Below are 144,179 nucleotides of genomic sequence, written 5' to 3'. Positions count from 1 at the left end.
ATTGTAAGGATTCGTAAAACGCATCGTGCAGGACAAACCGTAAGGCCTAGAGACTTGAAACCTGGCCAGATGGTAGGCCTCAATTTGGGGACAACCTATCAGAGTATGACCCCGAATGGCCCATAGGTGGCGCTACAGCAACCAAAAGTTCAAAATCACTCATAACTCTTAGACCGCTTGTCCCAGGATCAAGTGTCTTATATCGTTGGAATCCTTGGCTCAAGGCGGACAAAATGGCTATCTCCGATTTGGATGTAGGCAGGGGAAATTCTCTGCTATGTCGGATTTTGTCCAAAACCTACTTTTGCGAACTAGTCCCTGGTTTTTCGCCCGATCGGAACCAGACCAGTCTAGGACAATTCTCTGGACTCTCTAGATCAATAATTATCGAAAAAAAGTTGAACTTTTGCATTTGGGTGGCTGTAACAGGGTCATTTAGAAAAGGGGCGTGGCAAAATACACTAAAAAGCCTATACATCCCAAAGGAAAACTCAGAACTTCACCAAAATTGATGAGCATATGTGTCAGAACATGGTGAGGAAGCATGCAGAGTTTCATGGAGATCGGACCACAGGTGGCGCTATAACTGGCAAAAAGCCTTCATTCTTATTAGGGGTTCAAGCATGAAATGCTGAAACCCTATTGTAATTGTAAGGATTCGTAAAACGCATCGTGCAGGACAAACCGTAAGGCCTAGAGACTTGAAACCTGGCCAGATGGTAGGCCTCAATTTGGGGACAACCTATCAGAGTATGACCCCGAATGGCCCATAGGTGGCGCTACAGCAACCAAAAGTTCAAAATCACTCATAACTCTTAGACCGCTTGTCCCAGGATCAAGTGTCTTATATCGTTGGAATCCTTGGCTCAAGGCGGACAAAATGGCTATCTCCGATTTGGATGTAGGCAGGGGAAATTCTCTGCTATGTCGGATTTTGTCCAAAACCTACTTTTGCGAACTAGTCCCTGGTTTTTCGCCCGATCGGAACCAGACCAGTCTAGGACAATTCTCTGGACTCTCTAGATCAATAATTATCGAAAAAAAGTTGAACTTTTGCATTTGGGTGGCTGTAACAGGGTCATTTAGAAAAGGGGCGTGGCAAAATACACTAAAAAGCCTATACATCCCAAAGGAAAACTCAGAACTTCACCAAAATTGATGAGCATATGTGTCAGAACATGGTGAGGAAGCATGCAGAGTTTCATGGAGATCGGACCACAGGTGGCGCTATAACTGGCAAAAAGCCTTCATTCTTATTAGGGGTTCAAGCATGAAATGCTGAAACCCTATTGTAATTGTAAGGATTCGTAAAACGCATCGTGCAGGACAAACCGTAAGGCCTAGAGACTTGAAACCTGGCCAGATGGTAGGCCTCAATTTGGGGACAACCTATCAGAGTATGACCCCGAATGGCCCATAGGTGGCGCTACAGCAACCAAAAGTTCAAAATCACTCATAACTCTTAGACCGCTTGTCCCAGGATCAAGTGTCTTATATCGTTGGAATCCTTGGCTCAAGGCGGACAAAATGGCTATCTCCGATTTGGATGTAGGCAGGGGAAATTTTCTGCTATGTCGGATTTTGTCCAAAACCTACTTTTGCGAACTAGTCCCTGGTTTTTCGCCCGATCGGAACCAGACCAGTCTAGGACAATTCTCTGGACTCTCTAGATCAATAATTATCGAAAAAAAGTTGAACTTTTGCATTTGGGTGGCTGTAACAGGGTCATTTAGAAAAGGGGCGTGGCAAAATACACTAAAAAGCCTATACATCCCAAATGAAAACTCAGAACTTCACCAAAATTGATGAGCATATGTGTCAGAACATGGTGAGGAAGCATGCAGAGTTTCATGGAGATCGGACCACAGGTGGCGCTATAACTGGCAAAAAGCCTTCATTCTTATTAGGGGTTCAAGCATGAAATGCTGAAACCCTATTGTAATTGTAAGGATTCGTAAAACGCATCGTGCAGGACAAACCGTAAGGCCTAGAGACTTGAAACCTGGCCAGATGGTAGGCCTCAATTTGGGGACAACCTATCAGAGTATGACCCCGAATGGCCCATAGGTGGCGCTACAGCAACCAAAAGTTCAAAATCACTCATAACTCTTAGACCGCTTGTCCCAGGATCAAGTGTCTTATATCGTTGGAATCCTTGGCTCAAGGCGGACAAAATGGCTATCTCCGATTTGGATGTAGGCAGGGGAAATTCTCTGCTATGTCGGATTTTGTCCAAAACCTACTTTTGCGAACTAGTCCCTGGTTTTTCGCCCGATCGGAACCAGACCAGTCTAGGACAATTCTCTGGACTCTCTAGATCAATAATTATCGAAAAAAAGTTGAACTTTTGCATTTGGGTGGCTGTAACAGGGTCATTTAGAAAAGGGGCGTGGCAAAATACACTAAAAAGCCTATACATCCCAAAGGAAAACTCAGAACTTCACCAAAATTGATGAGCATATGTGTCAGAACATGGTGAGGAAGCATGCAGAGTTTCATGGAGATCGGACCACAGGTGGCGCTATAACTGGCAAAAAGCCTTCATTCTTATTAGGGGTTCAAGCATGAAATGCTGAAACCCTATTGTAATTGTAAGGATTCGTAAAACGCATCGTGCAGGACAAACCGTAAGGCCTAGAGACTTGAAACCTGGCCAGATGGTAGGCCTCAATTTGGGGACAACCTATCAGAGTATGACCCCGAATGGCCCATAGGTGGCGCTACAGCAACCAAAAGTTCAAAATCACTCATAACTCTTAGACCGCTTGTCCCAGGATCAAGTGTCTTATATCGTTGGAATCCTTGGCTCAAGGCGGACAAAATGGCTATCTCCGATTTGGATGTAGGCAGGGGAAATTCTCTGCTATGTCGGATTTTGTCCAAAACCTACTTTTGCGAACTAGTCCCTGGTTTTTCGCCCGATCGGAACCAGACCAGTCTAGGACAATTCTCTGGACTCTCTAGATCAATAATTATCGAAAAAAAGTTGAACTTTTGCATTTGGGTGGCTGTAACAGGGTCATTTAGAAAAGGGGCGTGGCAAAATACACTAAAAAGCCTATAGGGACGTCCCGCGTGACGTCACGCCATTTGGAGCAGCCATCTTGACGGAATAGAAAATGCTAAACCGCTGGTGATAATACAGCCAGAGACGTGCTCTGATACAGCTCGTCGCGAAATATTCATCTATTCTTCTATCATGCCCGAGCGATGCTGTGATACCGATAGCCTGCTAAGCTTGTGTATGCTTTTAATGAAGCTCCGGTGTAGCGTGATGGGAAGTGAATAAGGTAACTTAGCTGTAAATGTCACCGAACCATAGACGCACCGAACTCAATGTCAGGAAGTTTTTCCACATTTAATGCCTGTAAAAAGAACTTGTGGTGCTTCATATGGATCAATGATTCCTAATTCCTTTATCTTCCTCTTGTATATTTCTTTTTGTGATGACATGACGTGAACAGTTAGCTGACGGCCGCTGTGCTAATAATAGATAGTGGTCAGTGTTCGTCTAAACCAGTGACCGCGACGCTGAAGTGTGTGAGAACAAATGAATAACATCAGAGTGAACCACGAACATTTATTTATGTGGATTAAATATTTAAATTTTAATCATTCTGTGTCATTTTTCAATGTCAATCTTTTCATTATTTACATGTTTATGCCCAAAATGCTATATTATTCAAAGTAGTTGACTGTCATTCTCCTCTATGCTGTGTACGTTATTGATTAAATAGCCTAGCCTATTTAACATCGTTACAGGCACGATCGCGAGCATTCATTCATTCAACTATTTTAAAAGACTGGAATAAACACCAGCACACACAAGCAATCTTTTTATAGTCAATTTAATTAAAAAATGTAAACCCAACAGGTATGAAATGTCAGAAAGAGAAAAAAAAAAACTGTTAATGGGAAGACGAGCATAGGACTGCTGCAGCTTACTGGATATTTAGCCTATTTATTATTCAGATTGCACAGTTATAAAGAAAATATATTTATAGGAACATTTCAGCAGGTTCAAGATAATTAATACAATGACCATTATATACTATTATACTACTTTAATCAATTCGCAGCCATAAAACATGTGATAATCCGCATTCTCATGTATGTAGGTGCGCTGAAGTATTCCGTCAAAATGGCTGACACGCGACTAGGGGTCACGTGACTGGGAGATCCCTATACATCCCAAAGGAAAACTCAGAACTTCACCAAAATTGATGAGCATATGTGTCAGAACATGGTGAGGAAGCATGCAGAGTTTCATGGAGATCGGACCACAGGTGGCGCTATAACTGGCAAAAAGCCTTCATTCTTATTAGGGGTTCAAGCATGAAATGCTGAAACCCTATTGTAATTGTAAGGATTCGTAAAACGCATCGTGCAGGACAAACCGTAAGGCCTAGAGACTTGAAACCTGGCCAGATGGTAGGCCTCAATTTGGGGACAACCTATCAGAGTATGACCCCGAATGGCCCATAGGTGGCGCTACAGCAACCAAAAGTTCAAAATCACTCATAACTCTTAGACCGCTTGTCCCAGGATCAAGTGTCTTATATCGTTGGAATCCTTGGCTCAAGGCGGACAAAATGGCTATCTCCGATTTGGATGTAGGCAGGGGAAATTCTCTGCTATGTCGGATTTTGTCCAAAACCTACTTTTGCGAACTAGTCCCTGGTTTTTCGCCCGATCGGAACCAGACCAGTCTAGGACAATTCTCTGGACTCTCTAGATCAATAATTATCGAAAAAAAGTTGAACTTTTGCATTTGGGTGGCTGTAACAGGGTCATTTAGAAAAGGGGCGTGGCAAAATACACTAAAAAGCCTATACATCCCAAAGGAAAACTCAGAACTTCACCAAAATTGATGAGCATATGTGTCAGAACATGGTGAGGAAGCATGCAGAGTTTCATGGAGATCGGACCACAGGTGGCGCTATAACTGGCAAAAAGCCTTCATTCTTATTAGGGGTTCAAGCATGAAATGCTGAAACCCTATTGTAATTGTAAGGATTCGTAAAACGCATCGTGCAGGACAAACCGTAAGGCCTAGAGACTTGAAACCTGGCCAGATGGTAGGCCTCAATTTGGGGACAACCTATCAGAGTATGACCCCGAATGGCCCATAGGTGGCGCTACAGCAACCAAAAGTTCAAAATCACTCATAACTCTTAGACCGCTTGTCCCAGGATCAAGTGTCTTATATCGTTGGAATCCTTGGCTCAAGGCGGACAAAATGGCTATCTCCGATTTGGATGTAGGCAGGGGAAATTTTCTGCTATGTCGGATTTTGTCCAAAACCTACTTTTGCGAACTAGTCCCTGGTTTTTCGCCCGATCGGAACCAGACCAGTCTAGGACAATTCTCTGGACTCTCTAGATCAATAATTATCGAAAAAAAGTTGAACTTTTGCATTTGGGTGGCTGTAACAGGGTCATTTAGAAAAGGGGCGTGGCAAAATACACTAAAAAGCCTATACATCCCAAAGGAAAACTCAGAACTTCACCAAAATTGATGAGCATATGTGTCAGAACATGGTGAGGAAGCATGCAGAGTTTCATGGAGATCGGACCACAGGTGGCGCTATAACTGGCAAAAAGCCTTCATTCTTATTAGGGGTTCAAGCATGAAATGCTGAAACCCTATTGTAATTGTAAGGATTCGTAAAACGCATCGTGCAGGACAAACCGTAAGGCCTAGAGACTTGAAACCTGGCCAGATGGTAGGCCTCAATTTGGGGACAACCTATCAGAGTATGACCCCGAATGGCCCATAGGTGGCGCTACAGCAACCAAAAGTTCAAAATCACTCATAACTCTTAGACCGCTTGTCCCAGGATCAAGTGTCTTATATCGTTGGAATCCTTGGCTCAAGGCGGACAAAATGGCTATCTCCGATTTGGATGTAGGCAGGGGAAATTCTCTGCTATGTCGGATTTTGTCCAAAACCTACTTTTGCGAACTAGTCCCTGGTTTTTCGCCCGATCGGAACCAGACCAGTCTAGGACAATTCTCTGGACTCTCTAGATCAATAATTATCGAAAAAAAGTTGAACTTTTGCATTTGGGTGGCTGTAACAGGGTCATTTAGAAAAGGGGCGTGGCAAAATACACTAAAAAGCCTATACATCCCAAAGGAAAACTCAGAACTTCACCAAAATTGATGAGCATATGTGTCAGAACATGGTGAGGAAGCATGCAGAGTTTCATGGAGATCGGACCACAGGTGGCGCTATAACTGGCAAAAAGCCTTCATTCTTATTAGGGGTTCAAGCATGAAATGCTGAAACCCTATTGTAATTGTAAGGATTCGTAAAACGCATCGTGCAGGACAAACCGTAAGGCCTAGAGACTTGAAACCTGGCCAGATGGTAGGCCTCAATTTGGGGACAACCTATCAGAGTATGACCCCGAATGGCCCATAGGTGGCGCTACAGCAACCAAAAGTTCAAAATCACTCATAACTCTTAGACCGCTTGTCCCAGGATCAAGTGTCTTATATCGTTGGAATCCTTGGCTCAAGGCGGACAAAATGGCTATCTCCGATTTGGATGTAGGCAGGGGAAATTTTCTGCTATGTCGGATTTTGTCCAAAACCTACTTTTGCGAACTAGTCCCTGGTTTTTCGCCCGATCGGAACCAGACCAGTCTAGGACAATTCTCTGGACTCTCTAGATCAATAATTATCGAAAAAAAGTTGAACTTTTGCATTTGGGTGGCTGTAACAGGGTCATTTAGAAAAGGGGCGTGGCAAAATACACTAAAAAGCCTATACATCCCAAAGGAAAACTCAGAACTTCACCAAAATTGATGAGCATATGTGTCAGAACATGGTGAGGAAGCATGCAGAGTTTCATGGAGATCGGACCACAGGTGGCGCTATAACTGGCAAAAAGCCTTCATTCTTATTAGGGGTTCAAGCATGAAATGCTGAAACCCTATTGTAATTGTAAGGATTCGTAAAACGCATCGTGCAGGACAAACCGTAAGGCCTAGAGACTTGAAACCTGGCCAGATGGTAGGCCTCAATTTGGGGACAACCTATCAGAGTATGACCCCGAATGGCCCATAGGTGGCGCTACAGCAACCAAAAGTTCAAAATCACTCATAACTCTTAGACCGCTTGTCCCAGGATCAAGTGTCTTATATCGTTGGAATCCTTGGCTCAAGGCGGACAAAATGGCTATCTCCGATTTGGATGTAGGCAGGGGAAATTTTCTGCTATGTCGGATTTTGCCCAAAACCTACTTTTGCGAACTAGTCCCTGGTTTTTCGCCCGATCGGAACCAGACCAGTCTAGGACAATTCTCTGGACTCTCTAGATCAATAATTATCGAAAAAAAGTTGAACTTTTGCATTTGGGTGGCTGTAACAGGGTCATTTAGAAAAGGGGCGTGGCAAAATACACTAAAAAGCCTATACATCCCAAAGGAAAACTCAGAACTTCACCAAAATTGATGAGCATATGTGTCAGAACATGGTGAGGAAGCATGCAGAGTTTCATGGAGATCGGACCACAGGTGGCGCTATAACTGGCAAAAAGCCTTCATTCTTATTAGGGGTTCAAGCATGAAATGCTGAAACCCTATTGTAATTGTAAGGATTCGTAAAACGCATCGTGCAGGACAAACCGTAAGGCCTAGAGACTTGAAACCTGGCCAGATGGTAGGCCTCAATTTGGGGACAACCTATCAGAGTATGACCCCGAATGGCCCATAGGTGGCGCTACAGCAACCAAAAGTTCAAAATCACTCATAACTCTTAGACCGCTTGTCCCAGGATCAAGTGTCTTATATCGTTGGAATCCTTGGCTCAAGGCGGACAAAATGGCTATCTCCGATTTGGATGTAGGCAGGGGAAATTTTCTGCTATGTCGGATTTTGTCCAAAACCTACTTTTGCGAACTAGTCCCTGGTTTTTCGCCCGATCGGAACCAGACCAGTCTAGGACAATTCTCTGGACTCTCTAGATCAATAATTATCGAAAAAAAGTTGAACTTTTGCATTTGGGTGGCTGTAACAGGGTCATTTAGAAAAGGGGCGTGGCAAAATACACTAAAAAGCCTATACATCCCAAAGGAAAACTCAGAACTTCACCAAAATTGATGAGCATATGTGTCAGAACATGGTGAGGAAGCATGCAGAGTTTCATGGAGATCGGACCACAGGTGGCGCTATAACTGGCAAAAAGCCTTCATTCTTATTAGGGGTTCAAGCATGAAATGCTGAAACCCTATTGTAATTGTAAGGATTCGTAAAACGCATCGTGCAGGACAAACCGTAAGGCCTAGAGACTTGAAACCTGGCCAGATGGTAGGCCTCAATTTGGGGACAACCTATCAGAGTATGACCCCGAATGGCCCATAGGTGGCGCTACAGCAACCAAAAGTTCAAAATCACTCATAACTCTTAGACCGCTTGTCCCAGGATCAAGTGTCTTATATCGTTGGAATCCTTGGCTCAAGGCGGACAAAATGGCTATCTCCGATTTGGATGTAGGCAGGGGAAATTCTCTGCTATGTCGGATTTTGTCCAAAACCTACTTTTGCGAACTAGTCCCTGGTTTTTCGCCCGATCGGAACCAGACCAGTCTAGGACAATTCTCTGGACTCTCTAGATCAATAATTATCGAAAAAAAGTTGAACTTTTGCATTTGGGTGGCTGTAACAGGGTCATTTAGAAAAGGGGCGTGGCAAAATACACTAAAAAGCCTATACATCCCAAAGGAAAACTCAGAACTTCACCAAAATTGATGAGCATATGTGTCAGAACATGGTGAGGAAGCATGCAGAGTTTCATGGAGATCGGACCACAGGTGGCGCTATAACTGGCAAAAAGCCTTCATTCTTATTAGGGGTTCAAGCATGAAATGCTGAAACCCTATTGTAATTGTAAGGATTCGTAAAACGCATCGTGCAGGACAAACCGTAAGGCCTAGAGACTTGAAACCTGGCCAGATGGTAGGCCTCAATTTGGGGACAACCTATCAGAGTATGACCCCGAATGGCCCATAGGTGGCGCTACAGCAACCAAAAGTTCAAAATCACTCATAACTCTTAGACCGCTTGTCCCAGGATCAAGTGTCTTATATCGTTGGAATCCTTGGCTCAAGGCGGACAAAATGGCTATCTCCGATTTGGATGTAGGCAGGGGAAATTCTCTGCTATGTCGGATTTTGTCCAAAACCTACTTTTGCGAACTAGTCCCTGGTTTTTCGCCCGATCGGAACCAGACCAGTCTAGGACAATTCTCTGGACTCTCTAGATCAATAATTATCGAAAAAAAGTTGAACTTTTGCATTTGGGTGGCTGTAACAGGGTCATTTAGAAAAGGGGCGTGGCAAAATACACTAAAAAGCCTATACATCCCAAAGGAAAACTCAGAACTTCACCAAAATTGATGAGCATATGTGTCAGAACATGGTGAGGAAGCATGCAGAGTTTCATGGAGATCGGACCACAGGTGGCGCTATAACTGGCAAAAAGCCTTCATTCTTATTAGGGGTTCAAGCATGAAATGCTGAAACCCTATTGTAATTGTAAGGATTCGTAAAACGCATCGTGCAGGACAAACCGTAAGGCCTAGAGACTTGAAACCTGGCCAGATGGTAGGCCTCAATTTGGGGACAACCTATCAGAGTATGACCCCGAATGGCCCATAGGTGGCGCTACAGCAACCAAAAGTTCAAAATCACTCATAACTCTTAGACCGCTTGTCCCAGGATCAAGTGTCTTATATCGTTGGAATCCTTGGCTCAAGGCGGACAAAATGGCTATCTCCGATTTGGATGTAGGCAGGGGAAATTTTCTGCTATGTCGGATTTTGTCCAAAACCTACTTTTGCGAACTAGTCCCTGGTTTTTCGCCCGATCGGAACCAGACCAGTCTAGGACAATTCTCTGGACTCTCTAGATCAATAATTATCGAAAAAAAGTTGAACTTTTGCATTTGGGTGGCTGTAACAGGGTCATTTAGAAAAGGGGCGTGGCAAAATACACTAAAAAGCCTATACATCCCAAAGGAAAACTCAGAACTTCACCAAAATTGATGAGCATATGTGTCAGAACATGGTGAGGAAGCATGCAGAGTTTCATGGAGATCGGACCACAGGTGGCGCTATAACTGGCAAAAAGCCTTCATTCTTATTAGGGGTTCAAGCATGAAATGCTGAAACCCTATTGTAATTGTAAGGATTCGTAAAACGCATCGTGCAGGACAAACCGTAAGGCCTAGAGACTTGAAACCTGGCCAGATGGTAGGCCTCAATTTGGGGACAACCTATCAGAGTATGACCCCGAATGGCCCATAGGTGGCGCTACAGCAACCAAAAGTTCAAAATCACTCATAACTCTTAGACCGCTTGTCCCAGGATCAAGTGTCTTATATCGTTGGAATCCTTGGCTCAAGGCGGACAAAATGGCTATCTCCGATTTGGATGTAGGCAGGGGAAATTTTCTGCTATGTCGGATTTTGTCCAAAACCTACTTTTGCGAACTAGTCCCTGGTTTTTCGCCCGATCGGAACCAGACCAGTCTAGGACAATTCTCTGGACTCTCTAGATCAATAATTATCGAAAAAAAGTTGAACTTTTGCATTTGGGTGGCTGTAACAGGGTCATTTAGAAAAGGGGCGTGGCAAAATACACTAAAAAGCCTATACATCCCAAAGGAAAACTCAGAACTTCACCAAAATTGATGAGCATATGTGTCAGAACATGGTGAGGAAGCATGCAGAGTTTCATGGAGATCGGACCACAGGTGGCGCTATAACTGGCAAAAAGCCTTCATTCTTATTAGGGGTTCAAGCATGAAATGCTGAAACCCTATTGTAATTGTAAGGATTCGTAAAACGCATCGTGCAGGACAAACCGTAAGGCCTAGAGACTTGAAACCTGGCCAGATGGTAGGCCTCAATTTGGGGACAACCTATCAGAGTATGACCCCGAATGGCCCATAGGTGGCGCTACAGCAACCAAAAGTTCAAAATCACTCATAACTCTTAGACCGCTTGTCCCAGGATCAAGTGTCTTATATCGTTGGAATCCTTGGCTCAAGGCGGACAAAATGGCTATCTCCGATTTGGATGTAGGCAGGGAAATTCTCTGCTATGTCGGATTTTGTCCAAAACCTACTTTTGCGAACTAGTCCCTGGTTTTTCGCCCGATCGGAACCAGACCAGTCTAGGACAATTCTCTGGACTCTCTAGATCAATAATTATCGAAAAAAAGTTGAACTTTTGCATTTGGGTGGCTGTAACAGGGTCATTTAGAAAAGGGGCGTGGCAAAATACACTAAAAAGCCTATACATCCCAAAGGAAAACTCAGAACTTCACCAAAATTGATGAGCATATGTGTCAGAACATGGTGAGGAAGCATGCAGAGTTTCATGGAGATCGGACCACAGGTGGCGCTATAACTGGCAAAAAGCCTTCATTCTTATTAGGGGTTCAAGCATGAAATGCTGAAACCCTATTGTAATTGTAAGGATTCGTAAAACGCATCGTGCAGGACAAACCGTAAGGCCTAGAGACTTGAAACCTGGCCAGATGGTAGGCCTCAATTTGGGGACAACCTATCAGAGTATGACCCCGAATGGCCCATAGGTGGCGCTACAGCAACCAAAAGTTCAAAATCACTCATAACTCTTAGACCGCTTGTCCCAGGATCAAGTGTCTTATATCGTTGGAATCCTTGGTTCAAGGCGGACAAAATGGCTATCTCCGATTTGGATGTAGGCAGGGGAAATTTTCTGCTATGTCGGATTTTGTCCAAAACCTACTTTTGCGAACTAGTCCCTGGTTTTTCGCCCGATCGGAACCAGACCAGTCTAGGACAATTCTCTGGACTCTCTAGATCAATAATTATCGAAAAAAAGTTGAACTTTTGCATTTGGGTGGCTGTAACAGGGTCATTTAGAAAAGGGGCGTGGCAAAATACACTAAAAAGCCTATACATCCCAAAGGAAAACTCAGAACTTCACCAAAATTGATGAGCATATGTGTCAGAACATGGTGAGGAAGCATGCAGAGTTTCATGGAGATCGGACCACAGGTGGCGCTATAACTGGCAAAAAGCCTTCATTCTTATTAGGGGTTCAAGCATGAAATGCTGAAACCCTATTGTAATTGTAAGGATTCGTAAAACGCATCGTGCAGGACAAACCGTAAGGCCTAGAGACTTGAAACCTGGCCAGATGGTAGGCCTCAATTTGGGGACAACCTATCAGAGTATGACCCCGAATGGCCCATAGGTGGCGCTACAGCAACCAAAAGTTCAAAATCACTCATAACTCTTAGACCGCTTGTCCCAGGATCAAGTGTCTTATATCGTTGGAATCCTTGGCTCAAGGCGGACAAAATGGCTATCTCCGATTTGGATGTAGGCAGGGGAAATTTTCTGCTATGTCGGATTTTGTCCAAAACCTACTTTTGCGAACTAGTCCCTGGTTTTTCGCCCGATCGGAACCAGACCAGTCTAGGACAATTCTCTGGACTCTCTAGATCAATAATTATCGAAAAAAAGTTGAACTTTTGCATTTGGGTGGCTGTAACAGGGTCATTTAGAAAAGGGGCGTGGCAAAATACACTAAAAAGCCTATACATCCCAAAGGAAAACTCAGAACTTCACCAAAATTGATGAGCATATGTGTCAGAACATGGTGAGGAAGCATGCAGAGTTTCATGGAGATCGGACCACAGGTGGCGCTATAACTGGCAAAAAGCCTTCATTCTTATTAGGGGTTCAAGCATGAAATGCTGAAACCCTATTGTAATTGTAAGGATTCGTAAAACGCATCGTGCAGGACAAACCGTAAGGCCTAGAGACTTGAAACCTGGCCAGATGGTAGGCCTCAATTTGGGGACAACCTATCAGAGTATGACCCCGAATGGCCCATAGGTGGCGCTACAGCAACCAAAAGTTCAAAATCACTCATAACTCTTAGACCGCTTGTCCCAGGATCAAGTGTCTTATATCGTTGGAATCCTTGGCTCAAGGCGGACAAAATGGCTATCTCCGATTTGGATGTAGGCAGGGGAAATTTTCTGCTATGTCGGATTTTGTCCAAAACCTACTTTTGCGAACTAGTCCCTGGTTTTTCGCCCGATCGGAACCAGACCAGTCTAGGACAATTCTCTGGACTCTCTAGATCAATAATTATCGAAAAAAAGTTGAACTTTTGCATTTGGGTGGCTGTAACAGGGTCATTTAGAAAAGGGGCGTGGCAAAATACACTAAAAAGCCTATACATCCCAAAGGAAAACTCAGAACTTCACCAAAATTGATGAGCATATGTGTCAGAACATGGTGAGGAAGCATGCAGAGTTTCATGGAGATCGGACCACAGGTGGCGCTATAACTGGCAAAAAGCCTTCATTCTTATTAGGGGTTCAAGCATGAAATGCTGAAACCCTATTGTAATTGTAAGGATTCGTAAAACGCATCGTGCAGGACAAACCGTAAGGCCTAGAGACTTGAAACCTGGCCAGATGGTAGGCCTCAATTTGGGGACAACCTATCAGAGTATGACCCCGAATGGCCCATAGGTGGCGCTACAGCAACCAAAAGTTCAAAATCACTCATAACTCTTAGACCGCTTGTCCCAGGATCAAGTGTCTTATATCGTTGGAATCCTTGGCTCAAGGCGGACAAAATGGCTATCTCCGATTTGGATGTAGGCAGGGGAAATTTTCTGCTATGTCGGATTTTGTCCAAAACCTACTTTTGCGAACTAGTCCCTGGTTTTTCGCCCGATCGGAACCAGACCAGTCTAGGACAATTCTCTGGACTCTCTAGATCAATAATTATCGAAAAAAAGTTGAACTTTTGCATTTGGGTGGCTGTAACAGGTTCATTTAGAAAAGGGGCGTGGCAAAATACACTAAAAAGCCTATACATCCCAAAGGAAAACTCAGAACTTCACCAAAATTGATGAGCATATGTGTCAGAACATGGTGAGGAAGCATGCAGAGTTTCATGGAGATCGGACCACAGGTGGCGCTATAACTGGCAAAAAGCCTTCATTCTTATTAGGGGTTCAAGCATGAAATGCTGAAACCCTATTGTAATTGTAAGGATTCGTAAAACGCATCGTGCAGGACAAACCGTAAGGCCTAGAGACTTGAAACCTGGCCAGATGGTAGGCCTCAATTTGGGGACAACCTATCAGAGTATGACCCCGAATGGCCCATAGGTGGCGCTACAGCAACCAAAAGTTCAAAATCACTCATAACTCTTAGACCGCTTGTCCCAGGATCAAGTGTCTTATATCGTTGGAATCCTTGGCTCAAGGCGGACAAAATGGCTATCTCCGATTTGGATGTAGGCAGGGGAAATTTTCTGCTATGTCGGATTTTGTCCAAAACCTACTTTTGCGAACTAGTCCCTGGTTTTTCGCCCGATCGGAACCAGACCAGTCTAGGACAATTCTCTGGACTCTCTAGATCAATAATTATCGAAAAAAAGTTGAACTTTTGCATTTGGGTGGCTGTAACAGGGTCATTTAGAAAAGGGGCGTGGCAAAATACACTAAAAAGCCTATACATCCCAAAGGAAAACTCAGAACTTCACCAAAATTGATGAGCATATGTGTCAGAACATGGTGAGGAAGCATGCAGAGTTTCATGGAGATCGGACCACAGGTGGCGCTATAACTGGCAAAAAGCCTTCATTCTTATTAGGGGTTCAAGCATGAAATGCTGAAACCCTATTGTAATTGTAAGGATTCGTAAAACGCATCGTGCAGGACAAACCGTAAGGCCTAGAGACTTGAAACCTGGCCAGATGGTAGGCCTCAATTTGGGGACAACCTATCAGAGTATGACCCCGAATGGCCCATAGGTGGCGCTACAGCAACCAAAAGTTCAAAATCACTCATAACTCTTAGACCGCTTGTCCCAGGATCAAGTGTCTTATATCGTTGGAATCCTTGGCTCAAGGCGGACAAAATGGCTATCTCCGATTTGGATGTAGGCAGGGGAAATTCTCTGCTATGTCGGATTTTGTCCAAAACCTACTTTTGCGAACTAGTCCCTGGTTTTTCGCCCGATCGGAACCAGACCAGTCTAGGACAATTCTCTGGACTCTCTAGATCAATAATTATCGAAAAAAAGTTGAACTTTTGCATTTGGGTGGCTGTAACAGGGTCATTTAGAAAAGGGGCGTGGCAAAATACACTAAAAAGCCTATACATCCCAAAGGAAAACTCAGAACTTCACCAAAATTGATGAGCATATGTGTCAGAACATGGTGAGGAAGCATGCAGAGTTTCATGGAGATCGGACCACAGGTGGCGCTATAACTGGCAAAAAGCCTTCATTCTTATTAGGGGTTCAAGCATGAAATGCTGAAACCCTATTGTAATTGTAAGGATTCGTAAAACGCATCGTGCAGGACAAACCGTAAGGCCTAGAGACTTGAAACCTGGCCAGATGGTAGGCCTCAATTTGGGGACAACCTATCAGAGTATGACCCCGAATGGCCCATAGGTGGCGCTACAGCAACCAAAAGTTCAAAATCACTCATAACTCTTAGACCGCTTGTCCCAGGATCAAGTGTCTTATATCGTTGGAATCCTTGGCTCAAGGCGGACAAAATGGCTATCTCCGATTTGGATGTAGGCAGGGGAAATTCTCTGCTATGTCGGATTTTGTCCAAAACCTACTTTTGCGAACTAGTCCCTGGTTTTTCGCCCGATCGGAACCAGACCAGTCTAGGACAATTCTCTGGACTCTCTAGATCAATAATTATCGAAAAAAAGTTGAACTTTTGCATTTGGGTGGCTGTAACAGGGTCATTTAGAAAAGGGGCGTGGCAAAATACACTAAAAAGCCTATACATCCCAAAGGAAAACTCAGAACTTCACCAAAATTGATGAGCATATGTGTCAGAACATGGTGAGGAAGCATGCAGAGTTTCATGGAGATCGGACCACAGGTGGCGCTATAACTGGCAAAAAGCCTTCATTCTTATTAGGGGTTCAAGCATGAAATGCTGAAACCCTATTGTAATTGTAAGGATTCGTAAAACGCATCGTGCAGGACAAACCGTAAGGCCTAGAGACTTGAAACCTGGCCAGATGGTAGGCCTCAATTTGGGGACAACCTATCAGAGTATGACCCCGAATGGCCCATAGGTGGCGCTACAGCAACCAAAAGTTCAAAATCACTCATAACTCTTAGACCGCTTGTCCCAGGATCAAGTGTCTTATATCGTTGGAATCCTTGGCTCAAGGCGGACAAAATGGCTATCTCCGATTTGGATGTAGGCAGGGGAAATTTTCTGCTATGTCGGATTTTGTCCAAAACCTACTTTTGCGAACTAGTCCCTGGTTTTTCGCCCGATCGGAACCAGACCAGTCTAGGACAATTCTCTGGACTCTCTAGATCAATAATTATCGAAAAAAAGTTGAACTTTTGCATTTGGGTGGCTGTAACAGGGTCATTTAGAAAAGGGGCGTGGCAAAATACACTAAAAAGCCTATACATCCCAAAGGAAAACTCAGAACTTCACCAAAATTGATGAGCATATGTGTCAGAACATGGTGAGGAAGCATGCAGAGTTTCATGGAGATCGGACCACAGGTGGCGCTATAACTGGCAAAAAGCCTTCATTCTTATTAGGGGTTCAAGCATGAAATGCTGAAACCCTATTGTAATTGTAAGGATTCGTAAAACGCATCGTGCAGGACAAACCGTAAGGCCTAGAGACTTGAAACCTGGCCAGATGGTAGGCCTCAATTTGGGGACAACCTATCAGAGTATGACCCCGAATGGCCCATAGGTGGCGCTACAGCAACCAAAAGTTCAAAATCACTCATAACTCTTAGACCGCTTGTCCCAGGATCAAGTGTCTTATATCGTTGGAATCCTTGGCTCAATGCGGACAAAATGGCTATCTCCGATTTGGATGTAGGCAGGGGAAATTTTCTGCTATGTCGGATTTTGTCCAAAACCTACTTTTGCGAACTAGTCCCTGGTTTTTCGCCCGATCGGAACCAGACCAGTCTAGGACAATTCTCTGGACTCTCTAGATCAATAATTATCGAAAAAAAGTTGAACTTTTGCATTTGGGTGGCTGTAACAGGGTCATTTAGAAAAGGGGCGTGGCAAAATACACTAAAAAGCCTATACATCCCAAAGGAAAACTCAGAACTTCACCAAAATTGATGAGCATATGTGTCAGAACATGGTGAGGAAGCATGCAGAGTTTCATGGAGATCGGACCACAGGTGGCGCTATAACTGGCAAAAAGCCTTCATTCTTATTAGGGGTTCAAGCATGAAATGCTGAAACCCTATTGTAATTGTAAGGATTCGTAAAACGCATCGTGCAGGACAAACCGTAAGGCCTAGAGACTTGAAACCTGGCCAGATGGTAGGCCTCAATTTGGGGACAACCTATCAGAGTATGACCCCGAATGGCCCATAGGTGGCGCTACAGCAACCAAAAGTTCAAAATCACTCATAACTCTTAGACCGCTTGTCCCAGGATCAAGTGTCTTATATCGTTGGAATCCTTGGCTCAAGGCGGACAAAATGGTTATCTCCGATTTGGATGTAGGCAGGGGAAATTCTCTGCTATGTCGGATTTTGTCCAAAACCTACTTTTGCGAACTAGTCCCTGGTTTTTCGCCCGATCGGAACCAGACCAGTCTAGGACAATTCTCTGGACTCTCTAGATCAATAATTATCGAAAAAAAGTTGAACTTTTGCATTTGGGTGGCTGTAACAGGGTCATTTAGAAAAGGGGCGTGGCAAAATACACTAAAAAGCCTATACATCCCAAAGGAAAACTCAGAACTTCACCAAAATTGATGAGCATATGTGTCAGAACATGGTGAGGAAGCATGCAGAGTTTCATGGAGATCGGACCACAGGTGGCGCTATAACTGGCAAAAAGCCTTCATTCTTATTAGGGGTTCAAGCATGAAATGCTGAAACCCTATTGTAATTGTAAGGATTCGTAAAACGCATCGTGCAGGACAAACCGTAAGGCCTAGAGACTTGAAACCTGGCCAGATGGTAGGCCTCAATTTGGGGACAACCTATCAGAGTATGACCCCGAATGGCCCATAGGTGGCGCTACAGCAACCAAAAGTTCAAAATCACTCATAACTCTTAGACCGCTTGTCCCAGGATCAAGTGTCTTATATCGTTGGAATCCTTGGCTCAAGGCGGACAAAATGGCTATCTCCGATTTGGATGTAGGCAGGGGAAATTTTCTGCTATGTCGGATTTTGTCCAAAACCTACTTTTGCGAACTAGTCCCTGGTTTTTCGCCCGATCGGAACCAGACCAGTCTAGGACAATTCTCTGGACTCTCTAGATCAATAATTATCGAAAAAAAGTTGAACTTTTGCATTTGGGTGGCTGTAACAGGGTCATTTAGAAAAGGGGCGTGGCAAAATACACTAAAAAGCCTATACATCCCAAAGGAAAACTCAGAACTTCACCAAAATTGATGAGCATATGTGTCAGAACATGGTGAGGAAGCATGCAGAGTTTCATGGAGATCGGACCACAGGTGGCGCTATAACTGGCAAAAAGCCTTCATTCTTATTAGGGGTTCAAGCATGAAATGCTGAAACCCTATTGTAATTGTAAGGATTCGTAAAACGCATCGTGCAGGACAAACCGTAAGGCCTAGAGACTTGAAACCTGGCCAGATGGTAGGCCTCAATTTGGGGACAACCTATCAGAGTATGACCCCGAATGGCCCATAGGTGGCGCTACAGCAACCAAAAGTTCAAAATCACTCATAACTCTTAGACCGCTTGTCCCAGGATCAAGTGTCTTATATCGTTGGAATCCTTGGCTCAAGGCGGACAAAATGGCTATCTCCGATTTGGATGTAGGCAGGGGAAATTTTCTGCTATGTCGGATTTTGTCCAAAACCTACTTTTGCGAACTAGTCCCTGGTTTTTCGCCCGATCGGAACCAGACCAGTCTAGGACAATTCTCTGGACTCTCTAGATCAATAATTATCGAAAAAAAGTTGAACTTTTGCATTTGGGTGGCTGTAACAGGGTCATTTAGAAAAGGGGCGTGGCAAAATACACTAAAAAGCCTATACATCCCAAAGGAAAACTCAGAACTTCACCAAAATTGATGAGCATATGTGTCAGAACATGGTGAGGAAGCATGCAGAGTTTCATGGAGATCGGACCACAGGTGGCGCTATAACTGGCAAAAAGCCTTCATTCTTATTAGGGGTTCAAGCATGAAATGCTGAAACCCTATTGTAATTGTAAGGATTCGTAAAACGCATCGTGCAGGACAAACCGTAAGGCCTAGAGACTTGAAACCTGGCCAGATGGTAGGCCTCAATTTGGGGACAACCTATCAGAGTATGACCCCGAATGGCCCATAGGTGGCGCTACAGCAACCAAAAGTTCAAAATCACTCATAACTCTTAGACCGCTTGTCCCAGGATCAAGTGTCTTATATCGTTGGAATCCTTGGCTCAAGGCGGACAAAATGGCTATCTCCGATTTGGATGTAGGCAGGGGAAATTCTCTGCTATGTCGGATTTTGTCCAAAACCTACTTTTGCGAACTAGTCCCTGGTTTTTCGCCCGATCGGAACCAGACCAGTCTAGGACAATTCTCTGGACTCTCTAGATCAATAATTATCGAAAAAAAGTTGAACTTTTGCATTTGGGTGGCTGTAACAGGGTCATTTAGAAAAGGGGCGTGGCAAAATACACTAAAAAGCCTATACATCCCAAAGGAAAACTCAGAACTTCACCAAAATTGATGAGCATATGTGTCAGAACATGGTGAGGAAGCATGCAGAGTTTCATGGAGATCGGACCACAGGTGGCGCTATAACTGGCAAAAAGCCTTCATTCTTATTAGGGGTTCAAGCATGAAATGCTGAAACCCTATTGTAATTGTAAGGATTCGTAAAACGCATCGTGCAGGACAAACCGTAAGGCCTAGAGACTTGAAACCTGGCCAGATGGTAGGCCTCAATTTGGGGACAACCTATCAGAGTATGACCCCGAATGGCCCATAGGTGGTGCTACAGCAACCAAAAGTTCAAAATCACTCATAACTCTTAGACCGCTTGTCCCAGGATCAAGTGTCTTATATCGTTGGAATCCTTGGCTCAAGGCGGACAAAATGGCTATCTCCGATTTGGATGTAGGCAGGGGAAATTCTCTGCTATGTCGGATTTTGTCCAAAACCTACTTTTGCGAACTAGTCCCTGGTTTTTCGCCCGATCGGAACCAGACCAGTCTAGGACAATTCTCTGGACTCTCTAGATCAATAATTATCGAAAAAAAGTTGAACTTTTGCATTTGGGTGGCTGTAACAGGGTCATTTAGAAAAGGGGCGTGGCAAAATACATTAAAAAGCCTATACATCCCAAAGGAAAACTCAGAACTTCACCAAAATTGATGAGCATATGTGTCAGAACATGGTGAGGAAGCATGCAGAGTTTCATGGAGATCGGACCACAGGTGGCGCTATAACTGGCAAAAAGCCTTCATTCTTATTAGGGGTTCAAGCATGAAATGCTGAAACCCTATTGTAATTGTAAGGATTCGTAAAACGCATCGTGCAGGACAAACCGTAAGGCCTAGAGACTTGAAACGTGGCCAGATGGTAGGCCTCAATTTGGGGACAACCTATCAGAGTATGACCCCGAATGGCCCATAGGTGGCGCTACAGCAACCAAAAGTTCAAAATCACTCATAACTCTTAGACCGCTTGTCCCAGGATCAAGTGTCTTATATCGTTGGAATCCTTGGCTCAAGGCGGACAAAATGGCTATCTCCGATTTGGATGTAGGCAGGGGAAATTCTCTGCTATGTCGGATTTTGTCCAAAACCTACTTTTGCGAACTAGTCCCTGGTTTTTCGCCCGATCGGAACCAGACCAGTCTAGGACAATTCTCTGGACTCTCTAGATCAATAATTATCGAAAAAAAGTTGAACTTTTGCATTTGGGTGGCTGTAACAGGGTCATTTAGAAAAGGGGCGTGGCAAAATACACTAAAAAGCCTATACATCCCAAAGGAAAACTCAGAACTTCACCAAAATTGATGAGCATATGTGTCAGAACATGGTGAGGAAGCATGCAGAGTTTCATGGAGATCGGACCACAGGTGGCGCTATAACTGGCAAAAAGCCTTCATTCTTATTAGGGGTTCAAGCATGAAATGCTGAAACCCTATTGTAATTGTAAGGATTCGTAAAACGCATCGTGCAGGACAAACCGTAAGGCCTAGAGACTTGAAACCTGGCCAGATGGTAGGCCTCAATTTGGGGACAACCTATCAGAGTATGACCCCGAATGGCCCATAGGTGGCGCTACAGCAACCAAAAGTTCAAAATCACTCATAACTCTTAGACCGCTTGTCCCAGGATCAAGTGTCTTATATCGTTGGAATCCTTGGCTCAAGGCGGACAAAATGGCTATCTCCGATTTGGATGTAGGCAGGGGAAATTTTCTGCTATGTCGGATTTTGTCCAAAACCTACTTTTGCGAACTAGTCCCTGGTTTTTCGCCCGATCGGAACCAGACCAGTCTAGGACAATTCTCTGGACTCTCTAGATCAATAATTATCGAAAAAAAGTTGAACTTTTGCATTTGGGTGGCTGTAACAGGGTCATTTAGAAAAGGGGCGTGGCAAAATACACTAAAAAGCCTATACATCCCAAAGGAAAACTCAGAACTTCACCAAAATTGATGAGCATATGTGTCAGAACATGGTGAGGAAGCATGCAGAGTTTCATGGAGATCGGACCACAGGTGGCGCTATAACTGGCAAAAAGCCTTCATTCTTATTAGGGGTTCAAGCATGAAATGCTGAAACCCTATTGTAATTGTAAGGATTCGTAAAACGCATCGTGCAGGACAAACCGTAAGGCCTAGAGACTTGAAACCTGGCCAGATGGTAGGCCTCAATTTGGGGACAACCTATCAGAGTATGACCCCGAATGGCCCATAGGTGGCGCTACAGCAACCAAAAGTTCAAAATCACTCATAACTCTTAGACCGCTTGTCCCAGGATCAAGTGTCTTATATCGTTGGAATCCTTGGCTCAAGGCGGACAAAATGGCTATCTCCGATTTGGATGTAGGCAGGGGAAATTTTCTGCTATGTCGGATTTTGTCCAAAACCTACTTTTGCGAACTAGTCCCTGGTTTTTCGCCCGATCGGAACCAGACCAGTCTAGGACAATTCTCTGGACTCTCTAGATCAATAATTATCGAAAAAAAGTTGAACTTTTGCATTTGGGTGGCTGTAACAGGGTCATTTAGAAAAGGGGCGTGGCAAAATACACTAAAAAGCCTATACATCCCAAAGGAAAACTCAGAACTTCACCAAAATTGATGAGCATATGTGTCAGAACATGGTGAGGAAGCATGCAGAGTTTCATGGAGATCGGACCACAGGTGGCGCTATAACTGGCAAAAAGCCTTCATTCTTATTAGGGGTTCAAGCATGAAATGCTGAAACCCTATTGTAATTGTAAGGATTCGTAAAACGCATCGTGCAGGACAAACCGTAAGGCCTAGAGACTTGAAACCTGGCCAGATGGTAGGCCTCAATTTGGGGACAACCTATCAGAGTATGACCCCGAATGGCCCATAGGTGGCGCTACAGCAACCAAAAGTTCAAAATCACTCATAACTCTTAGACCGCTTGTCCCAGGATCAAGTGTCTTATATCGTTGGAATCCTTGGCTCAAGGCGGACAAAATGGCTATCTCCGATTTGGATGTAGGCAGGGGAAATTCTCTGCTATGTCGGATTTTGTCCAAAACCTACTTTTGCGAACTAGTCCCTGGTTTTTCGCCCGATCGGAACCAGACCAGTCTAGGACAATTCTCTGGACTCTCTAGATCAATAATTATCGAAAAAAAGTTGAACTTTTGCATTTGGGTGGCTGTAACAGGGTCATTTAGAAAAGGGGCGTGGCAAAATACACTAAAAAGCCTATACATCCCAAAGGAAAACTCAGAACTTCACCAAAATTGATGAGCATATGTGTCAGAACATGGTGAGGAAGCATGCAGAGTTTCATGGAGATCGGACCACAGGTGGCGCTATAACTGGCAAAAAGCCTTCATTCTTATTAGGGGTTCAAGCATGAAATGCTGAAACCCTATTGTAATTGTAAGGATTCGTAAAACGCATCGTGCAGGACAAACCGTAAGGCCTAGAGACTTGAAACCTGGCCAGATGGTAGGCCTCAATTTGGGGACAACCTATCAGAGTATGACCCCGAATGGCCCATAGGTGGCGCTACAGCAACCAAAAGTTCAAAATCACTCATAACTCTTAGACCGCTTGTCCCAGGATCAAGTGTCTTATATCGTTGGAATCCTTGGCTCAAGGCGGACAAAATGGCTATCTCCGATTTGGATGTAGGCAGGGGAAATTTTCTGCTATGTCGGATTTTGTCCAAAACCTACTTTTGCGAACTAGTCCCTGGTTTTTCGCCCGATCGGAACCAGACCAGTCTAGGACAATTCTCTGGACTCTCTAGATCAATAATTATCGAAAAAAAGTCATTTAGAAAAGGGGCGTGGCAAAATACACTCAAAAGCCTATAAATCCCAAAGGAAAACTCAGAACTTCACAAAAATTGATGAGCATATGTGTCAGAACATGGTGAGGAAGCATGCAGAGTTTCATGGAGATCGGAGTATGACCCCGATTGGCCCATAGGTGGCGCTACAGCAAGCAAAAGTTCAAAATCGCTCATAACTCTTAGACCGTTGGTCCCAGGATCAAGTGTCTTATATCGTTGGAATCCTTGGCTCAAGGCGGACAAAATGACTATCTCCAATTTGCTCGCCTTTTGGCGCCAATTTCGAGTAAATTGCATTTTTTTGAAAAACTTATTTTTGCAAACTTCTCCGAGGTTTTTGGCCCGATCAGAACCAAACCACTGCAAGAATATTCTCTGGAGTCTGACAATCAATAATCATCCAAAAAATTCAAAATTTCTATTAACGGTTGATAAGGGGAACCAAAATCTTTGATGGCACCAGGGCCACTTTTACTAAAACGGTTATAAATTGTGAACGGAAAGAGATTTTTTTGTTAAACTTGGGACACATCTTCCTGTGCTCAATCTGAGATCACTTGAAAAAAATCGCAACAATTGGCCACTTGGTGGCACTATAAAACTGTTATAACTTGTGAACGGAAAGAGATATTTTCGCAAAACTTGGGACACATGTTCAAGAGCTCATTCTGAGGTCACGTGAAAAAAATCATGACAATTGGCCACTTGGTGGCGCTATAAAATGGTTATAACTTGTGAGCGGAAAGAGATATTTTCGCTAAACTTGGGACACATGTTCATAAGCTCAATCTGAGTTGACATGAAAAAAATCGTCACAATTGGCCACTTGGTGGCGCTATAACAGTGAAAAAATCATGAAAATAGCTATAAGCGCACCCAACCGTTAGTCTACTGAAAATTGGCACGCAGTGTCTTTGTCCAGGGTGCCATGATAGTCTATGAGAACATTGGTGTATCTAAAAAAACTCAGTATACGTCATTGGCACAATGCCTTGAAGGAGCCTTAGAAATTTCAAGCCAGTGTTTTTTCACAGGAGTGACCTCCTAAGACTCCTGAATCCTTGCTGAGTCCAACAATACCAAACATGCCAGGTTTCGCCTTATGGTTTTTGTAAGTGTCATTTAGAGCTTTAAAAAATTGTGGTTATCTTCAAAGCCGTTAGTCCGATCGAGACAACAACAAAAAAACAAAGGAAATTTGAAAACATAAGTAAATAGCTAAACAATAATGCCAAAATGTTAAAATTCTGATAGGAACTGACAAAAATAAATAAACAAATAAAAATTTAAATCATTGTCACCCATGGATCATTTTTATTCTCTCATAAACAGAAGTGTCTAAACTTCAAAACAAAATGAGATATTTACAACAAATTTGACAGACATGCATGGGCACACTTTGAGGACACTTAATAAAAGTGATGGAGATCAGGCAAGATGTGGTGCTATAACTGTCAAAAAAAAACTTTCCTCAGTAAATTGCCTGTATTGGCTGTAAATGGTATTTTCCATCAATGATCTAAGTTTATTTGTTTATTTGGATCCCCATTAGCCACTACCTAGGCAGTGGCTACTCTTCCTGGGGTCCCAACAAGTAAAACATACAAAACTACATTTAATCAACAACAATAAAAGTCACTGAAACATATTAACGCAACATTCATTCCAAATATCAAAATCAACAATTTACTATATATTTTGCCATTAAATGTTCCTTTAAATATTTTTTTTAAACTAATTTTTCTTTGTAAAAATGTGATATCAATGGTAAATGATTCCATATTTTCATTCCTCTATACATTACAGTCCGTTGTTTTCCAGTGGTTTTCGAAACAGGAAATAAAAAACATTCCTTTTATTCATGCCTGGTGTAAAAAATTATGACTAGTACTACACAAAAGTTGAGAGTACAGCACATTAGGAACTCTAGACACAGAAATATTTCTTTCTTTCTTTTTTCTTTTCTTGATGCACTGGTTGCCACACCACTGGCACTGGGCGATAACACGCGATTCATCCAATCACTGATTGATTGTGCTGCAGTGACTGACACCCCTGAGAGCCAACAGTAGCGGCATATTCATAAGGCCCGCCCACTGTTCGCGCTGGCGCTGCCAGCATGATGAGAGAACAGATCAGATGAGACAGCAGCACGGAACATTTATCCAGAAACTCCTTGTACTAAATGATCATCATAATCTATCGGAAACTTTGGATGCATCAACTAGAGTGTTGTCGTCAGAGAAAGGTGAAGTCGGAAAATCGGAGTAAAGATTTAGTGGATCCCAGTGTGATAATCTTTATTGAATAATCTTCTTTAATTGAATATCTGATGCAATCTCGTTTTGGTGAGTGACTTTTTTTTTATCATATGTTATCTTATGCCAGATATGTCAATTTCAGAAATTATTTGATATGAGCTGAGTTGTGTAACGTTAGGCCGCAGTCACAGCGCAAGCTGAACTAGTTAGCCGTGGGCTAAAGCTACCGCGTGTAACAATGATCTTTGTATCATGAGTTGAGACAAAGAGTGATTAATGAGTGTCGATGTGTTAAATAACTTTCGTAAAGTTGGATTAATGTGTCATTTGAGCTGCGCATGTCATTTGTTACTGAAATGTTGAGTCAGAAATTAATTATTGTACGTTTTCCAAGGCTGCGTTTTCTTGTTCTGTTTTTTTTTTTTTCTATGTGAACGTGATCGGCAAGTGTATCCTGTTTTGTGCCATAAATAATCCCGTGAAGGTGAATCGTCTGCCTAGTGGATGCAATTACATATGCACAAATGCTGACCAGTGCCCATGGACCTGTTTCCCCTTTGAACTGTAATTTGAAACCATCAACTGGTAGGATAATTACAATTTTCTTTTGTTTTTTTGGACTCAAAGGACTTTTTTTGTACTTTAACTGATCGAGAGAAGTTTGAACAACTCTTTAAACTGAATCATTTGATTCACGAACTCTGATCAGCTGAGTTGTTTGATTCATGAACTTTGTTCAACTTAATCAATTCATCTCTCCAGCATTTCCAATTCATATTGTTGAACATACTATTTTTCTATAGAAAGATAAGGTGGTTTATTGGAAGGAATTATGAATCACATTGTGTTTTCAGTCAAAACCAATACTAGTGTTACTTTCGTCTACAAAAATTGACTAAATATCGTCGTCAACGAACCACGTGACGAAAACGAGACAAGACGCAATGTAAATGCTGCTCATGTGATTATAACTATAATTAAATGTATAATGCAATATTGTTGACGAATAAAAACGAGATTAAATGTGGTTAACAAAATAAAAACTATGCTAAAATGTCTGTTCATTTTCGTTGACCAAAACGAGACGAAATGTTAGGACATTATTTCGTCTCGTTTAGTCGCATTATTATTATTATTATTATTATTATTATTATTTTGCAGTATTTCTATTTCCCTTGTCTCACTTCAGGGGCTGCATCAGGTCTCACTGCGCAGACGCAGGCGACGTCACTTCCTCAAGCCCCACTCGCGGCATTATTTAGAAGATGCAGCTGCAGTGAGTTAGCATAAACGACAACAAACAAAGTTAAGTATGACGCCCGTTTCACACACACTCCGTGTGTATGCGGTGCAGGAACAGCACGTGCTATAGTGCTTTCACATATGCTGCGTTTGCAGTGCGTAACTGATCCACGGCTTTACCACAAACTCTCTCTGTTTATTTCAAATCCAGAAGTTATCAGCTACTTTTTTTTTTTTTTTTAGTTTGTCAGCATTGCGATTCGCTTTGTACACACATACTCTTTAATAGACGTAATTCACTGTTACGTCCCAGTTGCATCCAAAGGATGTGGGACCAACAATTAATTTATTTTCCGGGGTGGAAAGTCAAGCAAGCGACACATGAATTCAAATTTTAACAGATATTTATTATAGATCTACAGCAAACGGAGAAACGGTCTCCACCGGAGACAGTCAGAAGACAGCTAAACAACTTGCAGGAAAAATAGATAATGAAGAATAAGTGAAAACAGTAGTCAGTGAAATAACAACGAGGGACAAACTTAATACACACTAACAGGGACATGCAATAATTAGTTATCTAAGGCACACCGTCTTTCCCCGACACCCGCGGCTTCCACAGTAGATCGCGGCAGCACCACCCAGCACACACGGTGACACGCCGCCAACACGACCCGACAGTCGATCACAGCACAGCACACACTGACACGACGCCAACACGATCAGACTCCTCTCCCCCTCACTCCAGCCCTGAGGGCTTTATCACTGCAGCTGATTAGCAACAACCAGCCGCAGCTGCACGATTGATACCTGCAGCTGATTAACAATAACCAGCAGCAGCTGAGAGACTTGCTTAACGTCACAGCACCAGCACATACCTAGAGAGAGAGAGAGAGAGAGAGAGAGAGAAAGAAAAACAAAAAAAAACAGGGACTACAAATAATAACCCCAATACAGAACCTTACGGGACGTAACATTCACTTTTAAGCACAATTTAAACAACGTATTATTCAATGCACTACTTCTATATAGATTTATAAGCAAGTGGTAAAATATTTAGCTGTGTAGTTATATTAAAATCGCAAACATTTTAAATTAAAACTTAAAATTGACAAAAACAGCCGACAGCCGACTCTCATGCCTTTTCTTTTGCATTTAAATTTTAATACAATAAATCTTGGATGTCACAAAGAACTTGTTTTTCAACCTCCACGAATGAGACGAGTGTTAAATAGAATTACATTACTAAAAAGAGACTAAAATACAATTTTCATTGACTAAAACTAGACTAAATGTCATCAGTTTTCGTCGACTAAAACTAGACGAAAATAGTCATGGATAATTCTGATTTAAGACTAAAATGCTCAGACTTTTAGTCCACTGAAACTTAACTAGACTAAAAAGAGTATGAACGTGACTAAAACTAATAAAAACTAAAATGACAGCTTGACACAAAGACTACACTAAAACTAAAAATAAAACAGGCAGCCAAAAACAACACTACTGCTTACATTTCTTTTTGTACATTTGGGTTATAGAATGTAGGGTTGTCTCGTGAAGGAGTTTCCCATGCGGTAATGTTGAGTGGCTCAATAGCACGACATGCAGTATTATCACCATTTATATATTTGTCGTTTATTTATATTTATGTGTTGCTATATAAATAAATGTTAAGATGTGTATAGCATGCACAAAAATCAAGGACATTTTCTGTAACGAATGTAGCCGAAACTAAACAGCATCTTTGCGCATTGAAAGGCTGTCACTCAGTGCGCAGTCACATTGTTACAGCAACGGATTGTCTTTGAGTCATTAAACCGTACATGTACAAACACATTCAAAAACACTGATTCATTAAAAAGATAGATGTGATGAAACTAGGTGTTAATTATTTTTAACTTTAAGCTCCACTTTTCAAGGCTCAGCTGACCAGCAATGCGTCGCATGGGTAACGCTGAAGCTTCATAGCTTAATAGAGACATTGACAGTGGCATTGATTCACTGCATGACTCGCCGATTTATTTTCCAGCTGCTTCCTCGCACTGTGAAATGCCATTTATGGTAAATACCCTTAAACATTAAAAGGGCGATACAATATTTCACTTTCCTTGGACACAACAACCTTTTTAACATATATATGACTTGACCTCAAAGACAGACGCAGGTAATCACACATGCTCAGTCGATCTCTCGTTCTCATTCACTGTCTGATTCAAGAACTGTCTGTCTGTTACAAATCACCATGATAAACAGTCTTGTTATCATTATTAACGTATTTAACATTCAATACACACAAAGTTCAAAACAAAAACGGTATAGCCTTATGAAAACAAAACATGCGTATATCGCAGTTGCTGCAGTTACTTGCATTCCTCTGCGGTTGGCTTGTCAGTAGCGCAGTACTGCAATATTGCGGTTATCGCGATAGCCCTAATAGAATGTATTATTTTGTTTTATTATTGTAAGTTATTTGGTTCAAGGTGAAAGAAACAGATGTAGTATTGTTTTTTTTTTTTTTTTTCTACACATTGTATGAAAACTGCGGAACTTCACCTAATTTAATCGAAGCTTTTAGGCTGTTGAATCATTCAAAAGAAACGAGTCGGTGATGTCTGTTTTCATTTACTAACTATCTATTGTTCTTATTTGTCACTCATCTTTCTGAAACAAACTACGAAGAGAACTTTTTAAAGAATAATTTTTCAAAGAGAATAATTTTCTCTTTGAATCACAACAAAATTGTCAACTATTTGCTCACCTGTTGCACCATTTCCTCCCTCCAGTAGATGATCCTTGCTTCTGATTTAATTAGGCCCTACCAAATACTATAACTGGGTGTAGCATGTCAAGTCAAGTTGCGCGCTACATGCTACACAGTGTTGTGGTAAAACCAACCACCGACAAGGGTGGGTGTTGTGAGGTTTTCGCGTGCAGCCGTCATAGGCAGCCATGCACGAGCGCAAAAACCTCACAACATCCACCCCTGTCGGTGATTGGTTGAAACACTATTTATTTTGGTCTTAAGTGGTGGTGAGCGCAGTTGTTTTTGTGTGCAGATCTCAGAGCCTAGGCTGCTTACAGAGACACGTTTTTTTTGACGGCCTGCTTATGGGGCGGACAGCAAGCGGATCGTTAGAAAAGATTAGATGAATGTAATAATTTATGTTTGGACCTGAAATCGCTGATACAACCTTTAATTGATGTTGCAGGTAAATATGTTTTATCATCTGTATACATGACTGTCCACACACTTTAAAACAAGAGGAAGATCATTGGTCTTAAACAACTTCCTTGAGGCACACCACATTGCAACTCTTTCACATCTGAATAACTTCCATTATAAATGCACATTGTCCCATGATACAGTTAACTTTTAAACCAATGTAGAGTATGAGAAGTAAATTTGTAAAATTTCAGTTTATCCAGCAACAATTTATAATCCAGTACATCAAAAGATGAGCTAAAATCTAACAATACTGCTCCTACGTTATTGTCATCAATCTATGCTCTCTCAATATCAATGCTAAAAATGAGAGAAAAATGTTAATTTCCGCCATGATAAATTTTCCACCATTTTGAATTTTGTCAACAACCTACTTTTACTAACTAGTCCTAGATTTTTCGCCCGATCGGAACCAAACCAGTGCAGAAATGTATAGAAAATCCTATAAATCTTAAGCAAAAATTAGTGGGCATATGTAATATAACATAGTAAAAAAGCATGCAACATTTTATGAAGGTCGGAACATAGGTATTACTGTCAAAAAGCTTTGAAAACCATTTATTTCCTATGGTAAATCGCCAGTATTGGCTTTTAATGGACTTTTCCAATCATGATGTCAGTGGTTAAAAGCTTGCTAAATAAAGCTTAATGTCTTTTGATTAGAGATGCACCGATTGATCGGCTGGTGACCGGAATTGGCCGATTTTCACGTGATCGGCCATGACCGGCGACCGGCCGGTCAGTCTGACATATGCCGATTTTATGCCGGTCAAATGCACTCGGGCGCCGCATGATTAACCTTTTGAGAGGTATGGTCTCATATATGGGATTTTTATTTCTGTGCCCCTGAGAGTAACGTTACGGTGCCACATTTAGAATGTTCAGTGACGTCGCATAACTGCCAGATTCAAACTGTGCTTTCGCGCGTTGGCTGGCGCTGAGCCAGAGTCGGACGCGTTCAGCGCTGTCATATATCATAACTAAGCAGTGTTTACTCTATTCTACTCTCAGTTCACCGGCCACTTTCTTGCATTTATTTCGGGAGAAACTGACGAATTCGCGTGCTTTAAATCCGACTGACAGGACAACATTGCGGCACCCATCTCATGTTATTGATCAAGATTATTTATAAAGGGTTTTAAACGACCAAACACACTCACTTACACGTATTTGAGAATCGGAATATCAGATAGGCTAGTTGATGACATGGTAAGCAAGTTTGTTATATTATAATATTTTGAATAAAAAAGGAAAAGCGAAATAAAAGCGACACATCTATCATACAGTATTGTGGCTGCAGTGTATCGCGTGACGCGTCCCCATGGAAACATTAAAGGGAACGTTCACCTTGAAAAAAACTCACTCTGGGAGTGGGGGTGTCGAAGTTAGAATATTTTAAACTTACGCGTGAAAGGGTTAAAGAAAATATCGAAAATAAATATTTGTGTGTGCTGTAAAGTGGTTAGAAAATTTTTTAATCGGAATCGGCTAAAATCGGTATCGGCAGGTCAAACTCAATGAAAAATCGGAAATCGGAATCGGCCTAGAAAATTGTAATCGGTGCATCTCTACTTTTGATGCTTATGTGCTTAATGGCCTTAAATGCTTGAACCCCGCTAAATGCTGCTTGCAGCTTTAATTATTATTATTATTCTTCTGCCGTAAAACGCATCGTGCAGCCCAAACCGTAAGGGCTGGAGACTTGAAACTTTGCCAGATGGTAGTACAAAAATCGAGGAGAGGTTCAGAGATTATGACCCCGATTGGCCCATAGGTGGCGCTATAACAACCAAAAGCGCGAAACTGCTCATAACTCCTAGACCGTATGTCGTAGACTCAAGTGTCTTATATCATTGGAAAGCTGGAAACGTGATGAACAAAACGTATATCTGCGATTTCATTTCCGGTATGGAAATTTTTCCGCCATTTTGAATTTTGTCAAAAAACTACTTTTGCTAATTAGTCCTAGGTTTTTTGTCCGATCGGAACCAAACCAGTGCAGAAATGTTCTATGGAGTCTGACAATCAATAATTATCAAAAAAAATTCGAAATTTCGATTCATGGTCGCTAGGGGGCATAAAATAAACATTGTGGGAGGAGCCTATTTTACTAAAATGGCTATAACTCAAAAAGTAAATGAGATAGCTTAACCAAACTCGGTACACATGTGTATGGGTTCAGTCTGGGGTCACAGTAAAAAAATCGCGACGATTGAACAATAGGTGGCGCTATAACATGGAAAAAACATGAAAAGGGCTATAACCACCTGACCGTTAGTCCGATTGACTTGAAAATTGGTATGCAGTGTCTTGGCCCAAGGTGCCATATATGTCTATGAGGAAATTGGCGTATCTCAAAAAACATGGCCGCCATTGGCCAATGAAGTTGAGCACCTATTAGACAAGGTTAACGGAGGCCGATCGGAACGAAACTCGATGGGCATGTTCCTCTCATGGCCCTAGAGGTCTGTAAGAATTTTGAAAGAAATCGGCCACTAGTTGGCGCTAACGAGTTTTATGGCTCTGTAATCACGTGGTGTTACACTCATCCACACAATATGCATATCATTTGATAGATCTGCTCATGCTGAACAACTTTGCCTCAAGAACCATTGCTGTCAATCAAACCGTTCATTAAATATTCGCGAACATGTTAAAAACCTACTTTTGCGAACTAGTCCTAGGTTTTTCGCCCGATCGGAACCAGACCAGTCTAGAACAATTCTCTGGACTCTCTAGATCAATAATTATCGAAAAAAAGTTGAAATTTTGCATTTGGATGGCTGTAATAGGGTCATTTATAAAATGGGCGTGGCAAAATACATTAAAAATCCTATAAATCCTAAATGAAAACTCAGAACTTCACAAAAATTGGTGAGCATATGTGACATAACATCATTAACAAGCATGCCAAATTTTATGGAGATCGGACCATAGGTGGCGCTATAACTGTTAAAAAGCTTTAAAACAATATATTTCCTATGGTACATTGCCTGTATTGGCTGTAAATGGTCTTTTCCATCTATTATGTCAGTGGTTACATGCTTGCTAAATAAAACCTGATAACTTTTGATGCTTTTGTGCTTAAAAACCCTTAAAGGCCTTAATAGCTTGAACCCCGAATAAATGCTGCTTGCAGCTTTAATTATTAGGGGTTCAAGCACGAAGTGCTGAAACCCTATTGTAATTGCCCTGATTTTTATTAGGGGTTCAAGCACGAAGTGCTGAAACCCTATTGTAATTGTAAGGATTTTTATTATTAGGGGTTCAAGCACGAAGTGCTGAAACCCTATTGTAATTGTAAGGATTTTTATTATTATTATTATTATTCTTCTGCCGTAAAACGCATCGTGCAGCCCAAACCGTAAGGGCTGGAGACTTGAAACTTTGCCAGATGGTAGTACAAAAATCGAGGAGAGGTTCAGAGATTATGACCCCGATTGGCCCATAGGTGGCGCTATAACAACCAAAAGCGCGAAACTGCTCATAACTCCTAGACCGTATGTCGTAGACTCAAGTGTCTTATATCATTGGAAAGCTGGAAACGTGATGAACAAAACGTATATCTCCGATTTCATTTCCGGTATGGAAATTTTTCCGCCATTTTGAATTTTGTCAAAAAACTACTTTTGCTAATTAGTCCTAGGTTTTTTGTCCGATCGGAACCAAACCAGTGCAGAAATGTTCTATGGAGTCTGACGATCAACAATTATCAAAAAAAATTTGAAATTTCGATTCATGGTCGCTAGGGGGCATAAAATAAACATTGTGGGAGGAGCCTATTTTACTAAAATGGCTATAACTCAAAAAGTAAATGAGATAGCTTAACCAAACTCGGTACACATGTGTATGGGTTCAGTCTGGGGTCACAGTAAAAAAATCGCGACGATTGAACAATAGGTGGCGCTATAACATGGAAAAAACATGAAAAGGGCTATAACCACCTGACCGTTAGTCCGATTGACTTGAAAATTGGTATGCAGTGTCTTGGCCCAAGGTGCCATATATGTCTATGAGGAAATTGGCGTATCTCAAAAAACATGGCCGCCATTGGCCAATGAAGTTGAGCACCTATTAGACAAGGTTAACGGAGGCCGATCGGAACGAAACTCGATGGGCATGTTCATCTCATGGCCCTAGAGGTCTGTAAGAATTTTGAAAGAAATCGGCCACTAGTTGGCGCTAACGAGTTTTATGGCTCTGTAATCACGTGGTGTTACACTCATCCACACAATATGCATATCATTTGATAGATCTGCTCATGCTGAACAACTTTGCCTCAAGAACCATTGCTGTCAATCAAACCGTTCATTAAATATTTGCGAACATGTTAAAAACCTACTTTTGCGAACTAGTCCTAGGTTTTTCGCCCGATCGGAACCAGACCAGTCTAGGACAATTCTCTGGACTCTCTAGATCAATAATTATCGAAAAAAAGTTGAACTTTTGCATTTGGATGGCTGTAATAGGGTCATTTATAAAATGGGCGTGGCAAAATACATTAAAAATCCTATAAATCCTAAATGAAAACTCAGAACTTCACAAAAATTGGTGAGCATATGTGACATAACATCATTAACAAGCATGCCAAATTTTATGGAGATCGGACCATAGGTGGCGCTATAACTGTTAAAAAGCTTTAAAACCATATATTTCCTATGGTACATTGCCTGTATTGGCTGTAAATGGTCTTTTCCATCTATTATGTCAGTGGTTACATGCTTGCTAAATAAAACCTGATAACTTTTGATGCTTTTGTGCTTAAAAACCCTTAAAGGCCTTAATAGCTTGAACCCCGATAAATGCTGCTTGCAGCTTTAATTAGGGGTTCAAGCATGAAATGCTGAAACCCTATTGTAATTGTGCTGATTTTTATTATTATTATTATTATTATTCCGCCCTAAAACGCATCGTGCAGCCCAAACCGTAAGAGCTGGAGCTTTGAAACTTGGCCAAATGGTAGTCCTCAATTTGGGGAGAACCTATCAAAGTATGGCCCAGATTGGCCCATAGGTGGAACTATAATGACCACATTTACTAAATTGCTCATAACTCCTAGACAGTTTGTCCTAGAATCTCAATTTTAGCATCACTGTGATCCCTGGCTCCAGACGGACAAAATGGCTATCTCCAAATTCACCTACGAGCAAAAAAAAAATTTATATGGGCACTTTAGTCCAAAACCTACTTTGGCCAACTAGTCCCTGGTTTTTGGCCCAATCCAGACCAGACCAGTCTAGCACAGTTCTCTGGAGTCTCTAGATGAATAATTATCGAAAAAAAGTTGAACTTTTGCATTGGCCTGGCTGTAACAGGGTCATTTAGGAAAGGGGTGGGACAAAAAAAACACTCAAAAGCCTATACAACCTAAGGGAAAACCCCAAACTTCACAAAAATCGAGGAGCATATGTGTCAGAACATGGTGAAGAAGCATGCCAAGTTTCGTGAAGATCGGACAATAGGTGGCGCTATAACTGTCCAAAACGTCTCTTCTTATTAGGGGTTCAAGCATGAAATGCTGAAACCCTATTGTAATTGTGCTGATTTTTATTATTATTAGGGGTTCAAGCACGAAGTGCTGAAACCCTATTGTAATTGTACTGATTTTTATTATTATTATTATTATTATTATTATTTTTCTTCTGCCGTAAAACTCATCGTGCAGCCCAAACCGTAAGAGCTGGAGCTTTGAAACTTTGCCAGATGGTAGTACAAAAATCGAGGAGAGGTTCAGAGAATATGACCCCAATTGGCCCATAGGTGGCGCTATAGCAACCAAAAGCGCGAAACTGCTCATAACTCCTAGACCGTATGACGTAGACTCAAGTGTCTTATATCACTGGAAAGCTGGAAACCTGAAGGTCAAAACGTATATCTCCGATTTCATTTCCTGTATGCAAATTGTCCGCCATTTTGAATTTAGTTAAAAACCTACTTTTGCGAACTAGTCCTAGGTTTTTTGTCCAATTGGATCCAAAACAGTGCAGAAATGTTCTCTGGAGTCTGACTATCAATAATTATCGAAAAAAAGTCGAAATTTCGATTCCTGATCGTCAGGGGGTGATAAATTAATGTTGTGGGAGGAGCCTATTTTACTAAAATGGCTATAACTCGAGAAGGAAATTAGATATCTTCACCAAACTTGGTGCACATGTGTAGGAGTTCAATCTGGGGTCACAGTAAAAAAATCGCGACGATTGATCACTAGGTGGCGCTATAACATGAAAAAAACATGAAAACGGCTATGACCACGTGACCGTTAGTCCGATTGACTTGAAAATTGGTATGCAGTGTCTTGGTCCAAGGTGCCATGTATGTCTATGAGGACATTGGCGTATCTCGAAAAACATGGCCGCCATCAACCAATGAAATTTGAGCACCTATTAGACAAGGTTAACGGAGGCCGATCGGAACGAAACTCGATGGGCATGTTCGACTCATGGCCCTAGAGGTCTGTAAGAGTTTTGAAAGAAATCGGCCACTAGTTGGCGCTAACGAGTTTTATGGCTCTGTAATCACATGGTGTTACACTTATCGTCACAAAATGCATATCATCTGATAGATCTGCTCATGCTGAACAACTTTGCCTCAAGAACTAATGCTGTCAATTAAACCGTTTATTAAATATTCGTAATTATGTTAAAAACCTACTTTTGCAAACTAGTCCTAGGTTTTTCGCCCGATCGAAACCAGACCAGTCTAGGACAATTCTCTGGACACTCTAGATCAATAATTATCAAAAAAAAGTTGAACTTTTGCATGTAGATGGCTGTAATAGGGTCATTTAGAAAAGGGGCGTGGCAAAAAACACTAAAAAGCCTATAAATCCTAAATGAAAACTCAGAACTTCACAAAAATTGGTGAGCATATGTGACATAACATCATTAACAAGCATGCCAATTTTTATGGAGATCGGACCATAGGTGGCGCTATAACTGCTAAAAAGCTTTAAAACCATATATTTCCTATGGTATTTCCTGTAAATGGTCTTTTCCATCTATTATGTCAGTAGTTACATGCTTGCTAAATAAAACTTAATCACTTTTGATGCTTTTGTGCTTAAAGGCCTTAACTGCTTGAACCCCGATAAATGCTGCTTGCAGCTTTAATTAGGGGTTCAAGCACGAAGTGCTGAAACCCTATTGTAATTGTACTGATTTTTATTATTATTATTATTATTATTATTATTATTTTTCTTCTGCCGTAAAACTCATCGTGCAGCCCAAACCGTAAGAGCTGGAGCTTTGAAACTTTGCCAGATGGTAGTACAAAAATCGAGGAGAGGTTCAGAGAATATGACCCCAATTGGCCCATAGGTGGCGCTATAGCAACCAAAAGCGCGAAACTGCTCATAACTCCTAGACCGTATGACGTAGACTCAAGTGTCTTATATCACTGGAAAGCTGGAAACCTGATGGTCAAAACGTATATCTCCGATTTCATTTCCTGTATGCAAATTGTCCGCCATTTTGAATTTAGTTAAAAACCTACTTTTGCGAACTAGTCCTAGGTTTTTTGTCCAATTGGATCCAAAACAGTGCAGAAATGTTCTCTGGAGTCCGAATATCAATAATTATCGAAAAAAAGTCGAAATTTCGATTCCTGATCGCCAGGGGGTGATAAATTAATGTTGTGGGAGGAGCCTATTTTACTAAAATGGCTATAACTCGAGAATGAAATTAGATATCTTCACCAAACTTGGTGCACATGTGTATGAGTTCAATCTGGGGTCACAGTAAAAAAATCGCGACAATTGATCACTAGGTGGCGCTATAACATGAAAAAAACACGAAAACGGCTATGACCACGTGACCGTTAGTCCGATTGACTTGAAAATTGGTATGCAGTGTCTTGGTCCAAGGTGCCATGTATGTCTATGAGGACATTGGCGTATCTCGAAAAACATGGCCGCCATCGACCAATGAAATTTGAGCACCTATTAGACAAGGTTAACGGAGGCCGATCGGAACGAAACTCGATGGGCATGTTCGACTCATGGCCCTAGAGGTCTGTAAGAGTTTTGAAAGAAATCGGCCACTAGTTGGCGCTAACGAGTTTTATGGCTCTGTAATCACGTGGTGTTCAACTTATCGTCACAAAATGCATATCAACTGATAGATCTGCTCATGCTGAACAACTTTGCCTCAAGAACTAATGCTGTCAATTAAACCGTTTATTAAATATTCGTAATTATGTTAAAAACCTACTTTTGCAAACTAGTCCTAGGTTTTTCGCCCGATCGAAACCAGACCAGTCTAGGACAATTCTCTGGACACTCTAGATCAATAATTATCAAAAAAAAGTTGAACTTTTGCATGTAGATGGCTGTAATAGGGTCATTTAGAAAAGGGGCGTGGCAAAAAAACACTAAAAAGCCTATAAATCCTAAATGAAAACTCAGAACTTCACAAAAATTGGTGAGCATATGTGACATAACATCATTAACAAGCATGCCAATTTTTATGGAGATCGGACCATAGGTGGCGCTATAACTGCTAAAAAGCTTTAAAACCATATATTTCCTATGGTATTTCCTGTAAATGGTCTTTTCCATCTATTATGTCAGTAGTTACATGCTTGCTAAATAAAACTTAATCACTTTTGATGCTTTTGTGCTTAAAGGCCTTAACTGCTTGAACCCCGATAAATGCTGCTTGCAGCTTTAATTATTATTATTATTCTTCTGCCGTAAAACGCATCGTGCAGCCCAAACCGTAAGGGCTGGAGACTTGAAACTTTGCCAGATGGTAGTACAAAAATCGAGGAGAGGTTCAGAGATTATGACCCCGATTGGCCCATAGGTGGCGCTATAACAACCAAAAGCGCGAAACTGCTCATAACTCCTAGACCGTATGTCGTAGACTCAAGTGTCTTATATCATTGGAAAGCTGGAAACGTGATGAACAAAACGTATATCTCCGATTTCATTTCCGGTATGGAAATTTTTCCGCCATTTTGAATTTTGTCAAAAAACTACTTTTGCTAATTAGTCCTAGGTTTTTTGTCCGATCGGAACCAAACCAGTGCAGAAATGTTCTATGGAGTCTGACGATCAATAATTATCAAAAAAAAATTCGAAATTTTGATTCTTGGTCGCTAGGGGGCATAAAATAAACATTGTGGGAGGAGCCTATTTTACTAAAATGGCTATAACTCAAAAAGTAAATGAGATAGCTTAACCAAACTCGGTACACATGTGTATGGGTTCAGTCTGGGGTCACAGTAAAAAAATCGCGACGATTGAACAATAGGTGGCGCTATAACATGGAAAAAACATGAAAAGGGCTATAACCACCTGACCGTTAGTCCGATTGACTTGAAAATTGGTATGCAGTGTCTTGGCCCAAGGTGCCATATATGTCTATGAGGAAATTGGCGTATCTCAAAAAACATGGCCGCCATTGGCCAATGAAGTTGAGCACCTATTAGACAAGGTTAACGGAGGCCGATCGGAACGAAACTCGATGGGCATGTTCATCTCATGGCCCTAGAGGTCTGTAAGAATTTTGAAAGAAATCGGCCACTAGTTGGCGCTAACGAGTTTTATGGTTCTGTAATCACGTGGTGTTACACTCATCCACACAATATGCATATCATTTGATAGATCTGCTCATGCTGAACAACTTTGCCTCAAGAACCATTGCTGTCAATCAAACCGTTCATTAAATATTCGCGAACATGTTAAAAACCTACTTTTGCGAACTAGTCCTAGGTTTTTCGCCCGATCGGAACCAGACCAGTCTAGGACAATTCTCTGGACTCTCTAGATCAATAATTATCGAAAAAAAGTTGAACTTTTGCATTTGGATGGCTGTAATAGGGTCATTTATAAAATGGGCGTGGCAAAATACATTAAAAATCCTATAAATCCTAAATGAAAACTCAGAACTTCACAAAAATTGGTGAGCATATGTGACATAACATCATTAACAAGCATGCCAAATTTTATGGAGATCGGACCATAGGTGGCGCTATAACTGTTAAAAAGCTTTAAAACCATATATTTCCTATGGTACATTGCCTGTATTGGCTGTAAATGGTCTTTTCCATCTATTATGTCAGTGGTTACATGCTTGCTAAATAAAACCTGATAACTTTTGATGCTTTTGTGCTTAAAAACCCTTAAAGGCCTTAATAGCTTGAACCCCGATAAATGCTGCTTGCAGCTTTAATTAGGGGTTCAAGCATGAAATGCTGAAACCCTATTGTAATTGTAAGGATTTTTATTATTATTATTTTTCTTCTCCGCTAAAACGCATCGTGCAGCCCAAACCGTAAGTGCTAGAGACTTGAAACTTGGCCAGAAGGTAGTACAAAAATCGAGGAGAGGTTCAGAGAATATGACCCAGATTGGCCAATAGGTGGCGCTACAGCGCAAAAAACAAAAAAATTGCACATTTTTGCTTAAATCTCATTAACCGTTTGTCACAGACTCAAGTGTCTTATATCATTGGAATCCTTGGGTCAAGCCGAACAAAATTGGCCTCAAGGATTTCATTTCCGGTATGCAAATTTTTCCGCCATTTTGGATTTTGTCCAAAACCTACTTTTGCGAACTAGTCCTAGGTTTTTCGCCCGATCGGAACCAAACCAGTGCAGAAATGTTGTCTGGAGTCTGAATATCAATAATTATTGAAAAAAAGTTGAAATTTCGATTCACGGTCACTAAGGGGCGCCAAAACGTTCGAAGAAGGCGGAGCCTATTTTACTAAAATGGCTATAACTCCAGAAGTAAATGAGGTATCTTCACCAAACTCGGTACACATGTGTAAGAGGTCAATCTGAGGTCACAGTAAAAAAATCGCGGCGATTGGCCACATGGTGGCGCTATAACATAACAAAAACATAAAACAGGCTATAACCACCTGACCGTTAGTCCGATTGACTTGAAAATTGGTATGCAGTGTCTTGGTCCAAGGTGCCATGTATGTCTATGAGGACATTGGTGTATCTCAAAAAACATGGCCGCCATCGGCCAATGAAGTTTGAGCACCTATTAGACAAGGTTAACGGAGGCCGATCGGAACGAAACTCGATGGGCATGTTCAACTCATAGCCCTAGAGGTCTGTAAGAATTTTGAAAGAAATCGGCCACTAGTTGGCGCTAACGAGTTTTACGGCTCTGTAATCACGTGGTGTTACACTTATTGTCACAAAATGCATATCATTTGATAGATCTGCTCATGCTGAACAACATTGCCTCAAGAACCATAGCTGTCAATCAAATCGTTCATTAATTATTCGCGAATATGTTAAAAACCTACTTTTGCGAACTAGTCCCTGGTTTTTCGCCCGATCGGAACCAGACCAGTCTAGGACAATTCTCTGGACTCTCTAGATCAATAATTATCGAAAAAAAGTTGAACTTTTGAATTTTTCGTATGGCTATAATTGGGTCATAAAGAAAATGGGCGTGGCAAAATGCACTCAAAAGCTTATAAATCCTAAACGAAAACTCAGAACTTCACGAAAATTGGTGAGCATATGTGCTATAATATTCTAAACAAGCATGCCAAATTTCATGTTGATCGGACCATAGGTGGCGCTATAACTGTTAAAAAGGTTTGAAAACCATATATTTCCTATGGTAAATTGCCTGTATTGGCTGTAAATGGACTTTTCCATCTATTATTTCAGTGGTTAAAAGCTTTCTAAATAAAACTTAATGTCTTAAATGCTTATGTGCTTAAAGGCCTTAAATGCTTGAACCCCGATAAATGCTGCTTGCAGCTTTAATTATTATTATTATTTTTCTTCTGCCGTAAAACGCATCGTGCAGCCCAAACCGTAAGAGCTGGAGCTTTGAAACTTTGCCAGATGGTAGTACAAAAATCGAGGAGAGGTTATCAAATTATGACCCCGATTGGCCCATAGGTGGCGCTATAGCAACCAAAAGCGCGAAACTGCTCATAACTCCTAGACCGTAAGTCATAGACTCAAGTGTCTTATATCATTGGAAAGCTGGACGCCTGACGAACAAAACGTATATCTCCGATTTTATTTCCGCCATGATAGATTTTCCGCCATTTTGAATTTTGTCGAAAACCTACTTTTGCGAACTAGTCCCTGGTTTTTCACCCGATCGCAACCAAACTAGTGCAGAATTGTTCTCTGGTGTCTGAAGATCAATAATTATTGAAAAAATGTTGAAATTTCGATTCACGGTCGCTAGGGGGTGCAAAATTAACGTTGTGGGAGGAGCCTATTTTACTAAAATGGCTTTAACTCAAGAAGTAATTTAGTAAACTTCACCAAACTTGGTGCACATGTGTAGGAGGTCAATCTGAGGTCACAGTAAAAAAATTGCGTCGATTGGCCACATGGTGGCGCTATAAAACAAAAAAAACATATAGACGCCTGACCGTTAGTCCGATTGACTTGAAATTTGGTACGCAGTGTCTTGGCCCAAGGGGCCATGTGTGTCTAAAAGGATATTGGCGTATCTCGAAAAACATGGCCGCCATTGGCCAATGAGGTTTGAGCACCGTTAACGAAGTCCGATCGGAGCGAAACTCGATGGGCATGTTCGGCTCAAGACCCTAGAGGTCTGTAAGAATTTTGAAAGAAATCGGCCACTAGTTGGCGCTAACGAGTTTTAAGGCTCTGTAATCACGTGGTGTTACACTTATCATCACAAAATGCATATCATCTGATAGATCTGCTCATGCTGAACAACTTTGCCTCAAGAACCATCACTGTCAATCAAACTGTTCATTAAATATTCATGAATATGTTAAAAACCTACTTTTGCGAACTAGTCCCTGGTTTTTCGCCCGATCAGAACCAGACCAGTCTAGGACAATTCTCTGGACTCTCTAGATCAATAATTATCGAAAAAAAGTTGAACTTTTGCATTTTTCGCATGGGTATAATTGGGTCATAAAGAAAATGGGCGTGGCAAAATGCACTCAGAAGCCTATAAATCCTAAACGAAAACTCAGAACTTCACGAAAATGGGTGAGCATATGTGCCATAACATTCTAAACAAGCATGCAAAATTTCATGTAGATCGGACCATAGGTGGCGCTATAACTGGCAAAAAGGTTTGAAAACTACATATTTCCTATGGTAAATTGCCTATATTGGCTGTAAATGGATTTTTCCATCTATAATTTCAGTGGTTAAAAGCTTGTTAAATAAAACGTAATGTCTTAAATGCTTATGTGCTTAAAGGCCTTAAATGCTTGAACCCCGATAAATGCTGCTTGCAGCTTTAATTATTATTATTATTGTTCTTCAAGGGTTCGGGGGCTTTTGGGGCCTTTAACGTGCTCAAAAACTCATGAAACTTTGCACGCAGGTCAGAACCCGCGGCCATTAGGGCCGGGCTGAAGCTGGTACCCGGGCGTGGCAGGGGAGCTCAACAGCGCCCCCTAGAACACAATCTTAAATCTTGGACACATACAAGAACGTATTAGTATGAAACTCGGTACACATATAGATCTCATCGGGCCGAACAACTTTCGCACTCTAAGTTATTAGCTCTGCCCAACAGGAAGTCAGCTATTATGGGTTGTTTGAAAAACGCATGCTGTGGAATTTAATGTACTCCTCCGAGGGAATTGATCCGATCCACACCAAACTCGGTCAGCATGAAGTCAAGCCATTGAGGATGCTAAATTGCGGACGGATTTTTGATATCTCGAACGGTTTGGCCGTGGCGATGAAACGAATTTATAGCGAGAAAAGATAAACAGGAAGTGTGTTATAACTTCTGCATACATTAACTGATCTTGATGAAACTTCCGCAGTGTGTTCGTTGTAAGAGGCCGATCACATGGATGTGACTATTGTGAGTCAAAGTTATAGCGCCACCAACTGGCAGCAGGAAGTGTGTCACTTTCAAAATGCTTTGAAATCACCCTCTTATTTTTACCCGATTTGCTTCAAACTTTATGTGTATAATGTAAACACACGGCAGATGTAGACTTGTGAAAGGATTTTTGATATCTTTAATACTGTTGCCGTGGCAACGCTTCAAACTTTAATATTCTTTTTTGATGCTTTTGAGACTCTTAACATACTTGAAATTGGATGAAACTCGACAGACACATCACATTTATTAGCCAGTAGACATGTGCAAAGTTTCAGAAACGGGCGTGGTGAGGGGCTCAGTAGCGCCACCTTTAGTCAAAAATGGGGGCTTAGTTTTAAGTAGAGTCACAAAAATCGTTATGTATATTGTTCTCATCAAGCCGGACAACTTTCTAATTTATAGTCATAAGCTGTGACCAACAGGAAGTGAGATATTTTGGTTTGAATGTGATTTTTTGTAGAATTCTCTCCCTCTCTCTCTCTGTCTCTGCGTCTCTGTGTGTGTGAGGGGTGGGGGGATTTGTCTTTTGAGTGAGATTTGTTTAAAATTCCTGTTTTTCAAGGTTTCAGGGGCTTTTGGGGCCTTTAACGTGCTCGAAAACTCTTGAAACTTTGCACACAGGTCAGACCCCGCGGCCATCAGGGCCGGGCTGAAGCTGGTACCCGGGCGTGGCAGGGGGGCTCAACAGCGCCCCCTGGAATGGGATCCGAACACTTGTCCATAAATCAAACACACTTGCATGTAATGATATGAAACTCGGTACACATATAGATCACATCGGGCTGAACAACTTTCGTGCTCTAAGTTTTACGCCAGCCCAACAGGAAGTCGGCAATTATGGGTTGTTTGGAGAACGCTTGCTGTGGAATGCGAAGTACTCCTCCTAGAGAATTCATCCAATCCCCACCAAACTCGGTGTGCATGAAGTCAAGACATTGAGGATTCTAAATTGCGGACGGATTTTTGATATCTCGAACGGTTTGGCCGTGGCGAGGAAACGAATTTATGGCGAGAAAAGAGAAACACGAAGTGGTATAACTTCTGCATACATTAACGGATCTTGATGAAACTTCACCAGTGTGTTCGTGGTAAGAGGCCGATCAGATGGATGTAACTATTGTGAGTCAAAGTTATAGCGCCACCAACTGGCAGCAGGAAGTGTGTCACTTTCAAAATGTTTTTGACAAAAGTGGGGGGGTTAGGTTTACCCACAATTACAAAAATCAGTAAGTATATTGGTCTCATCGAGCTGGACAACTTTCTAATTTGAGGTCATTAGCTTGGACCAACAGGAAGTCAGATATTTTGGTTTGAATGTGGATTTATTTGCAAATTCAGCCTCTGCTTTTTACCCACTCCTGCTAAGTGTTTTTTTTTTTATTCACACCAAACTTTTTCAACATGATGAAAATACATTAAAGATGCTAAATTGAGAACGGATATTGAATATCTCAAACGGTTTTGACATGGCGAGGGATTAAAATAATGTCAAAAAAGGAATCAGAAAACATCTCATATATTCTTAAAATTTAATTATACACCATTTATTTTTATATAAAATAATACAAATATTAGAACTAAACCTATTTTATTCTGTTTTTGCAATTCAAGAAGTATGAAAAAGTTAAAAACAGGCTATTTAGTGCTATTTGTTTCAACAAAAAAGCAAACATAGGGCTATACTGCCCTCTTGTGTCCAAAAGGATATCAAAATAGTATATAAAACGTTTTACTAGGTAGGCCTATTGTATTTAAATATAAATTTATTAGGTATATGACTGTGAGGATATTTTCCCATCGGTTAAGCGACGTGTGACACGAGCGGGTGCTTTTAAATCGCTAATATAAAAGTGAAAGTAAAAAAACGGACGTCCGCACGGACATTGATAATGGTGCACGTTGGAAAGAATGATACTTTTAAACATAACACTAAACCGCCATTAGGTGTCGCCAGGCGACCATCTTAATGAGCGAGTCATTGATTCATTCGTTCAAACGATTCATTCCAATGACTGAGTCATTCATGATTGAGACAGATGTTTATGGATTGACCATTGAATCTTTGAGTCAAGCGATTTGTTTCAAAATGCTGAATCATTCAGTAATGAGAAAACAAGTTGCTGTGATCTTTGTTTAACTATTTTTGCTGCTGAAACAGAACAAAAACAGTCAATATTGCATCTAAAATGTAAGTGACTTAATTGTAACTGTTTATTAACCTGTTGTATGAAATCAATGTCACAGTTTCAATTGTGATTGTATTCAGGAAATAGTTGCCTACTCGTCAAGTGAGGTTGCTTAACTCTATCATATGTTATAAAATATATAAAAACTCCATATTTGTAATTTTTATAGTCAGTATGTTGTTAACTGGGTTGCTTTTTTGTGTGCTGCGCTCATTTGTTTACAATTCTCCTGGAGAAGCAGCATGAGCCTCAGCAGTGCAACCTTGTTACCATTGATCAGTAATACATTTATTATTAACTGCTGATTGCAACTTAAAATGAATGTAATGAAATTAGAATAATCTCTCGTTTTAGTGATTCCCAAGTTATTTTTTTGTTATTGACGTTCTAATCAGGCTATACTTTGGTCGCGCAAGTAAAATTCTCTTTCAGGTAGGCCTATTGTATTTATATATAAATATATTAGGGATGTGACTGTGATAACATTTTCCCACCGGTTAATCGACATGTGACACCGCTGAGGGCTTTTAAATCGCTAACTATAGTATACTATATACTAGTAAAATACAGATGTCCGCACAGACATTGATAATGGTGCGGAGTAGAGCGAGCATTTTCAATGTATTCCTATGGATGTAGGAATTAACTAAAACATTTTATTTATGTTTTTGTGTCCACTGTTCAACCGCAACCGCGTCACACACACATTCCAGAATTGCAATCTTGACATTCATTATAGCCCTAATACAATATAATAATAAAAATAGTCAACCTAACATAAACGAATTACACTGCTCTGTTTAAATAGTCAGTAGTACAATCTGTACCATTCACAGTAAGCAGAGCTCCCCTGTGATGTTTCCAAGCACATTTTTGCGCGCGTGAAGAGGATGATTTTTTCCATCGATATTGGAACACGAGTGAAGTACAAAGCCTATAATAAAGAATAGTTTAGCATCCAAATACATCGCAAAAATTGAAACATTTTGATTCTAATGAGAGGGTTACGTGAGACCAACACTGCTTACTTTCGTTTTTATTTTTACATTAAATTTAAAGGATTTGTTGTGGAATATTTTGAGTGTATCATAAAATCAGAATAAGGTAATACAAGTAATATTTTCTGTCTTATAAATATATATATATATATGTGTGTGTGTGTGTGTGTGTGTTAGGGGTGGCACGGTACATGAAAAAACATCCGAACCGTTCGGTTCGCTTGTCTCGGTTCGGTGCGCGTGTGCGTCGCGCGGTTTGCACGGTTCGACGCATGCGCAATGTAGCCTCGTGCCCGTGCTAATACAATGCTAAATCATAAATCAGACATATGTAGAATTACATTACAATGTCCAGCAATCGATTTATATAGTACACTGAGTTTACCTAGACATTTAATGAGATCTACTCCACTATATGTTGTTTTTTTCATGTGAATAAATAGGCTACATAGATCGACTGTTCCACGTAGCCTAATGGTCCAGTGGCAGAACTTGCCAAGCGTATCAAAGGTTCTGAGTTCTAATCTGCGCTCGTACATATTTTTTTCTTTATCAAAACCGATTATGTTTATCAGCGGTTGTATATCAAGCAGGGACCGATTTGTATGAATTTTGTTTTATTATTTAATCGGAACGAGTAGCCTTGAGTCTCCTCAATGGATTGAAGCGCGCGTCCGAGTGATGAATGTGCGGCCGCTGCGGTGTGTGCGCGAGCCACGAGAACACTGTATCAGCACCACTGATCGCAACTGCAACGAGCACTTTGATCACTTGATTAAAAAAACACATTTCAGCGCTAAATTGCTTCTTATTTAACAAACGAATGAAACAAATACTTTGCTAGTTAACTGGAAATGTTTTATTTATTTGTATTGGTACACCCGTGCTGCAAGATAATATCAACCCTGGCAAAAAATGGTGGGGACATGTCCCGCCTATGATGACGAGACACGAGGATAAATTGACAAATAACGGTCCAACACAGCCCACGTAGCTCTACAGATGATGGACCTCCAGGGCCACTGAAAGTTTCCTCAGGGTGACTGCTCACTCATATTACTTCAGAATGGGAAATGAGAAGCTGCGTTTTGCAAACACACCCCATTTATGAAATAAATAAATAAATAATTAGATAATTCAGCTATATATCATATGCTGAAGTAAATTTTTGGAGTGTTAAAGATTAAAAGAAAAAACAACAACATGAACCGTACAGAACCGAAAACCGTGACCCTAAAACCGTGATACGAACCGAACCGTGGGTTTTGTGAACCGTGCCACCCCTAATATATATATATATATATACTAGGGGTGGCACGGTTCACAAAACCCACGGTTCGGTTCGTATCACGGTTTTAGGGTCACGGTTTTCGGTTCTGTACGGTTCATGTTGTTGTTTTTTCTTTTAATCTTTAACACTCCAAAAATTTACTTCAGCATATGATATATAGCTGAATTATCTAATTATTTATTTATTTATTTCATAAATGGGGTGTGTTTGCAAAACGCAGCTTCTCATTTCCCATAGTAATATGAGTGAGCAGTCACCCTGAGGAAACTTTCAGTGGCCCTGGAGGTCCATCATCTGTAGAGCTACGTGGGCTGTGTTGGACCGTTATTTGTCAATTTATCCTCGTGTCTCGTCATCATAGGCGGGACATGTCCCCACCATTTTTTGCCAGGGTTGATATTATCTTGCAGCACGGGTGTACCAATACAAATAAATAAAACATTTCCAGTTAACTAGCAAAGTATTTGTTTCATTCGTTTGTTAAATAAGAAGCAATTTAGCGCTGAAATGTGTTTTTTTAATCAAGTGATCAAAGTGCTCGTTGCAGTTGCGATCAGTGGTGCTGATACAGTGTTCTCGTGGCTCGCGCACACACCGCAGCGGCCGCACATTCATCACTCGGACGCGCGCTTCAATCCATTGAGGAGACTCAAGGCTACTCGTTCCGATTAAATAATAAAACAAAATTCATACAAATCGGTCCCTGCTTGATATACAACCGCTGATAAACATAATCGGTTTTGATAAAGAAAAAAATATATACGAGCGCAGATTAGAACTCAGAACCTTTGATACGCTTGGCAAGTTCTGCCACTGGACCATTAGGCTACGTGGAACAGTCGATCTATGTAGCCTATTTATTCACATGAAAAAAACAACATATAGTGGAGTAGATCTCATTAAATGTCTAGGTAAACTCAGTGTACTATATAAATCGATTGCTGGACATTGTAATGTAATTCTACATATGTCTGATTTATGATTTAGCATTGTATTAGCACGGGCACGAGGCTACATTGCGCATGCGTCGAACCGTGCAAACCGCGCGACGCACACGCGCACCGAACCGAGACAAGCGAACCGAACGGTTCGGATGTTTTTTCATGTACCGTGCCACCCCTAATATATATATATATATATATATATATATAAATATAGCTGCGAGCAGCGATGGAGGGCCAAAGCCGGCGGTACCGCCACCCCGGTGCCTTTAGGTAACTAAAGGCACCGGGGTTGCGGTGCCACCGGCTTGGGCCCGTAATCGCTGCTCGCAGCTATATATATATATATATATATATATATATATATATATATATATATATATATATATATATATATATATATATATATATATATATATATATATATATATATTATTATTATTCTCAGCATTTAATTGCATTTTTGAGGGCCTAAACATGTTCGAAAACTCACAAAACTTTGCACACGCGTCAGAACTGGCGAAAATTTACATCTGATTTAGGTTTCAGAATTGGACGGGGCAAAATGGCTCGATAGCGCCACCTATAAAAGTTCAACGGAGTGCGCCTCCCGCAACGTTCCACGTACGTGCACGAAATTCGGTACATACATGTAATGACCTAATACCTACAAAAAAGTCTCTTGGAGCATAGCCCTAAACACAACAGGAAGTCAGCCATTTTGAACTTCCTCTCAGATTTTTGTGCAGTTTTTGCCATTTTCAGGCCTCGTACTTTAACGAACTCCTCCTACAGTTTTAATCTGATCATCTTCAAATTTGGTGAGTGTAATCTTAAGGCCTTTGCGACGTTAAATTGCGAAGATCTTGAGTTTTCGTCGAAGGGCGGGTCCTCGGCGGCCTGACAAATTTCGATGTTTCGCCATGAAACAGGAAGTTGCTGTAACTCAGGCATGGAATGTCCAATCTGCCCCAAACCTCACACGTTTGATAAGAGTTCTGTCCTGAACACATGACCATGCTCATATTCAGTTATAGTCATAGCGCCACCTGCTGGCAACAGGAAGTGACATGTTTAACACTGTTATGGACTTCTAATAACATATAAAAAAGTGCCAGCAAGTGTTAAACATGCTAACAACATACTAGAAGCATGCTAAAACATGCTAGCAAACTCTTAGCTAAGTGCTAAAGCATGCTATTACTGCAATTAAATAGGAATTTGCTGTAACTCAGGCACGGAATGTCCAATCTGCCCCAAACTTCACACTTTTGATAAGCGTTCTGTCCTGAACACATCTACATGAGAATATTCAGTTATAGTAATAGCGCCACCTACTGGTAACAGGAAGTGTCATGTTTAACACGTTGATGCCATTCTAGCAACATGTTAAAAATGCCATTGACTTCTAAACATGCTAGAAACATGTTAAAACATGCTAGCAATACTTAGCTAAGTGCTAAAGCATGCTAATTCAATGAAACAGGATGTTGTTGTTACTCAAGAAGGCAATGTCCAATCTGCGCCAAACTTCACACTTTTAATAAACGTTCTGTCCTGAACACATGACCATGCTCATATTCAGTTACAGTCATAGTGCCACCTGCTGGCAACAGGAAGTGACATGTTAAACACTGTTGTGGACATATAAAAACATATAAAAAAAGTGCCAGCAAGTGTTAAACATGCTAACAACATACTAGAAACATGCTAAAACATGTTAGCAAACACTTAGCTAAGTGCTAAAGCATGCTATTGCTGCAATTAAATAGGAATTTGCTGTAACACAGGCATGGAATGTCCAATCTGCCCCAAACTTCACACATTTGATAAGAGTCATGGCCTGAACACATCTACATGAGAATATTCAGTTATAGTGATAGCGCCACCTGCTGTCAAAAGGAATTGACATGTTTAACACTGTTGTGGTCTCCTTATAACATATAAAAAAGAGCCAGCAAGTGCTAAACAGGTTAGCAACATACTAGAAACATGCAAGCAAACACTTAGCTAAGTGCTAAAGCATGCTATTACTGCAATTAAATAGGAATTTGCTGTAACTCAGGCATGGAATGTCCAATCTGCCCCAAACTTCACACGTTTGATAAGAATCATGGCCTGAACACATGTCTATACTCAAATTCAGTTATAGTAATAGCGCCACCTACTGGCAACAGGAAGTGACATGTTTAACACGTTGATGCCGCTCTAGCAACATGTTAAAAATGCCATTGAGTTCTAAACATGCTAGAAACATATTAAAACATGCTAGCAATACTTAGCTTAGTGCTAAAGCATGCTAATTCAATGAAACAGGACTTTGTTGTTACTCAAGAAGGCAATGTACAATCTACCCCAAACTTCACACGTTTGATAAGAGTTATCTCTTGAACACATGTCCATGCTCATATTTAGTTATAGTCATAGCGCCACCTGCTGGCAACAGGAAGTGACATTTAACACTGTTCTTGACTCCTAATAACATATAAAAAAATGCCAGTAGGTGCTAAACATCCTACCAACATACTAGAGACATGCTAAAACATACTAGCAAACACTTAGCTAAGTGCTAAAGAATGATATTACTGCAATTAAATATGAATTTGCTGTAACTCAGGCATGGAATGTCCAATCTGCCCCAAACTTCACACTTTTGATAAGCGTTCTGTCCTGAACACATGACCATGCTTATATTCAGTTACAGTCATAGCGCCATCTGCTGGCAACAGGAAGTGACATGTTTAACACTGTTATGGACTCCTAATAACATATAAAAAAGTGCCAGCAAGTGTTAAACATGTTAACAACATACTAGAAACATGCTAAAACATGCTAGCAAACTCTTAGCTAAGTGCTAAAGCATGCTATTATTGCAATTAAATAGGAATTTGCTGTAACTCAGGCATGGAATGTCCAATCTGCCCCAAACTTCACACTTTTGATAAGAGTCATGGCCTGAACACATCTACATGAGAATTTTCTGTTATAGTAATAGCGCCACCTACTGGCAACAGGAAGTGACATGTTTAACACGTTGATGCCGTTCTAGCAACATGTTAAAAATGCCATTGAGTTCTAAACATGCTAGAAACATGTTAAAACATGCTAACAATGCTTAGCTAAGTGCTAAAGAATGCTAATTCAATGAAACATGACTTTGTTGTTACTCAAGAAGGCAATGTCCAATTTGCACCAAACTTCACACGTTTGATAAGAGTTCTGTCCTGAACACACATCCATGCTCATATTCAGTCATAGTCATAACGCCACCTACTGGCAACAGAAACTGACATGGTTAACACAGTAATGCAGTACTAACCACATAATTATTGTGTACAGAGCATGCTAGAAACAGACTAAACATGCTAGCAACACTTAGCTGAGTCATGAAGCATGCTATTATCACCATTATACAAAACATTTTGTAACTGACTTTGACATACTCTTACTATATATACCTCCTTAAATGTACATTTCCCAACCATGCTCTGTCTTCCTAAAGCCACCGAGTGTTGATGGCACGGGCCGTTTATTCTTTTTTTTTATTTTTTTTTTATTTTTTTTTACAAGTCCGCAAGTCACAAGTGTTGCAGTCAAGCTTCATGTCGAACCATTTTCTTTTCACTTCTGGGACTGTTCGATTAACAGATGAAACTCCATTAACTGCATCTGTAAAATGCTGCCAAGCATTTTTACCTAAAGCATTTAGGTAAAAGCATTATTAGGCTACCTAAAACATCCTTTTTTTTAGGACCTGATACGCCACTATGTACGCTTGAAAATAAAATGTGGCGTTTTTAATGAACTTCTGATAATAAAACTTCAATTTCTGCATCTGAGAAATTTCTCTTCTTCATTCGCTTTTGAGAAGACATGTTGAAATTCTTAATATGATGCCCATATGTAGTTGTCAGTCGGTTTTAAGGGGCGGGATTTATGGTAATTGAGAGAATGAGCGTGCACGCACGTCCCATTTACGACTGATTGGAATTCATTAACACGCACACACATTTCACTATCAAATCTGACGTTTACGAAGTATTTGTGAATCAGGAGAATAATTTTTGGGAATGTCTCTTTACGCGCAAATCACTCACATTTACTCGTATATTTACGAATGTTTCATGAATGAGACCCATTGTCTGGGAAGCAGACACACTCTGTCAGTTCAAATCTAGACTAAAAACACATCTCTTTGGCCTAGCACACACATAACACATTATAGACTTCTATAATTCAATGTTAGGATGCATAGATTAGGTCAGCCAGAACCGGGAACACTCCCCATAAATCCTGATGTACTTGTTACATCATAAGAAGGATGGCGTCTACGCTAATATTAGTCTCTCTGTTTATCTGAGGTTTACCACAGTCCGCCGGATCCAGGCTGTATCCAGATCTGATGAAGGACCTGCGCCTGGACACAATGACAACGCAGTCCTGAAGTGTCAACCACTCCCTCCCGTTTACTGAAGCCAGCCGGATCCCAGGCGTATCCAGATCACATGGTGGACCTATACATGATGCATCCCTGAGGTGCCAGCCTCATCAGCCCTGTGAAGGCCTCATCGACACGACAGCCATCGGCACTGATCCTCAACAAACTCGTCTCCATACCAGCGTGATGACTCCGACTTCCAACCAGATGGAACTGGATAATATTCTGAATGTTCTGATCCAGTCTGACTTCTCACCTGTAATGTTGCCTGGATCATAATTATACACTGTTTTTCTCATTGGCTAGAGGAGAACTGGCCCCCGACTGAGCCTGGGTTCTCCCAAGTTTTTTTTTCTCCATTCTGCCACCTGATGGGAGTTTTGGTTCCTGGCCACTGTCGCCTTTTTCCACCTTTGTTGCCATTGGCTTGGCTTGCTTAGCTGGGGACATTAAATTTAACATTTAATTTAATATTCAACAATAATATTGATCTGCCTGCATTGACTATTACACAAGAACTGAACTGGACGATGACACCACGGTTTACTCCAGAGCGGCTATATAGAAAAACAAAATTTTGTGCATTATTTTCTTGTTATCTCTGTAAAGCTGCTTTGAAACAATCTGTATTGTAAAATGCACTATATAAATAAATGTGACTTGACTATATTGTCAGTTTCCCCCAATACCTTGTGCAGGGTGAAACATGAAACATTGCAATAGTCTTTTCAGCCTAATTGACATATGCTGTACAACCTGTAAATTATCTGATTTGATGTGTTGAAGAGGGCTCTGCTGGGGGGGGGGGCAATGTAGGCCATTTCCACACTAATACGTTTTCATTTGAAAACGTATATTTTTCTCTCCGGTTTGGCCTTCCGTCCACACTGAGACAGTGTTTTTATGAATGAAAACGAAGCTTTTTTGAAAATGCACTCTAAAGTGGATACATTTGAAAATGCTGTTTTCACGTTGTGTGACTGTGAAACTGGTGGTATTTAAAAACGATGATGTAAATTTAGTCATGTGACGCATATTGTACCAATAGATATTCATGTTTATACCAGTATTGTGCCTTTTATGTGCTATTCACTTTCACACTGTTGCTAAAAATATTCTACATTGCACACTCTTCATATCACAGTCCTGCAAAGATGACAGAATTTACTCACATTTGCTGTCCTGCGGCGGCAATACATGAGAGCAGTTGCGTTTTAGACCAAACATATGGTGACTGCGTGCGACCTGGACCGCATCAGTGGGATATTTTACTAAATAAAATTATCCTGTCAGAAAAATTGCGCGATAACTTTATTTATTTTTCCATCTGTATCATATCAGTGATCTTTTGTGGGGTTTTACGCATGCGCAGTAAGGTGAATTTAGTGTTCTCAGGCGTTTTTCAAAAGTTTCTCATCCACACTGAAACATCCGAAAACGCCTGAAAACGCTAGTGTGGACGGAGAGCGTTTATAAACAAAAACGCTGTTTTCAAATGTATCCCGATTAATGTAGACGTAGCCGTATTCGCAGTAGAAAGTCTCGGTGGAATGTAGTTAGTTCACCTTGGGCTGAAATACCAATTTCTAGGTGCCAGAAGTTAGTTGACTCGATGCAACACAGATGTGCAGCAGTTTTCACAAATAATGGTTATTCAACTGAATATTATCTAAGTAATTTAAAGTTAAATCTTACATTTATTCAGTTTATAAGTGAGACAAGTGTACCAAAAAACAAACCAGCAGCAGCGTAGCAGATCTATTCCGTCAAGATCAAACATGTTAACATTGTCATATCCATTACCATGCCAAACACTCAAGTTGTCATGACAGAATTGGCCTCAGTTTAACAATGTTTCTCAATTGATAAAAACAAGTAAGAACAAGATAATTAACATGCTGATCAAGACTCAAGGCCTGTTCCACATAAACACCTAAATTACAAAGGGTAGCTTTAACAGAATAAGATAAAGGAACAAGGCATTTTATCAATTTCGGGAGAACACCAGCAAGAGCAGAAATAAGAACCTCCCCCCCCCCAGTATTTAAAAGGGAGTTCACCCACAAGTGAAAATTCTGTCAATTTACTCACCCTCAAAATGTTCCAAACCTGTGTGCATTTCTTTCTTCTGCTGAACACAAAAGATGATCATTTTGAAGAATGTCTGTACCCAAACAGTTGATGTGCCCCATTGACTTCCATAGTATTTTTTCCCTACTATGGAAGTCAATGGGGCCATTCAACTGTTTGGTTAACCATATTCTTTAAAATACCTTTTGTGTTCAGCAGAAGAAAGAAATGCACACAGGTTTGGAACAACTTGAGGGTGAGTAAGTGATAATTTTTTGGGTGAACTATTCCTTTAACGGCAAATAATTATCTGCCATCCAATCTTTTATATAGTTTTTGCAACTTAGAAGAACAGACAATTTAGTAATTTCATGAGGCTTAAAAGAAATAATATATGCATAATCTCCATAACAATGATAAACACCCTTTAATGTACGTATTAATTGCCCAAGAGGCAGCAAATATAGCGCAAAAAGCAATGGGGCCAAAACAGAACACTGGGGAACACCATGATGAGGCATAATTTTGAACTCTGGCTGAAAAAGACCTGTCTGGTAAGTATGAAGAGAACAATTTTAAGGCTGTTCCAGAGATGCCAACACACTTGACTTTTCCAGCAACTTAGCCATGAAAGGTAACTTAGAAATAGGTTTATATACTTTTGGGGCAAAGATGGATCAAGATTCATTTTCTTGAAAAGTGGTTGAACAGCTTGCTTGAAATACATTGGAACAGAACCAGACATCAGAGACTTCTTAATTATACAAAGCATGCAAGGACCATGGTGTCTAACATTTTTAAACAAAGCAGAGGGTACCAAAATCAAGAGGACTAAGAGAAGCTAACCAGTTTGGTAAGATCTTCTTAATGTAATCTGAGAAAAATTCTCCAGGAGATACAAAGTATTTTGAAAGGAAGTAGAATGAATGTTATTTCATGTATTATCCAGGGGTGATAGTAGAAAAAAATCCTGAGCCTGAACTTTTTTCCCTGGGAGGTAAGCGGGCCCTATATATCTAAGCCAAGATATATGCCCTGATTAACATAATTGTCAAGTGGGATCCAGGGGTGTGCTCCCCTATGAGAACATTTTGATAAATAGTCCCTTAAATGATAGAGTCTTGTGACTTTTGTGGATATAAATGGACATCATTCAGACATGAGATGAACAAACCCAATACAAGCCTATATTACAGTAGCAGGTTTCAGTAAGTCAAATTTAAGACCTTTTTAAGACATTTTAAGACCATAAAGATTGAAATTTAAGACCTACGACGCATTGCCAAAAAAATATTCAAATCGAAGAATTCATTTTATTTCAATGAATGAAAAAGCATTTATTTAATTTACAGATAAAGCAATCACATTAGTAACCTTCCACACCCAACAACGTGTGTCAGAGAAAAGAACAGAATCAGATATAATTTTTTTTTTTTTTGAAAATTGTACTTTGCATATTATACTGTAAAAAACACATAATTAGTTGATTTCAGTTGATCATAACTAGAGATGAAATGGCATGAACATTTCATTTAATGATTATAGTGACAAAAATTATCACGGTTATCACAGAATCCTGTTCAAAAAGTACTAATACTACACAATGAAATCAGTTCATCAAGTTTTATGTCGAAAACCAGCAAATAACAAATAAAATAAGCATCAATATGCACTTTTTGTTTACATAAACATTAAAATAATACCATTAAAAATGATAGCCAGATTTTAAAAGTGTCTTGCAACATGTTATAGCCTACTAACATGTAAGTTACAAGTTCAAAAAGTTGACAAAAAAGTTTTTTATAAAAAGATAAACCTCACATATTTCAGACTTTAAATGATTATTTATAAAAAGAAAGAGTCAAAAAAAGATACATTACTGACATTTACAATGCACTTTAGCTTATCTTTTATTATTAATAGTAAAATTAGGTCCGATTTTCCCGTGGCGTCTGTCATTGCTATGCAACCATGCTCTGCGCTCTCCACAACGACAAAAAAGTTGTATTGGCTAATGGATTTCCATGGAAAAAAACGAACGCGTCGCTTCAATTATGAGCGTGCTATTACCGCTTACCGCGCGCCTACATTTGAATGAACTTGAGCGCGCAAAAGACGCGATATATGAACGGCCTGTTGGCGAGCTACCTCAAATCAGGCTCGCTAGCGATCATTTTTTTCGTCAAGTTTGATCCACCTTTATCGACAAGTTTGGTGTCTACTGTCTTCCCCTGGCTTCATAAAGTTGCACTCCATGACTTTGGCTATGTTTCGCGCTGCCAGTGTGGGAAACACATTTGTAGTGTATGGGAAACACAAAACAAATTCGCACGTGGAGTGACTGCTGAATCTATCTGATTGGCCAAAACCCAAGACCAGCCCCTGCCTACCCTATTACCGATTGGCTGAAGTTTACTGGTGTGGTTTAGTGAAAGCAAAGCGCCTCTCACGCGAACGCGAACCTGATTTTTTTTTTTTTTTCGCAGACACGTCTGTACCGGCGTGGCGCCGGAGCGCTATCAGCCCTGATTATCTAAGCCACAAAAACCAAGTTAACTGTTGCTGATGGTGTTAAACTGAATTTTGGGATTGTGTCTACTACTAGATATCTGACTCCAATGTTGTAAAATTGCATGTGTTTAAGGGATCTGAAGCCATAAAAACTTAGTAGAAAGATGCAGTCTTCTAAATCAAAATAAACTGTCGACAATGCAGGTACAGCAACTCAAAAGCATCAGCATAGATTCATTTTTATATAATGCTGATACCCCAAACAGAAATAATGTAATTTTCATTGAGGGTGTTTGAAGCAGGTTGACAATCAAAAATTGTATGCTTATCCTGAATTCTTGTTTGACAAGCAAAAGCCAGTACATCAATTTTAAATCTAATTTAAAGAAATTATACCTCAGAACTCAAACAGTATATATTTTTTTCATTGAACTATTATAAAACCGCTTTTGAAATTCCTTTTCTATTTGTGCAGTTAGATGCGTCAGGGTTAAGAAACACTTCAGATCTAATATGCAATTACAAACTCAACATTTATCTTTTATTTTTAGAAATATATCCTTGCTGGGTTTACAAAAGATTACTGAAGTAAATAGAAGTAGTAAAGCTTTTGCATGTGTGAATAAACATGCAAAAACTAGTGACACTTGAATAAGGTAAGGTACACGACAGATGAAGAGAAGTCGAATTAGAAAACATTTTACTTCACAACTAATAAGAAAAAAAAAACAACAAAAAAAACAAAAAAAAAAAACAATATTGAGCATGTAAACATTTTTTTTTGTTGTGAAATTCAGAATGTTTGAAACTTTGGCATCTTAAAAAAAAAACAGGTTACCCCACCTTCAGAACAACTAGAAGCAGAACACAGATTTTTTGTGCATAGAAAATAACATTTTAAAAAGCTATTTATTCGAAATCTTTTAAGATTTTTTTCCACTCTTCGGCTGCAGACAGGATTGATCATGTTTTGAGGCGTGTCTAGAGGAGAGATTAAAATAAGTAAAAAATAAAACTTTATTTGGCATGTAAAAATTAAGGAAATATTAACTAGTGTTACAACAAGGAACAAAAACAGAGACCAACAAAATGGCTGTCAGGAGTCGTACCGTTTTTGCCTGTACTTTTCTTGGTCAGCAACAGGCATCATGTGCATAAGCTCCAAACTAGCGTTTATAGTCTTTAGCATTTTGAAACGTTCCTTGCCCCGTACCTAGAAAATGAGACAAAAAAAAAAAAAACCTCTTAAGAAATTTTCATGAATTGTCTTTTTATAAAATAAGTTAATTTATAAATATTCCCATGTTACACACATGAAGAATGTAGATGTCTTCGTCAGAACTGGAGTCAGTCTTGATCTTCTTGCACGCAAGACCAGCAGCAGGGAGCGGCTCTTTTAACAGATCAGAAACCTGACGCTCTGGTGTGATTGGGTCAAGGTGAATAAGATTTAACAGATAAAATAGTTACAAATAATGCACATAATACTGGGGTGGGTTAGATATTATCATTCTCAATTGCTAAAACACTAAACCCCATTCTCTGGACCAAATGCTCAGTGGCCTAAACATGTTTGTCAAATCACTCTTTAGGCAAAACCTCCAACAAGTTCAGTTAGACATTATTTGCAAAACTCTAAACACATTTTCACTCACTAAAACATTTTGCACTGTGCTGGAAATCAAAAGTTGAACAACTACAACACAGTTGTCATTGTTTACACACATCCACTTGTTCATACTTGTTTTTAATGATGTGATTAAAACAACTGTACAACATATAAGCCAGTTCAGAGTGCACAGGTGCACTGACGTTTATACGAACAATGGATGCAAACAATCTGAGAGGGAGAGGAGGAATAGCACGTCTAAGAGGTGATGGACGAAGAGGACGAGGAGGAAGAGGATGAGGGCGAGAAAGAGCAAGTTGTTGAGTGTTGTCAAGCTGGCTCTGGCACACCAGAGGGTTTTTTTCCCTATTGCCTAGCAAGGGACATCAATGCCTGTGATGTGAACAAAGTCCTCAGGCTGGACCCAGCACAAAGACTGAGGAAGAATTAATCATTGACCTTGATTTTGCAGCTTTGCAAAATATTATTTTTGAGTGTACTATAATATGACAACATTTAGAGTTTTCAATAACTTTTTGCAGTTGGGACTAATGCATTTTTACAGTATGGAAATTCTGAATAAAATTCAATACTACACAATATTCACTACAATATTATACTTGCAGTACACAATATATTCAGCCAAGTTGCAATAACAATACTTTACCTAATTGCCAAATTGGTTTACTGTATCCAATATTTTTTTCTGCAACTACGTGCTCTGGATGCAGTGTAACACTTGACAATGTATGACGTAGGAGTAGCGTAAGCTTTGACGCCTCTCGCGGTTCAAACAAACAGGGCAACCGCGTTCATCATTACGTTGTGTGTTAGTTCAAGGGTTACTCTTTTGGCATAAGTCGACTTTGCGTATGGCCGTCTGTAATTGTAGGGATATCAACTTTACATTTTCACGCCCCTAAACATAATGCGGAACAAAAACTGTTTACTTATTGGTTGCGTTACATGTCTGTCAAACGTCCTCTTGGGCAGTCCTTGGCCAATGAAAGCTGCGATAAGAGTCCAGACCTCCTACCGTAAGTCTGAAGGTCTGGCTACACGAGACTAGTTTTCCCTGAAGAGATCCAAGTTGTTGTTGAAAACGAAAGTTAAGAGTGAAGCACATTCATTGCGTTTTACCGTGAAATGAGAGTTCCATATCTTTAATAAAATCTAATTAATTTCTCTCTCATCCAATCGCAACCCACCCTAAATTAATTGGAATGTTATGTTTTATTACTTGGCCTGACCGACCCGCGGATTATTCCGGTGTCTGCGGATATAATCGTGCTCCGCGCATCACTATTGTGTGCTCCCGCAGAATGTCCTGAGCCCTGGCTCCGTTTGAGACATGCAAGTTTTGAACCGATCTTTCTGGACATGAATTGCCTTTCTGCAGTGGAAATGGGTGCAACGTTTTGAGAATGGACACAGGCAGTGGTTTTTTTAGTTTTTTTTGGTGTTTAAAGTTGTGAGAAATAGTTTAAAGAAATGTCTTAGCAATTGTGATTTTTTTTATTTGAGGTGGTTATCCATCTTATTTTCAGCCCCCTCATTTAAACACTTACTTCTCTTTGTCCCAGGAACCATCTCCCCATTAATCTTTTTCAGGTTGTCTTCCTCTGTTTTGCGGTCACGACCTGGACATGCACACACTCGAACTTCAAAACATCGGCGACCAAGGACCTGTTTGCTGTGAATGAAGAACACCACCAAACATTCAACCCTGATCTCCAGTGCTCCAGTACAAATAAAAGAAGAGAAAATAGGAGAGAGGGACTCACTCGAATGTCTCCAGGGTCAGTATGGTGAGAATTGGCCTCCTATTCATCCCACCCATACAGCTGCTATTGCACATGAAATTCAATAGTATGGTGGATACCACTGAACCCAGCTAGAGGGACAAAGACAAAATACAAAATACAAATCAATGAATGTTCTAAAGTCGGGTTTTATTCTGGCATGTTGAATTCGTGTTCGACAAACGCGGCGGTGCATTCATTTGGATTTATTTTTCTCATAACAAATTAAAAGAACTTATTATACTCCGTAATTTTTTGGTCATACAGATTAGAGTAGCCTAGTCTACATCGTTCAAAACTGTAAACTTTTATTCATATTAGGCTAACGACAAAAGTTTGTCTGTCATCTCTGTCTCCGGGAACTGCGCGTCACAAAAATGAACTGATAGCCACTTGCCTCAGCTTAGTCACGATAATAAATAGGCCATGTCTAAAGCCTTTAAATGTCTAAATATTTAATAAAATGTTATCTGATTATGTATTCCATATGAAACCGAGAGACACAGAGGATCTACTCAAAACATGTTTAGCTATCATGTGAGCGCTTCCCAATGAGGAAAGGACAAGGCTAGAGTGAAAATATCGCTCTAATTAAATGTAAATCGCCCTGAATTAAAACATAAAAACAGATCAAATAATTTGTCGAAATGTTGCGATATTGTTTCATTTAAGTTTAAGTATTTAGTTTAACAGCAGCACCACGAAGCACTGTGGTTCGAGATTTATTTGAATAAAACAACGCTTTATTCACAAATCGCATGTACCCTGGTTGTAAGGATCCAAAGATCCCTGTGGAGTTGAACATTTTGTTCATGACAACAAATGAACATGCGTTTGAAGATTGTATTTAGTTTTGCTTGGAAAAAGCTGGCCCAAACCGAAGTAGTTCTTCTTCAATTCTTCAATTATTGAAATAATTAAATATTTAGTTAATAAACTTTCTGACAGAATTTTACTACATGTACCCTACATTATTTAATTCCTTCACTATCAACACTTCAATAGCCTAATGCTAATGTCTAGAATAGTGATTTAAGTGTGAATTGCGACTTCTCTTTGTTTTAACTCAGTCTCAAACTCAGAAAGCCTGTGGGGGGTTTAGAGGAGCAGTTCAGTGGCTTTATCGTGGGGGTGCAGGACAATAAAGTGTTAATCGCCCCTCTTTTAAATGGAGAGTGTCAGATAGCCAGTCTGATGAGCAGGCAAAGGCAAAATTCTTTAAAGGATAAATCTGTCGATGTGTCTAAATGTATGCCCTATATCTTATTAAATTATAAATATTGTACTTTTTATTTATTGTATTTAAAGGTTTTTCAGACAAAATTTAAATTGAAGTGTTCAAACCAGCTGTTTCAACTGGTTTTGTAGAGTTTTAAAATGTTTGAGCAGTGTGTATGATTGTCAATAATCTGGCATTATCTAAACATGAACTGTTGACGAAACGCGTTCATGCCAAGAAACGAATGCGAGTGATCAGCATACAGAGCGCTTTTACTCACGATCAACCTTGTTTTATTGTAAGGTGAATTCAACTAGGAATTCTGTGTCTTTGAAGCAACACAGGCTAAATAATTTGTTACACTATTTTCATGTTTCATGTACTGTTTTAATTGTTTAATTTGGCTGCAATTTCTTTGGCAATACAAATTTAAAATGTCGCAAGAATAAGATTCTGTATTTCTTATTTTGCATCGTAAAGGGAATAAACTCTCAACTCGATGCAACCTTGTTTTAAATAAATAAAGTGTCGGGACAGTTTATTTAAACCTTGAAATGTGCAATGGGGTTTCAAACTTAATTAATTTTAGTGTTCTTTTACATTTTCATTGGTTTTTATATTTTAAAGCAATACTACAGTGGGGAGAACAAGTATTTGATACACTGCTGATTTTGCAGGTTTTCCCACTTACAAAGCATGTAGAAGTCTGTAATTTGTATCATAGGTACTCTTCAACTGTGAGCGACGGAATCTAAAACAAAAATCCAGAAAATCACATTGTATGATTTTTAAGTAATTAATTTGCATTTTATTGCATGACATAAGTATTTGATACATCAGAAAAGCAGAACTTAATATTTGGTTCAGAAACATTTGTTTGCAATTACAGAGATCATACGTTTCCTGTAGTTCTTGACCAGGTTTGCACACACTGCAGCAGGGATTTTGGCCCACTCCTTCTCCAGATCCTTCAGGTTTCGGGGCTGTCGCTGGGCAATACGGACTTTCAGCTCCCTCCAAAGATTTTCTATTGGGTTCAGGTCTGGAGACTGGCTAGGCCACTCCAGGACCTTGAGATGCTTCTTACGGAGCCACTCCTTAGTTGCCCTGGCTGTGTGTTTCGGGTCGTTGTCATGCTGGAAGACCCAGCCACGACCCATCTTCAATGCTCTTACTGAGGGAAGGAGGTTGGTGGCCAAGATCTCGCGATATATGGCCCCATCCATCCTCCCTTCAATACGGTGCAGTCGTCCTGTCCCCTTTGCAGAAAAGCATCCCCAAAGAATGATGTTTCCACCTCCATGCTTCACGGTTGGGTTGGTGTTCTTGGGGTTGTACTCATCCTTCTTCCTCCAAACACGGCGAGTGGAGTTTAGACCAAAAAGCTCTATTTTTGTCTCCCATTCCTCCTCTGGATCATCCAGATGGTCATTGGCAAACTTCAGACTGGCCTGGACATGCACTGGCTTGAGCAGGGGGACCTTGCGTGCACTGCAGGATTTTAATCCATAACGGCATAGTGCGTTATTCATGATTTTCTTTGAGACTGTGGTCCCAACTCTCTTCAGGTCATTGACCAGGTCCTGCCGTGCAGTTCTGGGCTGATCCCTCACCTTCCTCATGATCATTGATGCCCCACGAGATGAGATCTTGCATGGTGCCCCGAGGGAGATTGACCGTCATCTTGAACTTCTTCCATTTTCTAATTATTGCGCCAACAGTTGTTGCCTTCTCACCAAGCTGCTTGCCTATTGTCCTGTAGCCCATCCCAGCCTTGAGCAGGTCTACAATTTTATCCCTGATGTCCTTACACAGCTCGCTGGTCTTGGCCATTGTGGAGAGGTTGGAGTCTGTTTGATTGAGTGTGTGGACAGGTGTCTTTTATTCAGGTAACAAGTTCTAACAGGTGCAGTTAATACAGGTAATGAGTGGCGAGCAGGATGGCTTCTTAAAGAAAAACTAACAGGTCTGTGAGAGCCGGAATTCTTACTGGTTGGTAGGTGATCAAATACTTATGTCATGCAATAAAATACAAATTATTTAAAAATCATACAATGTGTTTTTTCTGGATTTTTGTTTTAGTTTCCGTCACTCACAGTTGAAGTCAAGTCAAGTCAAGTCATTTTCATTTATATAGCGCTTTTAACAATGTAGATTGTCTCAAAGCAGCTTTACAGAGATAAATGTATAATTTAACGTAAGATTGTTTTGGCTTTATAGCGGTTCTTTAATAAAGTTATTTTCCGGCTAAAGTTAGTTTTGATTGATTCGCTTCCGTCGCAACGATCATTTGTTTTTAAATTAGGGGCCGCCAAGACGACACCATTCTCTCTACACAGACTTTAAACGCGAACCTGTGAGAAACGCTGATGGCGTTCAGATGCGCATTAAGAACGGGTTCTATAGTTATGAGAGTTATTAAGAGTACCTATGATAAAAATTACAGACTTCTACATGCTTTGTAAGTGGGAAAACCTGCAAAATCGGCAGTATATCAAATACTTGTTCTCCCCACTGTATTTAGTTAGTCTGTTATTTTGTGTAGCCAAGTCAACAAAATCAGTCTTTTTCTGATTTGTTCAATGTATGGATCTGTTTTGAAAATTTTCTTTTGTTGCTATTGGCCGGGTAACTCTGTCAGTCATCTCAATTTCGTGAATGAATCAGTCATCTCAATTTCGTGAATGATTCACAAAACAATAATTTAACAGATTAAAGGTGAGCTTCATCTTCATTTTCTGGTGCGATCGGCTGACAATCTTCCTTCGTCAGTTTTGTCGTCTGTGCAGCGGCTCTACTGGAATGTAGCAAATTTATGTTGTAATGTGCCATTGATAAACAAAACGCTTGACTTTAATAAACAGTTACCAGCTCTCAATCGCTCTCAATGAGCCGCGGCGCGGCGGCAGATTACGCAATAGAAAGAATAAACTGACACTTTTCAAGAGTCTGTGATTGTAGCGCCTCTTTGCAAAAGGCAGCAAATACACACCCGCAATTATATAAAAAGTATATAAAAGTATTATTCTGGTTGAGTACCAACTCTAGATGCTGAACACCGGTGGTCAATAAGAAGAGATCCCTTTGGGGCTAAACAATTAATCATATTTTAATCACTATAACTTAAACGATTTCTGCTTTTCTGAAAAAAAAAAAAATCGTTGCGATATTTGCCCAGCTAATTATGTCCTTTTTTATTTAGACATTTCCGTTATCTTGCATTGGTAACAAGCATACACCATCTTTCCTACATGGGCTTGCCAGATGCCAAGCGAATAAATCCCCCAAACAGGGCTTTTCTCTTAAAAGGATCAATTTTCTGCCCTGATGATCTGACAACACAGACAAACATGGAGTTTAACAATGTTCATTGTGAAATTATGTTCGAAAGAAAGCGTCATACAGCCAGCCTGTGTTTCTTTATGAGGCCGTGTGTACGATTTGCTGCTATTAAATCTGAAAGCGAATAAAGCAGCAATAAAGAACACTTTAAAATCTAAAGAGTGTTCATGTGATTTTATAGATTGCTGTGAAATTAAAGGGATACTTCACCTCTGGAAAGATGAATGTGTATTTAAAATAGGTCATTTATGTATAAGAAAATGTGAAATAATTTTTGAATTTGGAGCTTTCTAGACTAAGAAAAGCCAGAAAATTTATTTTTGGCTTATGTGGATGAAAGACAACAACTCCCAGAACGCACTTGCTTCGCTGCCCTAGGAGGCCACTCCCAAGCCATGCCTACCGGTAAGAGAGCGCAGTTGAAAACAACAAAGCTAGGCTACTAGCGAGTCTCCGTGATGAGTTTGCCCTGGATTTCGAGATCGCCCAAAATGTCCAGGATGCGGCTTTTGCGTTCTACAGTCACCATTCATTATGTTTACTGTGGCGAGCAGGACGACACTGAGGGGCGCGGGAGAATGGCGCGAGGCCGGTGGCGTCATTACTGAGACGCACCGGTCTCACATCTCTCACGGAGGAGCGGGAATTTTCTTAGCAATGTTAAAACGCACATCAACCGATCACTTGTTTAGCGTTCATGTAAACACTACATTCAGATTCACCAATCGGAATGAGTTCAGCTAGATTGAAACAAAAGGTGTGCATGTAAACAATGAATGGCGACCGCAGAAAGCAAAAGCCGAATCCCGGACATTTTGGACGATCTCGACGGCCGGACATGTCCGGGAAAAAGAGGATGGTAACCCCTACTACTCAGCTTTCTCCTACTACTCAGTTTTCTCCACAGAACAAGAGCCTGTTAACTTAGCTTCCAAAGAAAGACGGCTGAACTATGTGTACATTCTGTGAGTGAGATCCCACCCTCTATGGGCGGGTTGAAAACATGCGGAACAGCTCCTCCTACTGGCTGTAGTCTTTAGCCTCTGGCTAGAAAATCCTATTTTTTCCAGATTAAAAAAAATACATAAATCTCTCCTCTCAGGGGGATATGAGGGTGGAAAGCACGGTAATTCGAAAATACTACAGGTTTTCTACTAATACAAAGCTTAATGCTAAATCCTGAAGTATCCCTTTAATGAATGCATAATAATTGTGAAACCGTGATTAATAATTGGACCAACAAAATCTATTATCGTTGCATCCCTAATCGACATAATACACATTTTCATGTGCAGCATTTCAAAAACAGCATTGGGCAGGATGTAGAATAACATTGTTTAAAATAATGGATTACATTTTTTTTTTTTTTTGATGTCCCATCCGATTAATAGGGAAAAATATAATTGACAGATTAATCGATTATCAAAATGATTGTTAGTTGCAGCTCTTATCATAACAAAGCTTACATCATTCTGCTGAACAAATTGCCTTATATCAGCTTTACAAATCATACAGCAGGGGTGCAAACCTCAATTCCTGGAGGGTCAGCCCTGCAGAGTTTAGTTCCAACCCTGCTCAAACATGCATACCTGTAGTTTTCAAATAAACCTGAAGAAGTTGAGCTGGATCAGGTGTGTTAACCGGCACAGCTTTTGTAGTCTTTACGGTAGTGGTTTAGTGGATGAGGAAACACATAGACCAATTGCATGCGAGTTAAGCCATCTCACGTGATACTGCTCAACCAGTCAAGTCTGTGCATTCCAGGCAGTAAACATTGCGACTCAACAGTGCAGACAGATGAGAGAGCTAGAGGCAAGTTGCACATGAAAAGATGGTAAAAAAACAACCAAAAAAAACAAAAAAAACCACGATACAAACGAGCCGGATAAAGTTGAGAAAAAAGACAAGTGAGAGAGAAACAGACGAGTGAGACGGAGAAAGTGAGAGAAACAGACGAGTGAGACCGAGAAAGGGAGAGAAAAATAAGGTACAAATGGCGCTCTCCAAAAAAAGGAAAGTGGACAGTGATAAAGCGAGAAGAAACTGTGGCACTTATTAAAAGTGCCAATATGAAACGCCATAATGAGACAAAACAAAGGTTATGAACAAACATACCCACTCAAATCTGAAGTGAGATCACAGAAAATAAGTAGTCTCAGAGCCTAATATGACCAGTCCACCAGGATCCTGAGCCACACATTCACTGCACAACAACATTCTCATGAGTGTTCCCTCAGAGTTGCTTGGATTTTGGGTCAACACAAAAAGACATTTACTGATGGAGGGGTTGTCAAAGAATGTATGAGTGCAGTAACTGAAACACTACTTGAGGGAAAACAAAAACAAGAGCTTTGTGATAAAGCAAATACCCATGTCAGCATCATCTGCCACAAAGAAAAGTGACATTAACCCTCTGGGGTCTGAGGTGTTTTCTGGGCCTGGAGGTGTTCTGACATGCTCTGACATTTGTGCTTATTTCTGTTACTTGTGACATTGTCATGGCTAAAGTCTAAATACACTGTATTTAGCACAAACTCTGCTACAATAATATATCAGCAGCATGTGTGTTAAAGTTTGTAGTTATGAGATAATGACGTTTATGCGTGGTTTGTGAAAATACAAAAACAATTGTCACTGAAATAAGCTCATGAAATCCATACTGATTATTTCTTCACAAGACTTTTGAAAATTGTATCACGTAGCCTAGAATATTTGCTCCAAAACTATGTGAAAATCACCCTGACTGCTCATTCAGATAAGACAATATATTGATTTAAAAACTGTAAGACGTGTTTTGTGTAAGAAAGTTTTATGCGGGGGCGTGATCACATCATTAATATGCATGGCTTTCACACCTGAGAAAGACAAAGACACTCCCCTAATGGCCCTATTAGGAGCTATCAGGCCCTATCATTCTGAGCAACCTTGCACAAAGAATGAGGAGATTTAAAAAAGAATGGCTTTTTGATTGTTTCGATTTATTTACAACACAACATAATCCAAAGATACACAACAAATGAAAAAAAGCACACTATTGAAAACAATGATCCAAAGACAGAGACCTTTGTGCCATTCCTAAAAACATCTGGGCCCTGTAAAAAAAAAAAAAAAAAAAAAAACACCTGTGAACATACTGATATCAAGAGAAACTGCACGATTTTGGGAATAGATTTTAGATTTTTCTGGTTAAAATTTATTTTTAAAATTCACAGAATACACACAAAAATGTTTCCAACAATAATGAACACCAGGTTTGTGGTGCCTTGTAGGCATAGGCTACGTGCAGTGCTGCATAAAATAATAATAACAATAAATTAAGTCTTCCAAAAGATTTCAGTAACAACTACGCTAGAGAAAAATATATTGATTACAAAATAAAAACATGAAGCCTACTGTTTGGTGCGTTTTGCTTTTCAAACGCACGGCGCGCTCCAAAATATGAAACATTCAAACGCACGGCGCGCTCCAAAATAGGATACATTCAAAAGCAGACCGCGCTCCAAAATATGATACATTCAAAAGCAGAGCTCGCTCCAAAATATGATACATTATGGTTACCATATTATACATATCTACGTTTGAGCAGATATCCACAAACACAGTAACGGTTCAACTGCAATGTGAAGTTTATGCAACAATAACAAACTAATAATTAAGAATTTCTTACCTTACATCTTTCTTGTCTTCAAATCGCGTTCTTCTTCTTCTGAGGTAAATCCAATGTAAGCTCACAGCGTGTCTTCTGAACTCGACGGAAAGCAGAGACTTTGGTGAAGTTTGCTGCTTTGTTTTTGAGGTAACGAGCGCGTTTGTGTGAGGCGTGGACGATTTGCATGTCAATCTCTTTTTGCGCGTGTGGGCGTGGTCAAATAAAAAATAATGAGCAAGCGTTTGAGAAGCTGGACATCTTGTTGGTTTTATACAAATTACTTAAGCAGAGAATATTTGTTTTCAGTTTGAATCCGATCATTTAAAAGTACACACTTATGCCGAGTTCAGACTGCATGATTTTAGCCCCGATTTTGGCTCGCCGACAGGTTTTGAGAAATCGCCGACAAATGCCCGAAATCACAGGCAAATCGGTGCTCGTTCACGCGAGTGACAATCACGCAGTGTGAATGAGCAAAGACGCGATCTGAGAGAATCACCGACGAGTCGCCGACGCCCGTGAGATATTTGGCATGCTAAATATCTGGACCTGTCAGCGATTCAAAATCCTGCTGTGTGAAAGTGTTCTGACTGAAAACTACATCGGCGATGACCGACAGCCAATGAGAGAGCAAGATACAGAGCAGCGGGGAGTTCGGGGAGGAGTTATAGACCACAATATCAGTATTTTAATAAATATATTTACAATTATATCAAATAGAAACAAAGCACAAACATTTGCTTGACCAGCAGCAACAGCAGCACATTGCAACATTATTTATTTACCCCAAACTCTCTTTGCAGAACACACATTGGTCCTTGCTCCCCTTGTCTTCCCAGCCATTTCCTCACGCATAATGTTTTTCTTTTTCTCCTTTTCGCTGCAAATCAGTGCACAGACAATTTGGATCGCAAGCTTCTTGCAGGCTATCATTTTTAATAACAATTTCAAACTCGCGCGAGAACTGCGGTCTTACGCACGCGGGATTTTGCGTTATTTCCTTATCACTTCTCGCGTGTGTTTGGTTGCGAAACGTAGTTTGCGGGCCAGACAGGAGTTGTCGGCGATTCTTCCTCCTGAAAGTCATGCAGTGTGAAACCTCCTGTCGCCGATGCATCGTGCAGTGTGAACACACCAGCAACTGAATGTTACCCTGGATTGTCATGCAGTGTGAAAAGAACAGTGACCCGACTACTTTGAAAATCATGCAGTCTGAACTCGGCATAAGATGATTATAAAGATATATGGCTCATAAAAGTGTGACAAGTATTCGCTGAGTTTTGTTTCAGTTTATAGACGTGCTCAAGAAAAAAAAAGAGTTCAGCGAGGCGGAGAGGCAGAAAGCACACCCTGTTCATTTTCTTTATTTTACAAAAGCACAATGTTTTGATTTGATTGTAAGTGGACACAAACAAAAGTAGAAATATCACAGATTCTTTTTTCATATTTCTTTTTTCTGTATGACCATAAATGATGGAGTAATTTAAGTTTATTGTGCTACAATGTGAAGAAAATCCAGCAAAACGCGCGGGCGAGTTTGTCGACCCCAGAGGGTTAACTCAGGACGTGCTAACCCAGCTAGATGAGGCCATGCATAAGGCATTGTGTGTAGGCTTAGCCGTGGATGAGTCCATTGACCTGTGACAATGCTCAACTGTTAGTGCATATCAGGTTTTTCAACAGACCGGAAAGCAATTTGTGAAGATATGTTAAGTGTCACTCCCCTTCAGACCAGTACAAAAGGAAAGACATCTACCTGGCCATTAAGGAGATGTTAACAAAGAGAGGAATTGAGCCACAAAAAGTGGTTTCAATAACCACAGATGGAGCTGAAGGAGTTGTAGCAAAACTGAAAGAGGACAATCCTGAGCTCATAGCTTACCACTGCATCATTCATCAATCTGTCCTCTGCACCTCCATGTCAAGATGAGCATGCTGAGGTGATTAATACAATGATGAAAATTATCAATTTTCTCAGGGCATCCTCTTCCTACCAGCATCGCATGCTTAGGGAAATCCTCAGAGAAGTTGATGCCAATGCTGATGATCTTTTGCTGCACAACAATGTGAGATGGCTCAGCAAAGGCAGGGTGTTAGGGAGCTTTTGGTCCATCAGGAGGGAAAGTAGCATCTTTTTTGGCAGAGCTAAGAAGTTGAAAGGCAACACAGTTTTCTCTCTTTTTAGAAAATGAGTAACAGATGGACAATGTGACCTGTTTGGTTGATCACTTCACATCTGAATGAAATGAATTTGAGGCTACAGGGCAAGGACAATTCAATTTGTGAACTGATGACAGCTGTCTGCTCCTTTCAGAGGAAACTCGAGGTGTTTAAGGAAAACCTGCAGGGAGACTGTGCACACTTCCCTGCAGTGCAGGAAAAGGTTCAGGGACAGAGAGATGTGTCTTTTGTTGACTTTATTGATAAGCTGATTGTAAACTTCAGCAAGCATTTTGACAGCTTCAGCTTTGGGCAGCAGCTCATCATGTTCATTCAGAACCCATTTCTCATCACAGATGTCAAGGGGTTCTTAAAGGAAGTCACAGTACTTTAAATGGGTAAATGCTGGGCCTTTCCAGATGCAATTGGTTGATCTCCAAGCAGATGTGGCCCTGAAAGAGCAGTTTGTAATAACTGACGCTTCCACTTTCTGGATCCAAATGGTCCCCGAGACAGCTTTCCCAGGTCTGAGGATAGCAGCTGTTTACATCTTGACCATGTTTGGCTCCAAATACAACTGTGAAGCAGCTTTCTCCACAATGAACAATCAAAACTAAATATCGTTCCAGACTTACCAATGAGCACCTCCACACGTGTATGAGAATGGCCCTGACTCCATTCAAGCCCAGGTTTAAAATCCTGGCAAGACAAGCTAGAGCTCAATTCTCCCACTGAGCAAAAAAGTGGGGGAGTGGGACATAAGAGGGGAAGAAAGTATTTTTTGGTTAAATGGCGATATACGATATATATCTCGGTACTTTCTACGTTTATCTATTTGGATAAAGAAAATCTGTACTTATTTAAAAAAAAATTATGTGCAAAAAGGTGGTTAAAATCATATTACATTCTAACATTACAATCTAAAAACATAAATAATGCCTTTGTTTTTTAAATTGACTAACGGCTAAACTAAAATGAAAATAAAAATTATAATAATGTACCCCATTATAATGGTCACTTTCATAAAAAAAATATAATTGTAGGTTTAAAATTCTCCAACAACAAATATTTTAGCAATATGTATATATTTTAGTCAGAATTATTGCGCTACTATTCTATTGTGCTCCGTCTGTTTGGCGCGCTTATTCACGAAAGCTTGAATTTTAGCGGACGTTCACTTGCAGAGGGTCGTCCACTCCTGACAGTGAAATGGACATTTGTTTGACTTTCTAACATTTACAGATTGAGAATATACCTGTAAAATGTATGTTAAGCACTGAGGAAAGCACCACATCTCAAACGCATTAAAGCAGAACTTGGTAACTTTTTTAACTTAATAAAACTGTCTAGAAATCATTTGGATGGTTAAACAACCTGTTCTGGTTATATTGGTGACTGTCCCTGCTCCCCCCAGCGTTCCCAGGCGGAAAACCAACCTTGCAACTTCGGGACTACCGTCCCGGCAAGATAGAAATTGGAAGTCTCGTGAGAAGCGAGAACGAGAGCGAGCGCGAAACACGAATTGCTTTACGTCATGTCAATGTTCTATGATAATGTTTATGATGTATTACCCACCTCGGTAGACATAGGTCCACATGATACAGTTGGCTTGCTCCGATCATAACAAAACGCACATGAGCAGCGGTAGGGAGGGGGAGGAGGCCGCCGCAAGTGAGTTTTTTACGACAGTGTTGTGAAATATACGCCCCACAGCTGTAGGGGGAGCTCGTGGGGAAAACATGCGACAACAAAAGGGAAAATCAGCGAAGAAGTGACTAGAGTTCGCTAGAGTTGCCGAGTTCTGCTTTAAACAGCGCATGCATTTATCTGTCAATCAGCAACAGTATCTGTCAGAGCATCTGACAGGGCAAGCTGCTTAAAACTTGTTAACTATATCTTACCAGTTATTTTGAAGCCCTTAATATAAGCTTGTGTCATGTTTAGGACAAATTGTACTATGTACTTTCACTGCAGGAGCTCATATTGCGTCCTCAGCTATTTTTCAGATGTGCTCATATCAAACTACTGTATCGATATAAATAATTTTGCCTCATTCCATATCGTTTCAAAAAAATATCGATATATCGTACAAACTCGATATACCACCCAGTCCTAATCTGCAGTCATGCATATATGTTCAGTTCTACGTTACGTGACAATAAATATTGTCAAAAAGTTTTTGAATTGTACTGAATTCATTTGATTTGACAGTCAGGTATTGATTACATGCAGATGTTGATACAACTTACTAGGCTACTTAAATGTATATCACGCTAAATAGTTAGACATTATGATCTCCGGACCTTTGCTTCAAGAAACTGGACCTCTTTAAATTTTAGTTGAATACCCCTGGACTAAACTATGTACATAATTTTTTACCTTTTGTTTCATAATACTTTTGATTTATAGAATACTTTTTGTTAAACTACCCGAGGCAAACTTTCATTTAAAAGCATAATTAGAATGGAAACGCCACTCAAGTTTGACCGTATTTGTCCGCCGGCATTTTGAAAATAGTTGATTTCCGAATGCAACTTAACAAGGAGGAGAGTAAAGATGGAAAGCTCCTAAAGCTTAGTTCCATATAAATTCACGGATAATTTGTTGTTTTGTCGTTAGTGAAAATCAATATTGACCTTGTATTTGAAAAAGGATGCTCATATAAGAAGCAATACTAAAATTCAGAGTCAGTTCATTCACATTCGGAGATCGACTATTTTTGACTGTCAAAATGTCGGCGGACACAGCTACAGTGAGTTGTTCAAAATCTTTCTTTTTAGTAAACTGTGTACACAAACAATGTTATCAATGCTCGAGTTCATGTGTAGAGCCCCTGGTGATACTTTGAGCAAAGTTTCATGTTGTGTCAAGCCTTCTTAGTGTTTCAAAAATAGCGATTTTTGATGCTATCATAGTAGTGCCCAAAGCACTCCCATTCAAAAGGCAATTTGACCGAAAACGAAAATAGTGTCAAACTTAAAAGTGGCGTTTCCATTCTAATTATGCTTTTAAACGAAAGTTTGCCTCGGTTAGATTAACAAAAAGAGTCAAGACCCTAGGTTGCATTTTGGTGACAGTTATCCTTAAGTGTTACATAAACAGGACAGGTACCATCTACACAATATACATAGACGTAAAATGTAAAAACTTAAATATCTTGGAAACAGTAGATAATCAGTTGTTTTAACTGTACTGATTTCAAGTGAATTCGAATTCACCACATCAAAATACATAAACAGCACGTTTTATCTCCGAAGTAGATGACTTCTGAGATAAAAATTGTAGACCAGTGTTATCAGTTTAAGCATTTTGAGTGAACAGTAGAACAAAAAAAGTGCTTATATAGGCCTAAATGCTTCATTCATTCTTTAATTCAATCAAGAATTTAAGCAGTGTGCTGAATTCTGGTGTACCTGCGGGGACTCGTAAGGCAGCGTCACACTATGCCTCTTGGTGTTTAGATCCTGGTGGTACTGTATTTTTTGACTGCCCTCCACACGGATGAGATGACTACGGTGAGAAACACCTGAGAAGAGCAAAGGGCAATCATTATAGAAAAAACTGAATACTGACTGGCATTGGTGACTTTTTAATATCAACTTGTATTATACAATATAATAATTTGGATTTGTTCTAACAAATTCATAAGACTTTCTAATTTAAATTGCATTATTTTAAAATTCTTTTTTAGGCAAAGTAACACAATCATTAATGGGGTGACAAGTGTGCAGATTCTTAAACATTTGGTTCACCCTAATCTTCAGTATTTAGTTTAATCCCAGTCCAGTGAGGCCAACAACAGCTCTTATATCATCTTATTGCATAATTTTAGTGCGCCTCATTTGTAATTCAGAACACACTCGCTCATGCAACAATCTATAAGACGAGTCCTGGTTTGACATTATTTTGTGATTTTTGTTTTTCTCTTCATCTCTTGGCTCTTCCTTAAACAGCCTTTTTTAGCCATTTGAGAAGCTTGCTAATTTTAAACATTACATGTTTGTAGTTGTATGGTTATACTTTCCAAATAGTGTGATGCATACTTTTAAACATTAATGATGCTGCCCTCTTGCCAACCAAACTTCCATTGCAACTTGGGAAGTGTATATGCATTTCTAAAACTCACAAATTCAGCTGTATTTAAAACATACAAACCTTCGTTATTCTCAGCGACACTCTGGTGGTGTGGGCAGCGGATTACCACCTCGGAAACATGCTCCGATTTCTTATAAATTGCTGTGGCTCTCAGCATGGCACCCTTAGGTGGTTCTCTGCCCACCAGCACATCCACAGGACATGTTTTTGCAAGCTGACAGTACAGCTTATTCAGTAGCTGAGAATACTGTGGGAGAGATAGGTGGAGGGTTACAGCAAAACAAATCTCACCTTTTTGACAATATAGTATCTGTTGGGAATGACATGGTAAAAAAAAAAAAAAAAAAAGCACAGAGGGGATTCATTCCAATGAATTCTTCCAAATGAATGAATATATCCCGGTCCCGAGATACATATATAAAAATCTTAGGACTTCATCAGCATGACAGGCACAGGGCAGATCATTTCTCTCTATCAGGCCATGCTTTAACCTTTTTCTTGACAATACACATGGTAGAGGTGTTCCGATTGATCGGCTACTGATCGCTATCGGACGATAATCACTTCTAATGACTGGATCGACGATCTCTCAATTTGTCGATCTCATGCTGACGACGCATAAAGACGTGCGCCTGCTGTGAGAGGTATGGTATGACATGCTCCAGCTGTCTCTGTCCAGCGAGGGTAAAATAATTATAATGCTGAATGTGAGGTACAGTTCATATTTCTTTATTAAATAAAGTCATCTGAAAACTTTCTACGAGACATAATTTCACATCACTGAATGCTCTCTCTCTTTCCATTTCAAAATATGTAAATGGCTTCACATCATCAGATCGAATCTGCACTATAAGCGAAGCACTGCTACTTGGGCGGAGTGATTTGCTCACAGCACCCGGGAAGCCCCGTGGTGAGGAGCAGAGAGTTCACTCAGAGTTGGAGTAAATCACTCCGCAGAAGTAGCAGTGCTTCGCCTTCTGAGAATATAGTTCCCAGTATGTATATGGTTAGAAGATGGCTGTGTCTCATGTGACCTTGTTATTTGTACACGATGTGACTATACAAATCACAACATGTAAATAGGAAAATGTTGGCGTTATTTTGTCACTTATTGGGAGCAGTATGCTAGCTGGAGCCGTTTACCTCAAGTCTTTGTGCTAAGCTAGGCTAGCGGTGGGTGCGTCAGAATTACGGCACGCACGGAGATGAAAAGGGTATAAATGGACTTACCCAACTCTGGGGGATACGGTGAATAAACTAAAGTCCCAAAAAGTCGGCATGTTCCTTTAACGCATGGTACAGCCTTTAGAACAAGCCCACTCATGTTGTGTTTCCAGTGTCATCCTCAGACTTAAGGGGCAGCAAAATGCTCACTTGATCTGCACTCTGACGTCAAGTAAACAAAGGGCAAGCTCACACTACAGGACTGCAAGACTACCAGAATTGCTGTGGTGCTCACACTAGGGCTGTAGTCAACCAAAGAAATGCTTAGTCGACCAAAGTCCTGTCCTGCACAACGATTAGTCGACAAAAAACAAAAAAAAAAGACGCGATGTTTTGCATTTTGATTGAACATTTATTAAACAATTGTCATAGAGCATTTATAAAACAACAATGAAAAAAACTTCTTTTTTTTTTCTTTTTTTTGACACCTGGGATCCCCCGCGAAACGGTTCTCATTCGCGCTTGAATAAGGCCGGCGACACACTGGCTGCTGGCATGAGAGTCTCAGCTGCGTTGGGTGTCTGTTTTTATTTCGGCTCCCATGTTAACAGGTTGGAGTTTGCATACTGCCTGCGTGAGACACGCGTCTCAGGCGCGGCTCGAGCCACGCGGAAAACGTGTGCATGCTAGAACCAATGCCTGAGTGTTCCAGCAACGGGAGTGTTCTCTGGCTAGAGTGCAGAACAGCAGAGTTTGTATGGACCGAAGTGCATGCCTGAGCTTGTATTGCTGCTGTTGCTTTGACATTGTGGAAAATAGAATAATAGAAACAAAATGTATTAGACTTTTTACCCGTTATTATCAATCTAAATTAATCTCGTTTTTAATTTAGGCTAACTTAATTTCGTTTTTCTTTATTTAAATTTCGTTTTTTCTTTATTTAAATTTCGTTTTTCTTTAGGCCTATTTAAAATTCGTTTTTCATTATTTAAATTTCGTTGTTCTTTATTTAAATTTCATTTTTTCCATATTTAAATTTAGTTTTTTTTCTTTATTTAAATTTCGTTGTTCTTTATTTAAATTTCATTTTTTCCGTATTTAAATTTCGTTTTTCTTTATTTAAATTTCGTTTTTCTTTATTTAAATCTACCCTTTACTGTGTCAGTAATTTGTTAGTCAGAAAAATATTAGACTACCTTAAAAGTATTGCTTAAGTTAACAGACTGTGTGCGTTTTATATCACTAGTGCAGCCTGCTCGCTTGAGGTGCGCCGCTTCCCGCTCGCGCTGTTCTGTAGTTTACTATTAATTCTGAACGTGTCGCGTCTCGCGTGCCTATCTATATTGCACCAAATGCGACACTGCACTCCCTTGTGAAGTCGATTGGATGAACGGTTCTCGAAATAATCAAAATGCAAACGGACAGACAGACACATAGAGATTACTACCTATATTCCTTACTGAGCGCGAAGCAGCAGTGCAGCCAGCCACAGGTGCGGTTCCCGAGTGTTCTATAGGTGCGCTAAACTGTGGCGCTGTTACAAAATAGCCTAAATTAAAGCATTTAAAGTTGGGGATAAAACATAGGCTAATTATATTTAGAATACAGTAGGCTAATATATAACTGCTTATAAAGGAATAAATATCAAGGAGTAAATCAATGAAAATTTCTTTATTGGTGAAAAAAAAAAAAAAAAAATTATACGACTGGTCGGCCAATGAGAATGTCAGTCGACCAAGACGGCATCGACCGATTAGTCGACTAAACGACTAAAGTTGACAGCCCTAGCTCACACTACACAAGGTTTCTTGTCATCTGTTGTCTTGTCATAGAGCACCGATCCAGAGGTTTTAAATTGCAAGACCTTGGAAATCTGTCTGCAACAGAAAAATCCAGCCAAAAGTTGTGTAGTGTGAGCTAGGGCTGCACAATGTATTGTTTAGCATAGATATTGGGATGTACGTATCCACGATAGTAAAATAGCAAGATGTGTAATGTCAAGTATTGGGATCGTAGTTGATCCATGTGGGCCAGCTGCCCCCCGCTTCGGAACGCATGTGATTCACGATTAATTGCCAAGTTCAACCATCATAAAGTGAAAGTGTATAATTTGCATGTCTTTTTAAGTCCTGTCAGTTTAAACATCAAGCTCAAGAAGACTAAGTCATGCACTGTTTTCTGTGCGTGCACACAGAACAGCGCATTCAGTTCTCTTTCTTTTCTTTTTGAGCTTGAACAGACACGTGCGTGCAAAATTAAGTCAAAATGCCTTTCTCAGCAAGTATCCTCGTGAACAGTCAGTTATGTGTTGTGTAAACGAAAAGAAAACGGATGCTTTATTATATTGGATCCATGCATGTGTCTTAAAGTGACAGGAGCTTAATATACCCTAGTTATTTTACATTGAGTATTCAATTTCTGTACATGAATACTGTTAGATTTACCTGAAAAACAAAACCACTGCTTTTCATTTGTATTTATCTATGCTTGTGTAAGATAAACAGAACCTCAGATCTCCTGAGATATGGACAACATTTCACTTCCTTCCCTTTACACATTCTTCTCTTCACTCAGAAAGACAAAAACAGCCGATTATATCCTGTCAATCAAAAGGGTGCGATAAAACAAGACGAGAGCAATTCGCACTGTGTGTGAAGAAAACCTCTCGTGTTCAGTTAGTTAAGGTAAGTTAATGCGACAATAATGCATTAACAGCTAAAAACAGCTACATAAAAGCAGGCTCTATTTGACCCAATGAATCACCTGTAGTTCAAGCCAGGGTTGCCAGATTTGCATTTTTTCCCTGTACTAAACATTATTTGTAGAACGCCTCTCACCCAATAATCGCAAAAGGCTCTGTGCTTTGTTATTTATTAAAAATAAACCGTGTCATCTTTCAAATTCTGTCCATTTTATCACGAAATTCAAACAATAAATGGCGTTTTAACGCTCTTAAATGTGATATGACAGATCGCTGTAGCGCCTCAGTTCAAGCAGCAGCGCGGAGCGCGAGTCTATTCTTCCACTTTAATACAAATTACATCTAGAAAAACATGCATGAATATCAGAAGGCAAGTTTAAAGTTACAATACATAGAAGAATTGTTCTTGAATATCCGGGTCTCCTTCCGGTCGGGTACGCTGGCGCGTTTGGCTGCCGCTCCTCTCACCGTTTTGTTTATTTTAGTAATGTTTTAATATGATTTTTCAGCGCCTCTATGATTGCAATGTGGTGGTGCCATTTTATTTGTTTCGGACTGTTGTTTTTATTTCTGTGCTCCACCCGGAATAATCTGCAACGGAATAATCTGCAACGAGCAACGGGGATTCTACGACATTAAGATCACGGTGTGCTACGGGGATTCAACGCCTAGGACCAGCTGTGTTTGCGGATTTAATATGGCCCTAAGGTACACTGCACGCCAACTGTTGAATTTAAAACAGAACCCGTATCGTTTAGCTAAAGACTCTTACGAACTTTGCCGTGACGCTGGCTTGCTACGTCTTAAACGGTATATTCACCGGGGCTTGAGGCGAAGCTTTACAGCTTCATCTTCTCCCAGCATTTGTATTTCTACATGCCGACGTAAGACTAACAATCTGTTTTATACTGGTATTGATCAACGCAATTTAATACTGGTACCCCGTGTGGAGATTAAGTCATTGTTGACTCCATTTCATAGCTCGGCTTATGCTGCATTATTTAATGCCCGCTCTGTGAATAACAAGGCACTGTTCTTATCGGATTTTATTCTGGACAAAAAGTTGGACTTCCTGTTCTTAACTGAAACATGGCATAGAGAAAATGATGGACTTCTGTTTAATCAGATCACTCCTGTTGGTTTTGGAATCTTAGATCTCCCGAGGTTATCTGGCAGAGGTGGAGGCATTATTGTGGTTTACAACCTGCAATTCAAGATAAGCCCTGTATCTGTTTCCCAGTTCTCGTCATTTGAATGCCTGGTTCTGAGTATTTCTGCTCCTACATCTACCATCATTGCAACAGTCTATAAACCACCAAAGACATCACATGAAGCTTTTACATCAGAATTTGCTGATTTTCTGTCTATGTTGAGCTTGAAGTTCCATAGAATTCTTATTGTGGGGGACTTTAACATACATGTGGACCGAATTGACTGTTTGCCAAGGAATTTTTATCGCTTCTTGACTGTCTTGACTTCTCACAGTTGGTAACAGGCCCAACTCATTGTAAAGGCCATACCCTGGATCTTGTGATAACAAATGGTTCATTTGTATCACAGTTATCATCTGTTGATATTGGATTGCTGGATCACTCAGCTGTTTTCTTTAATCTGGAGATGCATCATTCAAGTTTGCCTACAAACCGAACTGTAACATTCCGGAAGTGGAAGTCTATTGATCAAACAGTTTTTTCTAATTCTGTTGTATCCACTTTAAGTGACCAGCATTCAACATCTTTGGAGGAGAAAGTTTCACAGTTTAACAATGCTCTTGTTACTAATCTTGACTCTTATGCTCCTCTAAGGTCACGTAAGATTACTTCAGCCCGCACTGCTCCTTGGTATAATGATAATTTGCGCACTAGGAAGGCTGCATGTCGAAAAATGGAGCGCAAATGGCGTCTTACTGGCTTGAATGGTCATTATTTGGCTTGGAAGGATCTTCTGGGTGACTACAGAGCATTAATTGAGACTGAAAGATCTTCTTATTTCTCTCAGACTATTGAAAACAATCAAGGAAACCCCAGACATTTATTTCAAACTATAAATAGACTGCTTAAAGTTGATGCTGCCACCACCTTGCCTGTTTCTCAACAGCTATGTGATTCTTTTCTTAAATTTTTTAACTCTAAAATTGATAGTGTTCGCAAACAAAAAGTGAAAAGTAAAAAAAAAGTAAAAGTGTGGCCAGAGGGGACAGATGCTGTGCTCCAGGACCGGTTCAAAAACACAGACTGGAATATGTTCATCCACACAGACTTGGACCAGTACGCCACATCTGTACTGGACCACATCTCCTTGACTACACATAGTGTCACCACCCAGAAACAGATCACCATGTACCCCAACCAGAAGCCTTGGATGAACCGAGATGTTCGTCTCCTCCTGAAGGCCCGCAATACCGCCTTCAGGTCAGGGGATGCACAGGCTTACAGTGCAGCCAGGGCCAAACTGAAGAGGGGCATCAAAAATGCTAAACACCACTACAAAGGGAAGGTAGAAGAACACTTCTCCAACTCCAACCCCCGACGTATGTGGCAAGGTCTCCAGATCATCACAGACTACAGGACCATCAAACCCTCCCCCGCATCCTCTGATGTCCCCTTCCTCAACGAGCTCAACAACTTCTATGCTCGTTTTGAGCGGGGGAACACAACAACTGCAACTAAGGCAGAGGTGACTCCAGACCACCAACCACTGACTCTCTCCCCCACTGATGTAGGAGCGGTGCTGAGCAGGATTAATGTCCACAAGGCTGCAGGTCCTGATGGCATCCCTGGCCGTGTTCTCAGAGCGTGTTCAGTGGAGCTGGCAGGAGTGCTGACGGACATATTCAATCTGTCCTTGGCCCATGCTGTGGTACCGGCCTGCTTCAAATCCACCTCCATCGTTCCGATACCCAAAAACTCCAACCCATCAAGCCTCAACGACTACCGCCCGGTAGCCATCACCCCAATCATCACAAAGTGCTTAGAGCGGCTGGTCCTAGCACACCTCAAATCCTGTCTCCCCCCCACCCTGGACCCCCACCAATTTGCATTCCGTCAGAACAGGAGCACAGAGGATGCAGTCTCCATAGCGCTGCACACTGTCCTCTCACACCTGGACAATAAAAACACCTACGCCAGAATGCTGTTTATAGACTTCAGTTCAGCGTTCAACACAATCATCCCCTCACAACTCATCAGGAAACTCACAGACCTAGGCATCAGTTCCCTCATGTGCAACTGGTTACTGGACTTCCTGACCTGCCGGCCCCAACATGTCCGGCTGGATAACCACTGTTCATCCATCATCACAATGAACACCGGTGTACCACAAGGCTGTGTGATGAGTCCCTTCCTCTACTCCCTCCTCACCCATGACTGCAGACCTGTCGATGGTTCCAACACCATCATTAAGTTTGCAGATGACACCACGGTGATCGGCCTCATTAAAGACAGCAATGAGGCCGCCTACAGGGAGGAGGTGGATCGTCTGGCTGAGTGGTGCGACACCAACAACCTGCTGCTCAACACCGAGAAGACCAAAGAGCTCATCGTGGACTTCAGGAGGAATGCTGACCCACATCCACCCATCCACATCAAGGGGACGGCTGTGGAGCGTGTGAACAGCTTCAAGTTCCTGGGAGTCCACATCTCAGAGGATCTCACCTGGACGACCAGCTGCTCCAAGCTGGTCAAGAAGGCTCACCAGCGCCTCTTCTTCTTGAGGACTCTGAGGAAGAACAACCTGTCCTCAGACATCCTGGTGAACTTCCACCGCTGCACCATCGAGAGCATCCTGACCAACTGTATAACAGTCTGGTACGGGAGCTGCTCTGCCTCGGACCGGAAGGCGTTGCAGAGGGTGGTGAAAGCCGCCCAGCGCATCGCTGGAGCACCACTTCCTTCCATAGAGGACATCTACAGGAAGCGGTGTCTGAGAAGGGCCGGGAAAATCATCAAAGACCCCAGTCACCCAGCACACAGACTCTTCACCCTCCTGCCCTCTGGGAGGCGCTACAGGAGCCTCCGGACTAAGACCACCAGGTACCGGAACAGCTTCTATCCTACAGCTGTCAGACTCCGGAATTCTGCCTCCTGACATCTCACCCACATTAAAACTCATAGACTGAACATACACGCACTCTCACAACCACTGACAACAACCCATAACTGAACATACACACAATGGACAAAAAACCCCAGTATCCTCATACACACTCATACACAGTGGCTGGACCACCACTTACAGCCACATGCACTTTAATATTACTACTGTATAAATTATTCATATATATCTTACTGTAAATACTGTATAGACAACCATGCTGTACAATACAATACAATAATTATAGTTCTACAGCTGTTATTAATACTTGCATATTGTATATTTATAGTCTGTTATAGTCTTTTATTTATATCCATATGTATAACCTGTTCATAGCCTGTACATAGCTTGTACACTTACTACAGTTATAGCCTGTATATACTTATAGTTATAGCACTCATAACATTCCTTCATACCGTGTACATTGTAACATATCTAAAATATATCTATATTTTGTAATATATCTATATTCTTGCTAAAGCACTTCTGGATGGATGCAAACTGCATTTCGTTGCTTGTACTTGTGACGTGCAATGACAATAAAGTTGAATTCTATTCTGAATTCTATTCTATAAAAAAAACAAATTTCTGTTGCATCTGCTCCCACTGTCTTACTTCTCTGTTCATCTGGGTTTACTGGTTTTCCTCTCACTAATTTTCCACATCTTGATTCTGAGGCTCTCAAAAGGGAGGTATCAAGCATGAAATCTACCACTTGCTTGCTTGATCCTATTCCCTCAAGCTTATTTAAATCTTGCTTCGATGTTTTGAGCCCTACTGTCCTCAGTATTATGAATGACTCATTGCAGACGGGGGAGGTTCCAGCAGCATTTAAGATTGCTGCTGTAACTCCAGTACCAAAAAAAGAAAATACTACTCTGGAGGATTTTAATAATTTTCGACCTCTCTCTAATCTTCCGTTCATGGCAAAAATACTTGAGCGTGTTGTTGCCTTTCATCTACGTAACCATCTTGCAATTAATAACCTGTTTGATTCTCTTCAGTCAGGTTTTCGTAAATTCCACAGTACTGAAACGGCTTTGGTCAAAGTTACCAATGATTTGTTGATGGCTTCTGACTCTGGTGTAATTTCCATTCTCATCCTTCTTGATTTAAGAGCAGCTTTTGATACTGTGGATCATAGTTTATTACTCATCCGCCTTGAACAAGATTTTGGTGTGTCGGGGACAGCTTTGAAGTGGTTTAAATCCTATTTTACTGACCGTTCTCAGTTCCTTTCCATGGGTGGTTTCAGGTCTGAGATTAGCTCTGTTCTCACTGGGGTTCCTCAGGGCTCAGTCTTGGGCCCTCTGCTTTTTAATATTTATCTGTCACCACTTGGACAGTTGTTGCGATCGCTTGGCCTCCATTATCACTTTTATGCTGATGATACGCAGATTTATATACACTCAAAATCTGGTGAACATCTTGATGTTGATTTTCTTTCCGGCTGTGTTTCTGAGATAAAGGAATGGATGAGTACAAATTTTTTGTGTCTGAATAGTGGTAAAACTGAAGTTATGCTTATTGGTTCCCGTCATCAAATTTCCAAAGCTGGTTCCTTATCTTTGACTATTGATGGCTCTGTCTTGGCCACTCAAGCTAAAGTGAGGAATCTTGGAGTTATTTTTTGATACTAGGCTTTCATTTGATTCTTTTGTTCAGAGTACAGTTAAATCATCCTTTTTTCACCTCAGAAATATAGCAAGATTACATCCTATGCTAAATTTCTCAGTAGCTGAAAAGCTGTCGAATTCCTTTGTCATCTCTAGGATAGATTACTGTAACGCCCTTCTAGCCGGAGTCTCTAAATCCACTCTCAAACTACAATATGTACAAAACTCGGCCGCCAGGATATTGACTGGGTCCAGGGTATGCAATCACATCACTCCAGTTTTGGAGTCCTTACACTGGCTCTCAGTCCGATTCAGAGTAGATTTTAAAATTATGATGCTGACATATAAAGCATTGCATGGCTTGGCTCCTTATTATTCATCTGAATTGTTAACTTCCTATACCCCAACTCGGAGACTGCGTTCTTCACAATCCAACTTGTTGGTTGTTCCTCAGACACGCTTACGATCTATGGGTGACAGGGCCTTTTCTTCATATGCTCCTGTCCTTTGGAATTCTCTGCCTCTTGATCTTAGGGAAGCCCAGAGCTATGACATTTTTAAAGTCGTAAGACTTATTTTTTTAAATTAGCATTTGATTGTTGATGTTACTTTTATTGCTTGAGCTTTGTATTGCTTAGTTTGTGTACAGCGCTTTGAGAAGTTGCTTTTAAAGGCGCTTTATACAATAAAGTTTATTATTATTATTAATACAACTTACCAAAATCCGTATAAATGTCTCATGTAATCACTCAGTGTTTCAACCGTGGAATAGCTGTTGTTAATTTTAACCTCTAACATTATAGTGTTCCAAATGAGAGGGTTCTCTGTAGGGGTGGGCGACACGGCAAAAATATAATATCACAATTTTTTTCAGGAAAATCACGATTCACGATTTTATCACGATTCTTTTTTATGTTGGTTTTACTATTTTGTGACTGAGCATTACAACTAATGTCCATATTTTAAAAACAAAGCCTTAGGTAACAAAATATAAAATAAAAAAGAACGGCAGACAGGGGCGAAGATAAAAATATTTGTCATTATTTTCTTTGTTATTAAATATTAAGATCAAAGATACACATTACACATACACAACTTAATATACAAATTAAATAAACAGTGCTTTATGTTTTCAGCTACAGTAGGTGTATTTAACAGTAGCATTGAAGAAAGTAATTAAATGAACAAATATGAAAATAAAACAAAACAGACTTCACTGTAAAAATTATACATTGATACTTAAAGCTACTATTAAAGTTATCAGTGATTTTCTCTTTGCATTTTGTTGTTTTATTAACATTAAAGGGATAGTTCTCCTAAAAATTCAAATTGTCATAATTTACTCTCTCAAGTTGTTTTAAACTCGAATAAGTTTTTCTTCTGTTGAAAATAAAAGTTATTTGGAAGAATGTGGGTAACCAAACAGCCACATTCTTCAAAATATTAATATTAGAAAAATATTAGAAAATATTAGAAGGAAATTAATACAGGTTTGGAACAACATTAGAGTGCGTAAATAATGAGATAATTTGAATTTTTGGGTGAACCACCCTTTAAGGACAAGCGGCAGCGTGTTGACTATTACTACTGTCTCTTTAAGAGTTGCGCGCGACGCATCTAATATACACGCATTTGACAAGCAGATTTTCTCTCAATTTTCTCAAGTTTGCTTTTACTTTAGACATAGCCAACTTTGTTTATGTAAACCTTGTGTGTATTTGACAGTATTAGCACAATAAGACTCGAAAGATAACTTAATCCAGTATCCAGGCGCTGGTAGACAGGCTTTTAGTGCATGTGAGCTTCACATTGACAGACGCAACAAGATGGCGGCGCCGGGTGTGTCAGGTTTAGCTGCAGCTCTCTTTGTATACGTGCTGATCATAAGTAATATCAGTTATACCGTCACCGGACAAACTTTTGATGACAGATACTTCCCTTATGGTGACATAAAACTATCCTGGGCACCTCATCTGAGGGCGAGCCATGTAAATAAACACTTTGGATTCGGGAGATATGCCTTAGCTGTCACCCTTATTCATCCACATCTCTTCAGTCAAGCAAGAGGTCGAGTGTACAAAACTGTACTTCAGCAACAACAAAGCCTCGCGTTCATAATTGCAATTTGTCTACTACTATCCGGAGACATCCATCAATGTCCCGGACCGCTCAGCGCACCAGCACAGACGTGTGTATCATCTAACGTTACCCACAGTAGGAGCAACACTGGAAACCTTCAGGTATGCTCACCATGCACACAAAACTACACACTCGAACAACCGACTCACCTGCCTGATTCTATCTTCTCGGCGAGCACCGTGGATCTACCGATGACCAGCGCGGTGGCGGCGGCCAGTTCGATGGAGGAGGAATCTGGATTCTCCCAGAGGGATGGCTTGTTTACCTGGGAAGCGTCGCGCGTGCTAACTCCAACAGCACCTTGTGTGACGGCGAGGAACTCGGGAAACATTGCCCATCCTGTTCACGGCACCGCGGTTCAGCAGAAATCACCATATGGGTCTAATAATGCAGGTGAAAACTTACCAACTCGACAATTGTTACAGTTACATCTCCATTCAAGTGAAAATAAAGAAGTACTACAAAGCAAAACAGGAAGTTGACGACAAATCTAGCAGTCGTGAAAAACAGGAAATGGAATGTCTTCAGAACTGTCAACAACCCAATAATATGGGACTCCAGCATAAAACCAAAGGGCTTACTTGGTGGACACCTTAATGTACGCAGTCTCATATCAAAAAATGAACAAATCCAACATCTGTTAATAGACTCAAATTTGGATTTTCTATGTCTGTCTGAAACCTGGCTTCATGCAAATTCACCTCCTGCAGCCATTACCATACCAGGTTATCAAATTTACAGAAGAGATAGGGTGAAATCTAAAGGAGGCAGTGTCATGGTGTACATAAAAAACAGCATTCACTGTGAGGAAATAGACTTGTCAAATAGTGACTTGGAATGTATCGGATTAAAAAATATGTTATCTCCACAAATGTATTTTAGCCTGATAGTAATTTAATCGCCAACCCTCGGCCAAAATATTTTTATGAAAATTTCCGCAGCATGCTTTTAAATTGCAACTTTGAAAAAGAAGTAATAATAATGGGAGATTTTAATGTTAATTGGGAAGATAGATCAGCCAGGAAAAATCTCAAACAAATAAGCGATAACTTTGATCTAACGCAAGTAGTTAAGGGCCCAACAAGAATAACCCATAATACTGGAGCTCAGATTGATTTAATATTCAAACCAGAAAGAATCACAAAATCCTTTAACATGATCACAGGCCTATCGGACCACAATCTAGTTCTGGTGGCAAGAAAATTAACCAGCAAAAAATGTTGTGTTTCCACTGCTAAGGAGCAAGAATCAACCAGAATACCTAACAAAGAGCAGGACCGTTTCAAAAACACAATAAACAGGTTTAATTGGAGTTATTTGCTTGCAGGGAAAGACTTACATGAGGGAAGTACTGTGCTCTCAAGTAAACTGTAATATTTCATTAAGGAGTTTACTCAGAAATTTAGAAATAGAAACTCCAAGAATAGTCTTCCATGGATTAATGCTGAAATCCTGAAAGTGATGAAAGAACGTGACCTTGCAAAAAAAAAAAAAAAAGGCAAATAAATCAAAACTATGTCATGATAAACACCATTTTACAATGCTGAGGAAACAAAGTAACATCTATGTTGAGAAAGTCAAGGGCTGACTTTTTTCTGAGCATAATAAGCAAAGCAGGGGGCAATTCGAAGTTGATTTGGGATCAATAAAAAAAAACTGATGGGGCAGGAACACAAAGAAAGAAAACTTGTTGAACATTTATTAGATGGAAAACGTATCTCTGATCCAGCTGTTGTTGCTACGGCATTTAACAACTATTTTGTTGACTCTGTTGCATCTATTGCACTGTGTTTTTCACAGATAGACAAGTATTTGTTCAGTTTCGTCGTCAGAGCCCAGCCTTGTGTTTTCCAGTGCCTCTGAAAGAAATATAGAAGCCTTAATCAGGTCACTTAACACATCAAAAGCTAAAGATATGTTTGGAATGGATACCACAATGCTGAAAGATCTAGGTTCATCATTAGTTATCCCCATCACAAAAATTATAAATCAGTCTATCTCCGAGGGGGAATTTCCAAATGCATGGAAGTCAGCCATTGTTTCCCCAACATTTAAATCTGGAGACAGACAAATCATTTCCAATTACAGACCCATTAGTATATTGCCAGTAATGTCAAAGGTTCTGGATAAGTGGGTATCTCAACAGATTAGAGATCACCTGAACAACACTGTATTTTCCCTCCATCCACTGCAATTTGGATTTAGGCCAAACCATTCTACCGAGACAGCTAACTACTTTTTCATTGAAAACATTAAATCGTTGCTTGACAAGAACAGCGTTGTTGGAGCCATCTTTTTAGATCTCAGGAAAGCTTTTGACACTGTTAATCATAAAATTTTACTCTCCAAACTTTCTCATTTCAACTTTTCGGATAATGCTCTTAAGTGGGTAGCATCTTATCTTTACCACCGATCACAAACCGTCCGTATTGGCAGCTATCAGTCTGAACCCCTTCATTTGTCCACTGGAGTGCCCCAAGGGTCAATCCTGGGCCCTCTTCTGTTCTGCATGTATATTAATGACCTACCAAGTGTGTGCCCAGAAGTAAATATTCAAATGTATGCAGATGACACAGTTCTATACATACATGGGCCATCAAAAACAGCAGTGGCAACTAAACTTACAAACGCTATGGTAAAGATCAGTGAATGGCTAAACCAGTGTAGCCTTCAGTTAAATGTCTCCAAGACAGTCGGTATGTTTTTTTTACTAAAACTACCAACTCCACAGCAAATCCGGACATTGTAATATCTGGTGAAAAACTTCAAATAGTTCGAGAATTTAAGTATCTCGGTATTCTCATGGACTCCAAACTCAACTTTAATTCTCATATCACCAAAACTGTCAATGTCCACCCGAGCAGCCAAAATGTTTATGCATTCACTGATCTTTTCGCATATGACTTACTGCCTCACCAGCTGGTCCCAGGCCAACCACACCACTTTGAAACCAATATAGTCCCTATACAAACAAACACTTAAAGTTCTGGATAAGAAACCACGTCATTTTCATCACTGCAATATTCTGTCAAAATACAATTTATTAAGTTGGGAAAATCTTATTAAGTTCACAAATATCTGTTTAGCATATGAAATCCTTCAGGGCCTGGCTCCTCCACCTCTTAGTGAGTTTCTGAGTTTAAGGTCCAACACCAGTCGCCTCACTAGAGGAACATCCAGAGGAGACTGTGTCATTCCATTCAGGAAAACTGTGTTTAGTCAGTCAGCCTTCTCTATTAAAGCTTCAAAAGAATGGAACAACATTCCAACACCAATCAGAGAAATCAATAGTGTAAGACTGAAAATACTGGTTGGGGCCTAGTCTAATGAGACAAAGGGCACTGCTGGCTAATTAACATTCAACCTCCCCATACAACCTCACTTCCTCTCACAACAACTAAGAACTCACAGAAGAACATGGTTTAATGTGAATGTTTATCATTGACTGTTATTGTTTTGGTGTCATTTGAAATGTCTCAAAGTGAGTGGTACAGATATCTCATATCCAGATAGATAAAATAAAAGGAAATAAGGTTTATAGAAGTTTAGAGAAAACTGGTTCAGAGCCATTTGAGGGTGATCTCCCCCAACCGCCATGTCACCTGGTCAAGAGAGAATAAAGGAAGGTGTTCTCGCTCTCTCGGGTCTCTTCTTTGCTGGACGTGAATGGAATAGGTGGCTTCTCTCTCTCTCTCTCTAAGTTGGGTAAGATTATTTGGTGTAACCAATGTATAACCATGTTCTAGATATTTGAATTGATTGTGGAATTGATCTCTGATATCTGAAATATTAAATTGTTACATGTGATTATTCTAAGTAATTTTGACATTGTTCATTTAATGGTTAAAAGGAATAGTCATACATTCGCTCACTTTTAGTGAGGCACAGATGTTATTAAAACCTTTCATTTATGGAGTCAGATGAAGTAACGAGTAAATACATATGATCAATGTATTACAAATTTAACCAACCAATACTTTGCATGAGTGAGGACAGAACACGTGATACCTTCCCCGTGTATTGGCGAACCGGTAATTGGACCAATATATCGGGCTTTACAAAATGGTGACCTCGAGACGTGATCTCAAAACAGATCAAAACAGTTTCACGAGAAACATCCTTTCCAGCAAGTATTTGGGATTCTAAAATCAGCACGAGGTTTGAACATCTTCTCTTTCTTCCGCCGCTATGGTAAGTAAAATTTTTCTGCCCTTTATAGAAGTGTTAAAGAAATGTTTGCATTGTTCACGGGTCGGAATTAAAGCCCTTTGTTTAGAAACGTGATGCGGCAGCCAGATGAAGAATGAAAAACCTTGTGTATTAGATTTTAAAGATCTCCTTGTTTTGCCTAAGCAACAAGAAACGAAACCTAAAGTGAGAATAACATCTTCCAAATAATTAACTCGAAGAGCTGAAAAAGTAAAGCCTAAAAGTTTTAAAATTAGCCACATGTTTTCTCCATTGTTGTATTGGCTTTGTTTAAACACTAGCAAAACGTGATGAGAATGAACAAACAACAGAAAGAAAAATCGAAGTTTGTAAACGATCAGAAAACATGTAATTGGATAAACGAAGAGGCAGATCGATGCATTGTTTATGAAAAGCAAATTTTGGGAAAACAGGATGATATGATGTACAGGCTAATGCTAAATGCTATTGTCAATGCTAAGCCATGCTGCGCCCAAGGCTAATGATAAATGCTATTGTCCATGTTGCTTTCAAAACGCTCAAGGCTATGCTAAATGCTAAAACTTTAGCACGATGGGATTAAAAAGTATTAGGGCTGGGGGAATTAACGCGTTAATCTTTGCGATTAATTTGAGATGTTTAACGCGTAAAAAAATAAATAACGCAATTAACGCAGCACTTTTTTTTTCTTCTTTTTTTGGCCTCGTTTTAATAATTTCCTGTTGCGGCTGCTATTGAAAAGGTCGAAAATATGCCGTCCCGCCCCTCTGTGTTCGGTGATCAGGTTTCATTCTCGCGCAGCTTTCATGAGCGGGTCCGTACTTTTTCTGCTCCGTGTGTGTGTGTGTGTGTGTCGGCGCGCTGCGCTCTCTGCTCCGCTCACTGCTCCGCTCAGTGTTTGCGCTGCGCGTTCTGCTCTGTTGTTAACGGCCCAAATGCTCCAATCATGTACAGATCACGCACTGTCCACTGAAGTCCGCTCAAATAACATGACATTTCTCAGTAGTTCTGTTTGCGCCAGGCACGTGCACAGGTAGGGCTCAACCTGTGCAGAGCACATGCCCTTTTTGCCCTTACACTCCGAAGTGCCCTTTTTTTGGTGGTGTTTTATTTTTATTTTTATTAATGCTATTGGTCACCCTTTACGTCTGTCTGTCTGTTTTACAAATATTTAGCCAATGAAAGTTCTTAAAACGAGCTTGTGTAAATCTTATTCGATCCTCAAGCTGTCAGTAAGCTGATAACTCCGCCCCCTCTATATTCACTGAATCAACTGAAGTTCTACAGCAGCCGCACAGTAGACAGCAGCTGAACGAAGTTTTGCGAAGGGTAAATAAATATCTTGTTGTTTGAATATGTACTACTAAACACTGTCTATAAAGGCTCATATTTTATTTATTTGATGTCTGATTCACTGACTGAGACATGTGGGACGTCGCCTGAGAGAGAGGTCTAGGCTAGCATTTGCCATCTAGTCATAGCCAATACATAGCCTACACTTAAATAGCCTGTGCGTGCATACAGTAGCATTTCATCTTTTATAAAATGCGATTTTGGCCAAATGTATTTTACAACAGGAAAAACTGAGCGCCCCGCCTATATAGCTACAACAAACTAGTTTGTAACCTGTTTATGAAAATGTAATGTGATGCCGGCAGGCGCCGGCGCCGTTTTAATGACGGACAAAAAAATAAAATGCACATTTGCACACATTCGCTGGTCAAAAACTATATATTGATAAGTAATACAACAACATATAATTTGTTTTTACCATCGGAAAATGATAACAGGTGCGCCCCCGCGCTGTTTCACACACGAGTGATCCTAATAACTGTTTTCTATTTGAATATATTTTAAAATGTAATGTATTTCTGTGATCAAAGCTGAATTATGGTTGTTATTAATCGTGAATAAATCTAAAGCTTTTGAGACTATTATTTTGTGTTATTGAATTTGTCATGAAGATGTGACCATTTCTTCCTTTTATGTAGGCTTACTAAATAATCTTGATATAAAAATAAATTAAAAAAGGGAGGGGGTGCCCTTTTTCAGTTTCAGCACATGCCCCTCAAAAGGTCTGTGCACGGCCCTGGTTTGTGCCCTACTGAGCTGGTAGTCATGCTGGGCAACAATGGTAAAATGACCTGCTCTGATCACATGCTCTGGTAATAATAGCTTTGTAGGACTATATTTTATTTTGATAATTAGTGTAAAAAAAAAAAAAAGAAAAAATCTGTTAAATTGATTATGTTGATTGATTATTGAAAAAGAATAATATATTGATATTGATGTTTAATATTATTTTAATATAGGGCTATTTTCTGTTCCTTTTTTTCCTGTGTTGTTTAATTTAATTAGGTGATTCTAAGTTTAAATATTGATGATTACAAGCTTGGGGGAAACGCAATTAATTGCAATTAATTACAGCAAATTGTGCAATTAATTAGTTAATTTTTTTTAATCGATTCCCAGCCCTAAAAAGTATGCAATAATTCTGTGAATTTTCAAATTTGAAATTGTGCTTAACACATTGTGCACATAGAACACAATTTGGTTGTTTGTGCTACAACATGCACATAGGCTAATTTAAAGTTTATTCTTTAAACACAGGATTGCTTTACTGTAATTGTATTTGAAACACTTAAGCAAAGGTGATATAGATGTTATTGCTTTGCTGTGAGTGTATTTGGAACACTTAGGTAAAGGTTGTAGATGTTGTATTCTAGGCCACGGATCCTGTGTAAACTGAATTAAACACGTGTGTCTGTGCTGAATTTGGTGGCTATAATGTGATTCACAATGAATTTGAAAATCAGAAACTGCGAACGCATATCATTAATCCTGAAACAAAAACCTTTTCCTATTTAAGGCTTCAGAGAACGAAATATTGTCACATTTGAACTCATTCTGGATTGCTCTGCAATTATTTTCCAAAATAGATTACCGGATTCGTATATTTCCACAAGCCTGCGCTAGACATTAGTGACGACTAATACTGATATCAGATTCAAGTGTACTTGAATGAGGGGGGCGAGTTATTTCCGTACAGAATCAGCAAATGGTGTTTGATCAACCTGGATTCGGGTGCGTTCCATAACCTCTGTTCTAATTTAAAGGTATCGACGCATTTTTCCATTTCATAACTCCTGACACAAATTAAGACATAACTGTCACTATAAGTTTCTCAGAATACAATAGTGGTCAAATACTGAAACTTGAGTCTTATATCTTTTTAATGATGTATAGTTTGTCAAGGTATAACATTAAATCTGATAGTAACTTTGAACTAAATAAATAAAAAAACGCTTCAGTGCGCCGACGCACTGGTGAAGCTTAACAGGTTAAATGTTCCTTTAGATACGTGTACGTGGTTATACCACGGGCTTGACTAAACTAAAGCCATTTTAAGAAAAGTAAGTTGATCGACTAACATCTTTTTGTGGTGGTCATGACCTCCACTAAAGTGAAACAATTTAATTAAGTTCCTGAGGTGGCATTCAAGGGGGCTATGTAAGTGTCTTGTTATTTTGTACGTGTGAATACGGCAAATCTCAGATATTTAGCCAATTACCTCTGTTTTGATAATCAGACTGGCGAGATTGTGTCGTGCATCCTTAGGAGAAGAACTGCAAAGCGATATAGCTTCCTTATCTATAAACGGAAAAATATAAAGTAAGAGTAAATAGAAGAATCAAACGTTATAATGGCCATTTAAAAAGACTAAATGAGAAGAAAAAGGTATTTGAAAACTAGCAAAGGAAAAAAGAAAAACAGCGAATGTACATATTATCAGCCCTGAGCCAAAAAGCCTTTTTATATTCAAATGTATTGACATGATAAATAGCAGAGACTTGACCATGTGTTTAGCATGTGCTGGCGGTTCATTGAGTGTTAACAACGACAGAGTCCCTCATTGGCTTTCAGCCTGACCTGTGTTGCACATACAATGCACTGGCCAGTACGGCTGCGACTACAGGGCCAAATCTAAAATAAATTGTCTTTTGAAAAACAAACACTTTAACAAATAAGCCGTTCCAGATACTCTTCAGAGACCGAAAACAATATAATTTGACTTGTATTGTTAAAGAATATAATTATATTATAACTTGAATTATAATAAACATTACATTACACTCGCAGAGCAGGACAATAATTGGAGAAGTGTGACTTTTGTCATTAAAATTGAATTTCTGAAACAGAATTTCATTTGTGTGCTACCCAGTGCCAAAAGGGGAGGGGTATGCCTTTAATTTTCACCGTTAGGAAACACGGCTAGAATTGTGGCACAGGTAATAGCAAACCAAATTGTGCAACAACTAAAATGTAATCTAATCAGAGAAGTAAATTTACGAGGAGGGTGAAATGAAGTAAACTTATGAGGAGGGTGTGAAATGCTAAACAGCAGACACACTGTAAAATCAAATCGTATTCCTTACTATAAAAATACTAGTAGGTTAACTTGATTTTAACCAAAATGTTGAGTTTACTAAAAATGTTATATTGTTGCTGAAATATTAGAAAATATAGTTACCATAACTAACATAATTTAAGTAAAATTACTCAATGTCTAAGACGTGCTGTCACGCATGCGTACCGGTCCATAATTTCCCCTCCCCCACACTCACAGAAGCACATGCAGCTTTTGCAGAGAGGAACTACTTCGTGAAGTTCAAGGTAAACACTTTTAATTTAAACCTCATTTTCTGATTTTTTTTTGTTTGTTTGCTAGTCTTAATAATCGTAAAATGTTATGCATTTTGTTAATTGCATTCTGTTTTGTTGAATATATTAGCCCATGTTAAGAACTTAAACACGTTTTGACCACTGCACATTATCTGAAGCAATTTCTGCTCAAACTACTTATTTGTCGCTTTATATCTGTAAATCCAGCTGCCTGGTTGCCTATTAATTCGTTAATTTGTTGTAGCCTACTGATGGGCAGGGTTAGCTAACGTTAGTAATTTGAACTGATGATTGGTCATGATTATGCAGACGCGAATGTTTACAGAATTTGAAATTGACAATTCTACAAAACGTTGACGCTCAGCATATTTAATGGGATTTCGAACGAGGCAGCTCAGAGACACTGCTGCATTCACTCTAGAGAGCGCGCAATACAGGCAAAGTACAAATGGATGGAAAAGACCGCTAACGTTGCATTTTTAGATTAGTTATTTCAAAATCTTTAAAATAACTATTTTTTAAATTGACACGGCACGTTAAAAACGCAACGATAAGCTGAACTCCAGTCAAGCCGATTGCTTCAAAAACACAGTGCGTGCTTATTATGATCAGTACGGCAATATGCAGGCAGCACAATAAGATGGAAATTGTGGTGTTTTTCAATCGAGTTTGTTAGCTATTAAGTATTTAGCAGACCCCTTAACCCACTTACTCATACAGACTATAAATGTAGTATAACATTTGTATAAACAACTTATTTAAATACAAGTTAGCACGTAAACTGTAACAGTCTTAGTTTTAAAATAATACCTAATGCATGTGATGTTTCCATTTAACTCATTAACCAACTACTTTGCACGTGTCCAACAATTTGAAAAAAAAAAAAGAGAGGGAGAGGAACACTGGTCTATACATCTGATTATGTTGTTTGTTCTTTGACTTTTGATTGATGTCATTTTTTGTATTTATTTTTAGAATACCAGTTGATGAGCTGCTATGCAGTGAAAATGTAAGTTATGCACTTACACATCAGAAAAGAGGGCACAACTTCTTAAACACTACCGCATAAGCCATGGAACATATTCACGAATTGTTCCAGTGCCATGTCTCCATACTGAATGTCCATGTACTTTTAAGTCATTCAATGCATTAAAAGTGCATTTATCAAAAATCCATTTCCAGCATAGAATTGCAGAATCAAGTAGTTCTGGTCATGCTTTAGTTTCTGACAAGTGCCATGTTTGTGACTTAACTGAGCCATGTAGCGAACCAGATTATTTTGCCCATTTGCGTACTCATTTGATGAATAACGAGAAAGTTCAGTGTCCTTTTAAAGACTGTTCATTTGAGACTAATGTGTACTCCTGCGCATAAAAGTAAGGCACACCAACACCACTTATTTGAAGATTTTAAAGAAGGGGTTGTTTTAAGCACCCAACTTAGTCACACAGAAGAAGATACAGCTTATCCACTTTTTGACAGATCAGGCAGTGAAGATGAATGTAATGTGGCAGAGGAACAAGACAATTTGGATGACACAAAAGAAAAGTTGGAACACAATTTGGCATCACTTTTTCTGAAAATGCAAACAATCTTGCATATTTCTGATAGTGCGACACAAGAAATTATCCAACAGTGGAATCAAATTAATTTATTTGTCTGGGCCACTGTTATATAGCACAATACAGCAGACTATTGTTAAGCACTACGGTGAGGTAGAAAGCACAGTTGTGAAAGAGCTTGTCAAGGCAGTTACTGACAGCAATGTGCTGTTACACTGTACAAATGAAGGAGGTCCTCTATCCACAATTAATAGGAGAGCATCATACTTTATGAGAGAATTTCCAGTTGTTATTCCTTTTGAGTACAAAATAGATGGAGATGATCAATATTATGTGTATGTCCCAATTATTCAAATGTTGCAGAAATTACTAAATAAAAAGGAAGTTCTTGATGAGGTGCTGGCTGCAGGTGAGACCTCAAGGGGATACTGTAGTTACAGGGATGGTACCCATTATAGGGATAATTCATTTTTTGCAGAAGGTGATTGTAGAATATCCCTTAATCTCTACATAGATGATTTTGAAGTGGCCAATCCACTTGGAACATCACGGAAAAAACACAAATTGTGTGCCATCTACTGGGTTCTTGCGAACTTGCCAGCAAAACACACATCATCTTTGCACACCATTCAGCTAGCTCTTCTGTGTAAAACGAATGTAGTTAAGCAACATGGCTACTCAAAAGTACTCCACCCACTAATTGAAGACCTGAAATGTCTTGAAGAGCAGGGAGTATATGTTGAGCAGTTGGGATCATGTGTAAGGGGATCGGTTCTGCATGTCCTGGCAGATAATCTGGGTGCCCATTCTTTGGCAGGCTTTCAAGAGAGCTTCAGAGTGAATCTTCCTTGTAGATTTTGCATGGCCACAAGAGATGACATTCAAGTCAAAGAAGTTAGGTCCGGCTCTTTTGAAATGAGGACAAAAGAAACACACCAACAGCATGTTCAAGATGTTCTACAGGATAGTACTTTGGTGGCACAGTATGGCGTGAAGGGTAGCTGTCCATTGAGTGACAATTTGAAACACTTTAATGCAATTTGTGGTTTCCCCCCAGATCTGTTGCATGATCTCTTGGAGGGTGTTGTTCCTGTAGAGATGGCGGTGTGTTTGCAGGATTTAATTGGCAAACATTACTTTTCCCTGGATTCCTTAAATGATGCCATCAAACAATTCCCATACAAATTTTCAGACAGGACTGACCAGCCACAGCCAATTCCAAAATCGTACACAAGTAAGCGAACAATAGGGGGAAACGGTCATGAGAATTGAGCCCTCTTGAGGCTCCTCCCACTCTTGATTGGCCATGAAGTGGGAGAGAATGACCATACCTGGGAAATTCTAATGTTGTTGAAAGATATTGTCGAATTGGCTTTGTCTACCCACTTTTCTGATGACACTGTGGATTTCTTGAATTGCAAGATCTCAGATCACAGAGCTTTGCTTAAAGAAGTGTTTCCAAACTTTGTGCTGCGTCCAAAGCATCACTACATGGAGCATTATCCTCAGCTGATCAGAATGTATGGGCCATTGAGGAATTTATGGACAATCAGATTTGAGGGGAAACACAAATTCTTCAAGAAAGTGATCCGTGATGCACAAAATTTCAAAAATGTCCCCCCAATGCTGGCCAAGAAGCATCAAATGGCAATTGCCTATCACATGGATGCCAGTTCTTTTTTCAAGCCAAGAGTACAAATGGACAGGGTCTGTAGTTCACTTATCACAGCCTTTCCTGAAAATGTTCAGGAATATCTAGAGCTGAGGAGTCCTAATTGTAGTACTGTGCTAGTTGCATCCAGTGTTTACATTGATGGAATTAAGTACTGTCCAAACATGGTGGTTTCAGTTGGATCTTGTTCAGGTTTGCCAGAATTCATGCAGATTGAAAAAATCTTGACGATCAACACTGACATAATGTTCCTCTGCAAACCTCAGACTGCATGGTACATTGAGCATTTGCGCTCTTATGAATTGTGCAGCTTACATTCACTGCAAGTTGTTCTGCCTTCTGAACTAAACGACCCCTTCCCTTTGGCCGCTTATAATGTCCGAGGCCAGTTCTATGTCACATTGAAGTATTACATCTGCTGCTAAATGACATTCTTTTGTATTATGGCTTGTTGTTTTTACTTCTGCTCTTCTTTTTCTTTCATTTTAGAATTTCACTTAGCCATGTCGATGATACTCCGCGTTATTGTGCACGACAGTGACATCAGAAAAGTAACCATTCCTGAAAAACCAGCTGATGTTGATGCCTTGAAACAAGTGTTGCAAGAGAAGCTGCAGCTCACATACACGTTCAGTGTCCAATTTGAAGACCCTGACTTTAAAGGTGCATTGCGCAACTTTTCATGTTAAAAATACCCGTTTTCTAACCCATACATGCTTAAACAATTGCCTGATGGGCTGACTGAGCCCTTCTCTGATCACTGCGATTGCCTCTATAATCCTGTACAGTAAAATAAATAAGAGGGATTCGGGTCGGAATCTGAGACTGGGCGTGACGTCATGCGCGTTCACGGCACGCTCATATGTCTGGCAGGTTTGTGTATGCGCCGACGCCGCCATTCTCCGTAGAAAATGGATTCTAAGAGACCGGCTTGTAGTTCATTTCAAACACCAACGCAAACTCCACGTAAGATAAAAAAAAAAAGAGAACTTTTGTCTAGTGCAACCAAAAGGTCCAAATTGGAGTCAGACAGGCGTCGGGGTAAGACGAGAGTAAACATAGGGAAGGCTTTCAACAAATGGAGAGATCTCCGGTCTGCTCTAGGGCTCAAACGGGATCCTCAGTTGGCTTTTTTCTTGATAAAAAGGTAAGATATATCCCATTCTCTAATGTCTGATACGGCCAATAATGACAATAAATGACGATCCATAAAATGTGTAATGCTTTAGCGTAAGCTAGATAAATGTACAATCGGAATAGGTTTTACTAACTTACCATTGTCAGTGATCAGGTTCAGAATGATTGTGATATAAAATGCTGATATATAAGTTAGATACTTAGACACAAATTTTGAGCAAATTACTGCTTAATTACGATGTATTGCTATTGGAATATGCTACTTAGCTGATCAATAAAACAGGCTAAACCCCCGCAAATCTTCGGCGGATTAGCCTGTTTGGCTTTTATGGTAACGTCATAGTGCCACTTGATTGTTTATTACCTTGAGACATTTGGGTGTACTTTGTTGACCGACTGTGTATGGTATGGTATCATGATTACAATTTTGAGCTTTTACAAAGTTATAACTTATATTGTTCATGAACGTGTTTCCATAATAATAGTCATAAGTGGATACAGTAAACACATAACACAGTTCAACATGGAGATAGATGGGAATAAAAAACGAAGTTTTCTACTACCCCCATTTTTTCCCTCACACATAAGTGTGTTATTTACTCAATTGCCTTTCCTTTCACATATTTTAAATTACTTGCAGATTTAAAACTTTATTACCTCTGAAGACATTATGATTGTAAACAAAAGATTTGTGCGGCTGATGCTCCTTGGGTTATGACCAGCTCGAGCTCGTGCAAGCGTGCGTGTGCGTGTGGTCCGTGAGCGTGCACACCTCTGGTTGCAGTTTCGCTTGCCGCCAGAGGGGGCGTAGTTCTGCGAAAACTCAGACTCTCGCGCAATGCACCTTTAATCATGCATTATGTAATGTCAGTGACATTAATGAATTGCCAGAGAGGGCAACACTGAAAATAATTCCTCAACAAACATCTCCCTCCTCAAGTCAAGCTAGCACTGTACTTCTCTCAGGTTCTGATACATCAGACCAGGTGTCTGCTGAACGACAGCTTGAATGGCCTGAGGATTTTGAAATACCCAAATTATCTGTTAATGTTGAGTTCCGTCTCCATCAGGGAAACCTTGCTTTTATGAAGGATGGTACAACTCTTAATGTTGGAAGAGACATAAAACATGACATACTGGAAGCACTTGCTGGGGCCATGTATACCTTTAAGGCATATCCAAGAGATGAAGATTTTGCCCAAGTTGCTGCAGCTCTAATCAAAGCACATCCCTGTTTGACTGAACAGGGCTCCACAACAGGCTCAGCTGGCTGGAAAAACAGCCTGAAATTTAAAATGGCCAACTATAGAACAAAACTGCGTAAATGTGGCTGTAGTGATGTTGCAGTTGGTGGAAAGAGAGGTGCAACGATGGCAACAAAATCAGGCTTTAAAAAACCCAGGCGATTTAAATTAAATTTCTTGCCAAACTTTCCTAATGGGGAAGATGAAGAAAGTCAAGAATGCGCAAGAATAGAACTTGTAGAAGAAATGAAAAAGAGGCCCCCAAACATGAGCCTGATTGGCAAGAAGATGGACAGCACATTTGCTTTGAAATCATCCACTCTGAACCTCCTGTTTGTGAGATTTTGAAGAAGTGGCCAGCACTTTTCACGGAAAGTCAGGTTTGTTTTCTTTTCCTCTTCAAAATCCTGTGTTTTTTTTTTTTTTTGGTTTTTTTTGTTCAGTGTTTGAATTTTAACAACCACTCTATGTTTGTGCTTAGATCTTAGCAGAATTCAATCACATATCTGGGAAAAATCTGAGATCTCAGTTCTACGCAGCGTTGGACACACACTCTGCACGCTTGTTTGAAATTTTCCGAAAAAAAGGAGGAAACCAGGGAAGAATACTTGATGGAATTTTGCAACAAGTTAATTCAAAGGTATTCTTTTATGATGCTATCTTTGAATCATGATTTGCATATGATAGTTACCCTCTACCGATAATGTGTCTACCTGTCTCTACTTTTTTGTAGCCATCTGATGTAACGTGTTCGCACCGCAGTACTTCAGGGACTTCCAGTCCTCATGGGGGATGACCCAGAGGAATTTTTCCGGACGTGCTTTGTAAGTAATGTTATTGGTGTTTCTGCTCTCTTAAATTGCCATTTTGTTTTATTCCATGAGAGTATAGCGCATGTTAGGAAAAATATTAATTCTGGGTACTTTTTGTAGTTTTGCAGTAGATACTATATATGTCTTTTGTGAAACAATTCTGATTTTTCATTCTCTACTTAGGATGTGGATGTAGATGGAGACTTCAGCGAAGTAGATGTTGGCCTGCTCACAATTTTACCCGAAGAAATGCCTTCCAAACGTCCAAATTCCCTCAACGTGGACGCAATAAGGGCTATCGTTCTGGAGGGAACAATTGTTGTGGATGATGTCCCAAATTTGCCACATGCTGTATGTCTCCTTTTTGCTTTGATCTATGCTCTAAATTTAGACTACCCAAATACAATGAGGAACACATTTGAGTTCATTCAGCGGGTATTTCTGTCTTTGGGAGGGAAGAATCTCAAACCCAAGCTCCAAACCCTTAAAAATCAGCTTTTAAGCTAAACTTGTGTCTCCTTACTTTCTGCATTGGATGCCAAAGCTGCCGTGTTTAAGATGTAGGCATATTGGCATATTCATTTGCACTAATTTCAAGTGGCCACTAGTTCAAATAAGTTGTTACAGTCGTCATGTTTTTTAAACCTTTCCAGAGCCACATGCTGTGTCAAGGTAGAAAAGGTTTGTATTTCAAGGTAGAAAAGGTCTGTATTTCAGGGTTGTAAAGGCCTATTTTATGTTATTTTTTGCTGTTTTGTTTGCATACAGTGCATGTTTTGAAAATGTCATGACAGCAGAATGCTGCTAGCCAAGAGGTCAATAGTGTTTAAAAGTACACTGATGTTTTAAAGCATATTTGCATTATGTTCTTAAATTTACTGTAAAAATTTAATTCAGCGGGTATTTCTGTCTTTGGGAGGGAAGAATCTCAAACCCAAACTCCAAACCCTTAAAAATCAGCTTTTAAGCTAAACTTGTGTCTCCTTACTTTCTGCATTGGATGCCTAAGCTGCCGTGTTTAAGATGTAGGCATATTGGCATATTCATTTGCACTAATTTCAAGTGGCCACTAGTTCAACTAAGTTGTTACAGTCGTCATGTTTTTTAAACCTTTCCAGAGCCACATGCTGTGTCAAGGTAGAAAAGGTTTGTATTTCAAGGTAGAAAAGGTCTGTATTTCAGGGTTGTAAAGGCCTATTTTGTTATTTTTGCTGTTTTGTTTGCATACAGTGCATGTTTTGAAAATGTCATGACAGCAGAATGCTGCTAGCCAAGAGGTCAATAGTGTTTAAAAGTACACTGATGTTTTAAAGCATATTTGCATTGTGATGTTCTTAAATTTACTGTAAAAACCTGTTTTTTACAAAAATTAAACAGTTGAGAATTTCACACTTGTGGTGAGTGCATTCTTTGCTAGTTGAACTACTAAAAATACGTTCACTTTACTTGAAGAAAATGTGGAAACCGATTGCACATATTTTTTTAAGTCTCTATAGCTTAAAATGGCAGATTAAAACCATGTTGAGAATAATAGTATTTAAGATGTTTGCAGAATACATTTTAACACTGTTAAATGGAATTATTCAAGTAATCTTACTATTACATTTTCAGTAAGATTAGTAAATATTATAGAGTATGTTAACTAGAATTGACTTTAAACTAACTTGATATTTATTACTTAATTTACTTGGGCAGAGTTTGCTTTCTTTACTTTTAGCTGATTATTATCTTAACTTCAGTTTTCCCTTTAAGTTTGCTTTGCAAAAATAAAGGCAATCGGTTTCCAAACATTTTTTTAAGTAAACTGAACTTGTTAGAATTTACAGTGCAGAAGTACCACATTTTTTTGCAGGTCGAAAATATCTGCACAAACTAAAATGTGTGAACGACACCATAAACAGCAAATGCTAACCAGACAACCCACAGATCTGGCTGTAATGAGAGAAAGCAATGAGCATTGCACATGCAGCGGACTGAAGGCTGAACTGAAAAAGCAGCTTCAGGTGTCACAACACACTGAAACAACAGCAACAATTCAGACTTGGTCAATGAAACTCGGTTTCATGTGACATCTGGAATTAAAATTGCAACTGACATGGTAATGGAACAAGTAAAAGAATTCCACACGTCTGAATTTAATGTTTTTGAAATATTGGAATTATCTGTGGTTCGCTCTCCTCTGTTTTCTGTCTCAGGCTTACTTCTGCAAATTCCTCGGAAGACAGATGCCAGGAGGGGCAGGAGCCCACCTGGAGCAAATCCAGGACAGCGGAATTGTTAGAACATAACCTGAGACTCGGGCGATGGGTGAAAAGACATTACAAAAGGCCTTTTCACACATCACACTATTAATTTACTGCATAAATATGGCCTCCCAGTTTAGAACTGGATAAAAATTTGCAACACAATTGTTATAGATTAGATTCAACCCATCTTCTAGACATGAACACTGAACACACACCTCCATCACTATACCCTCACAACATCATCACCTGGAGTAGATAGAGTCTATCCAAGTGTTCAGCCTAACAGATAGCTTCACACACACAGGATGGAGCTGATCTCATGATCATGGTCTAACAGAGACACAGAGAATAGCATACGCTATTCACAACAAACCGCCAATTAATCTAACACACATGGACAACTGAATGGCTAGTCACAAATCAAGACAAATTCTAAGGCAGACCTGCCATTAAATTTCAAACTCTATGATTGTTGGTGGGAGTTGGAAAATCAGAGGGCCCCTGATTTCTCAACATACCTACTAATAACAGAAACATAATTAAAATGGATAAATCTGAAGTGTGACCGCTTCAATCAATTACAAAATTTACAATTCAACTCTGTCATCGACTGTGACTTAGATCAATACACACACACACACACTCTCAAACACACTCTCTCACAGACACACAAACACTCTGTCACAGACACAGATAAACAAACACACACTCCCTCACAGACAAAAACACTCTGACATTCTAAAAAAACTCACACAAACACAAAACCATTGATCCTACCATTTTTATTATTATTTGGTTTACACCGACCTCTTGCTGCATTTCTGAAACTGATTTTGATTTCTGCATTTCCTTTGAATAATTCAGACAAACATTTCTGAAACTTATTTTGATTTCTGCATATTTGTATATTGTCCATTTTACTTGCAACAATGTTTTTGGACATCAATTCAATTTAATCTCTATGTTTGGTTACACCAAAATTTTGCTGACACTCTTCATGAAATGTTGTTTTAACCTAGCACTGGTTGTTTTGTTAGAATGCCATTTATTTAAATGTTTCTAGAAACAGGGTAAGAGCTTGTAAGATCTTCCTTTGTCCTTCCTTGACCCTCTATATGAGTACTATTGGCGTGGTAATTAAAAATCAGGTAATTAATGAGACCAAATGTACCACTCACATTTGCTGACATGAACATGGTATTTTACATTGAACATGGTATTTTACATTGAACATGACATGATTTTGCTTTATTGCATTATGCGTTCCTATGCATTTCCTTACGACTGTAAGTTCATATGTGCTCAATCGTGAAACGGACATTTAACCCTCTGGGGACCAAAAACGCGCCCGCGCGTTTTGCTCGTTTTTTTTTTTAGCAATGAAAATAAACACTAAATGGTCTGTTAATTTTGATCTTTCATTTTCGTGTAATACATCAATCGATCCTGTTCAGTTTCTATTTTTTTTTCTGTATACTCACAATAAAAATAAAGTGTTTTGCTTTTTGACAAATAAAGAAAAATTAACATGATGCGATTTCTGCCTTCTCTCTGTCAGTAAACTCCCGTTTGAAACGCGTTCGAAAATGATCTATAACTCCGCGAAAATTCAGTCAAACAGGCAAACAGACCCACGGGCATAAAGCTTGAGATCGCATCTTTTAATTGAAGTCATTTATATAAAAAACAAATATTCTTAGTTTCTGTAATCTGTATACAAAGAGAGCGACTCCAGTCGACCTCATTACGAGATGATTCACAGTAATGTGACCACTCCCCGGAGAGCACGTGCTTTTCAAATGCAAATGCCGAGAACCATTTCAGATCTGTGAAACTCCCACATCAGCTGTAAACAAAGCGCGTCGCGAGTGAGACATTATAGCCTTTATGGAGAAAAGTTTCCACAGTGCTGATGAGGAGAAATATCTCCTGATATGAGCAGCAGATCGCGCTGAGGAGTGAGGTAGGCTGTTTTCTTTTCTCAAGTGTGGAATAACGTTATGGAATAACGTTAGTGTTGGCCTATGTAAACCGCAAAAAGATGAATCGCATTTCTATAATATGACTCGCGTTTCTGTGTGATGAATGAAGGGTACATATTTGTAAAGAGTGTTTAGCCTAAATATGAATCGCGCGTCTGTGTGTGAAAGAATAAACTGCTTTGCCATAGCCTACTGAGATGAGTAAAAATCGACTGAAATATGTTGAAATAAAATGTATTTGTATAAGCAACGTAAATTAACATTTATATGCCCTGATATTTCAATAAAACAACGTTAGTCAGGCGTTAGTCACACTATTTTTGTCAAAAATAAAGTCATAGACTAAGATGTTAGATGTTCCAATGTTGGCTATATTCAAACTAATGAATACATATGATAAAATGTAGGCCTATAATCTTTTTTTTCTTTCTTTTTTTTTTTTTTTACAAAGAAAGAGTACACTTGAAATATTGTTGAAATTGTAATTATTGTTGTAATTGTAACATTTTTAATAAAATAGCTAAACATATTTACAAGATTAAATGGTCAATATAAGTATTCTTCTAAATACATTGTCCTTGCATTGTGGCTCAGTCAGTGTCACACCTGAATGAATGACTATTCAGAGTCATTATGCAGAGTGGGTGGGACATCCCAGGTGTAAACTACTCCTTCACGCCCCCCTCGCATATTGGCTTTCCAAGCAAAACCTGTTTTACACCATTTAAATCAATGTATTTTTTTTGTGAACGATAAAGCAAGACTATTTTCACATAATTTTGAAGCCAGTACTCAAAGGTACAACATCAATTAGACAAAAGTCTTGTGGACACATATTTAATATGTGTTTTGTGGTCTTAATTCAGCCACTTTCATTTTTATTTTTTCCAATAACCACGCATAAACATTATTCTCTTAAAAATACAAACATCTACATACACGTTGCCCGCATATTTTGGTAGCCCTGTTTGTGCTATATAGAGTGATTTTACACCTTTGCCATTAACATGTTTATAAATAACTGAAAAAAGCACAAATTTCAAGGCATGTCAGAACATCTCAAGGGCCCCAAAAACACCTTGGTCCCCAGAGGGTTAAGATGCTTTTCAGGTGTCTCACACAAAGCAGTATGGATCAAAGGACAACCCCTTCATCCACTGAGGTCTGCCCAGCTGGAGGTGACAGGATTGGTCAAGAAGGGTCAGATCATCATCGTGGAGAAGGGGCCAGGGAAGCGGAAGTTTCTCCATGAAGGAATGACACGTCAACTGAACAAGTCACAAAAGGTCCAGATTGAGACTATGAACTTTGCTCATGTCACAGGATTACAGGAAGAGAACCTGAACGCATTCATCCATCTGCTGGACTCAAGCTATACACCTGATGAGAACAGGTGTTCTGCAGGTGAACACCGCCCACTGAGCTTCTACAGATGCCAACATTGCAAAGACAATTTTTGTGCTACATCTTCAAGGATTATAACAAACGTCTTACTGTGACCCCGTAAGTGTTCATCAGAATGTGACCCACAGGATCAAGGAGGGAAATCTGTAAGACTGAAAATACTGGTTGGGGCCTAGTCTAATGAGACAAAGGGCATTGCTGGCTAATTAACATTCGACCTCCCCCATACAACCTCACTTCCTCTCACAACAACTAAGAACTCACACAAGAACATGGTTTAATGTGAATGTTTATCATTGACTTATGTTTTTGGTGTCATTTGAAATGTCTCAAAGTGAGTGGTACAGATATCTCATATCCAGATAGATAAAATAAAAGGAAATAAGGTTTATAGAAGTTTAGAGAAAACTGGTACAGAGCCATTTGAGGGTGGTCTCCCCCAACCCCCATGTCACCTGGTCAAGAGAGAATAAAGGAAGGTGTTCTCGCTCTCTCGGGTCTTTTCTTTGCTGGACGTGAATGGAATAGTCTGTCTGTCTGTCTGTCTCTCAAGTTAAAATGGGGTCAGATTTTACTGTGTGATGAATTGGGTGTTAAAAGAATGAGACAAAACTGAGGTTAAAGTGGATAAGAACGGTGTATTTACAATCTTCACAAGAGACAAACAACACAATAAAACCAGGAAAACTCAGCCTGTTAAAAGCAAAGAGTCCATCGCACCATACCTAAAACAGTCCATTAGAATCCTTTTGTGTTGAATCCTTGTGAAAAGAAGTGATAATCCAAAAGCTTGAAGTGGTGTCTGGAAAGGTGAGTCCACAAAAGGTAACTCCACACTCCAGAAAAGTGATTGGTATGTTAACATGTTATTTCCCCTTTACACTGTTCATTACGGTATAAGGTGCTTCTACACTGTTGTATACGGTACAGTGTGTTGGTGAGCGCGGAGATATGAAGTGACGGTGATGGTTGTTGTATGATACTTTGCCGTGCACGGAATAAAGTTGGAAGAGTTAAAACCGTCGTGTTTATTTTGAGTAACATGGTAGCAGAGGATGGTTAAAGGATGGCAGCTAGTTATAAAATTCTGCCGAAGTTTGATGAAGCCAGGCCATACGAGTGTTGGAAGAATGAAATTAATATCTGGACGCGGGTTACCGATCTCGATAAAAAGAAGCAAGCCCTTGCTGTCGCCTTGGGGCTTGAAGGGAGAGCCCGTGAAACAGCGATGGAAATACCTGCGGAAGATTTGGACAGTGATAACGGCATGGCAACGTTGATGGCAAAGCTGGATGGCGTCTTCCTTAAAGAGGAAAAAGATCGCACGTATGAAGCCTATTCATATTTTGATGGCATAACAAAGAATAGTTCCGTTTCCATGGAGGACTACATAATTGACTTCGAACAGCGATACAACCGGATGAAAAAGTATAATATGACACTTCCTGATGCTGTACTGGCTTTTAAGCTGTTAGACACGCCCTGTCTCGACGATAAAAGCAGACAGCTAGCATTGACGGCCTGCACCGAGTTGACGTTCTCCTCCATGAAGTCGGCTCTTAAAAGGATTTTCGGGGGGAAAACGACAGGTTCGTCGAACGGAATTCAAGTCAACCAGGACGTGGTGTTTTTCACAGAACAAAGACCACAAGGCAGAGGAAAACGGAGCACAACTTTCCAAAGTGGGCAACTAAAGCAGCCATTACCAGGGACGAATCCGCTGGATAAGTTCGGTAAGAGATCCAGATGTGCTATTTGCCAGTGTACATTTCATTGGGCTAAAGACTGTCCCCATAAGAAAACTGAACAAGTAAGAGTAACTGAAGATGCAAATGTTGAGGAATGTAACATTACGTTGTTTACAAAGGCCGCCATCTCTGATGCAGAGATATTTATGACTGAATCATTGGGATCAGCGATTATTGACACTGCTTGTACCCGTACTGTGTGTGGGGAGAAATGGCTGAAAAGCTATATTGATGATCTCACCCAAGATCAAGTGAACCTGTTGATGCAAACAGAGACTCGGAGATGGGAATGTGGTATATTCCACAAAAAATGTGAAGCTACCAGCTAAAATCGGATTGACAAAATGCCAAATTGAAACTGAAGTTGTCACGGTTGACATTACTGTGTCGATATCAGAGACAAAGAAAACAAAAAAGGTCAAACTGAAGAGGAAGTCCTAACTGTGACAGAAAATATGTCTCCAGATGAGAAACGTAAAATCCTTCTGAAGCTCCACAAACAGTTTGGTCACGCGTCTGCAGACAGGCTACAGATACTCATTCACAGTTCGGGAAACAACGACAAAGAATGCTTCACTATTTTACAACAAATAGTATCCGACTGTTTAATATGCCAGAAGTACAAAAAGACAAAGCCAAAACCTGTTGTGGGGCTGCCCTTAGCTTCGGAATATAATGAGACAGTGGCGGTGGATCTGCACAAGTTGGAGCCAGGTGTGTGGTATCTTCACATTATCGACCACTTCACACGTTTCAGCGCTGGAAACATTGTTAAAACAAAAAAGTCATCTGAAATTGTCAACTCCTTTATTCACACTTGGATAAGTGTCCATGGCGCCCCCCAGAGGCTATACAGTGACAATGGTGGAGAATTCAACAATGAAGAGATCAGAGACATGGCTGAAAACTTTAACATTGAGACAAGAACAACAGCAGGATACAGTCCCTGGAGCAACGGACTACTTGAGAGACATAATCAAACGCTCACTGAAATAATCCAGAAGGTCAAACGAGAAAATGGATGTGACTGGCACACTGCCCTTGACTGGGCCCTCATGGCTAAGAACAGTATGTTGAATGTTCATGGCTACAGCCCATATCAATTAGTGTTTGGACAGAATCCTAACCTTCCTTCTGTGTTAGTTGACAAACCTCCTGCTCTAGAAGGCACCACTATGAGTGCTAGAGTTGGAGAACACATTTCTGCTTTACATGCTTCTAGGAAAGCATTCACTGAAGCAGAGTATTCTGAGCGGATAAGAAGGGCACTACGTAAACAGCTCAGGCCCACAGACGACATGTATGTGACAGGAGACAAGGTCTATTACAAAAGAGCAGACTGTCCTGAGTGGAAGGGACCAGGGGTAGTTATCGGTCAAGATGGAGCTGTTGTATTTGTAAGACATGGGGGGACTCTTGTTAGAGTACATCAATCCAGGCTCTGCAAGATAAACACACAGGATCAGGAATCTGCAAAACAAACTGTGCAAGACAACAGCGAGACAGCAAGTGAAAAATGCATCTTAAACAATGAAGCAGAGAGCTCAGATGGTGAAGAAAACACAGTCAGCGAACAGGAAAACATCAGCGAAAATGAGGTGAATTCAGGAGAAGTCGTTCATCCTAGAACGGCACAAGCTGACAATCACAATGTTTGTGGTAACCCCGTCTCTTCTGCTGTTGTGAAATTAAGAACAGGACAGACCGTAACATTTATGAAACAGGATGGTGATGGTCTACAGAGAGCCAGGGTTTTAGGCAGAGCAGGCAAAGCCTCAGGAAAATACAAACACTGGTTTAATTTGCAACATATTGAACCTGATGGCAGTGATGGTCAAAAGGAGCCAGTGGATATGTCATGTGTTGATAATCTTAACATTGAATCAATTGATAGTGAGACTGATGTACTCATAACAAAAAGACATTTCATTTGATGCAGCCAAACAGGATGAAATTATGAATTGGAACTAAAACAATGTTTTTGAGGAAGTCGATGATGCAGGTGAAGGATCCAAATTTAAGAATATGTTTAAGATCTGCTGATCTTACTTCCTTACATAACATCACATGAAAAACTAAGGTGAATTACACTGTATTGGGCATTCAAGGTGAACATGATGGCATCAATTTACTGATCAGAAGTTAGCTTTAAGTCAGCTGTCTAAACATTGTAATAGTCAGGGGTTTTGTTAGCCTTTGATCTTCCAACTAAGAGTTGGACTGTGTGTGAATGTTATCTAGTCTAAGGTCTCGTGACCATTTGTTGTGTATACCTTTTGGGGGGGTTACCATTATCTCAGTTGGGGGCAATTGGTTAACTATTGTCTTTAGATGATTAGATTTAGTGGTTACCTCTAAGGCTGTGTGTATGTTTAGCACCTTTAAAGACAGCCCACCAAATGGCCTATAAAGAAACCATGTAAAGTTACATTAGTTAGACTGATTTGGGAAGAACTGCAGCCGCGTCAACGCAAAGTCCTCAATAAAGAATAACTTTGTTTGAACGTGATCCCCAACGTCTCCTGGTCTCTTGCTTCGACGAAGAAAAAGGTTTTCAACAATTTGGTGCCGTGACCCGGATGGAGAAACTGAAACTCAACAAAGAATGAACTTTCCAGACGGAACCTTGAAAACTTCAAGCTCAAAGATCTCAACAAAGCTGACTGAGTCCCAGACTGCATCTTGAAACTTCAAGCTCAAAGATCTCAACCAAGCTGACTGAGTTCCAGACTGAATCTTCTGAATCCAGATTGAAAACTTCAAGCTCCAAAAAGATCTCAAAGACTGAATTTTTCCAGACGGAATCTTTCTCTACAAATGAAAGACTCGGTGAGTTCTCACTCCATTCAAAGAACCAATGCAGACCAGTACAAATGTTTTCCTCTGCGCCATTCAGAGAAGTAGTTAACAAACAGCTGTAGAGTTTGGTTAACTAAAGATAAGCCTCTAAAAAGTTTTCTTTTAGAGATGACATTTACCCTCTGTGTTGACAGGGAAGATTAACAGTTACATGTTAATATTGTGTGTATGCTCTTGCTAGAGAAGACCTATCTGTAAGCTAGAGAATTAGCTTTAGAATTAGATTTAGCCTCTTGTGCTAATAAGATTGTACCCTCTGTTTGCAAGACAGTAGAGAGAAGTTTTTTTTTTTTAGTGTTTGTTTGTGGTAACAGAAATTCACAAAATGTTTAGGAAAAGTACTAGACAGATTACACCTTTTTGGTCAGATAGTGAATTCAAGTCTTTGTTATCAGAGCACATGGACTCCATCGTGACTGAGCCAGTCAGATTGAATTTAACAAAGAAATTTGGCATTGATCCAGAGAAAGTGTGGTCAATTGAAGATTGCAAGAAAGTGTTGAGTGCATGTATCAGGAAGAAAAATCTGAAAGGCATCATCTGTTGTCACCGAGAATTTAGCTTATCCATTGCAGAAGAACAAGCGCAGTGTATTGCTACTTTAAACGATCAGAACAAACAATTGCAGACTCACATGTCCTGTCTCAAAACAAAGGTGGGCCATAACAAAGCCTCAACCAAATGTGATTTAGAAGACCAACAGTCAGATGAAAGCTATCCTGATTTACAGTCTTTTGATAGTATAGAGGACAATGTCAATGCAGATGTAAATGCAGTTGAAGTGTGCGTAGCTAGACAAAAGCCTCAGGGAAAAGGTGTTGATACAGTTCCATTTGCAACCCCCATATTGCAGCCACAAGCAGTCAAAACATCTTTACGTCCGAAAGATATTGAGAGAATTGCTGAAAGTTTGCCATCAGTGCAAAGAAATTTTTCTGAGTTTAGGAGAGCATTGTTCAGTAAAATGCATCTTTACGACATGTCGTTGCCGGAAGTTACACAGCTGATGTCACAAATTCTAACTGAATCTGAATTCAACAATTTTGAGTCTGCTGTTACTTCCGAACTGCAACATGTCAGTAAAGGCGATTTGAGAGAAGGTGTTTTGAAAATCCTAAAGAATATCTTAGGACCGAAAATCAATTGGTCAAGAGTTACTAGCTGTGTACAAGAGAAAGAAGAAACTGTGAGTGAATATACTGAGAGGTTCTGTCAGGTAGCTGCAGTGTACAGTGGAATAGTGGATGATTCCGAAAGTGTGTTAGCTGACAAAGGAGCTCTAATCCGAATTTGGGCAGATGGTCTTGTAGCTGAGTACAGAACAGCCTTGCCATTCCTAGATATTACGTGGGCTAAAAGAACTATCAGAAGTAACCTAGAAAGTTTAGCTATTTGGGAAAGAGACTCTGATGTCAAAGAGAGAGTAAGAAGTGCAGCAGTTTCTGTTAAGGTCAACTCCGAGAAACCAAAGAAACGCAAAAGTCCTAGAGAAGCCAGTTGTTCTTACTGTGGCAAGCATGGACATTTTGGAAAAGAATGTAGAAAAAACAAAAATAACTTAAGACAAGTTAACAATGTTATGCAGATTTTACTACATTTGTTTGCTACTTTGAAGCAACCCCTCCCCTCGTCAATGGACTCGTGGGTAAGCTTTTTGAGGTGCTAACCATTTGGGCTGTGATTGCTTAATCTCCCCAGTAACTTACAACAACGATGAAAGACTTATTTTTGTTTAATAGAACAAAAGGAAAGTGACTGTCTCAGCTTTTGTTTGGGGGACATTGAATAAGACTCACAGCCTTAAATGTTATGCCATAAAATATTGCAGTCAGACAACCATCCTCTGTTAATGATGTTTATTAAGACTGATGTTTCACTGGAGAATGAAAATGTGCCAATTTTCCCACACACTGTACAGTGTGTACACAACACAGGGACAGAAAAGGACACGGTTCAGTGAGGGCCCTGGAAAGAACTGACGCAACAGGCGTTCGGGGGCCAATCCAGGGTGAAGACAACCTCATAGGCCTTTCCCCATTTAGTCCATCCTTACCTCACTGGTCCATAGGTGTCAAATAAATTAAGAAATAGGGAAAGAATGAAACAACCGCAGCAGACGCTACAACCCTAGTGTTTGGACAAATACTGCTCTGTCGTCTTTTGTTTTCTTTCTTCCTCTGTGCAGATAAACACTTGATGGCTGTTCCAAAAATCCATATGCAACGACGTCTCACCTGCATATGAAGCCACAACCTCAAGAAGACAACTACACCCACTGCTGAACGAGCCAATCACAAAAGAAAAAAGAAGAAAAAAATACACAACGCAGAAATACAAAACCTTCAGTCATCCATCGATATGATCAAGACTACAAGCCTGCACCATTATCTGAGTGCTGCACCTGGTTAATATGACTGAAGATAACTTTTCATGGTTCGGAAACCTGTTAGTATCAAGTGTGTCAACCAACAAATGACTCACGTCCAGCACACCCGTAAGATTTCACGGACCCTAAGTGCATGTTTGTTTCTGTGTCAACATGCAATTACAGATGAACAACACAGAGCAAGTTATATGTGCCTGTAACTTACACAAGTTACAAGAATGAACATATGCGATGTGCCTGTAACTTACACCAGTTACAAGAATTAACTTTATGTGTTTAAATTTGTATTTTGTGAGAGTTTTTAAGAACTCTCAAACGGGGGACTGAAGGATCCAAATTTAAGAATATGTTTAAGATCTGCTGATCTTACTTCCTTACATAACATCACATGAAAAACTAAGGTGAATTACACTGTATTGGGCATTCAAGGTGAACATGATGGCATCAATTTACTGATCAGAAGTTAGCTTTAAGTCAGCTGTCTAAACATTGTAATAGTCAGGGGTTTTGTTAGCCTTTGATCTTCCAACTAAGAGTTGGACTGTGTGTGAATGTTATCTAGTCTAAGGTCTCGTGACCATTTGTTGTGTATACCTTTTGGGGGGGTTACCATTATCTCAGTTGGGGGCAATTGGTTAACTATTGTCTTTAGATGATTAGATTTAGTGGTTACCTCTAAGGCTGTGTGTATGTTTAGCACCTTTAAAGACAGCCCACCAAATGGCCTATAAAGAAACCATGTAAAGTTACATTAGTTAGACTGATTTGGGAAGAACTGCAGCCGCGTCAACGCAAAGTCCTCAATAAAGAATAACTTTGTTTGAACGTGATCCCCAACGTCTCCTGGTCTCTTGCTTCGACGAAGAAAAAGGTTTTCAACACAGGTCAAAAATGTGTCTCTACCAGATGGGTCTGTAGTCTCAAAGAAACTCCCTGTGGTATTGTGCCCAAAGCAAGACTCGTAGCCAGAGGCTTTGAAGAGCTCAATATTCACGAGCTGCAGAAAGACTCCCCAACCTGTGCTTCCGACTCGCTGAGGCTATTATTAGCAGTAATCTGTCAAAATAAGTGGCATGTCCATTCTATGGACATCAAATCTGCATTCTTACAGGGCATGCAGTTGTCCAGAGAAATCTATGTCCGACCACCTCCTGAAGCTGGAAAAGAAGATACTCTGTGGAAACTAAACAAGTGTGTTTATGGCCTTGCAGATGCATCACTATATTGGTACAACAAGGTGAAAGAAATCATGCTGAATACAGGTGGTAGAATGTCTCTAGTAGATCCAGCAGTGTTTTATTGGTTGGATGAACAGTGTAAGGTTACTGGAGTACTTGCATGTCATGTTGATGATTTTCTTTGGGCAGGCTCAGAAAATTTCTCAACAGGTGTGATTCCCACACTAAAGTCTGCATTCCATGTTGGACGTGAAGAACATGAAAATTTCTGCTATGTGGGAATGGACTTTGTCACTATTAATGGTGTAGTTCATGTTCATCAGCATACTTACATTGAAAACCTACAGCCTATTCGACTGGAAGCAGCACGTGCAGTGCAGAGAGATGCCTCTCTTAATGAGACTGAAAAAGAGCAGCTCAGGTCAAAAATAGGACAGATACTGTGGGTTGCAAAAAAAACAAGACCAGACATTATGTTTGATGCAAGCAGCTTAGCGTCAAATATAAAAGATGCCACAGTCCAGTCTATTCACGAGACAAATAAGGTCATTATGAAGATTAAATCTGAAAAGGTGACTCAAGTTTCAGCATTTGGGAAGCAATGATACTCTGAACTTTATCGTTTTCAGTGATGCCTCCTTTGGAAATCTCCCTGATGGGGGCACACAAGGGGGAACACTGATTGGTCTCATGGGAGAAGGAGGGAAGTTTTCTCCTCTCTGTTGGCAATCTAAGAGAATTCGACGTGTGGTGAGGAGTACTCTGGCAGGGGAAACACTGGCCCTGTCAGATGGGATAGATAATGCTGTTTTTCTGGCTACCCTCTTTTCTGAGCTCACAACTGGAAATGCTGAGTTGAATGCGCCTCCCTTGATCTGTGTTACGGACAATCACTCTCTGTTTGATGCCCTTAAGTCAACAAAACAGGTCTCTGAGAAACGACTTCGACTGGAAATAAGCAGTATAAAAGAGCTCATACAGAGTAAAAGGATAAAACAGGTACTCTGGTCAGACACAAAAACTCAACTCGCTGACTGTCTTACCAAAAAGGGAGCGTCTGCTCTGGTGTTATTGAAAGCACTCGGTGAAGGGCTGTGGTGCTATGGAAAGTACTCAGCTAAGGACTGTGGATAATAAGCTTAAATAAGGGTACATAAAAAATAAAAAAAAAAAAAAAAAAAAAAAAACACTTTTCAATTGCATGTGCAACAACTGTTTTGTTTGTGATAACTGTGGACTTTGTTATATACATTTTATACAACATTTTTATTTATAATTTTCTTGTTTCTTTGTTTAAAGTATAGGGAGATTGTTAACATGTTATTTCCCCTTTACACTGTTCATTACGGTATAAGGTGCTTCTACACTGTTGTATACGGTACAGTGTGTTGGTGAGCACGGAGATATGAAGTGACAGTGATGCTTGTTGTATGATACTTTGCCGTGCACGGAATAAAGTTGGAAGAGTTAAAACCGTCGTGTTAAAACCTGTTGAGTAACAGGTATCTGTTGTGAACCCACCTTTCCAGACACCACTTTAAGCTTTAGGATTATCACTTCTTTTGGACTGTATATACACTGGTGGACACTCACATTGGGACGCTTCAACACACAAGGATTCTTATGGACTGTTTTAGGGTATGGTGCGATTTCCACCTTTTTTCGTCCGCCACGCCCCCGGCGCTATTCACATGGAAAATAGTTTAGGTGATCTATTTGCGTCGCACACGCCCCCCGATCAATGCCATAAAAACACGAAGTTTCTTAATCAGATTCACTGATAGTTCATCGCGTTTTGAGGATGGCACGCTACTCCGGTAAAGAAGCCCTTCAGCTGAGGCCATCCGTAGAAATATTTTGGTTTGCCGTAACAGCCCAAAAAAAAAAAAAAAGGTCTATATATTTTTTCAAGATTCAATGTAAAAAATAAATAAATAAAAAGTACAATTTTGGTCATGGGGATTACGTAGGTATGAATTTAAACAAATTTGCATATCGGGACTTCACTGACAGTTTTCCAGAACTTCATGCCAAGTTAAAGAGGTGTCGAGAAATAATACATACATACATACGCACACACACACATACAAAAAAATATGTCAAATATATCAAGGAGACATTTCAATTGTTTATTAATAAACAAGTGTTTTTTGTGTCACTGCCGGCTGCAAAGATGAAGTTGACGATGCCGACTCGCTATCTTCACAGTAGTGAACAAGCCAGAGAGAAATGCATATTTCATACGGATTACATAACCAGAGAGCAGTCTGTTTTCTTTCATTTTGAATTGTTTTGTTTAAAAGTACACATTCCAAGCTTTTTATAGATATATTTGACAGGTCTGTGGGGCAAGTAGTTGCAATACACGCGTTTTGTAAGCTCCGTGCAACTGCTGCAGCGGACTATTATTAGGCTACTAGAATATTAGAAATCTAATACTCAAGCTGTTTTCTCATTTTTCTACTCTTAATATTAAATAAAAAAAACCACTGAACGAAAGATACATGGATTCTCTTGAAGCACCACCGCGTTTGCGTCAGAAAGCTACTGCACTGCAGCCAAAATGCTCTGTTCGACTTATCTGAGATCCGTTACTCTTCCCTGTGGATGACCTGTGACCTACTTTCTGTAAGATCTGAATTTTTGAACTTGAATTTTAGAAAACTGAATTTGAAGTTCCGAACTTGAAGTTCCGAAGTTCCGAAAAAAAGAAAAAAAAACTAGCTGTTTGAAAATACATGTCTATAAAATTCAGCCATAAAAACATTTCAGTTTGTTAAATTTCAAATGTTCAATATTCGTTTAAAAAAAATCAAATTCAGAAATATTTAAACTACCACCTAAAATTTAATTTTGTTAGATTTCACTTGTAAATAATTCAAATTTACACAATTCAAATTCAAATCATATTGTCATATTTTAAGCTCCATAATTATTATTTTTATTTATTTTTTACTCAAATTACATAAATATGGTATCTGATGTTTCACTTCATAGAGATCAATCCATTGACCAGAGCTGTCAGGCATGGGAAATCCCCTTAACCATTGAAAGGATATTGAAAAAAAAATTTCATATATGATTGACCTGAAGAATGAAAGTTGTATTATATACTTATCATATACTTAATTTCATGCTCATAGCCATGCGAAATAGCTCTATATCTCAGACGGGCTGCAGCATTAATTTTGTGTGAGATGATTGTATTTTTTCAACAACAACAAAATTGAAATATTTTTAATTAGGGATGCACTCATACCAGAACGAGTCCGATACTTTCATTTTTGGAACTCGCCGATACCGATACCGTAACTGATCCCTGAATTTTCACTGCATTTGTAATTTTTAAATGTATTAGTAGATAATCAGAGTATAAGAATATAAACAAAAAGAATATAAATCATATTAGTTGGCTTAATTTGTTCATCAAATATATATTTCTTTCAGTTATTTTCATGCTTAATTAAGCCTGCTAAAATGCATTTTATGAGCTTCTGTTACTGTCACTGTTCATTCTATTGCTCTATCTTATTTTATCTTTCATTTAATAGCACAGCACATATTTAGAGCAGCTCCAGAAGGGCTCAGTGCTGAGGATTGGGTCAGTGGTACAAATGTTTAGACACCAGTGACATACCAATTATTTAATCCAATTTTGATACAACAAAAACTACCTGCCTAATTAATATAAATTTAAAACATTAAAGACAAGTAAGCAGTCAGTAACAAAATAAGAACAAATAATCGAATTACAAATAGGACAAATAAATACAACAGAATAAAGAGAGGCTACAAATGAAAATATAGCTGCAAGCAGCAATTATCGGGGCCAAGCGCAAGCAGATGACAGGATATGCCAACATGGCTGAAGGTGTCAGACCAACTGCAACAATGAGCAATTAAAGACATTTAGAGAGGATTTTAGACAAAATGCCTGAAAAATCATAGAAACAGTAAATAAAAATATGATTTAATGTATTATCACTTTCGACCAATAGGTGGCGCAGTTACAAAACTAATGTGATGTGGTCAGAGTGAAGTGACAATGACACATACAAAGTTTGGTGTCAATATGTCAAGGCATTGCAGAGATAAAGCCTGAATAGTGCTATTAGCATCATGCCTCAACTTTGCTGCTGCGCTATACGAAAACGGTTTCGTCTATCGACACCAAATCTATAACTTTTAGTCGGCACAGTCTGGAGATGATACGATTCGATTTTGGTGAAAATCGGACAAACGGTCTAGGAGGAGTTCGAAAAAGTAGGTTTTGACTGAAAATCAAGATGGCGGTTAGGAAGTTCGGCCAAATAAGGAAAACCTGGTATCTACGCTCTCGTCCTGACCCAAGGAATCCATTAAGGCCAGTGGCATTTCAATAGCCAGATTTATTCAAAAGTTATTAGCCTTTTTGGAAATTTTGTTATAACTTTTGACCACTAGGTGGCGCTGTTTCAGAGTATTTTGGGTACCTTCAGGGGATGGTGCTGATGGCACATTCTGAGTTTCGTAATATTACACAAATGCATTTGTTTAGTATAGCATTTTATTTCACAAAACTGTATTGAAGTCAATGGGAATTACATGTTTTGTTCTATTATAGCGCCACCAAGAGGCTCAGTCCCACCATTTTTTTTTGTGTGTCCCAAGAGTGAGCCCATACATATGTGTGTCAATTTTGGTGAAAATATCTCAATTCGCTTCAGAGATATAGACATTTATATGAAAAAACACGTAAAAAATGACTGACACATGACTTTGTTTGAATTTTACTACCCCTTACTATCAATATTTTCGCATTTGGGCATTGGTGTATAGCTATCGACCTATGTTTCCAAACTTCTGATGGAGGTTTCGTCTCGATTGGACCAATGTTGTTTTCGTCAACGATGACGATAACGAAATTATTTCGTTGACGCACCTTTTTTTTATGACGATAACGCGACGATGACTAGCTAAAAACGCCTCTAAGGTGACTAAAACATGACGAGACGTTTTCGAGTTTTCGTTGACGAGACGAGACGGAACGAAAATGATTATAAGTCTGACGTTCACAATGCATGTCATTTCTGCCTATTTTGCGTGAAATCTGTCTGTTTTGAGCTTAAAAAAAAGTATCAGCAATGCTGCCGCTTCCTATCCTTGTTTTTGGGTACGCCCACCACCCGGCTGCCGCCATGCCACGCACCAGATTCCACAACAACAATGCATACATGGCCAGGATATAATTATAAAATATGACATGGTTTTAAAAGTAACCTATAACATCGACTATGCAATACACTTTAATTTATTTAGATTAAATCTTCTTTTCGATCTTCTTCCATTTCATCTGTCTATTAAACCTTTGACAAATCATATCGCAACATTCAAATCTGTGTTGGCGCTGCCGCTGACCCAGAGAGAGTAGTCATGAAACAGCAGTCTTTTCAACCTCATAGTATCATTATTTATGTGATACAATAGTTCAAATCATCACAGAAGTAATGGGATAAAAGTTTAAAGTTCAAATATAAACACTGATGTCCCTAATAGAGTAAATCAGCTTTTGATTTGGAGCTTAAAGGGTTAGTTCACCCAAAAATGAAAATTCTGTCAGTAATTACTCACCCTCATGTTGTTCCAACCATGTAAGTCTTTCGTTCATCTTCGGAACACAAATTAAGATATTTTTGATGAAATCTGACAGAATTTTGACTCCTCCATAGGCTTCCAGTGTGACCGAAACTCACCGGCCCAGAATAGTTATTAAAACATCGTTAAAATAGTCCAAGTAACTACAGTGGCACTACATTAAGTTTATCATGCGACGAGAATACTTTTTGTGCGCAAAAACAAACAAAAATAACGACTTTATTCCACTTTTCATTTCCTTCTCTCTGGGCCTCGTAGTGTTTTTGCGCTGCGCGTCTGTGTTGCACGTCATCACGCAACACACACATGACCGGCGTCGGCCAATAGTGAGCCTACGTGGTGACGTGTAACACAGACGCGCTGCGCAAAAACACTACGCGAACCAACTAGAGGTCCAGAGAGAAGGAAATGAATAGTGGAATAAAGTCGTTATTTTTGTTTGTTTTTGCGCACAAAAAGTATTCTCGTCGCTTGATATACTTAAGATTGAGCCACTGGAGTCACTTGGACTATATTAACGATCTCTTTAATAACTTTTCTGGGCCAGCAAGTTTCGGTCACATAGAAGCCTATGGAGGAGTGAAACATGGCTCAGATTTCATCAAAAATAGCTTAATTTGTGTTCCGAAGATGAACGAAGGTCTTACGCGGTTGGAACAACATGAGGGTGAGTAATTACTGACAGAATTTTAATTTTTGGGTGAACTAACCCTTTAAAATAACGCATTTATCGATTACATTGTTTTGCCACAAGGTGGCGACAAGTGACTGTTAAAAAATGTATTTGTTATAGAATCATTTATTCAAGAGAATGTAGTATTGTATGATGATTCTGAAATAAGTCAGAAAGATGTGATGAATTGTTTTTGTAAATATGATTCATCTTAAACATCATATACAGTCTGTATAAGTGAATGATTTAACTTTTCCCTTTAAACTTATTTAATGGTCTAGTGTAAAAAAAACAAAAACAATACATATCATATTGGCACCCAAGTATCGCAATAATATCGAATCAGGAGATAGGTGTATCGTCCCAGCCCTACAATATATATATATATAAAAAATTATAAAAAAAATCTTCCCAACTAGAGTCCCCCCAGTGAATCTCCATTTCCAGCCCTGCTTACACTTGTAATTTATTTACTGTGGCGAGCAGTATGAGCGCCGTGAGAGCCCTCCTCATTCTCAAAACAACGAACTATGTTACATTGGTGTTGAAACCCGGGAGGAAGGAGGGACAGAGAGCCGGAGAGCCTGTCGGAGAGCCTGTCGGAGAGCCCTCGCTGCTGAGGGTGATCGCGGTGCTGAGGAAGTCGGGCAGTAAAGTAGCGGTGACCACCGATGGCTGCCCGAGGCGGTGGTGCTGGAGAAATTGAAAAACAGGTGGGATGGAGAGCTTGATGTCGTGCTCCTGGGTCGAGTAGGGGTGACTGCCGTCCAAGAGGGAGCGGAGGAAATCGCTCCTGTTCGCCGTGGCCCGGAGCCTGTTGCTGTCTGCCATGAGTGCAGTCTCGTGGGTACCCCCCGGCCTACAAGGGGCAATGGGGGTATGTGGCGAGCAGGACGAGGGCTGTGAGAGAATGACGCTAGACTGGTGGCGTGATTGCTGATGAGCACCACCTGCGCGACGCACCGGTCTCGTATCTCTCACAGAGGAGCGGAAACATAAAAGGAGGAGCAACGACAGTGAAGAACGAGAGAGGCCAGGCCTGGACTTTGTTCCGTTTTGTTTCTGTTTTATTCTATGTGGCAGCAGTTGTCCGAGAGGGGCTGCTGCCTTTACTTTCGTTTTGTTGTTTATTGATCGTTATTAAAATCTTTAAATGTTTGCCGGTTCTCGCCAATGTCCGTTTTTTTCCAATTATCATGCAGCCCTAGTGCAAGCTTGCCTTAAGGTAGCACAGAAAAGAATCAGGACAAACTATGTGCAGATATCTTCAAACTACATTTAAGGAAACATTTTTCTCTCTGTGTTCTTGAGTAAAAGGCTCAAGAACAAAGGACAAGGTAAGAGAAAGAAAGCTCCTAAACTCTCTCATCAAGCATAAAGGCTCACCGAATTGATAAAAGGGAATGAGTTTATACAACATGTATGATGTGTTTTAATCCTAATAATGTGAAAAGAATCCAGTGGAATACCTACAACGGTCTTGTATCAAATCTGATCATTCTTGCCTATTTTATTTCCCATTCCTTTTTTTATGTCCTATTCTTTGCCTATTTTTATATCCTAAGAAAAACATTAAACATGGTACAAGCAATATAACTGATATAAAAAAACACCTTGATACTATTGAACTAATATATTGATATTCTGAACATCTTCAAACACAAAATAATCTAGCTCTAGAAAATAACTGACTAACATTTCCAATGACCCTTTGCAGTCAAAAAAAAAAAAAAAAAAAAAAAATATATATATATATATATATATATATATTATGCAAATTTGGGGAGGAATTAAAATTGTTTATATTCAAAATCTTTTGCTCATCACTCACTGTGGATGTGGCTGACTTTGCAGTGCTGGACTGATTAAAGCGTAACTGGAAACCATATTCCCCAGGATAGTCAGAGAAGGAGGGCACTACAGTTGCAGGAGGTGGGAGGTTATCCACAACTGGGGCCACATCAGGTGCAGGAACAGCAGTGTCAGTGTTCTCTGGGAGATCAAGGTCAAAGCCATCTGTGAAAGCAGGGCCATCGGGCAATGCCTGAAGTAGGAAGAGAGTTTAAACATACAGTATGTAATTTTTTTTCGTCGCTAGGGGTCGCTAACCTCTTACAATAACAAAGGCGTAGTTTGATGATGCAACATTTGCTAAGAATTATGGATCTTGTCGTCAACATCAATCCGACCGATCTAATGTTTATGGATCAGTAAATACATCGATGTTTTTATCATGACTGTGATATGAAGCAGGTCGGGATTGCTGAGAGACAGCTATCAGCTCCACACGCGACGCGAGTCCTGCGGATGTAAAAGGAATATGGACATTTCATTCTACCGAACTACACGCAAGTGCAGAATTACTTCTCACAGGTCAGTTTATTAGACAAATTAAACTTGTGAGGTAATGCAGCGCTGTTTCACTTGGTCTAACATTACACTATCACACTAAACTGCATTTAAATGTGTTGAAATGCATGTTATTCTGTGTTAGTTTGTCTGTATGAGACTAGCAGTAAGCTAGATCAGCATTAGAATAACATACAGATCATATTCTAACATTTTATCATTGCTGAACTATGTAACATTGATTAGTTTTATGTAAATGTACTCACCTGTTTAATAAAAGTACATGTAGGAGCGGTCGAAGTCTCGGACGTGGAGCTCTCGTTTATATACTGTCTATGGGAGCTCTTGGCATCTCGAAAACACCACGCTGATATTGATTCTCGTTTTAGTTCTCCTTTTTCATCCAAAGTCTGCTTGCCATGGTCCATAATATTTGAACGAAACAACAACAGCGTGCAGATAGACATTTCGAACTACACAGTTGTCCACGTCTGTCGCCTTGGTTACTATCAGAGGGCTCTGGCTGCTATGGCAGTACGAGCATAAACCAGGGACAACGCGGATATGACGCCATTGATGGCGACAAAACGGAAATAAAGAAACGTGACGTGTCTTCGAATTAAATTACAAATTTCTCCTGGTTTGAAAGTTGATGGAAACAGTCGGGATAATGTAAGTACACAACTAAAAAAAATATATAACATAGATATAGTGATTTTTGCTGTTTTTAAAGCAAAAAAGTTACATATTGTACCTTTAAATTTAGGTATGGATGCTTTGTGATGCTTCATTCTATTCTTGAATTTAGAATAAGCAAAAATTAAATGCAGTAAAGTTTCAGTCAAAAAAAGCTGTTGGACCTTTGGTAGCAGATATCTGGTAATCATTTAAAGCAATAGTTCACCCAAAAATGAAAATTCTGTCATTTACTCAGCCTCAAGTGGTTTCAAACCTGTATGAATTTCTTTCTTCTGCTGAACACAAAAGATGATATTTTGAAGAATGTCCATAACCAGACAGTTGATGGACCCCATTGACTTCCATAGTAGGAAAAAATACTATGGAAGTCAATGGGTTCCATCAACTGTCTGGTTACTGACATTCTTCAAAATATCTTCTTTTGTGTTCAGCAGAAGAAAGAAATTCATACAGGTTTAAAACCACTTGAGGCTGAGTAAATGACAGCATTTTAATTTAAGTGAACAATCCCTTTAAGTCATATTTAAAAAAACAAAACAAAACATCCACTCTGAAGTGCAACTCAAAAATGAAAATACCAGCTTACAGCAATAAGCCAAGCATCACTGTTTGTACGAGGCAGCTCCTTGATCAGCTCACCAAATCCTCTATGGATGAAAAGAAATATCATAAAACAGTTTTTTTGTATGGATATTCCCATAAATGGATGGATTTAGTATCCATTTGCATTTAGTTACTAAATGGATGGATTTAGCAGTTTTAATTATCTAAAAATAAAATAAAATAAAGATATAGGCTACATTAAAATGTAAAACTTAACATGGATGACTGAATGCACATGCATGATCCATTTTGGTCACTTATTTGGTGCAATATGGTGTATATGTTGCTAGTTTGCATTCTCATTTTATTGTTAGATTTCAACAAAGATTAATTTTATAGTGAAATGGACTTACAGGTCCCCCCAGATCTGCTCAAACTTGCCCTGGCTCAGGGGCAGCTCCATCATCTCCCCATCACTCATGGCTCCAGTGCTCCACTATAGCCAATAAAGAGGGCACTTTAGACTGCAGAAACAAACCAGCAGGAAAGAATACAAAAATGTCAAAACAATGTGATGATGTCATTACAGGTCCTGTAACTGATGATAAAAAGACCTAATACCAAACCCCAAAACTCACAGTAACCTGTCACCAAAAAAAGAAAGAAAGTTGGCACACTTAACTTCACTGTGGTATCAAATACATCTCATGGAAAATACTGATAAACAAGAGGCGTGAAGTGTGTTGACGTCCACACAAGAAAAGAAAAAAATCACTTCTCCGTGTTTAAACAAAAAAGTGTAGACTATCATGCCTTCACATCAGGCCCAAATCTAAACACTGAGAAATAGAATTTCGACTTTCAAACATGCGTGTTAATTAATCAGCAGATAGATCTCGCCTCAAAGTGAAGTTCCTTTCCTAAATCTCTACACACTTACCACTCTCTGATCTTGAAAAACACGCGCTGCTTCAGATAAAAGCTATATTGCAGTTCACAAGCTCTTCCTTTATTCATCACAGTGAAAGAGAAAGAGCAGCGCAGTCACGTGGGAGCGGTCATATGACCAACCAGAGGTGCGTATTATCAAAGTGCATTTTTTGAATTCACAATCAAGAAAGTATGAAAGCTTTTTTTCCGTCACGGAAAAATATAAAAAAAGGTAATTGCGTTTTTTTCTTCTTCTTAGAATTGCCAGATATAAACTCACAATTGCTAGTTAACGTCGTGAAATAAACGTGCACTTGCGAGTTATAAAGTCAGAATTACAGAATATAAACTCGTAATTGTGAGAAAAAAGTCAGAATTGCGACTTTATATCACGCTACTGCAGTGAGATCCAGTTAGACGAAGAAGTGATAGATAAAAATTATTTTATTTATAAGTAAAGTAAACAATTAATAAAAAGCAATAAAACAATGAATGGTTAAATTAAAATAACGTAAATTTAGAAAATGTACAAGAATATTGCCACAAGAGTAAAGAAGAAGAGGTAACACTTTACAATAATAGTACATGAATAATCATGTACTAATACCTGAATTAATAATTACTTTACTATGAACTAATGATGAGTTAAGACATGTACTAATGAGGAACTAACCTTAACTACGACATGAGTCATATGAATTCCTGCATGAATATACCATCTTAACTACACGTTAGTACATGCTTGTTAATTAATGTATTAATTAACATTTCGTGTTTAAACTAAATCAAACATGTTCCAGATCAGAAGAAAGATGTACTAAAAGGGCACAATGTAAAATTGTTCATAAATTTAACACCAGCAACTGTCACAAACATCAGTGAATGACACTAGATATCTTGCAATGTTTACATTTAACCTTACTCATTGAACACACAATGATGCATTCATCATTAAAAACTATTTAATCTCATTCTGTTTTAAGTGATTCCACTGCTGCCATCAAGAGGGAAATACCTACACTAACATATTCATTAAGCAGATGCCATTTTCAAAATTAAAATCAGTGTTAGCACAGATGATGGTTATTTATGTGGTAATTTTATGGATTGGTTTACTGTCTTTATATCATAATGCAGTCGGATGTTAGTCAGTTAGGTTTCTTGCTCTTCTTTTGGGACACAAAATGTGTCCATTTTCTAGAGCAAGTTTGATTTAGTTTACCCCGAAAGTTTAATTAATACATTAATTAACAAGCATGTACTAACGTGTAGTTAAGATGGTATATTCATGCAGGAATTCATATGACTCATGTCGTAGTTAAGGTTAGTTCCTCATTAGTACATGTCTTAACTCATCATTAGTTCATAGTAAAGTAATTATTAATTCAGGTATTAGTACATGATTATTCATGTACTATTATTGTAAAGTGTTACCGAAGAAGAGGCCTTTTTTTATTTTATTTTATTTTATTTTATTAAAAAAATTAAAAATCGTCAAGTCACCTTTATTTATATAGCGCTTTTTACAATACTGTTTCAAAGCAGCTATACAGACATAACAGGAAAATAATGCAACAAAGTTTGTGTCAAGAAAAATAGCGTCACAGTCCAGCTTAAGTAAGTTCAGTGATGGTTCATTTTTGTTGTAAATAAGATATTATTTAGTTCATTTATATAGCCGCTCTGGAGAAAACCGTCATCGTCCAGCTCAGTTTAGTTCTCATATAATGGCGTCAATGCAGGCAGATCAATAATATTGTTGAATTGTCTTTTGTTGAATAATAGACTGCATTGACACCATTGCATGAGAACTAAACTGAGCTGGATGATGACATCACAGTTTTCTCCAGAACTGCTGTTTATGAACTAAATTCTTAAAATAAAAATATTTTTTACAATAAAAAAAGATTCTACACCGAACTTACTTGAGCTGGACAATGACACTAGCCTATATTCTTCTAGAGCTGCTGTACAGCCAAAACAACTTTGTTACATTATTTTCCTGTTATCACTGAAAAGCTGCTTTGAAACAATCTGTATTGTAAAAAATCGAATCTGCCAAAATCTTTGATTGGCCTCCACCACTGAGAATATATCTAGGCATTTCTGCATCAACATCCTCAAGCGGTTTGAGAGGATAGTGTTTTCTTGTTGGGTTTTTATTATTGACACTTTACTATTATATTTACCCATTCAGTGAGTTTTTTTGATGACACCCAACTCTTCCATACATTTCAGTTCTCTTTCAATGTTTCAATTTTTTTTCGGGACCACTGGAACTTTCCTGGGAGCATGAATCACTGGTATGACCTCAGACTTTGTCTGAATGTGATGGACTCTAGGAACACAACCCAGTCCTGTAAACAAATCCTCAAATTCACTCAGAATATCTGTTGAGGTATCTCCTTTTATTTTATACATCATTTTGATTACACCCAAAGTGTTGCACAATTCTCTAATCTCTACCCAGAATTGCACAAGCATTTTGCTTTATGATCTAAAATTGCATGGTTTACTCAAGGGCGACATCTTGTGGCCTGAATATGTCACTAGTTTACATCGTGATTTTTCTCATGACAATTCTGTCAAGCTTCAAGGCATCCAGGGGCCCGTTCTTCGTTCGTGGATCACTCAGTTATCTGGATTTCACTGTTGATGATTTGACATGATCCAGGATTGTTAGGTTTTTCGAAGCTCATCCCTTGGTTGCTGTCATAGCAACAGATCCGTAAGCTCAAACCTGCTCGCGGGAGCAGGCTTATCATGTAAACAGGATTAGATTGCATATTTTTAAGCAGAGGGGACACTTAAAGTCTGTCACAGCCACTGCTACTTTCTTACAATACCTTAATGAACCAGAGACAATAATGATTTAAAATAATAATATAGACACAGCCAGTTTTACTCATTGAGAGATTTATTCGTGAGAGGAAAATTACCTAATAAGTTTACTGGAGTCTTACACACAATGTAATATTAATTTAAATGGTGACAACTATTGTGGGTGTAGTTTGATGCCGCGCAGGAGATGCAGATAACTTAGTAAAAAACGCTGTCTTCTGAGCAGTCAAACTTTAATGCTGTCACGTAACAAATTCAATTCAATTCAAATTTATTTGTATAGCGCTTTTCACAATACTTTGTTTCAAAGCAGCTTTACAGAAAGTGCATTTCAGAAATGTACATAGAAAAATACAGTTAGTTAATCATGTATTAATTTAGGGCATAACATATCGCCAGCGTCGAGTCGTCTCTTCACAGGCGTCGAGTCGTCTCTTCACGGGTGTTGGGGCATCTGAAGTTTCCATGAGAGGCTGGATACAAACTGGAGCTGACGAACTCTATTAACCTCGGGACTAGCATCCCGAGATAACAACAGAAAAGCAGATGGGAAATAATTAGCATAGCTGCTGTTCATAATATTAATGCATTCGATCTGATTCAACTGTAGTATAAAAGGTATGTGAATGCTTGGCTAAAGAGATGCGTCTTTAATCTAGTTTTAAACTGGGACAGCGAGTCTGAACCTCGAACAATATCAGGAAGGCCATTCCAGAGTTTAGGAGCTAAATGTGAAAACGCCCTCCCTCCTTTAGTGGACTTAGATATCCTAGGAATGACCAGAAGCCTCGAATTTAGTGATCTTAAGAGCGCGATGGATTGTTGGGCGATAGAAGTTCCGTTAAATACCCAGGAGCTAAACCATTTAGGGCTTTATAGGTCAGTAGTAATACTTTGTAATTGATACGGAACTTAATAGGTAACCAGTGTAGAGATGATAGAATTGGTGTTTTCTTGACCTAGTAAGAACTCTAGCAGCTGCATTTTGGACTAACTGTAGCTTGTTTATTGAGGATGCAGGACAACCAGCTAATAAAGCATTACAGTAATCTAGTCTCGAGGTCATGAATGCATGAACTAACTTTTCTGCATCAGAAACAGATAGCATGTTACGTAGCTTAGCAATGTTTCTAAGGTGGAAAAAGGCTGTTCTTGTAACATATGAAATATGATTTTCGAAAGACAAGTTGCGGTCTAGTATAACACCCAGGTCTTTTACTGTAGTGGATAAAGTAACAGGACATCCTTCTAAATTAAAGTTGTAAGAGGTTTTGTGGGCAGTTTTTTGGACCAATAAGTAATACCTCCGTTTTATCTGAATTTAATAGCAGAAAATTACACGTCATCCAGTATTTTATATCTTTAACACACTCTGTCAATTTAGATAATTTAGTGTTTTCATCTGGTCGTGATGAAATATATAATTGAGTGTCATCAGCATAACAGTGGAAATTAATTCCATGTTTTCTTATAATATTACCAAGTGGCAGCATATATATTGAGACTAGCAGAGGGCCTAACACAGATCCTTGCGGCACTCCATAGTTTACTGACATTATCTTCGATTTTTCCCCATTTGAACAGACAAAATGGTAGCGGTCTGATAAGTACGATCTAAACCAGCTTAATGCCTGTCCATGAACACCAGTGTAGTTTTGTAGTCGATTTAAGAGTATTTTGTGATCTATAGTGTCTAACGCAGCGCTAAGATCGAGTAAAACTAGTATTGAGATACAGCCTTGGTCAGAAGCTAGAAGTAAATCATTTGTAATTTTAACAAGCACAGTTTCTGTGCTATGATGCGGCCTGAATCCTGACTGAAATTTTTCATAGATATCATTTTCTTGCAAGAAAGAATGAACTTGTTGCAGACACAACTTTTTCTAGTATTTTAGACATAAATGGAAGATTTGAAATGGGTCTGTAATTTGCTAGGTTATTATGATCTAATTGTGGTTTCTTAATGAGAGGTTTTATAACTGCCAACTTGAATATTCTTGGAACATGACCTAAAGATAAAGACGAGTTAATAATATTGAGAAGAGGCTCTTGCACTACAGGTAACACTTCTTTCAGTAGTTTAGTGGGTATTGGATCTAATAAACATGTTGTTGGTAGGGATGCACCGAAATGAAAATTCTTGGCCGAAACCGAAAACCGAAAAAAAGGAAACCAAGGCCGAAAACCGAAACACCGAAAGAAATTATGCCAATTATTAGTACGATTGCATTTATGGCTATGACTTTATAACTATAACTTGACTATAACTTTACTAAAATCAAGGCATTGCAATTGCATAAATTAATATTAAAGTTTCAAAGAATAAATCAATTAAAATTTTATGCAAATATTTATTTAGCACATTGCAAAGTATAAAATTAAATGTTTAACTAGACCCCACTCATGTGTACATTAAATAATAATGTAAAAGCTTACTGGCCTGCAGAAAGGTTTAAAAATGAAATGTTCTCTCATAAAAACAAACTGCATTTAGGTCAATACTGCCATAGCCCATAATAATATCTGCACCTATATGCTCATGCACGTGAGTTGCAAAAATCATAAACAGCTAAGGTAAACACACACACACCTCTGAGAAATGACGGCTGCTCTGCACACACACACAAGGTCTCTCACTCCCTCTCTTTGCCGCGCGCGCTACGTATGCGCGCTCATGCTCGCTCTCGATTCCGGGAGATTTAAACTAATTTGCGGGCATCAGGGAGCCGCTATCAATACGCGGGAGACTCCCGGAACTTCCGGAAGACTTGGGATGTCTGTGTTTTGAAAATCGCTGTCCGTGGGTCACTCTCAGATATATTGAAATACGTCCACACCGCAGATATGTTGCTTCAGACAAGCACGTGCAGGTCGCGGTATCTGCTGTTTGCGTCATCACAACATTTCGGCCGTATTGTTTCGGTGATAAAAGTATTTCGGCCGAAAACCGAAAATGCACTTTTGGGCCATTTTCGGCCGAAAATTTTCGGTGGCCGAATATTCGGTGCATCCCTAGTTGTTGGTTTAGATGCAATGATAAGTTCGCCGAGTTCGCCCTGGCTGTGTGGAACACTTGATATAATCTGCTCGTAATAGAGCACTATATTCTACAGGAATGATGCTATTCTAGCCCCTCTTCCTGGATTCTCTGTGAGTCCCTTATGATTATGCACTGTATGAGCCCCGGGCACCTGCCCTTGGGACCTTAGTGTTGAATCTCAGCACGCACAGCGTTTTAGACTGTGTTCCCCTAGCGTAAGCTATTACGCAGTACGAGAGAACCTCTCGTAAGAGAACGTACTCGGTTACTAACATAACCTCGGTTCTCTCTAGAGAGGGAACGAGTACTGCGTATCTTGCCGTGCATGCATCACGCTCTGGTTCGCTTCGGCGATGAAAAACCAGCTAGACCAGCCTCCCGAGGCTATATTTATAGCCCTAGGCCCCGCCCGTTTCGGCGGGACGTGAAGCAGTGGGCGCGAAGCGCATGAGGCATGACGCATTCTGACGTCATGAGGGGTCTCTCTCGATAGGCTAGTGCAGTTGCCGCAGAGCAGCCAATGGGCGCGCAAGCTGTCTCGCCCATGTCTGCATGCTGCTGCAACGCGTTTTACAATATTACAAAATGAAGGATAATTTTTGGCTTCAATATCTCGTGGAAAAGAGTTTTTCCCCCTAGCGTAAGCTATTACGCAGTACTCGTTCCCTCTCTAGAGAGAACCGAGGTTACGTTAGTAACCGAGTACGTTTTGTGTGTTTGTGTGAGAGTGTTTTTTTAGAATGTCAGAGTGTGTTTTTGTCTGTGATAGAGTGTGTTTGTGTTTATCTGTGTCTGTGACAGAGAGTGTTTGTGTGTGTGATTGTGTTTGTTTGTGTGTGTGTGTGTGTGTGTTGATCTGGCTAAGTCACAGTCGATGACAGAGTTGAATTGTAAGTTTTGTAATTGACTGAAGCGCTCACACTTCAGATTTATCCATTTTTATCCATTTTAAATGTTTCTGTTATTAGTAGGTACGTTGAGAAATCAGGGGCCCTCTGATTTTCCAACTCCCACCAACAATCACAGAGTTTGAAATTTAATGGCAGGTCTGCCTTTGAATTTGTCTTGATTTGTGACTGTAGCCATTCAGTTGTCCATGTGTGTTACATTAGTTGGCAGTTTGTTGTGAATAGCGTATGCTATTCTCTGTGTCTCTGTTAGACCACGATCATGAGATCCGCTCCATCCTGTGTGTGTGAAGCTATCTGGATCTGTTAGTGTGAAGATGACACATCTTCGTATGAGGTGTAGTGTTCAGCCTGGATAGACTATCTACTCCAGGTGATGATGTTGTGAGGGTATAGTGATAGAGGTGTGTGTTCAGTGTTCATGTCTAGGAGATGGGTGGAATCTAATCTATAACAATTGTGTTGCAAATTTCGATCCAGTTCTAAACTGGGAGGCCATATTTATGCAGTAATGTGATAGTGTGACGTGTGAAAAGGCCTTTTGTAATGTCTTTTCACCCATCTCCCGAGTCTCAGGTTATGTTCTAACAATTCCGCTGTCCTGGATTTGCTCCAGGTGGGCTCCTGCCCCTCCTGGCATCTGTCTTCCGAGGAATTTGCAGAAGTAAGCCTGAGACAGAAAACAGAGGAGAGCGAACCACAGATAATTCCAATATTTCAAAAACATTACATTCAGACGTGTGGAATTCTTTTTACTTGTTCCATCATCATGTCAGTTGCAATTTTAATTCCAGATGTCACATGAAACCAAGTTTCATTGACCAAGTCTGAATTGTTGCTGTTGTTTCAGTGTGTTGTGACACCTGAAGCTGCTTTTTCAGTTCAGCCTTCAGTCCGCTGCATGTGAAATGCTCATTGCTTTCTCTCATTACAGCCAGATCTGTGGGTTGTCTGGTTACCATCTGATGTCTATGGTGTCGTTCACACATTTTAGTTTGTGCAGATATTTTTTGACCTGCAAAAAACTGTGGTACTTCTGTCTGCTGTTTAGCATTTCACACCTTCTTTGTAAATTTACTTCATTTCACCCTCCTTGTAAATTTACTTCTCTGATTAGATTACATTTTAGTTGTTGCACAATTTGGTTTGCTATTACCTGTGCCACAATTCTAGCCGTGTTTTCTAACGGTGAAAAATAAAGGCATACCCCTCCCCTTTTTGGCACTGGGTAGCACACAAATGAAATTCTGTGTCAGAAATTCAATTTTAATGACGAAAGTCACACTTCTCCAATTATTGTCCTGCTCTGCGAGTGTAATATAATGTTTATTATAATTCAAGTTATAATATAATTATATTCTTTAACAATACAAGTCAAATTATATTGTTTTCGGTCTCTGAAGAGTCTCTGGGACGGCTTATTTGTTAAAGTGTTCGTTTTTCAAAAGACGATTTATTTTAGATTTGGCCCTGTAGTCGCAGCCGTACTGGCCAGTGCATTGTATGTGCAACACAGGTCAGGCTGAAAGCCAATGAGGGACTCTGTCGTTGTTAACACTCAATGAACCGCCAGCAAATCCTAAACACATGGTCAAGTCTCTGCTATTTATCATGTCAATACATTTGAATATAAAAAGGCTTTCTGGCTCAGGGCTGATAAGATGTACATTCGCTGTTTTTCTTTGTTCCTTTGCTAGGTTTCAAATACCTTTTCTTCTCATTTAGTCTTTTTAAATGGCCATTATAACGTTTGATTCTTCTATTTACTCTTACTTTTTATTTTTCCGTTTATAGATAAGGAAGCTATATCGCTTTGCAGTCCTTCTCCTAAGGATGCATGACACAATCTCGCCAGTCTGATTATCAAAACAGAGGTAATTGGCTAAATATCTGATTTGCCGTATTCACACGTACAAAATAACAAGACGCTTACATAGCCCCCTTGAATGCCACCTCAGGAACTTAATTAAATTGTTTCACTTTAGTAGAGGTCATGACCACCATAAAAAGACGTTAGTCGATCAACTTACTTTTCTTAAAATGGCTTTAGTTTAGTCAAGCCCGTGGTATAACCACGTACACGTATCTAAAGGAACATTTAAATTAGAACAGAGGTTATGGAACGCACCCAAATCCAGGTTGATCAAACAGCATTTGCTGATTCTGGACGGAAATAACTCGCCCCCCTCATTCATGTACACTTGAATCTGATATCAGTATTAGTCGTCACTAATGTCTAGCGCAGGCTTGTGGAAATATACGAATCCGGTAATCTATTTTGGAAAATAATTGCAGAGCAATCCAGAATGAGTTCAAACGTGACAATATTTCGTTCTCTGAAGCCTTAAATATGAAAAGGTTTTTGTTTCAGGATTAATGAGATGCGTTCGCAGTTTCTGATTTTCAAATTCATTGTGAATCACATTATAGCCACCAAATTCAGCACAGACACACGTGTTTAATTCAGTTTACACAGGATCCATGGCCTAGAATACAACATCTACAACCTTTACCTAAGTGTTCCAAATACAATTACAGTAAAGCAATCCTGTGTTTAAAGAATAAACTTTAAATTAACCTATGTGCATGTTGTAGCACAAATAACCAAATTGTGTTCTATGTGCACAATGTGTTAAGCACAATTTCAAATTTGAAAATTCACAGAATTATTGCATACTTTTTAATCCCATCGTGTTAAAGTTTTAGCATTTAGCATTAGCCTTGGACGCAGCATGGCTTTAGCATTTAGCATAGCCTTGAGCGTTTTGAAAGCAACATGGACATATAACATTTATCATTAGCCTTTGGCGCAGCATGGCTTAGCATTGACAATAGCATTTAGCATTAGCCTGTACATCATATCATCCTGTTTTCCCAAAATTTGCTTTTCATAAACAATGCATCGATCTGCCTCTTCGTTTATCCAATTACATGTTTCCCGATCGTTTACAAACTTAGATTTTTCTTTCTGTTGTTTGCTCATTCTCATCACGTTTTGCTAGTGTTTAAACAAAGCACAATAATGGAAAAAACGTGGCTAATTTAAAAACTTTTAGGCTTTACTTTTTCAGCTCTTCATTGAGTTATTAATTATTTGGAAGATGTTATTCTCACTTTAGGTTTCGTTTCTTGTTGCTTAGGCAAAACAAGGAGATCTTTAAAATCTAATCATTCTTCATCTGGCTGCCGCATCACGTTTCTAAACAAAGGGCTTTAATTCCGACCCGTAAACAATGCAAACATTTCTTCAACACTTCTAAAAATGCAAAGAAAATTGACTTACCACAACCGCGGAAGAAAGAGAAAATGTTCAAACCTCTTGTTGATTTTAAAATCCCAATACTTGCTGGAAAGGACGTTTCTCGTGAAACTGTTTTGATCTGTTTTGAGATCACGTCTCGAGGTCACCATTTTATAAGGCCCGATATATTGGTCCAATTGCCGGTTCGCCAATACACGGGGAAGGTATCACGTGTTCTGTCCTCACTCATGCAAAGTATTGGTTGGTTAAATTTGTAATACATTGATCATATGTATTTACTTGTTACTTCATCTGACTCCATAAATGAAAGGTTTTAATAACATCTGTGCCTCACTAAAAGTGAGCGAATGTATGACTATTCCTTTAACCATTAAATGAACAATGTCAAAATCAGTTAGAATAATCACATGTAACAATTTAATATTTCAGATATCAGAGATCAATTCCACAATCAATTCAAATATCTAGAACATGGTTATACATTGGTTACACCAAATAATCTTACCCAGCTTGTAGCCTACCTGAGATAGAGAGAGAGAGAGAGAGAGAGAGAGAGAGAGAGAAAGGGAAAGAGAGAGAGAGAGAGAGAAAAGACAGACTACCTATTCCATTCGTGTCCAGCCAAAAAGAGACCCGAGAGAGCGAGAACACCTTCCTTTATTCTCTCTTGACCAGGTGACATGGGGGATGGGGGAGACCACCCTCAAATGGCTTTGAACCAGTTTTCTCTAAACTTCCATAAACCTTATTTCCTTTTATTTTATCTATCTGGATATGAGATATCTGTACCACTCACTTTGAGACATTTCAAATGACACCAAAAACATAACAGTCAATGATAAACATTCACATTAAACCATGTTCTTGTGTGAGTTCTTCATTGTTTCTGAGAGGAAGTGAACCTCACTTCCTGTATGGGGAGGTCGAATGTTAATTAGCTAGCAGGGCCCTTTTGTCTCAGACCCCAACCAGTATTTGGGCCAGTGACAAATAAGGTTTTCAACTGATAAAAAATTCAAAAAGGTTAAAACTGCACATCAAAGTAGTTATTATCTTTATGGGGGTGTTTTTTACTTATTACTAAAATCTCAATTTTAAACAATGTATTTTAAGCGGTTTAACTGAGAATCATGTGACGACACCAGTCAAAATGTCATACGGGATAACGTTAATGCATTTTCTAAATATTACGATATTAAAACTTTTCAAATCAATAATACTTAATGAATATATAAAGTGATGCAGTAAACAATATTTGGAGCACAGAAAAAAATGTTTTGCACAACAATTTTTTCTCATTATATTGTGATTTCTTTAAACGTGACCCTACTTGTTCAAGTTCTTTACCCACATTTTAACACTGCAATGTGATTTAAAATGCGAAATGTCTGAAAATGTTTTACAGGACTTGGTATCATGTTATTATTGTTTCCTCAACTCCATGAAGTGAAATAATTCATTTCAATGGGAAAAAACAGCGTTATCCCGCCTGACTTAAGTTGTTACTCGGTATGACACCATATAAGTTAACACATGAATTGTCATTTTTACAACACTTAATAATGTTCATAAATAATTAATGTTTATGTTATGCAATGTTTTTCCAAGGAAATTAATTAGGCTCCACTGTAAAGAAATACAGATGTGGTTTTCAGTGTGTAAACTGTTACACACAAACTCAGTGTGGTTTCTTCCCAGATTTGGCAAGTATACAAATACATTTAAACATTTTTTTCATGTTTATGAATATCAGAACAGCACAACTTTTCAACATTAGGTTTAATTTAGTACTGAAAAGAACCGTGAATCATTTTATTGATGATCATAGTCACTCTACATCAATATTCATAAATAATGTAAAGGGTTAAAGTAGGCGACCTTCACTCATTTCACTGAACATCATTTATTTGAACAACAAATTTACAAAAGCATGTAATTGAACAACATATTTATAAAGAAAAATCTTATTAATGGGTTGAAGTACCTTGAATCACTAAATTTCATTAGTTTCATTAAATGAACACTACATTTTTATAGACTTAAAGGGGCTGATTCCCCAATATGACAGGTTGGACAATAATTAAGTGTAATTGTAATTGAATATTAATATGAATTATATAATTTGCTAATATTTAACTAAACAATGTTAATGATATGTTAATATCACAATTTTAATGGAAATTATACAAATTAAAGCTGAAAACTGTATAATAATATATTGTCAAACAGAAAGTAACTGTTATCCTATATGACAAAATTGTTATCCGGTATGACAAAACTCAGTTTAAATCTTTATCAGGCAGTATTTTTGGCTACCTATAGAAATCTGCAACCTTTACCTTCAACTTCCAAATATGTAAATTCATGCTAAATAAACATATTTACATAAAATCCACATTATATATGTTATTTTAGCGTTATCCCATATGACACAGGATTTTACTACATAGTGTGCTAGTGAAGAAAAAGGGTGAGTTAAACACATTTTATGAAAGACATACTTACCTTTCACCATTGTTTGGGGGTCCATCAGGGTCTTCCTGATTGTGTAACATGCTGTCTCACATCGTGTCAAAATAAAATTCACAATAAAATTGCTCCAGTTTGCTTGTTATCCCGTATGACATTGGCTGACAGCCAGTTTTGGGACAGAATGCTCCAAAGCATAACAATTAACTGGATGTCATATTCTTTGTAATATTTAAATATATTGTTGTCAAGACTCATACAATAATGCCTGTGGAGGAGATGTTAGGGTTTATTCGATTTTTTACAGTTTGTTTGGCTTTTTTGTATGTCACTCTAAGGTCCGGACAGTTATCCGGTATGACATTATGTGACTATAATGTCTAATAATTCTTACACTTTGTAATACCCTCAATATATGTTTATATCATTTGATAAACAGAGATCAATTGATTCAATAAATGTGCTTTTTATTAAACATTTCCTTATTTTGACTTCATAAAGGGGTTTGGACATCAAAATTGCACGTCACGTCATTGGGCCGTTTTCAGTCTTACAGTTATGTGAGCCCATCAGTTTGAGGATGATAGGGTGTTGTACGCAAACTCTTGATACCCAGCGACTGGTAGACCTGCTTCAGGAGATTGGACATAAAATTGGTCCCTTGGTCAGTGAGAATTTCGGCTGGCAACCCGACTCTGGAAAAGAACTTGACTAGACAAGTTGCAACATATTTGTCTTTGACTGACTTTAACCCTCTGGGGTCTAATGTGTTTTTGGGGTCCTTGAGATGTTCTGACATTTGTGCTTTTTTCAGTTGCTTATAAACATATTAATGGCAAAGGTATAATTACACTCTATTTAGCACAAACAGGCCTACCGTAATATGTGAGCAACATGTACGTGTTTGTATTTTTGAGAGAATAATGTTTATGCATGGTAATTGAAAAAACTAAAAATGAAAGTTTCTGAAATAAGGCCACAAAACACATACTAAATATGTGTCCTCAAGACTTCTGAATAATGCATTTTGTCGCCTAGAGTTTTTTCTTCAAAATGATGTGAAAATCATCCTGCCTAATCATTCACATAAAACAATACATTGATTTAAATTTTGTAAGACACTTTTTGTTTGGAAAGGCAATATGTGTACGGGTGTGAATGATCCAACACATCATGAATAATGAGTGGTTCACACCTGAGAAGACAACAACCCGCACAATTCAGGTGTGTCACTGAGCCACAAGAAAGAATGCAAGGACAAAATAAATAATATATATATATATATATATATATATATATATATATATATATATATATATATATATATATATATATAAAAATACAAAATTGGTTCACAGTTGGAAACACAGTTATTGTTGTTTTTTGTTTTGTTTTTTCACAAATTGTTCTTGCAAGTTGTTTAATTTACAAGGTAAACATTTCTAGTAATTGTGCAGTTAATTGTTCTCATACTGTATTTTCAGAAAGTTTTGGAATATATTCTCTACCCAAATGTGTCACTAATAAAACACAATAAAAATAATTTAAAGAGAAGGCTTATATTGACCTTTTAAGATTTTGTTTACATCTATCCTTCCTTGTATATATATTTTTTTGCTATTTTATTAAAAAGGTTATACAATTACAACAACAACTAAAATTTTAACAATATTTCCAGTGTAATCTTTCTTTATAAAAACTAAAGTATACATTTTATCATACGTATTTCAAAGTTAAGGATTCATTATTTTGAATATAGCCTACATGGGAACAAACACTATAATAACATCTTAGCTGATGACTATTTTTGACAAAACATAATATATATATATATATATATATATATATATATACAGTGGGTACGGAAAGTATTCAGACCCTCTTACATTTTTCACTCTTTGTTATATTGCAGCCATTTGCTAAAATCATTTAAGTTCATTTTTCCCATCATTATTGTACACACAGCACCCCATATTGACAGAAAAACACAGAATTGTTGACATTTTTGCACATTTATTAAAAAAGAAAAACTGAAATATCACATGGTCCTAAGTATTCAGACCCTTTGCTCAGTATTAAGTAGAAGCACCCTTTTGATCTAATACAGCCATGAGTCTTTTTGGGAAAGATGCAACAAGTTTTTCACACCTGGATTTGGGTATCCTCTGCCATTCCTCCTTGCTGATCCTCTCCAGTTCTGTCAGGTTGGATGGTAAACGTTGGTGGACAGCCATTTTCAGGTCTCTCCAGAGATGCTCAATTGGGTTTAAGTCAGGGCTCTGGCTGGGCCATTCAAGAACAGTCACGGAGTTGTTGTGAAGCCACTCCTTCATTATTTTAGCTGTGTGCTTAGGGTCATTGTCTTGTTGGAAGGTGAACCTTCGGCCCAGTCTGAGGTCCAGAGCACTCTGGAGAAGGTTTTCGTCCAGGATATCCCTGTACTTGGGATTGGTATTCATCTTTCCCTCGATTGCAACCAGACGTCCTGTCCCTGCAGCTGAAAAACACCCTCACAGCATGATGCTGCCAACACCATGCTTCACTGTTGAGACTGTATTGGACAGGTGATGAGCAGTGCCTGGTTTTCTCCACACATACCGCTTAGAATTAAGGCCAAAAAGTTCTATCTTGGTCTCATCAGACCAGAGAATCTTATTTATCACCATCTTGGAGTCCTTCAGGTGTGCTTTCATGTGTCTTGCACTGAGGAGAGGCTTCCGTCGGGCCACTCTGCCATAAAGCCCCGACTGGTGGATGGCTGCAGTGATGGTTGACTTACTACAACTTTCTCCCATCTCCCGACTGCATCTCTGGAGCTCAGCCACAGTGATCTTTGGGTTCTTCTTTACCTCTCTCACCAAGGCTCTTCTCCCCCGATAGTTCAGTTTGGCCGGACGGCCAGCTCTAGGAAGGGTTCTGGTCGTCCCAAACGTCTTCCATTTAAGGATTATGGAGGCCACTGTGCTCTTAGTCTCAAGTGCAGCAGAATTTTTTTTGTAACCTTGGCCAGATCTGTGCCTTGCCACAATTCTGTCTCTGAGTTCTTCAGGCAGTTCCTTTGACCTCATGATTCTCATTTGCTCTGACATGCACTGTGAGCTGTAAGGTCTTATATGTGTGTGGCTTTCCTAATCAAGTCCAATCAGTATAATCAAACACAGCTGGACTCAAATGAAGGTGTAGAACCATCTCAAGGATGATCAGAAGAAATGGACAGCACCTGAGTTAAATATATGAGTGTCACAGCAAAGGGTCTGAATACTTAGGACCATGTGATATTTCAGTTTTTCTTTTTTAATAAATGTGCAAAAATGTCAACAATTCAGTTTTTCTGTCAATATGGGGTGCTGTGTGTACAACTATGAGGAAAAAAAAAAGAACTTAAATGATTTTAGCAAATGGCTGCAATATAACAAAGAGTGAAAAATTACTATTTTTTATGTTTTTGAAAGAAGTTTCTTCTGCTCATCAAGCCTGCATTTATTTGATCAAAAATACAGAAAAAAAAGTCATATTGTGATATATTATTACAATTTAAAATTATTGGTTTTCAATTTATTATACTTTAAATTATCATTTATTTCTGTTATGCAAAGCTGAATTTTCAGGATCATTACTCCAGT

The 144,179-nt window shown here is 39.5% G+C and overlaps 1 protein-coding gene and 2 long non-coding RNA genes across 4 annotated transcripts; 2 read left to right on the top strand and 1 right to left on the bottom strand.

Moving 5' to 3' along the window:
• Positions 1–57,452: 57,452 nt before the first annotated feature.
• LOC311288113 (cellular tumor antigen p53-like) lies at positions 57,453–128,162 on the bottom strand. 2 transcript variants are annotated; one of them, XM_084405365.1, is made up of 11 exons: positions 128,047–128,162; positions 127,520–127,630; positions 127,150–127,210; positions 125,347–125,559; positions 76,456–76,642; positions 75,714–75,826; positions 61,913–62,022; positions 61,697–61,821; positions 59,833–59,939; positions 59,629–59,732; positions 57,453–59,500 (listed from the first exon to the last, which is right to left on the bottom strand). In XM_084405365.1, the coding sequence occupies exons 2-11, from the start codon at positions 127,585–127,587 to the stop codon at positions 59,443–59,445; spliced, it is 1,146 nt and encodes a 381-aa protein (XP_084261491.1). In that variant the 5' UTR covers positions 127,588–127,630; positions 128,047–128,162; the 3' UTR covers positions 57,453–59,442. The 2 variants fall into 2 exon arrangements, with proteins under 2 accessions (XP_084261491.1, XP_084261492.1); XM_084405366.1 differs by having other exon boundaries at positions 127,520–127,602; positions 128,047–128,140.
• LOC311288115 lies at positions 96,915–101,180 on the top strand. Its single transcript, XR_014626878.1, has 3 exons — positions 96,915–96,969; positions 97,954–97,987; positions 100,702–101,180. It is a non-coding gene; the product is annotated as an uncharacterized lncRNA (long non-coding RNA).
• LOC311288114 lies at positions 103,103–103,724 on the top strand. The gene is made up of 3 exons (XR_014626877.1): positions 103,103–103,233; positions 103,327–103,417; positions 103,589–103,724. It is a non-coding gene; the product is annotated as an uncharacterized lncRNA (long non-coding RNA).
• Positions 128,163–144,179: the final 16,017 nt, after the last annotated feature.

Source organism: Rutilus rutilus, assembly GCF_951802725.1.
Source record: "Rutilus rutilus genome assembly, chromosome: 3".
NCBI classification, from domain to species: domain Eukaryota; kingdom Metazoa; phylum Chordata; class Actinopteri; order Cypriniformes; family Leuciscidae; genus Rutilus; species Rutilus rutilus.
Note: the sequence above shows the minus strand (reverse complement) of the source record. Positions and strands in the feature narration are given on the sequence as shown.

Bases quoted from the DNA above. Each gene is read 5' to 3' on its own strand.
- LOC311288113 (XM_084405365.1), bottom strand. From the start codon at position 127,587: ATGAGTGATGGGGAGATGATGGAGCTGCCCCTGAGCCAGGGCAAGTTT. The intron at 75,827-76,455 runs GTTTGTATGTTT...TGCTCTTCTCAG, and splicing joins TGTCGCTGAGAATAACGAAG to GTGTTTCTCACCGTAGTCAT. The intron at 61,822-61,912 runs GTGAGTCCCTCT...CTTCATTCACAG, and splicing joins CTGACCCTGGAGACATTCGA to CAAACAGGTCCTTGGTCGCC.